The 113,897-nt window shown below is 43.9% G+C and overlaps 1 protein-coding gene across 9 annotated transcripts; it reads left to right on the plus strand.

Annotated features, from left to right (window-relative positions):
- The first annotated feature begins 31,640 nt into the window (after window positions 1–31,640).
- FGFR2 (fibroblast growth factor receptor 2) lies at window positions 31,641–112,916 on the plus strand. 9 transcript variants are annotated; one of them, XM_077182805.1, is made up of 18 exons: window positions 31,641–32,051; window positions 36,262–36,518; window positions 51,353–51,619; window positions 52,342–52,416; window positions 59,260–59,429; window positions 65,465–65,588; window positions 82,932–83,122; window positions 85,667–85,811; window positions 88,006–88,208; window positions 96,086–96,237; window positions 98,856–98,977; window positions 99,596–99,706; window positions 100,454–100,644; window positions 103,497–103,619; window positions 104,899–104,969; window positions 106,706–106,843; window positions 107,624–107,729; window positions 111,287–112,916. In XM_077182805.1, exons 2-18 carry the CDS (start codon window positions 36,344–36,346, stop codon window positions 111,449–111,451), a joined length of 2,529 nt encoding a protein of 842 aa, XP_077038920.1. In that variant the 5' UTR covers window positions 31,641–32,051; window positions 36,262–36,343; the 3' UTR covers window positions 111,452–112,916. The 9 variants fall into 9 exon arrangements, with proteins under 9 accessions (XP_077038920.1, XP_077038921.1, XP_077038919.1 ...); XM_077182806.1 differs by having other exon boundaries at window positions 36,265–36,518; XM_077182804.1 differs by lacking the exon at window positions 31,641–32,051 and adding an exon at window positions 33,480–34,069.
- Window positions 112,917–113,897: the final 981 nt, after the last annotated feature.

Raw genomic sequence — 113,897 nt, forward strand, 5'->3', positions numbered from 1 at the left:
CTTGATGATTTCACAAATAATTTTGGCACTATATATTGTTCCCTAAGCTATTTAAGGAGATACTGCATATCCATGTTAAAAAACCTCATAGCTCAGCCCCTCCTTGTCCTTCACTGCAGGAGCACACCTGAGCTGTATCCATCTCCTCTCACAAGCATTGTCCAATACTGCCCTTCCCTGGGTGTTAACCTGATTTATTTGCTGCTCCTTGAAAGACTGGTTTCTTCATTCAGCCTATGTCTTTTAACACCAGCCTTCTCCTTGGCTCTGTTGATAACACAGTTACAGCAAAACAGAGGATTTGATAATACTCTAATTTATTGAGTTTTTAAATGTTAAATACCTCAGCTTCCATTTCCTGCAGACAGAGCAGGTTTTGATTCTGGCTGCACTGAGGGGTTTTAGGTTTGGTGAAGATTCGGGATGGACACGAACTGAACCCTTTTATCTTCTTTTCCTTTGTAAGTAACCTTCAGAGCCAGTCTGGCTGGAGGATGTAAGTCTGGCTGCTTCCTTTCTCTGCAGAGACACTGGATCAACACCTGTGACACACAGCTAGGGATGGATTCCACATATTGCAGCACTCACTCCCCTGCCGACGCAGGGACAGAGCAGATTGTCAGCTTCTGCTGCAGCCATCCAATAACCCTCCATCTGTTTTCCATTTTTAGTTTAGACACAAGCAATAGACCTGAATCAAAACCATGGTTCCAGACCCCATGAGGACTGATAGAAATTCTTCTGGGCTTAATAATTAAATAAATAACAACAACAACAACAAAAAATGTTTAATCTCCCAGCAGAAATGCATGGTGCTGTGCACGTGCCTGCAGACTCATTACCTCATTCACTCCAGCCCCCACGCTGTCAGGGCTTGTTCCCTGTCACATCTCAAGTTCTACCAAAATTTCTGCAGGGCAGGGACTGTGTATGTTTGCCTGGTCATGTATCTATGGGAATAACGTGAAGTACTAATGGTATTAACAGCAAGTGTGAAAGGCAATTTGGAAACCGGCGTTAATTTTGAAATTTGGCTCTTCAGTTCACTGTGAGTAACCAGGGAGAAAGCAGGGAGAAACAAGAAGCCTGTCATTAAACGTAATTAAAATTAGGGATTTGAAATCAGAATTTTCATCCAAATCATAATGGCTATCGAGGAAATGGCCAGTGAAATCATCAGCCAGGGGCCAGCCCAGTGCCACCCCAGTGTGGCCACCAGGATACCTCCTTCCCTTGGGGCTGCAAGCAAAGGTGATGGGAGCAGTGGGCATGGCCAGGGATGTGGCACTGGGCTTGGGCACAGGAGGAGGAGAGGCTGCAGTGTTGTCTTTGGAGCCTGATTTGGGATAAATCCATCCTGCCAGGGGATGACTCAGAGGGACCACTCCTCCTCCTGATTCCTGATTCCTGTCCTGATGTGGTTCTCTCCCCACAGCCTCAGTCATCACCTTCTCCTCTCCTCCATCTGATGATGCATTCCCAGCCTGCTGGCAGCCCAGGAGGGGTGTCTACCTGGAAAACTGAAGGAGCATTGATATAAGAGAATAATGTAATCAAAATGCAGGATTTGAGGGTGAGGCTTTCCAGGGACTATCTCAAGCTCCTGAGGATTGAAGAGTCATCAGGGTTAAATTCTAAAGAGAAGCTAGTTCCCAAAAGACCTTTGTCTGAAGTGGTGATGTCAACAGGAGAAAGAGAAAGGGGAAAAGTCTCTTTTGCTGATGTTTGTCACTTGGAAACAAAAGTGACTGCCCAGGGCAGGGGTCTGGAACTGTGTGGGAACTTTAATTTCCCTCCCAGTACAAACCACTCTGGTTCTCTGAATACCTGAGGGCTTCATTGGTGATGTCAGAGGGTTGGAAAGTATTTATGGGGTGAGCAGATGAATCTCTCCACAGGGAGGGCAGTGACTGGGCCAGTCCTTTGCTCCCCAAACATTAGGCATTTCCTGACTGTGCTGGGTCTATGGCACCCAGATTTCATTGCTCTGTTTCATGTCTGTGGAGCCAAATGCTACCTTGGGATATTCAGCAGCATCTCAGACAGTCCTCAGCAATGGAGCAGACCTTGCAGAGGACTGTGTCCCCTGCATGGCTGCAGGGACTCTGCCAGGTGCTCCCAATCTCCTTGGGAGAGCACCCAGGGAGCAGCCCTATTCCCATGGAGTGGAGCCAGGTTACAGGGCTGAGGCACAGCTGGATTTGCTGCACTGGAGGCTGCTGGTGGAGCTGCATGGCTGGCTGCTGGCAAAGGGATGAGAGATGTTTCCTCTCCTTTTGGCAGAATGAATAGTTTTATCTAGTTTGGTTTCCCCTGACATGGTGAACAAGCTGACAGCACTGGTGAGTGCCAGCTGAGGAGGGGAGAGGAGCAGCAGAGCTGCTGAGAATCACAAGAATATTATGTGGGGCTGGGGCAGGCTTCCCTCTAGGTCTTATTTGTGTTTTAAAACCTGGATATGGCCTTGGAGTTGGTTGAGAGAGCTTCTACCTTCCTCCACCTCCAGCCCTGCCCATGAGACAATATCTGAGCTGCTGAGCCAGGAACCACTGCCATTCCAGAGCCTCTGGTGTTATCCCCTCCCAAGAAAACAAGCATGTGGCTCTCTGCAGGGTGAGAGAGGATTTGGGCACTGCATTCAGGCCTGGATCTCTGAATGGAAAGACTGAGCTCTGCACAGCACTGAGCAAAGCTCCTCACAGCTTTCTGCCCAGAAGCTGAGTCTCCTCTGCCAACCTTCAGCTGTGCCCAGCCTTCCCAGAATGTTGTCCAAAGCCATCCTGATTTCTGCTCCCCACTGCAAGGAGCTCAGAATTAGGATTAGGATAGGTGGGTGTTGTCCTGGCCCAGTTTTGGAAAGGCTGGTTAACAGGAGTTCAGCACTGAAAATACCTGCTATGGACATGACCCTGCAGAGCTCATCCAGTGTGAAGGAAACAGTTTTTGTCTGAGTTCCCAAGCCAGGAAGAAAAAGTGACTTCATAATTTTAAAAAAAAAAAAATTCAGCTTCTGCCTGACTGTTGCAACCTTCCTGTTATTTGCTGCATCATTGTTCATCCTCGCTGGGGAGGGACAGGGAGGGCAGCCCTGCTGTTTAATCACTTGCCTCCACTGCTCACTTGTGGTTAATCCTTGCTCCTCAGCACAGCAAGTGGAATGCAGTAGTGCTGCTTTGCATTACCGCCCTGGAGCTGAGAACCAGGCCAATATCATCAAAATTCAAGGCATTCCTTTCCCAAACCCACTTTACATGGAAAAGTACCCTTAACTCTCTCTAGCCCCGAATACCAGGCTTGAGGGCCTCTTTACCTGCCAATGATGCTGGGCAAGCTTTCAGCCCAGATAAATCACAAGCAGCTGGGGAATGGGTGGAGGCTCTCGTTTCACCACTTGAAAGGCAACTTTTAAAAGTTGGTTGGAATTCAGCCTTTAATTTTGCACCCACAGATTTGAGCCTGTAATCAGATGTGAGCTGGGATCTGCAGATCCCATCTGCTGCAGCACCAGCACCACCTCTGCCTAATCCAAGAGAACAGTTAGGTAATTAAAGGTCTGGATGTGCTCAGCTTTTCCCACCACTGAATACGGGCAGAGCATTAAAAGGCTTTGGGTCCTCTGCACTCATCCTGGGTGAGCAGATTCCTGTGCTCCTTATCTCCTGGTCATTCCTTTGGGATCTCTAAGTGCTCCTTGGAGCTTTCCCATTTATCACAAGCTGCTTTCTTTAATCTTAAATTAAGTGCTCTGATACGCTGCTCCAAATGAAATTATTACTATTATTGTTGTTATTATCATTATACAAAACCCCCAAACCCACACACTTCCAAAAATGAGACTTCATTTAGTGAGGATTCTTGAAAATATATTAATTTTATTTTCCAAACCAAAACTTCAGGAAAATTTTGTATGCAGCATCCATGGCTCAGGGCTGTGCCTGTGGGCAGCCAGAGCCTCAACACTGCTTCCAGGGGAATATTGCTCCACACAGCCCAGCAGAAAATTGTTGTTTTTACTGGCATTTGTGCTGCAGCAGAATTTGGAAGAAGACATGGAGGAGCTTTATGGCATGGTCTGCTTGCTCTTGTTGTCACTGGTAAAAAAAAAAAGTTAAATTTTAAAACTGCAGCTCCTGTTCTCTGCATAATGATGGGGAAAATGGTGCTCTGGTCTGCTGCCTTACCTGAAATGTCACTGCACATCTCAAAGAAAAAGTCAGAGAAGTAAAATGAAAAAATATTTTTTTTTTCATTTCTTTCCTAAGTGTATGTAATAAGTATGGAAGGAGAAGGTATTTTTTTGCTGGGATACTCCTTGAAGAAATCACTGATATTTGTGTTTACTGCTGGATCCTATCATATCAGATTTACTTCAGTCACAGAATGATGGATTTAACTCACAGGACGACGTGCAATGGAGCAAAATGATTGGACTTACTTTAAAGTACATGACTCTCACAGGTGCTGTCTTATTTTATTAAGAAAAAATTAAGTCTCTGCACAGAAGCAACTGATGCTTCATCAGGCTAGGGATGTGCTCTCCCCTGTCCTGTGGGACTGTGATCCTGGTGATCTGACTGATTCCCAGCTGGAAGTGAATGTTGTCTGGGGTGATCCCAATGCCCAAACACACCAACCATGGCTGGGGGCAGGAGACTTCCCCAGGGAAGCCAACTCATGCCAGGAAAGCATCACTTACAGTCAGGCACGAGAGGGGAAATGCATTTTGCTCTGGGGCTGTGCTCTCAGCAGCAGTTCTCAGTCTAGATCATGATTAATGCTGTGTCCAGCCTAAAAATTTAGAAATTTCTTTTATATATACAACTGGGCATTGAGCTTGCTTTTTTTTTATTATTTATTTTTATTTCTTGACTCATTTGAATGTATCAGACAAAGTCTTTTTCCTCTCCTGGAAAAACTGTAAATCTCTTATCATGATTCCATCTTGGTACGCTTCTGGTTCTCCTCTCCATCTTCAGTCTGGAACCTGCATCATGACATAATCACATTTGTATTTCTATGTCTTGAGATTCATTTTCTTCTTTCCATCCTTTTGCTTTCATTACCTTGCCTTGTTGCAATTCAGATTGTAAAACCTGTGGGGCAGAAATTTTCCTTGTACAAAAGCACACCCAGGGTGATCAGCAAGCCACGGTGCAGAAGGCACATTGTGTGTTCTCATGGGCTGCTGGGATGTTCACAGGGAAAAGCTCTTCATTGCAGATGAAAGCAGAGCTTGGAAATGGAGTGGAATTTGTATTTCACAGAATCATTTAGGTTGAAAAATGCCTTGTTAAACACCATGTACTATTTATTCCACATTTGCTGGCCTGAAGCACTGAGCAACGTTGCTGAGGGCTGTTACCTCTCCCAGCAGTGGCTGTGGTGGGGGTTTGTGAGACTGTGCAGGCTCCTTCCAGATGCAAGCCCCTGTCTTAGGAATATCCTGTTTTATTATTTATTTAAAGGATGTTTTCATGACACTGCAATTTCTAACCCAGCATGGTGAGACCATAAAATAATAGCGGGTCTGTTTGGGAGGACGTGTTTTATTTGGCACATTTTGGGGAAGAGCAGTACAAAGGAAGAAAATAAAGTTGCAATGAGCTGGGCTCTCTGTCCATTGGTAACCACTCACCACAAATAACTGCTTGCTGCTGCCCACACGTGATATTTTAAGGCCTGAGCTCTTAAAAAGAAGCTCTTAAACATCAGCAATATTTAGTGCTGTGCAGTCTCCTGGCCACACATAATGACTGCAGTGTTTTTTATGAAAATGAAACTCATCACAGTCTGGGCTTTGCTTTAAGACCTCACATCAATCACTCAACCCCAAGCCGTGCCTCACACCTTTTCAATTCCCAGAGTCTTGCTCTTTCCGTTACGTTGCTCTTAATGTCTCTTTTTTCTGCCTTCTTCCTTGCTGCCTACTCCTTGAGGAAATATCCTCTTTCCAAAGCTGTTTGCTGAACAGTCCTCCGACTGATCTGGAGGAGAGAGGAAAACCTGATCAGGCCCATAAGGCAAATGCAATTAGAGCACAGTTATTGACTGTTACAATAAAAACAAACATAAGTAGTACAAAGATCAAGCAGCACATGAGGCAAGTAAAGGAAAAAATATTTTTGCCTACCACAAAATTAATGGTGGGACTCACTTCCACAGGATATTGTGAAGGGCAGAAATAGAAATTATTTTTTAAAATTAACTAAGAAAATGAATGAAGGCTGGATTCATCATCACTTACTGTGAAATGCAATGACTCAGGTGAAAAAGCTTCTCAGAAAGCTCCCAGGCAGTTGGTAGGAGCTGGGAGAACCAGGAATCCACTGCTGGTCCTGTGGGATGTGGGATGGATCTGACTCAGCCACTCTTACATGCTTTTCAAATCATGCCACCTGTCAGGAATAAAACAATTACAAAACATAATTACAAACTGCTACAGACTGCATAAATGCAGTTAATTCAAGGTATGGATTTGCCTTACTGATGAGATGACCCAGTTCTTCAACCTTTTCATCTCTCAGTTTCTTCCTTTCTGCCTAATATTATCTTTCTCCTGCTCTGGTAATGGGGAGTTTTGTTTTGCTGCTTCTCAGGGCTGTGCCTGTGGCTTTCTGTCTGTAAAGTTGTCCCACACATCTAAAAGTAAAGCAGTTTATTCATTTGCTTTTGCTTTTGCTTTCTCCCATTCCTGACAACCCCAAATACTCTGGCTCTCCTTGCCCCTTAGTCTCCTCCTCTCTACATAGCTGAGAATAAACACTGCAGAAAACCTTTCCACCAAGTAGGAAAGGTTGGTAGGGCATTTTCAAAGTGCTTGATCCCTTATCATGGACCCTCGTGGTGAAACTGGGGCTCAACCAGCACCAAGGCCACTGCTGAGTGTGTGAAAACTCTCAGCAGTGAGAGTTTTCACTTGAGCCCCCCACCCTCTGGTTGTTTTGAATTAGGGTTTTGGCCTGGGATCACTGCATTACACGGTGTGATGTGAGAATATATAGAACATATATTGCAAACAGAGCCCAGCACTGCTGGCTGGCTGAGCATCCCTTTATCTCTCGTGGCTGGCGGAGTGCAGGATGCAGGCAGCTGAATTTCTTACACTGACACAGCTCCTTCCTCTCTAAGGTTATGATATCATGAAGGAAATGCAAGATAAACCATGGCTTCAGCAATCTCCTTTCTCTTGTCCCTCCCCATCCGAGCTGCTGGTGCACACAGACACTGCTGAGCTTTGTTTGGGGCCCTGCTGGGCAGCAGGACAATGCCCAGTGCCACAAGCCACCAGCTGTCCCACAGCAAAGGCACCCACAGTAAACAACCAGGGACAATGGGGGCTCTGGAGAGGGGGAGTGGGGTTGTACCAGGGCTGGTGACTGTACCTGAGGTGACAAAGGGACAATTCAGCCCTTTGGGATGGCAGCATGGCGCAGAGAGAATCAGTGAGGAGAGATTAGCAAGGCTTGGCTTGTGCAGGCTGGCACATGATAACATTATTGGTTCTGTCATTTGATGCTGGCTGAAGAATGCAGGAAAAAAATTGCTTTTAGCCAGCCAAGTTAGCATATGATGGTGGTAAGGTTATTTTATGGCATTTTCTGCTCCCTTTTTTCTGTCCCCTGCAGTCTGGTGGAAGGTCACTCTGCTCCTTTCATCTGCTGATATTCCTGGTTGTCTGACAGCACCAGGATGGTGGAATTCCTGCCACACCAGCCCCAGAACAATACACCCAGAAAGTTTCTGGGTGTATTGATCCTTGGGCAGTTAACTGGCAACTGCCCAGGGATCAATCAATCCACCCAGAAACTTTCAGAGTGACTCATCTTGGGCAGGCTTTGAAAGTATCAAAAACTGAATGCCTGGCTTAAAGCATCCAGAATGGAGGAAAGGTAACTCACACCTGTATAAAAAATGGTCTGATGAGGATTTATACTCTGAGGAACTGGATGGCTCTGCACAGCACACAATGAGAAACCCAGCAGTAGGCACCTGGGCTTGAAGGTGTTGGTTTGTGCTCTCCATGACACACTTTGTAAAACCAAAATCTGAGTGTAACTAGCAGATAAAGATTTTTTTTTTTAAATGGCCCATTGCCATGAAGAAATGGAGCTGGGCAAGCAAACAAGCAAAGGCAGCTGAGAGAATGAAGGTCCCATAACTCACAGTGCATTTGTTTACTTTCTTTGGTGCAGGTGTGAGCTGGGTTTTTGTTTCTTGCTGCAGGTTGGAAGGAAGGCTGCCTGCTCCTTGCCATGCAGGTAGCATAACTCCAGTATCAAAGAATATTCTTTAGCCATCTTTTTAATGAAGGTACAAACGTCTTTTGGAAAAAAAAGAAGTCCAAGGGCCAGCTAAAGTTTAATAAATAAAACCTGCAAACTGTTTCATGCAAGGCTCTAAGGATGGTTTTCATTTATTCACCTCACCTCCCCCTGAAATAACCTAAACTGAATGTTCATGGATTACCCTCCCCAGTTTTGCTTCCTGGCCTAGATCTTTGCACATTTTCACCTCTCAGGTGTTGCAAATCCCCACAGACTCCCCCTGAGTGCAGACTCTGTTCATGCTCTCTTCTTGGTTCTGTTAGTCTTTTGTATTTTAAACTTTGTAAGGATTTTTTTATAAGGATTTTTAATTTTTTTTTTTTGACCATTTTAGTGCAAGTTTAATGGAATCACAGAGAATTTGGGGGAGGGCAAAGTGTAAGGGCAGTAGTGAGGATGGCTGAGTGAGCCCAGGTCGGAGCTGCTGATTATAGAGCAACAGTTTTAGGGGAATAGTGGCCACATCCAGCCTTAGGAAAGGGAGCTCAGTTTTCAGAACTAAATAAGCTGTGAGGAAGCCCCTCCTGGAGCTCCAGGTGGAGGAGGTGTACGTGCAGGAGCAGGAGGCAGACACCCAGGCCAGCTGTGTAACCTGAACACCTTTCCTGTGGGATGGATAACAGGGAGAAAAGCAGCACCTGGATAAAGCAACCTGGGTGGACTGACAGCATTATCCTGTGTGTGAGGATGCAGAGGCTGGTGAGCAGGGAGAGGAAGAGAGGGAGAAAGAGGAAGAGCAGGCAGCTGCTCTGTGGATGCTCCGTGTATTTGGCTAATGATGGTAATAAAACAGGATTAGCTGCTAGCCCTGGATTGATGGCCGTGGCAATTGCCAGACGCTCTTCTTCCCTTCTGTGAGCAAAGGAAGGTGGCTGCATGTGGGAATTACTTTTAAAAGCTCATTAGCTGGGTGTTAAGTCTCATCAAACAGTTAACATTTCAAACAAGTGCAACCTGGGTATAATTGCAGCCTCTCTAAATTTGTTTGCCCCATTAATACCTGCCGCTATCAATTATGTAATTCCTCCTCAGCTGTTTGAATGCTCGTTTCAAACGGAGCCTTACACGGATTTATTTGTTTGTTTCTGACCAAAAGATAGCAGTTTTTTAAACCAGAAGATGTGTTTTCTGCTCCATGAGCCCTGTAATCTGAAGGTAAGAGATTAAGTGGGAGACAATGAGGATGGTGAACTTTGGTTTCATGCTGCAAAATCCATAAGAAATTTCAAGGCCAGGTTTGGGAAGATTGGCATTTGGAGGACCTGGTTTGAGTCTCCCAGATGTGCCAAGGAGTTCCCACCAAAGCAAATGGAGCCTGAGTCATGCAGGAGACTTTAGCTCATGTTTATTCCAGCAACAGGAGAACCATAGCAGCAGGAAAACAAACTTTGGGACAGAGGACAGACAAATGAGACATTCCTGGGCAGCGGGAATGAGTTCCACAGGGATGCCAGAGGGGAGAGAGGGTCCCCTGCCCTGGAGCACTGGGGGAGTGTAAGAGGGGTGAATTGTTCCTGCCAGGTTGATAAGGAAAACAAGAACCAGGAAAAATCTTTATCAGTGCTGACCCAAACATTTTTGCCATTTCTTACTTCAGAATATTTGCTTTTATTGCTGTTGATTCTCTTTTTGTCTGGCTGCTGTGTCTCTGCTGAAAGTTTTGTGGCACAGATGGTTCCCTGGTAATTTCTGTGTACGTCCTCCAGGACAGCTATTTAAATTTTTCCATTTTTTTAAAATGACACCTGTTGTACGTGGGTATTAACTGGAGAGGGCAACAAAGTGGGCTGGCAGGTGAAAGCCCTCTTGATCTCCCTGTGCTTATCTTCAATGCTTTTAAGAGCAGAGAATCAAAATAATTAATTGGGGCGGCATTTCTGTGGTCAGAGGGAGAGCTTTGCTTTGGCTCTCAGCTCCCCACAGCTGCTCAGCTGCCACGTGAGCAGGCATTTCTGTGCAGTGCATATATGGCACTCTGTGCTCCTGGTGACTGAGAAAAGGGGTTTATTTTGGAAACTGCTAATGGCTTTGTTTGCACATTTATTCCCTTTGCTGAGAGAGGCTGCAGGCTTGTTACTGTGACCTTTTGTGTTGCTGTGATAAGAAGCTGTGGTGGAGGAAAGCAGGTCTGGATGCTTTGGGCATCCAGGGGCCTTTGGAAAGGCCTCCAAACCATCCAGGCAGAGGGAGGCAGGATGCTGATTGCAGCTGGAATCATAGGCTGGGCAATGTTTGCTAGGGTAAATATTTGGAATGTAGGCGTAGGAATTCAGAAGGGAAGAGGTCAATGTATGTACTTCTTCAAGGCACTGGGTTGCTGGTTTTGAGAGACCAGTTCTGGAGGCATCTCCAGCCATGCCAGGGCTGCTTCCAGTTTATTTCCTGTAGAGCAGAGGGATGCACATGGAGGGCAATGTGCCTTCTTCCCATTTCAGTCAGGAACCCTGCAAAGCTGTAAGACACCAGCTGAAAAGGGGCTTTTGCTTCCTGGAAAGGGAAATTGCAAACCACCCCTGAAGACTGAGCCAGCAGCATTCTCAGTGTTCTCCCATCTCCAGACCATCTCTTAAATATAGCTGTAAAATAATTCAAGTTTAAATGTTAATTTTTATATAAGAAGCAAACTATAAATTGTTCTTGCTCTTTATTTTGACACTAGAGCTGCAAACAACTAAGGCATGTCATATTGCCTTTATAAATTAACCCCCAAAAGTGGCTCTAATTCACTTTCAAGATTTGGTAATATTGGTTTCCATACATGTTCCCAGTGTCTAGTAGTAAAAAAAGTCTACTTACATGAATCATAATTTATGAGAGGGAAAACTGAATTATGAAGATATCCATGCTGAAAGTACAACATGATTTTTTAAAAATTATTATTCTTGGTTAGATAAGTAACTTGGAACTGATGATTTAAAGAAGAAAAACGATGCTGCTTGCTTTTTCAGTGGCCTCTTCAGCTTGTGCATGTAATAATATATAAAATGAGGCATATTTCCATAGCTGCCATTCTGGAGTGAACAAAGCTTGTTATTAGCTTGTCTAGCCTGGTTTGTTTGATTTGAACTTCAGTCAGGGGATGAGTGCATGCTTGACATTTCTTCTGCACTAAAATGTCTAAAGCAATGCCAGCCTGGGCTCCATTATGGGAAACGAGTAAAATCCATTCAGTATGTTCATGAGCAACTATTCTGACTTTTAATATACTTACAAAGTATATAACCACTCTTGGCTGCTTATGCAGCCAAATGTTTTTGATATTTAAAAGAAAAAAAAAACCAAAACAAAAACTAGTGTAGGTTTTCTTCGATATGGAAAAAGTACCAGCAAAATCCATATTTGTTTTATGTGGCTGAACCTGTTTATATTGCCCATGCTGAGGATTATGTGCCCTTAAACAGGAGAGGAATTTTGTCTACAGCTGTTGTGGGGAGCCTTTATTATAAAAGATGACACAGAAAAAGTGAAGGATTTTCTTAATGAGTGTGTTAGTCATGAGAATAGAAGAGAGATCTGTGATTTTAGCTCAGTTCCTCAAACTCTGGAGATATTTCAAGTACATCCCTGACCTGATCCCCGTTGAACAAATAAAGTGAGTATATCTTTGAGGTTATTAGTTTCAATGGGGTTTACACATGTGCTCAATAACTGTGCACAACAAAAAGCTCTGCTGAGTTCAGGTTCCAGGTTTGCTTTTCAGGTCAAGAACAATGGCATTTGTCCTGAGAGCTACAGATAAAACCACTGTGGGTGTTCAAAGTGCTGCTCTCCAGGCTTAAAATTGTTACAGAAATAGACAAAGTGTGCTGCTTCTTCTCAGATTCCCTGGAGATGTCTGATTTGGCTGATGGCTTGCCATCAATATAATCATCAGAGAATCCCAGAATGAAAACGTCATTAAGATTAGAAAAAGCCTCCAGTGAGCCTGATATTAACTGAGCATGGCCAAGGCCACCACTAACCCATGTCCCCAAGTGCCACATCCAGATGTTTAAACCTTCCAGGGATGATGACTCCACCACTGCCCTGGGCAGCCTGTGCCAATGCTTGACCACCCTTTAGAGAAGAAACTTTGCCTGATATCTAAACTCGTCTGGCACAACTTGAGGCCATTTCTTCTTGTCCTGTAGTTTGTTACTTGGGAGAAGAGACTGATCCCCAGTGATGTTCATCACTTTAGATATTGCTGTGCAAGCTCCAGGCATCTCTTTTAATTAATGGCATTCTTTATGTCTCTCCAAGTATGCCCAAACTTTTTTTTTTTCCTCCTTTTGCCACAGCAATTAATTAGCCTAAAGGCTGATCTAAATGGCAGTGAGTATGACCAGAAATCAGTGTGCAGAAGCAGCCTCTCCCACACACCTTCATGCTGGCTCTGCTGGAACCCTGCTAGGGCTCCTTCCCACAAGATGTGTCTGAGCAGGAGGCATCCAGGCTCTGCCCTTTTCCAAGCAGCAGCAGCAGGAAGCGGTTTCAGAGTTCCTCCTTTGGGTTCATGACACCCAAACATGGATATTTTTCTGGTAAATACAGCGTGCATGCAGCCTGCTTGACCTCAGTAAATACTGAGTGAGCCTGTGTGTAAACTTGAGGCCAGTGCACAGTTGGGGACTTGGAGAGGCTGCTCTGGCAGCAGGGACCTGCCATCAATCACAACCTGCTTTTAGGGTCAGCCCTTGCAAGCAGAGCAGGCTCTGTCAGTCAGTAAAAACTCCAGATGAGGAGGAGCTGACTGGTGACAAAGCAGCACTGCTGTGTGAGGAAATTCATCTGTGGCACTGCAATGTGTGCACAGTAACAACAAATCCATATCTTTCCCCAAATTAGTCACTCTCAGTTTTTTTCCTGGTTGCTAGCAGATATCACTTGAATCTTCCTAACTAGACTGAGTCCCAAATAGTTCCAAAGTGCCCCCTGGTCAGCTTGTTATGGAGAAGAGAGTGAATTCACCATTCACAAACTCTGTAAATTTGTGTTTCCTTCATGCAATCCCTACTTTGTGATATCCATGATCCATTAAACTTTCTATCTCCAAATCTTCATATAAAGGTCAAGGCTGGCACCTGGTAGCTGTTGTTTCCCTTAACACTTCACATCAGACAATGTAGTTAACATCCTACTATCTATTGTTTTGCTCTCTGTGGGAAACTTGATTTTTTTTCTTTTTTTTTCTGAAGATTAACTCAGTCACCCAAACCAGACATTTTTATGTTGGTTCCTGTCAGAACATTTTCAGTAGTGGCCCAGTAGTGTTAAAGATGGAGATGAAGCAAGACAATATGGCTTCAACAAAGCTAATAGGAAAAACTCCCATGAACTTCAGCAGAATCAGGATTTAATCCCTGCTATTGTAGAGTTAAGAAAAGCTCCATGAGAGAGAAGTCTTTAAAAGAAATTATTAGAGAACAGTTATGATTTCGCATGTCAAATGTATTTAATTAGAAGAATTTTTCCAGTACCTCTAGAGATTTAGGGACATGCAGTGGGACCTTTTCTGTTTGGAAAATACTTTGCCCATTGTGGGCACTAGGAGAGGAAAAAAATTGAAATAATCTGTATCCAATTGCAGTTAGAAATGTAATACAATGGGATAGGGCTGAGACCCACAGAGAAGCAGTGGCAGCACTCCCACTGACCTTAATGGGAGCTGGACCACATCCCACATGGCCTCAGAGACATTTGTGGGGGAAAAAAATGTCTACTGCAAAGCTGAAAGATGAGAACGAAGAAACGCATGGATTTCAAAACTCTGTGGCTCGAGTGGGGCCAGAGCCAGAACCTGCTGAAGCAAGCACAGAGTCAACGGTCAGGCAGGCTTGGTTTGACTCGTTCTGTTGGCTCTTTTGTTTTGCAGAAAGTTTTGTGGGTTTGTTTGCTCCCACTCTTAGAAAATACCTGTTCATCAGCAGATAATGCGCATTAGCAGCTCCTCTGTGTAACTGATACGCTGGGTTTTATCCAAAATCACGAGTTTTATCCAAAATCACGAGTTTTACCCAAAACCACAGTGTGTTTTCACTAATGAAGTCCAGCAAGAGCTGGTGACCTTCACTCTCAGCAGTGGGGGATGTCTCCCATGGGATCACCTGTGAGCAAAGGCTGGGAAAAGGCTGGCACAAAGGGGTCTCACAGTGGTGGGGTTTCTGTTGTTGCAAGTTGAGGCAGATCATGGTGGTAAAAATGCTGCTGTCTCACTGGCTTTGAAGACAGCAGAAAAATGATGAGGGGGTAAAATTTGCTAGAGGTAAAATATTTTCTGGGTTTAAAATGCAGCTGAGGAAAGGCTTAATGGTGAAAAGGCATTTCCTTCATGTAGAAGAAAAGGAAAACCCAAAGAAAGAGAATGAAAATACCTTCAACCTCAACAGGGCCAGCAAAGGCCAGAGAGCTCCCAAGCTGCTGTTGCTTCCTTGCCAGTTTGTGAACAGAAGGAAAGAGGCCTCCACCATGGTTCAATTCACAGAGATTGGGTTTCTGATGTACAAATGTGGGGAGCTAGAGACAGGACAAACACAAAACCTCTTCTGGATACCAGGACGAGCTTTGCTCTGTGTCTCTCCAAGTGCCTCAGTTCTCCAAACTACATGGAACAGTTTCCAGAACTTTCAGCAAAGCAGGGCTCACCAACACCAGCTTTGTGGGGAATTAGGAGGGTCCTCACCCCCAAAGAGCTCTCAGAGAGACAACACACAGAAGGAGCCCAGCTCCTGAGCAAAGAGCTGCCTGTGCTTCCAGAAGAACTTGCTAGAAGCCACAATGCATCTTGGAAGGAGCAGGGATCATATTTCAGCCCTGGATTTTAGGCACACGTTGTGACAGCCGGCGGCAGACATGCCAGGAACTTCATTCCATAAATCACATTTCTTGCAAAGGAGGCCTCTGTGCTCAGTAGTAGTAGCGTTTGTTTCTTCTTTTTCTTGGCTGCTTTGCTTGGAAGTAGTGTAAAGACTTAACCCTGGTGAGAAGGACCTGCAGAGAAATAATGGAGTATGTGAGAGCTCCGGCTTTTGCCTTGTTAAATGAAACTTTGTCTATATAAACACCCTTGAAAAAACCCACTGGTAATGCTGCAAACATGGGATTCAGCAGTGGGCTGTTTTCATTTAGCCTCTTGGCAGCATTTTTAACAAGAATATGTTTTTTTGTGACTTTCAAACCAGACACATCATCTTGGATGAACTATAATGGTAATAAAAGCATTGCAAATATCTCTATTTCTAACCCAGGTTTTGCTGGAAACATCTTACTGCTCAGAGGAGAAATAGAGCCTTCATGTACTGAGTGCAAATTGCTTAGAATTGAGCATATTTCTGTCTTTACCTACACCCCAGCTCCACTCTTAGTGCTCTTTGGTTGGCTCAGTATCACCCCCCTTGTTAATGGTGGCTTTTACTTTCATCCAGCTGTGCTGCAGAAACTTCAGAAGCTGCTGACCTGATGTACTTTGCCTTTTCCCTCTGAAGTGTGTGATGTGTTTAATGCAGCAGTGTTTTGTATACACAAAGGCTATCATCACCCCAAATTACCTGTTTGTAGACAAATGTTTCCTCAGTCAGTTGCTGAGGGTGAGGAAGATCTCTGCTGTCAGGTAAGAAAAGGCCTCAGTCTGGAGCCAGGTCTGCTTTGAACATTTCTGAATGAATATTTTGTAAAGAAATGTATATATGGAGACATGGTGTTCAGCTTGATTATAGTGGTGACCCTAAAAATGTAAATGGAAGTGGAGATAGTAATCACAAAAAGGGTTTCATTAGCAAAGGCACCCACTGATTTATAGAGCAGACAGGAACAGCTTCAATTTGAAATTCCTGCTCCTACCTGGGATGCTGAACCCCATCATCAGCTCATCATAACCTTATGTAGTCCTCTGTGTATCGCTGTCAGCTTAAGGTTAGGCAGGAATTTGCCCTTACTACTATCTAGAAAGTTACTCTAGAATCTCTCTCAATATCTCAAAACTTTCTAACTTCCATGTGTTCTACATTTTCTTGTCATTGCCAGCTGGTAAAGTTTGGCATAACTGTCACTATTAATCCTGAGCATCACAACTCTATCCATTGTACCAATGAATTCAGTCTTTCTTTTTATTCTTGTCTGATCTGATCCCATTCTCCCTGAATAGACATTCCCATCTTCCTGTGTTTGACAGTCCTTTCCAGTCTTAAGCTATCAACAAAATTCAACGTGCTCCTATTTCCTGCACCAAGAATATTAATGAAAATATCTAATATTGATCTAATATCTAATATTACTATTAAGCCAAGTATCTAATAACCCAACACTCAGTGTCTGGGAATTCTGCTGTTCAACTCTCTCTGTGTTGATGTTCCTCCTGTCAGTTTGAGATGACGCTTCCAGCTTCCCTAAGAATTCCTTTCTGGCTCTCTGCTGAAAGAGTTGCTGGAAGTGCTAGGCTCTGCCCATTCCTCTGCTCAAAAGTTGGGTGAAGACCAAAAAGCACATTTCTTTACAATTTACTGGTCATAGAATCACAGAATGGCTTAGGTTGGACAGGATCTTGAAGCTCATCCCATTCCACCCCTGCCCTGAGCAGGGACACCTTCCACTGTCCCAGGATGCTTCAAGCCCTGTCCAGCCTGGCCTGGGACTCAGAGGGATGGGGCAGCCACAGCCTCTCTGGGCACCCTGTGCCAGGGTTTCACCAACCTCACAGTAAATAATTTCTTCCTAATATCTCATCTAAACCTGCCCTCTGTCAATTTGAAGCCATTCCCTCTTGTCTTGTCACTACACGCCTTTGTAAAATGAAAAAAAACCCCAAAACCAGCAGAACTCTTGAAGCTGGGGCTGTCTCTGAGCCAAAACACATCTTAATAAGAAGTTGAGTGAAAAAATGAATTGTGCCTTCTTCAAAATCACTGGGTTTAGAAGAATCATAGGTAATGGGATATTTATCACCAAGAGCACCCAGTGCCTCATTGACTGAATTCATGCTGTCCATGAAGGTATAGATTGGGGGTGTTGTCACACAGCTGCTGTTTGCCAGTGCAGTTTAATTCCTTGAAGATGTGGCCTCAGCACCGAGGAGGCCCTGCTTTGGAGCAGAGCTTCCTCTGGGAACGCCGATGGCAGCTACAACGTCACCACCACTGACCCAGCCGAAACCATCGCCTCCAAACATGTTCATGTGGAGCAAACACCATGTGGAAACCCAGAGCTCTTGCTGTTCCCAGGGACTTTTCTCTTTCACCTGTGTCCTCCTTCACCCAGCAAAGTGGCCATCAGCACACCACAGCCCGCTGAGGGCCCTCACCAGGGGAAGGAGCGAGGCAGCAGCACCATTGTGGTGCAGATCATCCTTCCACCACCACTGACCACAGCCGAAACCATCGCCTCCAAACACGTTCATGTGGAGCAAACACCATGTGGAACACCAGAGCCCATGCTGTTCCCAGGGACTTTTCTCTTTCACCTGTGTCCTCCTTCACCCAGCAAAGTGGCCATCAGTGCACCACAGCCCATTGAGGCCTGTTTGGGCCTCACCAGGGGAAGGAGCAAGGCAGCAGCACCATTGTGGTGCAGGTCATCCTTCCACTGACCGCAGCCGAAACCATCGCCTCCAAACACGTTCATGTGGAACAAACACCATGTGGAAACCCAGAGCCCATGCTGTTCCCAGGGACTTTTCTCTTTCACCTGTGTCCTCCTTCACCCAGTGAAGCAACCATCAGTGCACCACAGCCTGCTGAGGGCCCTCACCAGAGAAAGGAGCGAGGCAGCAGCACCATTGTGGTGCAGGTCATCCTTCCAGCTTATGTGGTGCTCCAGGAGGCAGGCAGGGAGTTAACTTTGTGCTCTGCCATGGCTTGGAGCTGCCAGCCAGCCTGTGAGGAGGAGCAGGGCCCACGCGCCAGAGCCGTCAAGCTGCAACACGCCACAGCCATGGCGGCGCTCCCGGCGCGGCTTGGCCTCACCCCGCTGCTCCTTCTGCAGCCTCCCAAAGGCCAGTGGAAAATAACAATCAGGTGCTGCATTGTTTGCCTTCAAATCTCCCGTGCCAAACACAACAGAAATTCCCTGAGCTGTGAGGTGCAGACAGGCACAGGAGCGGCCCACTGGTGGTGCGTGCTCCTGCTGGATTGTGACTCTGCAGCTCAGGGCTTTTTGTACTTTGGGGTAGTGGGGACAGTGCAGCCATGCCGTGCCATAGTGCTTCAGGTTTGTGTTGGTATTGTCGTTTCATGGAGTCACAGAGTGTGCTGAGTTGGGAGGGATCCATCAGGACCCTCCAATCCAGCTCCTGGCCCTGTGCAGGACATCCCAGCTATCCCATCCTGTGGCCAGGAGTGTTGTCCAAACACTTCCTGAGCTCTGTCAGGCTTGGTGCTCTGACCACTGCTCCTGTTCCAGTGCTCAACCATCCTCTGGGTGAAAAACCTTTTATTAATACCCAACCCAAACCTTTCCATAAATACCTAATTTTAATGACATTTGACGGAGTGCTGTCCCTGCTGTTGGTGCATGCTGAAAGCACAACTGACCATGTTTTATTTTTTTTCAGATGTTTAATTTGCGTAAACAAGAGACTGGATAACTGGCATTGATTTAGATTACTCAGGAAATTCCTGTAAATGTAGCAAATTTGCACAGTTTACTGGCTATTGCGTGCAGTCTCTCCCTGACAGTATGTGCATCACCCCATGTGCTTCTCTGTGTGACAAACCATTAGTGCCAAAGGGTTCTGGTGTGGGGAAAGGACCCTTTAATGAAACAAAATTATAATGAGGTTTTGTGGCTGAAAGCTGAAGCTGAAGAATTCAGACCAGTAATAAGGTGTGCATTCTTGGCCACTGGAGAATTTAATATCTGAAACAATTTGCCTAGGGATACGACGAATTCTCTCTTTGAAAACTTAAATTAAGATGGGGTTATTTTTTTTTTTCTAAATAATCTGGTTCAACCAGAAGTTATGGTCTTAATGCTGGAGGTTCTGGTAGCAAGTGCCTGACCCAGGCAATGCAGGAGTTCAGACAAGACGCTGCAAGTCTCCAGTTGGGTGAAATAAAATGTTTTAAATGCTGTACTAAAGCATTGCTTACCTTCATGCTTTAAGTCTTAACTCAATCTTTTCTGCACGAAGAAGTGGAGGAAAAGTGAGAACAAATGGCATTTTCTGAATTTTTCTGTGATGTGCTTTTACTTCTCTATCTATTCCTCCAATAACTTCTCCCTGACATTAAATATAACTTGGCTTAAAGGGAATAGTCTCACCTTTAGAGAGCCTCCTGATCCCTTTTAGTGTCCTGGGGAATGGGTTACTGCTTGCCTGATGGAACACCAGTGCTAAGGGATAATTCACCAGGAAATACCCCAGGCCAAGCAATGAACTGCACAGCAGCCCTCTTTCTACTCATTTTCCTGCAAAAACAATCCTTGTGTGCTTAGATATTTAAGGAATGCAAAATACAGTGGTGGTAGTGACTTTTGGAGTTGCTAAGTATATTTTTCTTCTCTTCTCTTAGCATAGAGGGGAATTTTACAAAAGCCCCTATGGTGGGCAGGGCACAGACCTCCCTGGCTGGAGCAGGATTTCTCCTCCTCCTGGCCTCTTGTGGAGGGGCTGTGGCTGAACTGCAGTGACATCCAAACCACTGCTACCTGCCCAAGTGGCTCCTGAGCCCCTGCAGATGAGCTGGGGAGGGTATGGGCATGGAAAAGTTTCTAATCCCTGGGAATACCTGGGCTGGCAGGAATTGCCAAGGCTGTCACCACAGCAGTGCTGAACAGTCAGCAACAGGCTTGTGATGAGAAGGGGAAAAAAAGGCAAGTAAGAAGAGGACCTTTGATAGAATCCCATAGAAACCACCCCTACAACCCAAGAGCATCCTCCAAATTCATCCAGCATGGTATAAATCAACTAAATTAATCCACTGTTCATGATCTAGATGAACCCTTGTACTGGTTTCAGCTGTTTCTGTACAAGGACCTTGAAGGAAAATGAAGATAAAGTCCTGTATGTGAGGTCTACTTGACTTTTCTCTGTCTCTATGATAGTGGTGAATGAATGTCTACAGGGAATGCCAAACTTAATTATGTTGTCTGTGAATAATGAGTCTTCTCTTAATACTCTGGAATTAGTAGGTAAACAAGAAAGTGTTTTTTGGGGACATAGATGTAGTGACTCCAGTATTTGCCATGATTTTACACTTAGATTTATTCGGTCAGTGGGTTTGATGAACCCTCAGACCATGTCCCCAAAATTACATCAGTCAGACTCCCTCTCTTGTGCTTTAGGAGCTCATTCTAATAAATGTTTTTTTTTTTTAACCTGTGAGCAAAGCAGGGCTAGAGGAGAACTGAAATACCAATTTACCTCATGTGAAAAGAAGGCAATGTCCAAGGGATAAAATACTGGAAAATTATTCTTTCATTTATCAGCATGCTAAAGGCAGGATCCATCCTTTTGCCAGGGCTAAATTATTCTTCATTGTGTACAACACAGCTTCACAAATTATTGCTTTTTCAACCTTACTGCCCAGTAGTTACTGAAATGAACAGAAAAATTCACACTTTCATTTGGAAAGTTGCTCACTTTGGAGAAACAAATTTATTTACCAGCAAGAATTTTACTTTTTGAAGCAAAACCAGTACTTTGCTGGAGAGTGTTTTGGGGAAAACTGCATATGTTTATCTCCCTGTGTTTACTGAAAATAGACAGAAAAATCTTCTTAACAGAGGTTCTTTTTACTGGTGGTGAGGCACAGACCTGAAAAGCTCTGGTGGGTTGTGAGCTGGCAGCTGTGAAAGTTCTTATTTTCTTCAGCCTTTGTGGCTTTCATCAGCAGAGATGCACAGAGTGGCATTTGAAGAGTGTAGCTCACCGGGAGAGTGGGAATAAAACCCTCTGGATAGGCAAGGAGATGAGATTTATACAAGGAATTTCAAAGCCTGCAATTGAGGACTGCATGCAGGTAAATTTTGCTGGGCAGATGTTTCTTTCTTGGCCTGAGACACACACACTTTACACTGCTTTGTCTTTGGCCAGTAAATTATTTAATGGAACAAACAGTTAATCTTCAGTCCCAGCCTTGACTCTGGCTCTGCTCTTCAAGCTCATACTCACTCCAGAGCAAATGTTCCTGCTGACAAATTCACAGTGATTTTTCATGCTGTTGGCATGGTCTGGCACATTTCTTCAAGGAAAATAAATCTTGATATCAAATAGGGAATATTCACCTAAGGAGGAGCTGAGTAAAGGTTGGCTATTGGTTATTTGGGTGTACCTTCCTTCAGGGGAAGAAACTCATCCTACTGTTTAACTCTTGAAAGATATTATTGACTTTAGAAAGAAAAAACTTTGAGAGCAGACTACAATCTCCTGACAAATATGTAAAATCCTGTCTATGTGTATTCACAGAGCAGAGGTGGAAGCAAACAATGAATAAAGACCATCAGTAAACCTCAAGTAGATGAGGCAATGAGCAATGGCCCAGAATGGTTGGGGATGAGCTTTTTAGCGGGGCTGGTTGTGATCAGACAAGGGAGGGGATGGTTTCAAACTAAAAGAAGGTTGGTATAAGGAATTTTTTTTTTTTTTTTGTACAATGAGTGTTTGAAACACTGGCACAGGTAGCCCAGAGAAGCTGCCCCAACCCTGGAAGTGTTCAAGGCCAGGTTGGTTGGGGTTGGAGCGACCTGGTCTAGTGGAAGCTGTCCCTGCCCATGGCTGGGGATTGGGATGAAATTATCTTTAATGTCCCTTCCAACCCAAATATTTTAGGACTCTGTAATTCTATAAAGAATAAAAGAAAAGGTCCTGGGGGGCTCTATAGCAATAATAAATTCAATTATAAATTTCTAGAACTGGACAGGTGTATAACTGAGCCTTACTCCAGCACAATGACACCCTGGATGGAAAACTGCTCTAAGGGAGATTTGTCATATGGAAGTGGTACCCAGTCCTCACAAGGAAATAATTTCTGCTGCTTATCTACAAGCTTTGCTGCAATGTTGGGTGAAGTCAAATATTACACTCTAAAAGACAATTACGTGTCTTTCACTTCCTCAAGTCCCTCGAAAGCCAAATAGTGCTATCTAATCTAAACCACCCCAGCTCTTCTCCATCCCCTCAGACACATGCTGTGCATTACATTTCTGCAGAAATCCACTACAGTCTGCTTCAGCAATCCCTTTGAAGTCTTTGGAAGCTTATCTGTACTCCAGCAAGCAAGGGTGTGTCTCCAGGCCAGCTTGCAGGCGACCATAAAGCAGAAATTTATCCCAGAGGCCACAGGTGGCTGTCTGGGGATTTTTTTTTTTCTCTGAGTATAAAGAAATCTCCAGAAGTTACCCCAGAATAAAGGGTTTCTGAGGCTGTCAGTGCTGCTGAGTGTAAGTGGGAATGTAGTGTGGGCATGGCCCACCAGGACTTAAACAAAAACCTTCAAGGAAGCAGTGAAAATGGTCACAGCTGCCTTGTGACAAAACTCAGCAGGTAAAAACAAAGAGGGTTGGCAGGAGGCATCTGCCTGTCTCCCCTCCAAACCCTAGCAAATCCCTCAGGTGCACCCACCAGCACCAGAGCTCACCTGCCCAGCTCCATTCCCACTCTCCAGAGGAGGTACAGACCCCAGTGCCCCTGCCTCATCACCATTCTCATCCCCCTTTCCCAGTAACTACAAATACTTTGCCAAAAAATAAAAGCTGGAAAATGGTTTTAATGCCACAAGAGAAAAGAAAAAAAAATCTGACATTAATCCTGAGATGAAAATGGTTGAGCAAGTATTTATGTTGATTTAGGGCTGTTCTTGTTACATTCTTGAAACTACCGAGGTTATCTTGTAATCCATCTGAATTGCAGCTTGAGGCATTTTCAATTGTGCTGCATTTAACTATTCTTTACCTCCTTCTGCCTCCCAGTATTTGTGGAAAAACATTCATCAGGCTTAGGAAACCTAAGCCTATAGCCTCTGAGGTGTCTCTGCATCAGAAAATGGAGACAGCATTTCTTAAAAAGACAAATGTCAGAGTCTGATGAGATTTTGGATTCTGTTGAGAGATGACACTTTTGCAGGGCTGGCTTTTGGCTGGAGGAGGGTTTCCTGAGCAGCTCCCTTTCTGTTTATTTTCTGAATGTTTGGAGTGAATGCACGTCTCTATAGATGTTTAGAAAGCAGCAGCACTGGAGATGAGGTTTATTTATTCCCAAGATATGTATCATGCAAACAGCTGTGCACTTCTTCTCCTCACTGCTCTGGTGATGAGATTCAGCTCCCAGCCCACAGATCCCACAGGGAGAGGCAGCACAGCCCCCCAGGAGTGGGGTCTGCAGTGCCTGGAGGCTCCTGCCTCTCCTCCAGCATCAGGCTTATCCCTTCTGCAGCTGGAGCTCTGTGCTGCAGGCTGGAAAGGGGGAGGAAAACTGGACATGACCCAGCACTCACAGAAGCTGTGGCTGCCCCATCCCTGAAGTGTTCAAAGTCAGGCTGGACAGGGTTTGGAGCAACCTGGGACAGTTGAAGGTGCCCATGGCAGGGGAAGATGGGCTTGCTGACCTTTAAAGGTTCTTTCAACTCAAACCATTCCATGATTCTAACATGGATATGAGGATTTGGGAAGAGTTTTTCCCTCTGGTGAAGTTAATTCCCTCCTCCCACCATTCTCTCTATTAACAGAAGAGCTCCATATGGGTAACAAATTTGCCAGAGTTTTGGATGCAAGGGCATCAGAAGGTTTTTTCTGCTTGGTCAGTTTGGTGATCTTCTCAGCATCCAAGAAAAGGAAGTCTCAATACTGAACCCTGGATTTAACATGTCCAATGACCAGACAGATTTTCCTGGAGTACAAAGCAGCTGTGTGTCTCTAAGCACATGGGATCATAGCATGGGATCTTTTGCAAGTTGCTCCCTGAGCAAAGTGGAGGTTAACCCCATTTTTCACATGCCTCTGGAAAACACTCCTGGTCTGCTCCTTACCCCTTAAACAATCAGAAACCTGGGTATTCAAGGCAGACATGAAGAAAGAAAAGAAACCTTGTGTTACCCAAAGAAACTTTGTGTTTCCCCATCATGTCACGGCTCCATGACAGTTTTAGGGAGAGCACCACATGAGCACCTTCCTTTCCTCCTTCAGCTTCTTTTCCTTTTTGTCCCTTCTCTTGACCCCTGGCCACTCGTGTGGCATGGAAAGAAACCCATTGCTGATAGCTGCTCCTGCCTTTTTGTTTGTTTGCAGAGATAGGGTTAAACCTGCATTATTTGTTATCTGTAAATGATGTTTTTCCTGTTGAACACAATTACAAATGCAGCTCCTTTGCTTTTAACTCAATTTTTCACTGCTTGTTCCTCCCCCCCCCCCACCCTCCTTGGTTGTACTCTGGCGATCACAGCAGTTTCTGTTTAAAATGTTTCAGTTTCTCTGTTTTCTAGAATTAACCAGGAGCTTGTTGCTACATGTGGAGCAGGGCGGGACTGATGATGCCTATTTTTTTCTTTTCTTTTTTTTTTTTTCCCTCAGAAAGTAGATTGCTGAATGTAAGGCTTCAGGGAATAAAATTTACAGGAGAGAAATTGCCTTGTATGTTTTTAAGGCAGAGCTGCATCGCTGGCCAACACAGGATTTCACCCTTTGCATGCCATGAAAAACTCTTTTTAGAGCTAAAAATGCTTTCTATAAATCTGGGATGAGTATTTCTACAGTTCCTCACTCTTGCTACTCTTTTCTCTGTGGCCAAAATTGAATTTGTTGCTTTCAGATGTGTTGCTGCTCTAATTTGCAGATAAGGAGGCTGAATATTCCAGTAAAAATTTGGAGCCCTGTTTAAAATCTCCCCTTTTTAAGAGATTTTTGAGATTTACCATTTGTCACCAATCAACATCGTGGCCCTTTTCAAAGGACCTGCAAAATTTTGGGACCCATCCAGCTGGGGAAGGTAAGGAGAGGCTATTTGTCATGAAACCCCCATGGGGGACACCTGTGGGACAGGGCTGGGTCTAAAAAGGTCTCCTTGGGAAATTAAAGGAGCACCAGGATTAAAAACCAGCAAAAGCATTGCTGCACATCCTCAGGGACCTGCTGTATTCCTCCCACTAGAGGACAGCAGCTGGGCTCGGCAGCCACCAGGAGCATTTCACAGCAGAAGCAAGAATAAAACAGCCCTACCCTTCCTGTAGCAACTTGTTCCTTTCTAGTGGTTTTCACATAATGAATCCCAGTGAATATTTAACTAAGTCTCCCCTGTAATCAAGTTTCTGGCCTCTTTACTTGTACCCACAGTGCAAAACATTTCCTGACCCACTGAGTTCAGCAGCCCTGGGAGTCTCCAGCAGGATCTCTGCTCAGTTGGCATCAGGAGAGCAGCGTGAGGGGTTTGGGGTTTTTCTCATCCAGCAATCACCAACACGACCTTTGCTGTCCTTTAAGAAATGGAATCTGACCTCAGCTTGGCTATCTAAATCAAAAGCAGGCCTTCTCTTCAAGCCCTGAAATATGGCTGTGTGTTTATACATATATGAATATTCATTCATATGCATATGAATATTCAGTAATGCAAGTCTGGATTTCATGCAAAGCAAGCTTCCCTGCAACTCTTTATTTAAAAAAGAAAAGAATGAAGGAGAAAAGGGTGTTTCTGGGTCTGTGGGAGCAGGGAAAAAGGACACTTTGGGTCTGAGTGTGGGAAACCTTTCTGTGACTTCGCTTTAAGAAACTCCTCAAGCCAAAATTGTCTTTGGGCTTTATCTGCCTGACCATCACCTTGCCATCCCATTTTTGGGGACTGCAGCTTGTGAACATGGTTACAGAGTTAACAAATGAGGGCTGTTAAACCTCGATGCATCTCTGGTCATGTGGAGACTTTCTTGGGCAGACCACTGGCTGCTCTCCAAGGCAATCCAGTGAAATTGTGGGCACCACAATCACCTGGCAAAGTGGAGGAGGAGGCCATCCAGTGGGGACTGGAGCTGATAAAAGGCATGGCTTTCACAGAGAGAGACACATAAAGGAAGAAGCAAATTCCTGTGAAAACTATGCTAGGAGATAGGGAACAGAAATTATGTGCAAAGGATGGGGAGAGGAGAAAGAATATTAACTGCCTGGAGAATGCTGACTTGAAAGATGTTTGAGGGTTAAGAAGAATGAGGCAGGGAAATAGTTGTAGGCATTTAGTGCTTTATTACCCAAGGTGGGAAGTAGGAGAATTACTTTTATTTTATATTTTTAACTGCTACAGAGTGACTGTGCCTGCCTGTGTCTGCACCTGGGCCTATGGGAGAGAGAACTGGAAACACAGAGCTTGGCACTGCAGCAGAGGATTTGGGAAGCAGGAGGGATCTGCTGGGATTTGGTGCTGTGGGACAGCTGGGTCACAGCACCCTGCCCAGAAAGAATAGAGTGCCCACACTGTGGGCTCCTGCCTTCCAGTCTCCTGCTCCTTCCAGGGTTTAAACTGTAACACGAGCCCTGGTGTGAGGCTGACTTCACACCTCCAGCTCCCAGGCTGTGCCTGGAAGTCGAGCACCTCTGCTGAACCCTGCGGTGTCACCAGAGAGGAATCTGATCTGATGTAACACTGCAGGGGAAGCTGCCACAACCACCAGCTGGTCCAGCGAGACACAGGGCTCCAGTAAAACAAACCAGTGGGTATTGATCAGCTGGGAACAGAAATGAGAAGTGCTTGGGCCAACAAGCAAAACATAACCAAGTTCTGTAACAGAGGGAGAAATTTTCTTTGCAGCCTTTGTCTTCTCGTTTTTACAAGTCTGGCTCTGTTTTGCTGTCCCCTGCTCAGCACTCAGAAGTTTATTCACAGGGTTTCTCTGCAGTCTGCTTTAAAGGAGCTCACTGCTAAAAGATCTTCTCCAATGGATGCTGCTTTCCTCTGTTTAGAAATTATACTATTCCCCAAGAACCAGGGGTGCTCTACCAGGACAGTGTGTGACAAATTCTTTATGAGGGAATACATAATAAATTGAGGATTTTCTTTTATTTTGATTAGTTAGTATTCAATATTTGCATTATGGAAGTGCCTGGAGGTTCCAGCTGAGATCAGTGCCCTATTGTTCTAAGCCATGCATAAAAACATGGTCAGAGATGAGGAGCTTACCATCTAAATAGATGAACTGGATAAAGGGTGGGAGACAGGAAGCATCTATTATTCTCATTTCATAGCTGGAGATCTTGGACACAGACAAATTAAGTGCCTTTCCCAGGAAAGCCAATGGGGAAGGGCAGAAATCATTGAATGTCCAGGATCCCATTGTAATACCCTGCTCAAAACACATCATATTTCCTGTTTAAATATATCTTGCAACACTGTAATGAAAACAACAAATATTTGTTTGGAATATTTTCCTTAAGACACACAAAATGAGAGGAGCAGCAGAAAGGTTACATGGCTACAAGGCATAACAATCCAAGGGGAGTGTTGATACTCAAATGCCATTACAAGACATTGACAAAGCAGCAGTCAAAATAAGATTTTTTTCTCAACTACTTAGCCTTACTGCCTGAAGAAGTATTTCCTAGAATATTCAACTGTTCATAATGTAGAGGAAGATCAAAAATTGATAGACAAAAGCACTTAATTTGCCCCCTTCTCTAGGTTAACTAAAATGAGGTTTCCTTGTTTGATAAACACCCAGTAAAACTATCCTTTGATGGGCCAGGAACTGCAGCTCCCCCTTCCCATACACGTTTTCCTGCAAAAGAACTTGGTAGCCCATCTGCTTCACACTTTCATGGATAACTATTGGATTTATTTTCATTAAAATAATTAATTGTTATCTCAATTTTTCAGTTCAGCAACTTCTTGAAGTAATACCTGGAGAGAACTACTATGGAAGCCTCTCTTTTAGCAGTAGCTTTTATTTTAGAATGGGGTTGCTTTTGTATGAAATGACTTTTCCCTAAGACAGTGAAAAATCTATAGACCAACTTTGCCTGTCTTTGAAAAAAAATATTTTCAGAAGTGGGTTCCTATGATTTGCTCCTTGGTACCCTAAAAAAAAGTTTGAAGATGCCTGGAAAGAGAACCATAAACACTTTGGAAACCAGGTAAATATTTTAGCTGCCAAAGTTTGGGTTTAGACACTTAGCTTTGGAAGAACTTCAAAGAAAAGAAAATTTAAAAAATAAAAAGAAATCTTAGACAAGCATTTAATCATATCTAGCATGGGCAGGAGAAATTTTTGGATGGGACAGTTGGAATAACAGGGAAGAATTGTTGATTCCCATTGTCTTTCATGGAGAAAACCCTCGGTGATGTGTGTGGCTGAGTTTGGATCTAGAGAGTTTTTCCCCTTAGACCTCTAAGACTTGAATGTGTGGGCTTTCATTCTCTTTCATTTTTTTTGCTGATTTAACTTCTTGTATTTTATTCCTGTTTTCATCAGATGCAACTGTGGCACGTTAGCAGGTCCTGCACCTGGAGAACAGATCAGTGCTGCAGAACTTCCCTCCCCTGGGTACCCATGGCCTCCCCTGCCATCTGTCTGCACCGTGCCGGAGCCGGGGCTGCCTCCTCGCTGGAATTCCACGGAGGAGCCGGGTCCCGCGGAGCTCTGGCTGCCCTGATATCTCCAGCACTTGAAAGAAATGTCAGAGAGTCTGCGAGGAGTAGAACTGAGAGCGCTCAGCAGCTCCGTGCTGTGCTTTTTTCCGAGGTGACTTTTCCCACATTACTCGGAGGGGCTGGTTGCCCATCTCACCCCATCTCTCGAGCTGTTTGTCACCTGCTGAACCTTCTGCCTTCATCCCTTCCAGCTGGGCTTTTATGGATGAGCTGGGCTCTGCTGAGTCCAGCCCAGGAGCGGCCCTAAGTCAGGCACATCTTCACCTGCCAGGTAAAAGAGATGCTGGGCAGCAGTGAATCCATCTCCTCCCCTCTGCGTGCCCCTGGCTGGGGATCTGGCCGAGCCCAGCTGTGCCCTCGCTGCAGCTGGAGCAGGGCTGGGACCCTGTTGAACATTAACTGTATCCCTGCCTGCGTGCGGAGGGAGGACCGGAGCTGCGCTGACAGCAGCGACAAAGAGCTGGCAGGGCTGAAAGATTCAATTTAACTTTCTTTCTCCTCCCCCGCTTCCATATGCGAGGGCACACAGCGCTGTTCCTGCTTTTGAAACTTGCGGGGCAAAGGAGCATTGGTGTCCTCATTTTCCTTCCTCCCTATTGATGTATCATTGCCAGGATGAAAAAGGACGTCTCAAGAGCTTTTGAAAAAATGGGTGACTACTCAAGACATTTTATAAAGGAGGAAGAATGGGGGAGAAAATAGGACTCGGTAGGGGGTAGAAGGAGCCTGAATGTGTGCCTTGTCTGTCTATTCTTTCGCTTGAAACCTGGAGCTGTTGTTCCTATTTCAGTTCAAACTGTCACCTTTAGTTCATGATGGCTTTACTGCCCTTGCTCCTGAACCTCAACAGATTGGGGCTTATTTACCTATTCACACTCTGCTGTGGAACCTCATTAATAGGCTTATTAGCCACACCATTCACGTGCAGGAGGGCTCACAGAAAGGATCCCAGCCACTTTGAGAGGAGGAGGAAAAAACTGTAAAGAGATTATGCTCTCATTCAGCAGCCTAACTGCTATGAAAGGCTCCCTGGGCCCACTGAGATCTCTTGAAGCCTAAATATGATGACAGAATTGATCTCCCCCCCCACCCCTTTAATTCCAAACATGCTTCTGCTTTTCTCAGATTGAGGAGCTGGGCTGTTGTGGGCCACTTTAGGAGAATGTGGCTCATTTAAGAGAAAAGGCTGCTATTGATAGACTGCTATCTTTTCATCCTCCAAAAGAATAAATTCTGACAAGTGCTTCCAGACCTTGGAAATAGGTGTTCTGATTTGTCATTTTTAGTGGAATGCTTCCTTTTCTTTCAGAGTATGCAAAGATATCGATGAATGGGGAAAGGTATTGCAGCTTCCTGTGCCAGACAATAATTTATGTGAGAATGTGTTAACAATGTTTTCAATGGGCGATGGACATGCCCGGTGCTGGGAAAATTGGATCTTGACTGTGACATCTCAGCTTCTCAATTAGAACATTCAGATGTCTGTTGCTTTAGGAACAACAACAACAACAAAAAAAAAAAAAAAAAAAAAAAACACCCCAAAAACAAAAAACTAAACCTGTGTTTCCAATCAATTACAAATTTGTCTGCCATCCCTCATAAAGAGTGCAGTAGTGGTGGGAAAATACATGCTGGGAGGTAAGCACATACTCTACAGAAAACTTCTTTTCAAGTTTTTGGTGTCTAGGTGTGTGTAGTCTTACACTGCGATGTGTGCCCTCAGTCCTTGAAAATCCCCTTGATCAATACTGCACACAACATATAAAATGTACAGTAGAGCTTAAATAAAGTAACATTAAATTGATCAACACTGATTAAATTTGAGGCAACCACCACTTATTGATTTTGTTGTCAAGCTGACTCTACACAAGCAAGCATTACACAGACTCCATATTCAAAACCTTTTAGTTGATGGTATCTAAAGCAAATGTTTTATTAAGCAAGGATCAGGCTAAGCTATATTGAATTCTGAATACCCATATTATGCAGTTTTAAATCTGTGTGTCCATACAAATGATGTTTGCATAACTTTTCGACAACTTTTCCCATTTGGGCACCACACAGGTATTAAATGTGCACTCTCAGACCAATTCACGGGGCAGCTGGAATCAAGCTTTGGACTGAGAAGCTCATGAGAGTGACTTTTGGAGCGGTCTTATCCGACCACCCTCTCTAGATGGAACTGGCCACAGGCCAGCCATGGCTTCTGAGCCAGAAACACTTCAGGAGAGATTTCGAGGACCGCTTTTGAGCTGGTACCATTTTCGTGTGAGGATGCAGATGCTGGCCAGTGCCGGGGTGCCGGAGCCGCAGCCCGGGCTCACCCTCAGCGGTGGCGCTTTCCGCGCTCCCCACCTTTCCTTTCCTTTCCTTTGCAACCCGCTGGAAAACTTTCAGCGGAGCGCCCGTCCGGGAGCTGCGCGGGGTTCCTCCCCTGCAGCCCTGCGGTGGCCCCGGGATGAGCCGTCCCGCTCCCCCGGGCAGGCAGCACCCGGAGCGGGGCGTCCCCGCTCCCCTCCCGCCCCTCTCCGGTGCTGCCGAGCGTTCCGGGGCCGCGCCGCGGGGGCATCCGCGACCCTCGGGCGGGGTGCGGGCTCCCGGCTCCGCAGCCCCGAGGGCCGGGCGGGGGAAGGGGCTCGGCGGCGATTGGCAGAGCCCGGCAGCGCCGTCCAGGAAACGGCTCGGGTTGCAGCGGGGGGAGTGACCGGGGGAGGAGGAAGGAGCCGGAGGAGTGCGCCGAGAGGGGGAAAGGGGGGAGAGAAAACCCACCTCCCACCCGAGGGGGCTGTCGGCGTGACAAAGCTGCGGCGGCTCGGGGCGGGCGGCTGGATGGAGCGGAGCGGGACCCGCGGCGCGCTGCTCGGCGATGCCCGCGCGGGGGAGGAGGCAGCTGGCGCCGGGCACGGCGGGCTCGCCCCTCTGAGGCGGTAGCCGCTGCGGCCGAGCCAGGGCACGGCACGGGACGGGGCGCCGGGCCGGCTCCTGCCTCGCCTCGCCGCCCTCCTGCCTGCCCCGGGCGCGTCCCGCGGGGGATGCGCGGCGCTGCGCCGCTGCGGGCTCGCCAGCCGGGGCCGCCCGCGCAGTGACCGCGGCCGCAGTGACGGCACTTTCGCCCCGTCCCGGGAGCCGCCGCTCGGCACCGCGCCCCAGCCCGGGAGCCGCCGCGGAGCGGAGCCCGCCCGGCGCTCTCGCCGCAGGTAAAGGCAGCGGGAGGGCCGGGGAAGGGGCGGCCCCGGGCAGGGCTGGCTGGGCTGGGGGTCCCGCCGTGCTCTCGGCACCGTGTGCGCGCTGCAGCGGGGCTCGGGATCCCCCGGTGCGGGCTCGGGGCGGGATGTGCCGGTGCGGGGCTCCGGGATCCCCCGGTGCGGGATGTGCCGGTGCGGGCTCGGGGCGGGATCCCCCGGTGCGGGGCTCCGTTCTGCTGCAGCTGCGGCTCGGGCTGTGGTCACTCGGTGGCCGCTGCGGTGCGGGGGAAGCCCGAGCAGCAGCGCTGTTCCCCTGCCTTCCCCGCATCCCCGCGGGTGTCTCTCTCTGGGGACGGTTCCAGCGGTGACAGCAGGACGGGCAGCACGGGCTGAGTGAGGAAGGGGGGCTCAGCCCCGCCTCGGTACCGGCCCCGGCTCGGAGCCCGGTGCTGCCCCGCCGTGCTGCGGGAGCACAACCGCCCCGTCTGAGATAAGGAGGGAGAGAAATCAATGAAATATATATTTAAATGCAAAACGGCCCCTTCAAACTGGGACCCATTATGCGTTTGGTGTGAAACGCTATCAACATTTAAAACTTTATTGTCTCCTTTGTACCAAATCCCTGTAAATCTTCCACTAGCCTTTTCTCATTTTCATCTGAAAAGCCTGTTTGGGCTGAATAGACAGCAATCAGCAGCCTCTGGACTTCTCCCGCTCTCTGGAATGTCAATTAAAATGCAGATTTTTTTCCCCCCCTCCCCGATCTCTTGGTGGCAAAAGACTTGAGAAAAACAGGATAGTCCTGGAAAGCAAATGAAAGAAGTTCAAACAATGAAAAAGTACTGAAGCTGCCAGCCGGTTCCCATTAGTCCTTCAGAATTAATGTTTAATAGCTGTGATGCTCAGATTTGCTTGGAGATTGAACTCTGCTGATGAGTCTTGTTAGATATATATATGTGTATATATGTTTTTATAGACGGATGTATATTTCTGAATTTTCTGTCCATACACAATTCCTCTGTCAGTGGAATTGTGTACATAAAGCTGTTAGCTTCAAAGCTTCATCTACCTGGATTTTTCTGACGAAGCTACTGAGCTTTTAGAGCGCTCGAGGTTTCTTTGTGGAGGGAAGATCCATATTTCACTCAGATTTTGCTATTCCCCGCCTAATTGAGAAAGATGCTGAAAAGTTATACAGTGAGCAATGTATTGATTTGGTTAACATACTCTACAAATCGTGCTGTCCCTGGGGAGTGATAAACATCTTATAAACAACAATGCAAGTAGATTAAAAAGAACACTGAGCATTGAATTTAATTAATGCCACTGCTGAACAAGTACTACTTGTTTGTGTGTGCGAGTGTGTTTAAACTGAAGTACAGCTTGGAGGAATTTGGTTGGGCTCCCAAACCAGTCTGCTTTCCCATGCTTGTCAGTTTGGCAAAGAAAATTTGGGCAGGTATGTGACGAGGTGAAAATTGACTTGATGAGCGAGTGGCAAGGAGAGCCATCAATCAGTGGGGGCTGACAACTCCTCCCCAAAGTGTAGGCTGAGAAGAGAGACAGAGTTCCCTTTCAAGGGGAAAAATAAACACTACGTGTGGCTTTCACTGAGTCTGAGACTCCAGGAGGGATTATGGTATTGTAGTCAGGAAGCCAGAATTGTGGAGGCCAAAAAGCATGCTGGGGCTGTGTTCCAAACATTGAGATAGAGGTACATAATTATCCAGCACAGGAGGTCTTTCCAGGGACTCGTCCCCCAGCAACTCTGGCAATTAAACTACGAAAAGAATTTGGTTTCGTTTCATCTTCGCTGGACTCCTCTTCTTTTGGGAGAGGGCAACCCTTGAAGCCCGTTTGCTGTCCTCGTGGTAGAGTGGTTTGGCCCCATGGATGGGTGCAGAGCTTTGATTTTTGCGTTGCTGCACCTTCACAAGCCAGGATTTTGGGTTTGCTGCTGCCCTGTGGATGAAGAATCTCTTCTTTCTACCGGCAGATGTTGAGGTGCAGGAGGCAACAAAAATCTTCAGGTGAGGAGACGCGTGGCCGAGTAGCCTTGTGCCGCACTTCAGGCTTTAGGGTGAGGATAGGAACCACAAATGTGCTTTCAGTGGGGTTTAGTGTAGTCTGAAAATCTGAAACTGCAGGAATGTCAGTGGAATTAATGCTCTTGGAGTCTGAAATACATGCTGGCCTTCTGGTATGTTTTCTTTCTGCAAAACCATGATGGGATTTTGCATTTATCAACGTAGACTTTAATCGGAGTTTACAGGATGATTTATGGAAATTAAATCAGCATTACACCCAGGCTGTTAATTAGGGGTTTCTACCCACTTTACAGCTGGATAAACTGAGCTGCAGGGCTGTGGCTGCCAGACAGCGAGGAGGGCAGTGGACTTGGGTGGTGGCATCCAGGGGGGTTTGCTCCAGTCCTGCTCCACACACAGACTGGGCCCAAAGACAGAGCTCTCTTCAGCTCTACACCTGCTCTGTGCTTATTTAGAGAAGGGCTGGGCAAGCTCTTGGCAAATGTTTGTGCAGTGGTCTGGTGGTGTTTTCACTGGAAATTTAATGGTAGTTGCTAGCTTGTGGTCTGGGGTGCTGGAGCCAGGCTGAAATCTTTACAGGAGGGACGGGGCTTTGAGGTGATACCAACCGAGTTGGGAAAAGCTTGCCCTGAAGTAGCAGGGATTCACCTTGTGTTGTTTTCCTCAAGTGACTTCTTTATGCCATCCAAAACCTGTTTCTACTGACTCCAGAAGTTCTGTGTATGGTACCCAACGTAAAAGATGCCTCAACAGCATTTGTGAACTTTGTGGCAGCTAGCACAAGGCTAATAAAAATCAGAATCAACTTTTTAAATGGTTGGCTTTATAAAAGGAGAATCGGTGTCCCTGTTTCAGCATGCTGAGGTACCACACCAAATCCCAATGACAAGGAGTTTGGAGGTTTACTTTATCTCTACACTCCCTTACTTTTTTTTTTTTTTTTAAATTTTCAAGTGTTGAGGGCAGGAGGGAAAAAGAGGTTTTGTGTTATTTTTTTCCCCTTCCAGACAAGCGCTCTCCAAATTTCAGTTGAGTTTCATCACATCTAAGATGAATCATTGACCAGATTAGAACAATTGCTGCAGTTACTTTTTTTTATCCATTTACTGAGGTTTTACTTTTATTTCTGAAGCGGAAAATCAGGTCTAATTTTCTGCTTGAGCTGTTAAATCACCCTCTGAGGAGGATGCTCTTCTGACCCTCACCTGGCACATCTCATCTCAGTGTGGAGGCAACAGGGTCCCCTGAAGGGAGTGCCAGTTCCTTTGGTGCCACTTCTCTGTCAGACCATGGCTGGGTTACCACTTAACTCCATCCATTTAAATTTGTTTTATTGTGAATAAGATAGACATTTTTTCCTCCCACCTCTGAAAAATATATCTCAATAAGCACCATTGAGAGACTGAGCAAAGAAAGTTTTGTGCACATAGCTTGGCATGCATGGATGGAAAGTGGTGCTGGGCAGGTCTCCTGTGAAACAGGAATCCATACCATATTTTATACAGATTTTAATTAATGCAGTGTAGCAAACCAATATCACTGCAAAGACTTGAGCCTTTCACCTGCCCAGGACTCAGGGGCTTCCAAAGGGCACTAAACTGAGTCAGAAGAAGGTACATCCATGGGGGGAGCTGGAAGTCCTGAGTTGAAATAGTCTTACAGATTTTTCCAAGTCTAAGCAGTATGTTTTTTCAACTGTTTTTCTTGTGGAAAATTACTGAATTCCTGCAAATTCATCTGTCTGCAGAACTGCCTAGGTGAAGGAATGAAAAACAAGGCAAACTTACATAAACCTTCAAACAATAACAAGAATATAATTTGTATAATTGTGGTAATTTGGTAGCATTACAGGTTATGTGCCTGCACATGTGGGTGCCTCTCATTTTTGAAAACCTGTATGTTTTTCTGTCAGTAAAATAACTCTCAATATGTGCTGAGAAGTGATTTTGTGAAAACAAGGAGGACTTGGTTACGCCTCAGGTGATGATGGAAACTGCTAACAGAAGATGAAAAGTCACTCACTTTTCACATATTCTTGAAGCTGGAAAACTATTTTTCCCATCCTCCTGCTCCCCTCCCTCTCACCTCAGCTCTGTTTGAGGCTTTATGAAGGTTTTTGGTTTGTGTTTGGAGATGTTTTTGCTGACAGTGTTAAATCTCTCTCCTCCCCGCAGCAGCAGCCGTCGTTCCAAGGGAGGAGGCATTACCCTGGCCGAAGGCACAGCTTTCTCTCCATGCTTCTCTAGAGGTGCTCAGATGGGATTAAAGTCCACATGGAGATATGGAAATGGACCAGGGATTTACTCTAAAAAGATGGTCAGCTGGGATTCGGGTTGCCTTATCTGCCTGGTGGTGGTCACCATGGCTGGACTTTCCCTGGCTCGACCTTCATTTAATTTAGTTGTTGAAGACACCACGGTGGAACCTGAAGGTAAATCACTCTCAAATACTTAATTCCTTAAAAGAAGTTAATTTTGAATGCTTGGACATCTGAAATAGAAGTCAAGATCTTTCCGTGTGCTCTGGTAAATCTAAGGCAAGTAACAGAGCAGCCCTGGAGAGTTACGGTTTCTGACTTTCCCTGCTCTCGCCCGGGCTGTGTTTGTACAAGCGTGAGTTTGTTTATTCTTGTGCAAGCCAGTGGTGTCAGTGATTTCACTTGGGACTGTCATCACGTTGTATAATCAAAGTGTACAGATGAAAGTTTTCAGGAATGGGTCTTTAAGGAAACCAGTCTGTGGCACTTTGGTGCTGTTGTGTGTTGCTGTCTCAAGGAATGAAGTGGATGAGTGGCTGCTGCTCTTTGGGATTGTCTTAACCTGAGGAGTCCAGAGAAAAATGAATCTTATTCGTTTTCATTTGTGAATGTTTAGTTTTGCCAGGCACTCTGCAGAAATGCTGTTGCAGCTTTGTTGGTGTTTGTACTCAGGACAAACTTTCACTGTCTGGATCACAAGTTCTGAAGGTGTGAAAGCTGAGATCTCAATAGAATGGCTGGAGTTTATTGCTGTGAGAGCAAAGGCCAGTCTAGACCTTCACGTTGAAAGAGGTGTTTTGATAAAATCTCCTATTTTAAGCCTGCACTCGTTGGTATGTTCTTCTAGGTTTGTCTGTTCCTCAAGCTTTGCAAAGTGGTTTTCTTCTCTGGAGAGCTCAGGAGGGGCTGCTTTTTTATTGTTGTGGGCTGATTGTGTTGAAGAATGATTTTACTGTGTTGTGCTGGATCATTCCTGCTCTCTGAGCATCTGGGGGAGGAAGTGAGGCTTCTTTCATAAGGTTGTATCTGTCTTTTGGAGGAGTGATCACAGTTCCAATAACTCAGCTGTCAAGCTGATCTAATAGCCCACAGAGCATTTCTGACCTGGCAAGCTTGCTGCAGAGAGTTTGGCCTTTACACATTCTACTACTCATGTCCATGGATGCAGTTTTGTTTTTATTTAATAATTCTTCATGCAAAACTTATTTGCTTCTATCCACTGCCTCTAAAAATAGACGTCACCAGCTAACGCATTTTTAGAATCCGCTCCAAGTACATTTTTATTGATGGCAGGGGATGAACTATTTAGAGATGATGAGCCCTCTTCCCTAGCAAACGTTCCTGAAAAAAAAATTCTCAGAGAATAACAATATTGTCATCTGTCAGCCACAGAGATTGTTGATAGTAAAAATGCTTGTGGGTTTTTTTTTTTCTTTCAAAGGTAACCTGAGATTTAAAAAAAAAAAACAACCCAACTCTTGTTGCCACTTACTGTATGATTTGTTAATTGAACATCTGGTGCCTTTTTGGCTTTTCAGGAGATTGACAAAATCATGAATAATTCTGGTTTCAGACTAGCTTTGTAGTGAGGTCCCCTAGTTTTTAGGGTTAAGTCAGAAATAATGTATTTGAAGACTGGTGAAGTGTCTTACAGGAAGAAGAGTAATATTTTTTGAATGGTGGCTGATAATTTTGCAGCTTTTCAGGGAAAGAATAGCTTTTATTATTTTGGAAAGCACAGTTTGAGAATGTGTCTCTTACACACTGAATATATTGGGGGGTGGAATCTGGGTTTTATCAAAGAGTAAATTGTTAAAAAAGACTTAAAACTTCTTTCCTGGGCAGGAATGTTACTGATGTGAAACAATTTTAGATGTGAGAACCCAAATCATTACCAGAAAGAAGGAAAAAAATCAGAAAACGCTTCTAAGTTAATGGCATAATAAGAGCTTTTATACTGCAGAATACAGGGAATTGTGTGGGATTTATATCTGAGAGTTGGGAAATAAAACGTCCTTTATGTATTTTATTAAACCCTTTGATAAGAAAAAACAAAACACAACCAAATTTTTACACAATCACCTTCTCTGGGTTCTATCACTGCCACCCACAAACTCTCCAAGCCCAAACCAAAAAAAACCCTTCAAAAAAACTCTTCAAAGACAGAGCAGACTTCTTTTTTAATTTAGTAAATGCCAAAACGTTTTGGACCCAGCTAATCTGGGGGGTCAGGTGCTCCAATAATGTAAATTTTCAGTGGGGGTGCTGGCTGCAGTCATTAGGGCTATGACATTTCATGCCAGCTGAGGAGGTCGGCAGGGCCGTGACCTTTGGTGACATTTGCTGATCTGCTCCTGAGTCTTCCTTCACGGACATGCCCTGAATTGTCTGCATTTATTTATTTATTTTTCATACAAGGTGCTTGGATTGTTATTGTTTATTGTCTTAGTGACTCAGACTATTGGAAAAGCTGTACACAACATCAACAGGAATTGAGATTTGTTCCTTTGGGTGTAACAGAGAAAATACCTTCTCTCAGCCATGTGTAACTTTAGGGGCATTTGAAATAATTTTCTTCAGAGTGTCTGGCTATGTGTAAAAAATACTGAAGTATGTGCTTTAGTTGAAGCAGTATTTATCTAACAGGGTAATCAGCTGATGGATATGTGCAAGATGTCATGCATTAAGGGAGTGCTGTGCTTTTTGGCTCTTCTCAGTCAGTCTTGAGTAAATAAATCTCCCTCTGTGACCATTGGGCATTACTCTGCTCGGTATGAAAGTGTTTACATTGAAAATGGCATCTTGATCCCTTGTGAGTGGTAACGTTGGTGCTGATGTTGTGGGATGCTGAGCGTGGTGGATCTCAGCTGTGGTGCTTTATTCCCAAGCAGCGATGGCAAAACCCGGGGCTCCTGAGCTGTGTGAGCAGAAACAGGACCTGTAGGACTTCTGTGAGGACTGTCAGCTCTCAGATTATATCTCACATCAAGTGTTTACATACATGGTTTTTGTCCTAGGGGAGCAGAGAGACTTTTTCTGCTTTTAAACATTTGGAAACGAGCCTCCCCCAGCGTGTACAAAGGCACCATTCTCTGAGCCTGTGTGTGCCCAGGCCTTTGATGGCAGCCAGCGTTTCACAAGGGCTCTGACCGCACACATGGGCTCAAGGCTTACTTTGTGAACTGAATAATTAGTTTGGACATATATTTGATAAATAGTGAGCTCTCCCTTGACCTCCCCTTGCCCAGGCTGTGTGTTATCACCCTGCTGGGGAGCTAATTTGGTCTCTTACCCTCATGCAATGCCTTGACACCGTCCTTGGAGCACCCACTCGGAGCCCCCGCCCGGTGTGGTGACAACGCGTTTCAATTCTTTTAATTTAGGTCAAATTTCAAAGGATTAATTTAAGCTTTCCACAAGGGACAGCCTATTTCTGTGTCCTGTGGAAAACACAGTAGTTCAGAGTGGTCCTAAATTTGGGAGGTTCCCAGGAGCAGCAGGGAAGGGGAGAGATCCCCTTTAAGGGGTAACGTGTGCTTATGGTGGAAGTGAATAAGGAGTTTTTCTATGGGATTTACTCAGCCATAGCCACTTGCTGATGCTAAACAACATCCAAAAATAAGTATGTTCAGCACAGCACCTTCCTTTCTGCAAAAATGTTGAGTAATATGAGCAATGTACCTTCATTTTTGTGTAAATGTTGGCAGTGCTTAAGGATTATTGTCACCTGTGGTCACAGTGGTCAGCACTGTCCACTTGGAGCTCCTTCTTTAGCTGCTGTGACCTGCCTGGCTCAGGATGTGGGATTTTGTAAGGTGCTCCAGTGAGTGGAGGAGGGATGCTGTGGTGGTGGGATGTCCCCTGTCCCGCTCCCCATCCTGGGCTGTCCCCATGGGTTGTCTCCAGCCAGTGCCACCCTGCTGAGAGGTCACAGGGCCGGGGGGACCCTGCACATCCATCATTTTCCTGCGACAGAGGTGGTGTAGAACCACCAGAATGCTGCTTCTAGTTTGGTAGGAACAAAATAAAGCAAATGGATCACCCAGGGCTCCCTTTTGGCTGTTATATTTTGGCCTTTTCTTTTTCAAACGAGAACAGCGGCTTTGATATCTGTGAGTTAAATTAAGAATTCAAACCTATTAGTTAAATCAGAGCCGGCTTTATCTTTTTAATTTCTTTTCCTTTTAATTTTATTTCATGGAAGGGCAATTATTAAAGCCCATTATGGAGGAATGTGACATCCCCACAGCTTCGGGTGAGGGCTGGCTGCCCTTTCAGGGATCTGGTTCAGTAAGTTATTTGGCCCAGTACAGGATTTGCTAGCTGAGATTCTGGGGAATTGTACAAGCAGCCAGATTAAATCAGTCTTAATGTGTCCATTCTGTATTTAAAATCTGCACCCCTTTAGCAGGGGCATGGTCTTGAGCTTCAAACTAATTGGACATGGGTAGGGTTGTTATTTACAGTCAGTGTTGATGAGACACTGGGAGTTGGTAGTCTCTCAGTGTGGCTACTATTTTGCAAAGTAGCAGAAATAATTGCATGTTTTAGGCTTATCTGCCATACAGCTGAAGCTTTCTGAAGGAGTATAATGGTTATTACCTTTTGGGAATTTGATTCCTTTAGTGAGGGTTTGTTTTTTTTTGGGTTTTTTTTTTGAGCCAGAAGATTTTCAAAGATGCTGAGTTGTGAGGTTTTTTTATCTTTTTATTCTTTTTTTTAAACCACTTGTATAGATAAAACCCCAAACCAGTGGCCGACTCCAATGAATGCATAGTTTCCTAATATTAAAAGAGTTCTTCCTTGGCAGGGAAATAGCAACAAATTTCAGGCCATAACAACTTTTTTACAGGCAAATTTGAAACCTCTGAAAGCAGAATTTACAATGAAAATGCTGACATCTCCAGTTATGCAAGGTTGTGTATGCATGAGAAGATGGACTATTGTGGTGTTTTAATAATAACCATAGCGTAGCTCTTAATGAGCTTATTTCTATTTCCAGCTTCCCAGCTTCACTAGAAATGATCTTTAAATGGCTTTAAACAAAAACATTCAGAGATTAGTGTTTTCTTAAAGTGAGTATTTAGTTTTGGATTGGATGGAAATACTAGAAAAATACTGAACTGTGTCTTTTTCTGTCATTTATAGAGAAAAATTCCTTATTGGAAGTGTCAGATTTTCAAGTGTTTGACATTTTGAGACTCTTCAAAATTGAAGCTTTAGAGTGAAAGAGACTTTCTTCGAAGCAGCGCTCCTGAGCAGTTTAAATCTTGTGTTTTTAAAAGAACCATCACCCACTTCGGCAAGTTATGTCTTGTCTGTGTGTAATAGCACACCTGGTTAGACTAGGGGAGAAAATTTATTTCAGTGTAATTAAAGAAGTGCAAAATTCAGGCTGAAAAGGGACCATGAATCCCAGCTGGACAAGTGGGAACATCTTCTGCAGAGGACTCTGATTTGTGTTGGTGGTGGGAAACAGGGCAGTATTTGGTTTGGCACAGAGCCTCCCAGTGTAAAATCATCCTCTGAGCAATTTGGGGACTGATTTGGAACTGAGGCCTTTGAGTTGAGGTCCAGCACATTGCAGGGTGCGTTTGCAGTGGGTTTTTTTGGGGGAGATTTGGCACAGCGTGCTCCCCGAATCACAGCCGCCGTCTTGCAGTACCAGGGACTAAACTGACTTTTAAGCTGATTGAAAGAGAAGTTGGAGCAACTGAGCAACTTTGGAGCGACTTTGTAAGAGTCAGATCTTAAATAAGGACCAGATTTGCAGGAGTTCAGCAGCCAACAGCTCCTGTTATAATTACGAAACGTGCACTGGGAGTGCCAGAGCTGTTCTGGAAGTTTGGCCCTTCGGGTTTCAGTCGGGGCTGGGAGCGTCAGCAGAACTGCCTTGGCATTTGCTCCTTGGGGACTGTGCTTCCCAACCAGGACAGTTGCAAAATAAGATTTTGTAAGAGGAGTGGGTTTTTTTTTAATGTGGACCTTTCTTTTAAAACTTTCAAAACCACCGTATAATTCATAAACCGATTATGTATGTCTCCAGATTGTCCTTTCCCATCTCTTAATTATCACTGGTGGTTTCTTTGGTGTTTTTTTTTTCCCAAAGAACCCTTTTTTAATGGTTTTGTTTTTCCTGGACTTCTGAATATCAGAGCACCTGATACTGGGATGCATCTTGTGGGCTTCGTTTTCTGCTGGTTCAGGTTTTTGTGCCTCTTGTCACCCCACAAATGCAATTATCCATATCAAAGAAAGGGACAGAAAGCTGAATTCTACAGTGCTGCTTTGTTCACTTGCTGTGCTATTATTATTTTAATTGTATTTTTAAAGTGACTGTAAGTGAAAGCATTTGGTGAACCCCAGTGAAGCTGAGGAGTTGAGGCCTGACCTACTTTCATTCCCCTCCTCACTCGTTGCAGGTTGTGTGTAATTATTGCTTTTCCTCCCCCACAAAAGAACTGGCTCATCAGTTTGGGACATTGACCCTGTCAAGCAAAGCCACAAGAACTGGGAAGAGGGGAAAATTCCTTTGTACCAAAGAAATGGCTTGCATTTGTGAGGGTTTACTGGAAAGGGAAATGTGTTGGAGGACGGGAAGGGAGAAAAATGAGCATGAGAGCTTGGTTGAGAACAAGAAAATCATAGTTTGGTTGTGCTTGAATTTTTTTTTTTTTTTCCCTCTTAGCTGTTCTATTTTGAATAGAGTTTTGTTACATGGTAGGAAAAGGTAGGAAAAGAGTTTTGTGACACCTTAGGCTTTCTCCCAGGGGATTTGTGGCTGGTTCTGAGTGGGGTTGGAGTGGGATGCTGTGGCTGGGGATGCCTTGGTGGGCTGCACCCACCAGGGGACAAGGCTGTAAGAACTTCCATTGTGGTTGGACAGACAGAAATTGATCAGAACACCATGCAACAACTTAGTTTTTATACTGTAATAAAAAGTTGTGGGGTAGAAAAAGTTCATGCTAGGCTTGCTTTAGGATGGGCTGTGTGGAGAGGTGAGCTGCTGGCAGGACCTGCTGCTGGGCAGGAGCAGAACCTGCTCTGGGAGACTGGCTTTGCAAGTTTGGAAAGTGCCCTGCTCAGTGGCTCAGTGTTGCAATATTTAATTTGTTTCAAGGAAAGTAACATGACATCTAATCCTGAATGCCACCTGACAGTTCTTGAAAACAATTTTTCACACCCAGTTCAAATTTTGAGTAATTCTTGAGCATGTTCTGTTAAACATTGTTTATTTATGGAAATTAGTGCTGCTGAGATACTACAGTATTGAAGTACCCAGATTTCCCTGATACTGTTTACTCAGCAGGGTAGCACAGGTATTTCAGCCGTGCAGGATTAACATGGGGACACTCCAATACATCTGCAGTGAACCACAGCTCAGTAATAGCTCTTCTGGCAATTCAGAAGGTTTGAGCACTCTTCCATTAGTATGGAGCCACTGGTACCATCAGGAGTGATGGAGGTGTCTGGAATTTCAGGTGAAGCATTGTGTGCCACCTGGAAGGGCAGGTAGCCAGCCTGGCTTCTCACTTCAGGGCTTGTGCTGCTCTTTCTTTGTCCCCACTGGAGACTGTCCTCTGTGTGGAGCTGGAATTAAACAAGCTATGATGCCTCTTGCCTAAGTATTGCTCTGGGTTGAAAGGGAGCCCGGTATGCCTTGAGGCTTTGAAGTGTTTGGAGACTATCCCGTGTTTTATACCCCAGCGTGTTGTGGATGGGACTCTCAAAAATGCTGAGAGGATGTTTTGGGGATATTGTTTCCAGTGCCTATTTTCAAATCCTGCTTTAGGAAGTGGGGGGAGATGAATTTCGGGGGAACAGGCAAGATGAGACTTCCAGACGAGCTGCTAAAATTAAGAGGATTTGTATAGTCAAGTAAAAATGGGACCGTGTACAAAAGAAACAACTGCTGACTTGCTTGTAGGGAATCTGAATAGATGTTCTCTGCATCCAGAACTAACACTGCAAAATTGAATTGTGCAATTTTTAACCTCCCAGTTGTAATTTATTTCTTTTGCACATTGAGCAGTAATAGTCCAGAGCATGGACTTTGGCAAAACTGGAAGAAAAAGATTCTGTTTTTATGTTTGGATCTATGCTACGTTCTGTTCAGGTTTTATGTTGCTCTTGAAATGCAAATAAAGAACCTGAAAAAGTGCTACAGATTGGAATAGATGGAAGAAAATACTAAGCCAAAGAAAAACCTTTTGCAACCAAATATACGTGCTGGTATGCTTTCCCAAGGCTGTATATCTTATTATGGAGCCTTTCCCAAGCACACTTCAAGGCTGGGTTGAACAACAGGAGCTGGTTTAATTGCTCTGCCACTTGGTTACGTGCAGAGTTCAGTCAGGGAGATTTGAAGTTCTGCTCTTGCTGAAAGAAGAAACAATAAGAAAATGTTCCTAGTTTCAAATTCTGCTTTTTTAGAAAGAGAAGATTAATTTTTTTTTTCAGCTTTTCATTTGAGGTTCTGGCAAAACGTGATTCATTTCCCCTTTGTATTGTATAATAGGTTACATGAGAAGACTCTTCTGTAATGAGTTTGAAGAGCAGTTAATTATTTTTGAGATTGTGTTACATGTGTCTTAGGTTTGTTGTACTCCTCAGTTCACTTAGCAGAGACTCCCACTCTGTTACTTTAGACAGATGGTGGAGTTTATGACTTGAACAGAAATGGTCAAGATTTGGTGAATGCTGGAACCAAGCATTCACATTCTGAAGATGGCCCTTAGTTTCTCATCAATCTGATGAAATTTCAGCACAGTAATTTTAGGGGGTTTGGTGTGGCTTCTCAAGTTTGGCAGTCCTCTTTCCCTCCATGGGTGCCAAGTCTTTGTGCAGAAGCCATCCTGGTGCTTTCCTGTTTCTGAGACCAGTGCTGTGGTGCTGCTGTGTACAGAGCCCTTCACCCTGCAAGGAGCTGGCCGTGCGGAATGGGGACAAGCAGGAGGAAGTGCCAGGGCAGTTCCCAGCAGCAGGAGGTGGCCTCGCTGGTCTCTCTGCTGTTTGCTTTGAACTTGGCATGCTCTGAGTCTTCCCTGGCCTGGCTTCCAGCAGCTCAGAGCCCAGGGCCAAGCCCAGGAGCATGTGATACTCGGCGTTTTTGACGCAGGTTGCGCGCCTGTGCAGCCGTAACTCAACAACCACGGCTATAAAGACAGGTAGGAGCAAGCAGGCTACGGGTTATAGGAATTTTTCATCTCTGCACGAAGCCTAGACAAGTATAATTTCTTTCTCTTTGGGAATGAATCTTTCCTTAACCACGGGGTGAGCGAGACACATCCACCCAACTGCTTGGCTTGGTCAAAGCCCTGATGAAAGTTTTCATGTCCCTCACCCTGTGTCAGCCAACATCCTCGTGAGGTTTGGTCCCACTGCCCTCCTCTGCTGGGTGTGATGAGGTCTGGGTGGCTGTAGCCAGGGCCAAATGCTGTCTGGGGACTGTTGCCTGCTGACCCAAGACAGATGGGATATAATCACATGGGGGTAATTTTTGGTTTTAGCAAAGGTTTTTTTCTTGTCCAAGGAGTCCGGCAAGTGGCAAAATGCTTTGTTGCTCACCAGAATTTTTTATTTTTCTAAGCCTTCAAAGCTTAGGAAAACAAGATATAGTGCAGTGTAATATTTTCCCTTACCCATGATGACATTGGCAAGTTATTGCAATTGGAGGAGATTCACTTTTTTTAGATGGTTTTAGTATATGTAGCACTCAGTAGGAGTTGACATGGTCCAGGTCACTGTGGCTGGAAGCTCAACACTTGCTGGAGCACCAGCCACGTATGATGTGGCAACTTTATTTTGCAAATGTTCATTTCCAGGGCAAGAGGATTATTCCTGTTCCTTGCATAATTTTTTTTTTTGGTCTGGTTTCATCTCTTTACCCGTCAGATGATTATGTCCTTATTCTATAAGGATAACAATACTAATGAACATGCCAGGAAAAAGTTATTTTAGAGAATCTTGCCCTTTGTTTTGTGAAACTCTGTCAAATAGAGCAGCCCAGGAGTTTCTGTTAAAGGAACAAGTAAAGATGTAGAATCTGTTATGTATTTATGTTTATAACTATCATGGATAGCTCTTTCAAGTTTTGTGTTTGAAGCTTTTCTACAAGGCCCAGATCTTTTTCTTCAGATTTGAGCAGCTAATGTTTTAATACCTCAGATGGGGGGAAACGGTTCGTGCTCTGTAGAGTCTTGTTCAGGGACAAGGGATTTAAAAAATAATAAACTGTTAGTGTTTTAAAATTATGGGAGGAACTGTAGCAATTTGGAAAGGAAAGTGTTTTATCAGAACAGAGACTTCCTGATGGTGCCTGGCAGAGGCAGAGCTGGGCAGAGCTGGCAGCTGGCTGATAGTAGCAGTACAAATGGGACAGCAGGAATCCATGGCTTTGGAGCAGCTGATGGATGAATTGCAAACACTGTTTTGTGCCCCTTTGTCTAAGGAGCCTTTGTTTTGCTGTTGGCTAATGGGAGGTGGTGGTCACCATGGCCAGGAATGACTCTCTGCATTCTTAAACTGGTGGCTGTGTCTTTTGCAGGCTGATTTTATCATCCATTGTCAGAAGAGGGCATGGAGATCCTCTTGATATTGGTCTGCCAGCTTAAATTAAGGGAGAGTCCCATCATCCTGTCCCTGGCAGGTGGGAGGGAAGGCTGCACACCTGACTGTGATACCTGGCTGCCTTCTGCAGAGAGCCTGAAGCCTCGGGCTTGGCTTGCGCAGTCATGAGACCTATTTGACATCCCCATTCCATGTTGTTCATCCAGTTTGGTCTTGCTGGACTTACCTCAATGACAGGAGAGCCTTGAGGAGGGGCAGGAGAAGCAGCAGTGGTGGTGGTGGTTGGCAGCCTGGTGTTCCCTGTGGGGACATTCAATTTTGCAATGAACCTCTTGGATTCTTGACAGGTCAGGTCTGTTGACCCTTCTGGGCACACTGTGGTGAGTGTTTAGTTATTTACTAAAGCCTTTTGAAGTGAAAGTGGCTTGATGGGGTCTGAGGCTTTTGTGTTCTGGAGAGTTTTGTGGGAATCTTTGCTGGGGTTAGCTATTAGCTGATCGTTTCATTATTTGCCTCTGTAACTAAGTAACTAAATGACTTGAGACTTAAGATAAGCAGCTCTTTGTTAACATTTTATTAAATGGAGACTAATAATAATGATAATAATAAATTTAAAACCTAAGGAAGTATAAACCTCTCAGTGACCGAATTTGGAACAGAAACGTGATTTGGAATACAATTGCATATCTTAATAATCTGAAATAGAGCAGTCAGAGTGTCCCCAGTCCTCTATTGTGGTCATGGCTTTTATACAAACAGTCTTTACTCCACTTGATGGCTGGATGGCATAAACCATGCTGTGAGGCTGTATGAGCAGGCAGAGGAAAAGTTCACAGCTGTTTATTTAACAGCAGCTTGGTTTTACATGGCAGTATTGTTCAACAGCTTCACCTACAAAGTTTAAATACATTGTGTGCACCACTGTTACAAATAAGGATGTAGCTGAGAGCAGATAATAGGAGAAGCAGTGTGCCCTGTCCTGCAGTGATTAAGAACACCCAGAGTCATTCTGCATTTGCCTTTGTTGCTTGTTTGGTGTTCTGAGGGGTGACAGACAGGTGTAATTCAGTCAGGCAGTGCACCTCTGCAGGAGGATCCAATGCCACAGTTACAGGATTTGCTTATAAAGGAATCCTGTGCCTCCTTAGATGGTTTGGACCTCCCTGCAGTGAGCTGGGACATCTTCAGCCAGAGCAGTCTGCTCAGAGCCCTGTGCAGCCTGGCCCTAAATGTTTCCAGGGATGGAGCATCCACAGCCTCTCTGGGCAACTTGTGCCAGTGCCACCCTCACTGTAGAAACTTCTTCATGTCTAACCTGACCAATCCAGCAAAGGGCTGGTTCACAGGCCTCTGGTGATGGCTGAGGGTCCAGAGCTTCCAGGAGGGGTGGAGGAGCTGGATGTGATACAGGTCATCACACCTTGCCCGTGGAGCAGGGACAGAACCCTGCTGTCAGCCACAGGGGAGCCACTGATGGTACAGCATGGACGTGAGTTCAAAATCTGTCCCTAAATCTCAGAGCAGTGCAGAAATCCTTGTGCAGTGTCCTAGGGAGAGTTAACTTTGCAGCATAGGTTGTTTATGTGCTGCTGGGAATTTCTGAACAGTTTGAACTGGTTGAGTTTCGCAGTGAAGCTGTTGGGTGGATTCATGCCTCAGAATCCCACCTGTTCTCTGTTTGCTTTTGGGCACCATTTCAAACCCACACTGGAAAAAAGTTTATAGGCAAACATTATAAAAAGTGACAGTCTTAAGTGCTGCTACATTCTAGTTTGGCAACACAAAGGGCTTACCTGAAATAATTCACAATTTCCAAACATGACTTCATTATATCATGACAACACTTTGCTGCATCTTCCCTGATACTCTAAAGTGAAAGAAATGGAGGAGGATAATTTATACCAAATGCTAATACCCGTTTGAAACTTGTTTTTCCTTTAGTGCACCAGTAATTTTCTTTGTAAAAGGAATTTTTTAAATTGTAATTTTGAAATAAATTACTGTTCTCAAGTTTGGATTTGGATTTGTGTTGAAAGACTCAGTGCAAATTTGGAGTTAGTGGTTTAAAAAGAGATGAAATCAGGGATGCGATATTCAAAAATTATTTTCATTTTAATTTCCTTTTAATTGTGTGTGGGCTCATCCTGTTAGTTTCCTGGCACTGTTCAGCAGAAGGCTTTAATGCATTTAAAGGAGGTTTGAGGTATCATCACCCAAGGTGGCTTTTAAAGAAGTTTTAACAGACATTTTTTGACTCCAGTACATTGCTGGCACAGTGTAAACTCTGTAAAAGAAATTTTTTTGCAGGTAGAGCATTACAAAGAATTCTTACTAGCTTCAAAGTAAATTAGGTAACTGGCATCAGGTACATTTTTATTTGACAGTAAAATCTAATTAAAAAAAAATTCTCAAGCAGACTTTAACACACTCATTACTGTGATGAAATATATGTAGAAAGGAGCCCATGCTCCTTCTGGAAATTCGATTTCTAAGAGCATAATGTTGCACTCAGTGAAACACCTGCATTGCAGACCTGTGGGTTCATGACTGTATCAGCAAGACTGAATTAGTTTATAGGAGGTATAAATCTGTTTTGGAGTCTGTCCTAGACTCTTGAGATGGAACTCTGCATGCTAGGAAGTTTAGAGACCTTGTTATAAAATCTAAATCCAAGAAGCTTTACAGTCTCTGTACCTGGTTGTGTTGGGATGGGTTTCACGTGCCACCTTGGTGTGATGTGTGTGTCAAATCTGTTCTTTGGGAAAACATGTTTGCCCTAATGAAAAAGGCAGGAGAAGCTTTGATATGGCACATTCCTGTAATGACAGGATTGCAGGATGAGTGGGAGAGAAATTGGGTCTCCAAGTCCATCAGTAGAACCTGACAGCTAAATGCATGAGTGCCCCACCACGCTGGACATTCTGGTGCTCATGGAATCATATTTTGAGTTGGAAGGGAGCCATGGGGACCATCAAGTCCAACTCTCTGTTCCTTTCAGGGCTGCACAAAACTCAATTACTGACAGAACTTCAGCATTTCCAGACTCCTATCTCCAGTCCTGCTAGGATGTGGTGCTTGTTTCAGGCTTCCCTGTTGAAAGTGTGATACAAAAAATAACAACCCCAGGAGGAGGAACACTGGTTTCAGGGGTTTGGCATTCTTAGAAGGAAGTGTGGACATCAAAGAGCCACCTTTCAGTGCTCCCTCAGAGTCCCAAGCAGCCAGAGAGATGTTTTATTTATTCCTAGGCACAGAGGTTGTGCCTGTGCAGGGCAGGACGTGTCCGGGGTGCACGGGGAGCAGCTGTCTGTGTGCTCTGACCCTCCCCATGAGCAAACAGAAGATGCCTCTGTGCTTCTCTCCTTTATTTACCATTCCTGCCTCCCTTGGCGAGGCCCTTGGGACAGGGATGGTGTGGTGGTAGGGACAAACCAGCTCCAGAAGCTGTGCCTGTCTGTGGGACAGCCTGAGCTCATGGTAGGTGTGCTGAGCCTTCCCTCTGCACTGTGGAGACAGCCTGGATTGCCTGGATCTTTCCCCCTGCTGAGAGCTGGCCCTGCAAGGCAGGGATGAAGCTCTAGTAACTATAGGCAGATGTAGTTTCCCAAGGATGTTTTTTTGGAAAAAGACTGTGGTTTGACATTCTTCTTGTTACCAAAGGGAGCTGACGGATGAGCCATCGCGCTCGGAACTTCTGCGCGTACTGCAACTCTGAAAGCTTTGCTTGTGCTCCTGGGTTTCTGCTGTATTCACTGGGGAGAGGTTGTGAAATAAGTAATGAAGCAAAAAAGAATTTAAAGGGAAAAGTTAATGCCATGGAGAGAAGTGCTGGTAGTGCAGAAGGGAAATGTAGAGACTGTGATGAGCACAGGGAGAAAAATAAAAGGCATCATATATTCTGTGTATAGGAACTCATGGTTATTAGCTTAGTAAGTGAAGGGGGTTTTGGGCATCCTTTTCTTTCAAAACAGAACTTTCCAGGTTTTAAAAATTAAAAAGCAACCTAAAATAAAATCAGGTGGGGAAAGATAATTATTCATTTGAATTGTGGACCCAAATGCTAAGACAGAAAATGGAATTTGCCTTTTGAACCCCTCCTTCTCCTACAAGTCCTTTGAAGCCTCCAGGTTCTGCAACCCCCATTGTCCCCTGCTCTCTGTGACTGATGAGAAGAGTAATGTGTTGGTGGGGCACTGGGGACAAGGGACATGCCAAGACACTGATCAAAAGTGCCTGAGCTTTACTCGTGGTGAACTTCTTGGAAATAACTTCAGTTTAACAACACAGAACACTGGGCTAATCTGGACGAAACATTTTTTTTAAATTTAACGTAACTTGATTTCCATGGATGAAAAGGGCCTTGACTGACCTGTGTTGGAAATTCTCTCCTTTCCCTTCTCTTTCTTCTATTTTTTCCTCCTTTCCTTCCACCTTCGCAGAGCCGCCAACCAAATACCAAATCTCTCAGCCAGATGTTTACTCAGCACTTCCAGGAGAGACGCTTGAGTTGCGCTGTCAATTGAGAGACGCCGTCATGATCAGTTGGACTAAGGACGGGCTCCCTTTGGGGCCTGACAATAGGACAGTGATTATTGGGGAGTACTTACAAATTAAGGATGCCACAGCCAGAGATTCGGGCCTCTATGCTTGCACTGCTGTTAGGACCCTAGACAGTGATACTCTGTACTTCATTGTAAATGTTACAGGTGAGTGAGTCAAACGCAGGTTTTTGCATGCAGAAGCTGTAAGATGTGATGTTAAGACACTTTATGACCTTACATGAAACAATCCACTAGGGCACAGTGAGTTGAGTTCTGTAGGTGTAAATTTTATCCCCAAATTTTAAATTGTATCCCCAAATTTTTGGGGATTTTTCTCCTTGTCCTGACCCTGAAATGGGCTTAGTTTGTGTCTACTCCTTTTTGCTCCAAGGGCTCTACAGAGATTAACAGCTGCTGTAGAGCTCTCTGTTTTATACCACTCTGACCGAATTAAATTAGACAGAGTTGCTGTGATGATGATAAAGCCACTAGAATGAATACAGGTTTTTGCCCATGCATCAGAAGAGGAAAATGTGTGTTCTACATCCTTCAAGTTTAGAGATAAATTTTTCTGGAGATGCTCAGTTCTGTTCAACTGCATCTCTGTAACAGAAGTTAAAATATTAAGCAGAATGAGATTTTTGTAATTAGCAAACTCCTTTGGGAAAGTCTGTAGCACTTCAGGACTATTAGCTAGTTTTGTTACAATTTTACATGGAAATAGCATTTTGTGGCTGGATTTTCTTTTTCTCTAGCTTCTGCACAACTAACATAAACACTTGTTCTTCATAATATACTGTCCAAGATATAGCTTATCAATTTGTTTTTCTGTAAAAAAAACCCAAAAATTAGGCTGGTTTAAAGACTTGGTTGTTTTTAATGTGCAGATGCTCTTTCCTCTGGGGATGATGAAGACGACAATGATGGGTCCGAGGACTTTGTGAATGACAGCAACCAGATGAGTAAGTAACAGAAGTCACTCCCAGAAGTCACTAGCAAGATCCACGTGGAAAACTATGTCCCATCTCTTGCACTCCTGTCTTCAGAGTTTCTTGGTTGTTAACTGCATGTACTGTCAAATATCTTTGTATCTTGTTCTCCTCTGTTTTCTGTTTCTCGTAGCTCGTAACTTGGAAAAGAAAAATAAAAATAAACTAATATTCTTTTGAACGTGCTTTTCTGGTCTGTACTTTCTTTTTTCCCTTCTTGCTGGCATTTCTGCAGTTTCCTTTCTTTCTGAATCAAAGTTTGGTCTTTGTCTGGTTTAGGCTCTGACAGATTAACTCAACTTTTCCTGAATCTGAGCAGAAACTTAACAGAAGAAAAAAAGATCCCAGCTCATTTTGTTAAAAGGTGGTATGAAAACTTAAAAAAAATTAAGTTGTAATGAGGTAAATCCTTCAATCCCTAATCTCAACAGAAATCTCATCAAGGAGAATGAATTTGGAGACAATGAGGCTCTTTTGTCTGCAAAGAACCTTAAGGTTTGTTGCAAAGAAGGTGATTCAGTGCTAAACCCCCATTTTATGTTACTTAGGTGTGATGAAAATGGGCTAAAAGAGTCTTAGACCTATCTGAATGTGTTAAACTTCGTCCCCTTTAGAGAATTCATAAAGCTATTAATAAGCTCTAAATAGAGCACTCTCTAAGAGGAAAAAAAAAAGTACATAAAATTAATCTTGGCTCCTGATGCCACTGTGCAATGCTGCCAAACCCCCTCGGTGACTGGTGGTTTGCTGTTGCTGGTGCCTGCTAAATTCAATAACAGAGAGAAATCCTTTGGGGGAGATGTCAGTGAGCAGCACCCACAGTGGGCAGGGGGTGTATTTGCTGCTCAGCCTGGTCAGGAGCTGCAGCTGCCCTGCAGCTTGGAGCACTTGTCCAGGTGAAAAAGCACGAGCCTGATTTGGGCTGCCCCGTTTGTGCCTTTTGTGTGCGGCTGCCCCCGGCCTGAAGCTGTGAAACATTAGATGCTATTTAAAGTGATATAAGTTCCTAGCTGCCTGTTTGGCCCCTGCCATCTGTTAGTGTGATTAACCCCGGGCTGATGCACAGGTGCCTCTGGAAGGGGCTGAGATCAGGCAGCTGGAGGCTGCCCTGACAGAGGAATGCAGTGGCAAAGAGAATTGGAGGGCTTGGAGAAGGGACACTGCTTTTAAAAGAGGTTGTCTAGGCAAAACCCGCCAATCCAGGCAGTGTTAGCTCAGCCCTGAAATGGAGCCATGGTTAGAAATTCCCGTTAGGAAACATTTCTGATGTTTGCTGTTCCTTAAAGCTTTACTGGTGTTGGTCAGAAAAAGGCTTGTGACATTTTCGGTGACAATTATGCTTCTGATCTGCAGTGGTGGCTTTGGTGATCCATTGTGAGCATAAATGGCTTTTGGAAGAAGTGAAGGACCTGCTCTCAAGGCAGCTGTGCTCTGTAATGGTCTCAGAAGGATTCCTGCCCTTCCAGCCACAGGGAGCAGTGCCCAGCGGTTGCGCTAATGACGTTCTTGTAAAACGAGCTATCATTTTAAGCTACTGTTAATCAATCTTGATTGGGGAGCTGGTGAAAGGCCCTTGACAGTGTCCATCTGCTGGCACAGGGCTGTGTGCTGCAGCAGGGGCCAGCACACTTTCCCTGCTCTCAGTGAAAGATGCCTCTCAGGCGTGAGCGTTCAAACATCGCGGATGGCGGGGAAAGCGCAGCTGTGGAGATGGAAGGGAGGAAACTGCAAAAGACAGAATTGGGCCTGAGCAGAGCATTCCACAAGCAATTCCCTGATGAATTGCTTTTTAAAAGGTGCCCGCTGTCTGCTGGGGGAGCAGCAAAGCTCCCAGGGTCTGAGCTGAAAGCAGGACGATGACTGAAGGGTCGTGGCACCGTGTCCCTCCAAGCATTCTGTGTTCAGTGAAGAGTTGCATCACAGTAACTCCCTTGGATTAATACAGGGCTGCTGAAAGAGGGTTGTGATTTGGCAATTTATGTGTGAAAGTCAGGGTGGGACTTGGTGTGGTGTGCCTTGTAAGCCTTCTTTTCCTCTTCCAAGTCCTCTATCACATCCAAGAGGCCACGTGTAATTGAAGGTACTGTGTTACAAGGCAGATGGAGGAGTGAACTAGGAGCTGTGTCTTCCCTGGGTGTGCTGTGGAGCAGTACACAATGGCCAAATGCCCTTTACCTTCCCTGCCTGTGGGATGTTGAGCCTGGCAAAGTCCACGACCTCACAATGGGCCCTGGCTGCTGCTCTTCTACAGAAGTCTTTTAAATGTTTCCTCAATCATGAGCCTTGCAGATCTCAAATGATTTAACTGATAATTTGCATACAAATTATAGCTGTGATCATTAAGGATAAGCAATGGAAATTGGCCTGGTTATGCCTTTACTGATGGAAACAAAAGGCCATAGTCTTCAAAGGTTGTTGCTTTTTGATGAAACAATTCTGATAAAGTCCAGCTGTCTTGGCATGTTAATTATGATGAGATGAGGCAGGAAATGGCTGTAGTGCCTTCAACAGGAAGCTGAACCTTGGCATTCTCATTCCTGCATACTTAAAACTAAAACAAACCTTTTAGAGCTGTTTTATTTACACTGCTAAGTATTCTTTTGAGCTGTTTTATTTTCCTTGCCTCTGTTGCAAATACATATTTCGGAGGCCAAGGTTTCTGAATGCAGGTGGAGAGGCCGTTGAGGAAATCTAGTGTAATTTTCGAGGCTGCCCAGAAAACACAATTGTTCTTGGAGTCAGTGGAGGCTGTAGGTGACTCTCTAGATGTGAGGAGCAGCTCTTCCTTGGGAGAGGAGGGCACTGGTGTGTACCCATGTGCATTTGACCACTGGCCCTGTGTGTATTTTTCAGTGAGAGGCACACAGAGCAGATTTCACTCTGCGTTTGCTGTCCCTTCAGCTTGACAGATACTTTAACTGTCTGAAAAAACACTGGGGTAGATTTGTTCCAGACTGCATCCTGAATAGCTTTTTATTACTTCCAGCTTTTGTTGAAGGGATTAGTGCTCGTGGGGAAGGTGCAGGATTGGTTCCACTGCAAAACAGTCCCCTTTCTCCACAAAATGGCTTTGTTGGCAACTCAAGTTTTCCCCTTTGTTACCCTAAAGATGGGCCTTAGCTTGGTTCTTGGAGGGTCATCTCCAAGGACTTGGTTTTACAAGCTTAATGATCATCATTCTGGCAGCAGTGGAAAAGACATTGCTGGCACTTACTGCCTTGTCCTTGTTGAGATTTTGAGAGGTAGCCCTAATTTGAGGCATTTCTATACTCCCGACCTGATACTGGCAAGGCAGCAGCTGTCGTGGTGGTTGCAATCAAGTCCACCAACTAATTTATTCTGTAGACCTCTGGGTAGCCCTGAAGATGCTGCTGCTCTGCCTTGAATTCTGGTCAGGCAACTGGAGGCTTTATGACTTTTTTTTTTTTCCTTATCGCCCTTTAAACAATTTCTTCTGGGCCAAGCAATGGTAAATTGGCACCAAGAACAAAAAGTATCTAAATGTAATCCACATGCTGTTCCTTTCATGCCTTGAAGAGTTTCAGAAAGGATGAAACAAGGTTCAAATTCATCAAATCCTGTAGAGTGGAAACCCACTCAGGGGAGCAGCAAAAATTGGATGTTGCCTAGAAGTGTTTTTTAATTAAAGGTCAAATACAATAGTACTGAAAACCTTGGAGGGGTTTGATGTGGTCACTTATGGCGCTCTATTGCCTGCTTGAGGAGCTTGTCAAGCAGGCTTGGAGTTGACTACTTTTGTGTTTCTTTGTATTAGAGAAGTCCAAATAAAAACTGAAGAGTCCTGAAGTGAAGTGGTCCCCTGGGCTTCCTAATTTCAATTTCACATGCAGGAGATTTGGCTGATTAGATGTAATGTCTGTGCAGTGTGGGTCAGCAGGATATTTTCCTCACTAATGAGAACTCTGAGCAATCAGGAATTCCCACCCGTTCCCCTGCTGCTCCTTGCTGCTTCATGCTGGAGTCTGCCCTGTGGTTGCTGTGAACTTTTAGCAGTGGTGCCACCTACTTCACCTGTTCTGGTGGCAGTGATGGGATGTGATGGACGTGGCCCGTGAGAGCAGTCAGCACCTGGTACTCATTTACTGTGTTCATTATCAGTTTTAGTGAAGCTCGGTGTTTTTCCTCTCAAGACAAATAGAAGCACTAAAAGGTGTTTCAGGTTATGATGATTTAATCTATAAAGAAGAATGCTGTGTGTTGATCAGATCAATCACTGGATGAAAGCACGATTTGAGGGCAAGTGTGATGGTTTGTGGATGTTGCTGCCTTTTCCTCTTTTCCTTGAACACGCTGAGGAGCTGCCAAATGTAGGATGTCTTGAAGCATTTTCAGATGGTGCTTTCCATATGTGATGCCTGCATGTTTTTCTCCAAGCTGACCTGTAATTTAGGAGCATTGCAGGTTATGCTGAGGGTTGTGTGAAGAGAAGGTTTCCAAACAGGCCTTTCTCCCATTCTGGGGTGTTCCACAAAATGGAGCTGCTTCTCTTCATTCCTGCCTGCATCTGCCTGGCCTCTTTTTTGCACCCATCTCTGTCAGAGATTTCCCTCTGTTCATTTGTTGTATTGGAGCATATTCCAGGAGCAGGTTGTTGATGGAAAGGATAGTTATTTTCAAGAAAACCAGAGGATGGGCTGGACCATAACAGTACAAACCTGGCTGTGTGAAGCAGCTTTATTTGGGGAGCTGCTGGTGGCTGCACCCTGACTGACTCCAGAGCCCTGGTCCCAGTCTGCAGCCTGGTGGGAGCTTCCCAGAGCTTGGCCCTTCCATCCCGTGGGCTGCAGGGCAGCTTTGCCCTGGGTGAGCCGGTGGCTCAGAGGCTGTGCTGGCCAGTGGCTGCATGTGAGCTCTTGGTGCCCTGCGCTGTGAGAGGGGCTTGTGTGATGGATGTGGTGAGAAGTGACCCTGCTGGCTGCAGAGTTGCTGGGTTGGCAGTACCCACCTGGGGCTAAAGCAAGCCCTCTGCTCTGGATGGGGTGCTGATACAGCTGGTTTGGGTGGTTGATGGTCTTTGATGTGCCCCAGTTTGCTTTGGCTTTGTGGGAGCTGCAAGTAGGGCCCAGCAGTGGCTCCCTTGTGGTAGACTTTGAGCAGTCCAGGGAAAACAGCTTTTTAATCCCTCAGTACCAGCATGTAATTCTGCCTTTGCCTGGTGTACTTGTAATGCAATTTGGCCCTTGCGTGTAGGAGTTGATTCCTCTGGTTGGCTTTTGTTTAAAGTCTTCTGTTGTTTTAATGTGATCCTGCTTTTAGCAAATAATGTTAACAGTGATTTTCCTTACATCTCTAATTCACTTTTGTCTGCGTAACAATTTCTTAGTGTTGTAGTTAAATGTTCAATAGTTACTTGATTTTCTATTTTGATTACGTGCATAAATTTGCTTTGCTTTTCTACTTCATTAATTTTAACACTAATTGCCACTTCAGGCAAAATAAAAACCCAAACACTTATCGTTCATAGCATCATTATAGGACTTGCTTTTAGAATGTTTTCTTTATACTGAGAGAGACTTTGTTAAAGGATTTATTCCTGTATTTTCTGTCCAGCTGTATTTTTATTTAGAGAGGGGGGGTAGCAGGATTTCTGAGTTTGCACTGATTGTAAGAACTGCTATAAATATTTGAGGAACGGAAGAATTTATTTATAGTGGAGTGTTGGCCTGCTAATGAAGGAAATGAAACAGGGCTGAGAGAAATGGAGTTATTTTTCTGGACCCCTCTAGTCCTAAAAATTCCACGCTAATCTGATTTGCTTCAGGAAAACTCCATTGTAAAAGAAATTAATGTTTCCTACTATTAAATAGATCTTGAATCTTTAACTAAAAAAAAAAAAACAACTGTTATGGTGAGATGACTGAAGCAGTGCCATGAAGTCGTTAAGAAATGTAGATGAAGCTGTGCAAGGATCCAGAGGATGGGATAACTTTGTCTTTGGGTCTATGTATCCAAGTTTACTTCTGTGAGGGTAAACACATATGGGCAATTGTAAATTTTATTCTGCTGTGTTTCCTTTGCTGGTACATGACAAATGTGCTTCTCATGATGTTCATGTGGGCACAGGCTGGGCCAGGACATGGCAAGGAGTGAGCGAGAGCCAGGAGGGCCATGCCAGGGTCTGGGAAAATAATCACCTCAGAAAATGTGTGTTGAGAGAGAGGCACTCTCACTTTATGCCATGGTTTTGGATGTCACTGACCCTTTGGACTTCAGGAGGCTCATTATTGTGGGAAACCCCTCCAAAATGATAAATGTTTTTTGGTGATCCACATTTACTGTTTGGTTTCCTCTGCTTGGGTTAAGATTTCAGAAATATGTTCCATTTGTAAATACATTTCTGTGGTTTCTATGCACAGTTCACCTTGGCCCACACTGCAGGCTTTAGCTGCTGTCAGAATGGGGGACTTCTCACAGAAGGGGAAAGTGCTGATGCTTCCAGGCATCTTCTGTCTTGGTCTGTCTGGCTTCACAGCTGAGGGCCAAAAATTCTGAGTTTGAACCATCGCAGTAACTCAGCTCAAGGTCCAAAGTCCCTGTGTCTTACTTGACATACACAAAACAAAAGTTGTCTGTGGTTAATTATTGGAATTTTGTCACAAATTAAACACCCAGAGCAGCAGACTGAGCCATTTGCAAAACCCTGGCTGACACTTGCAGCAGCCGATCTCCACTCGTGTGCCCTTTCCAAACCCTACTTGAAGCGGGTCCCTGCGGCTCCGTGCGCCGGTGGAAGGGGCTGGAGGGGGAGCTCCGTTCCCAAGTGCTGATGTTTCTGGATGTGTCCCTTTGGAACAGGGGCACCTTACTGGACACACACGGACAAGATGGAGAAGAGGCTCCACGCCGTGCCGGCCGCCAACACCGTCAAGTTCCGCTGCCCAGCCATGGGCAACCCAACGCCGACCATGCGCTGGCTGAAGAACGGGAAGGAGTTCAAGCAGGAGCATCGCATTGGTGGCTACAAGGTAAGGGCTCACCATGGCATTTTGGGATTTCTCTTCTTGACCAAAGCTGTTTAAAAAAAAAACCCCAACCAAACAACTCAAAACCAGCCCTCCTCCCTCTCTAAAAAACTCAAAAACCTACCAAAAACTTGCTGAAGTCCACAGAAAATGTTTTAATGGCCTTGGATCAAACGTGGAAGCAAAAAGAGGTGGTTGTTTTCTTCTGGGGAAGAGTGGGTGGTTTATTTGGCGGTTACTGAGTACTAATTATTTATTTTTTTTTCTGAAATTCAAGCTTCTAGCCTAGCCGTGCAGCTAAGGATTATTTATAGAGAGGTATTTGGAAAACTAAAGACTGACCTAGCAAAGCAGATTAAGACTGTTTTGCTCTATTCATTTTTGGCTGCATTGTTAAAAACATGGCCATCCGCTTTGGTGAGTGTAAGGCAGTTTAATAAAGGAAGCCTTGGAAGTCAAAAGTTATTATTTTCTATAGAGTTTATGGCCTGTGAAACTGAAATGGGAAGAAGAATTTGAGGGGAAAGTAGCAGCAATTACTTGGAAGGGTTTGTTTGAATTTTAAATGGCTTCAGATTAGATGTCTTATTCTGAGTTGGTGGTTACTGATTAAGAGAGAGTTTTAGGGAGGCCAGCTTGCTCTGTGTGTTAGTGCACAGACCTTTAACCTCGTGGTATCTGCCTGGGTCAGGTCAGAAGTCAGGATTTGGTCATCTGATCCCTCTCCTCCAAGGAACTGGGAATGCGTGACTTTGGTGGCAAATTGCTGTTCAGGCATGGCCATTTCTGACTCCCCTTCACCTCCTGTCTGGGTCTACTCTCGGCAGTTTCCTCATGTCCCCGACACCTCAGCAGCTCCTCCTCCAAGAGGAGAATTTTCTGAGGCAGTCCCCTTGTGTCAGGGTTGGAATCCCCATCCTGGAGCTTGTGCTGAGCTGCTCCGAGCAGTTTGGAATGGCTGTTAGACACAAATTAGCTGTCTTTACTAGGCAGAGCTCAGTTCTGAGTCCTGAGGCTGCCCCCCAGTCCTGCACCACTGCCTTGCCCCCATGGTTTGCAGTGTTTCTGGGGGGCTGCCTTGGTTGAGCCATTGCTTTGTGAGCTGTTGATTCAGGTCCTGCCCGGTGCACAAAATCTGTTTTCCAGTGCAGAGGAGGACAAGCCTCAGTCTCCTTTCCTCTCTAGCTGGATTTACTGTAGAAAGTGTCAATTTTTCCAACATTTGTGTTAGCAGAGAGCAGAGCCCAGAAAGTCTCCCTGCATGAGCACTAATTATCTAAGTAGACTTTTCCATCTATGTTTGCTTACACCATAAATTTCTGTTGCTTATGAGTGTACACCTGGCAACACCTTCTGCCTTTCATAACACTGTGGAGTGTTAACGAATTGGCTCCCATTCAGTGATTTTTGCCCTTCTCAGTGCTTTTTTAAAAACAAAAAAAAGCACCAATTAAGGGAAAAAAATCCCCAACCAAACTAATCCTGTCTTGGAAAATAATAGTAACTGTTCTGGTGGTAACCAGGCTGTTATTTTGAACACTTTGCATCTGATGGAGGGGAAATGAAGATATCACTCTTGAAGACCATGAAGGAAAATGTGTGTCTAGAGAGGCAGGATGGAGGTACCTGGTGTCTGCTCTGGGAGGGGGATCTTTGGTGGGGTAAATCAGCTCATGTGAGGCTCTGTGCTGGCACTGCTAGTGTTAGGGAGCTGGGTGAGATCATTTAGAGTTGTGCCCATTAAGTGGCACAAATTAAGCTTTTGGTCATGTGTGTTAAATGTGTGCAGTTTCCCAGGTGTGTATGTACTGTGAGAAGGAGCCACAGATGCCTGCTCCTAAAGCCAGCTGGATTCCTGTGAAGTCTGTGCCTCTAATTCTAAATCATAACTTCCTCTATCTCTTTAGTCCAAAGGAAAAAAGAGGGCACACAGCTGAGGATTTCAGACTTTTCTTTTTGCTCACAAAGACATTACATTTTAAATTATCTTGTAGGATTTACTTACCATTGTCAAATCAACCAAATCCATGTTTATTCTACATTCTGTCATTTTGAATAATCATCTTTGAAGATGAAAGCTTGTTCCCAGTGAATGGGTGTTAAAGAGTGAGGACTCCAGAACTTTTCTTTTTGGAGCTGTGTCCTCATCTGTTCTAGGGGCAGGGTGAAGTCACTGTGGGCTCATGCAAAATTATACTAGAAAAGAGAGAATTGTATTTTTTTGACATCACCATGCCAATGAACTTTTAATGAAGGAGTCCTCAGGAAGGACTGAGTCTATCAGTGTTGGTCTGTGTTTAACCAGGTGTCACAGCAGCTCGTGCTAAATCTTGCACATTAGCTTGTCTTGAATCTGAGTGTTGCTCTCTGCAAGGCATTTTTGATGGAGATATTTACAATTTTTGAGATAGAATAGCTGGATCCAGACCTGGCCATATCTGACAGAAGAGACAATCATCCCTTGAAGCCTTAAGGGACAAAGGGAAGGGAAGGAAAACGTAAAGCTTCCCAGTAATCCTTCAGCCACCTCTTTCCTGCTAAGAGCTGAGAAATCCCTTGGTGTATTGTTTTTATCAAAATCAGATAGGGGCCTGTAGCACTTTGTCCCTTTGACTGGGGAATGTCTTGAGTCAATTTGCACTCAGGCAGGCTAGCAGGAGGGTGTATGTTCTGGCCAAGATAGCTTCCAGGGCGGAATTCCTGCACTGTGACTAATTCTGGGTGGTGAATTTCAAAATTGATCCTTTAATGATCTTTCAAGATATACCCAACCTCCTCAAAATAACGAGAACAGGATCAGTTATTGAATATATAAATTCATTTTTACTCTGATTTTTTTGAAGTGATGATAACTCTTGTTTGTGCCTTTAGAGGCATTTTATATTTTCTTTGAGTTGATAATCTAAATCCTCTCTGAGACCACAGGAGCCTTTTCTTTCCTGTACACCACCCAGAAAGCAAATGCACTTCTATCAGCTGGTACTGTTTAAGCATTAACACTTGTGTGTTTGCCCCTATGCATTTGGATAAGCTTCATCACTGCAGCTGTCTTAAACACATTTAAATCCAGCCAGGTAAATACAGAGTAAGAAAATTTATCATTACAGGAACACTGCACAGGCCCATGGCCTTTGCCAGGGGTGTTCTGTACTTGTTCTCTTTGTCTCAGCAGTACCTCTCACAGTCTGCACTGTGCTGCTTTTGTGGAGAGTTGTATTTTCATTTCCAATCCTTCTTTCCTTTGAAATTAGTATAAAATTGATCCATTTTTAGCTAAGTGACGTTTTCATGACATTATCTCTCCAGTGAAGACACACATTTTAAGACTGAACAGAACTGTCCACTGTTCTTTACGGGATACTCCAAAAGCAAAAAGTTTATATGAAAAAATCCTTGCCCTTTCCCAGTTCTCTGATCAATATTCCTTGGCATTTTGATTCCAAGGGTTTGTTTCCCACCTCCAAGCTATGAGTGCAGTTTATATGGATTTCATACGGCTAATTCAGTTTAAAAATCAAATCTTTTGGGGAGATTGTTTAAAGAAATGGTTAAAACCTTGATGGAGAAGATTTCCCCCCCAGTAGAGTGCTAGGAGTGTCCATAACTAGTCAGTAAAACACCTGGACTGAGGGATGTGGCATTTCACATAAAAAAGTCACATCACCAAAGCCTGTGTTTCAAGCTGTGTGGGTGCAGGGATGTGGCTGGACTGTTGCATGTCTGAGAATGAAATTTTGAATTTGGAAATCTTCAGTGAGAGAAGAGGCTGCTCATCCCCAGCAAAGGGGGATTTTCCTGGACTTAGCAATGCTGCACTTGTAGCCACAAAGCACTAAGCCAACAGTCTTGTTGGATCCAGATCCCTGCCATAAATCCAGTTGTCTGGCAATGTGTCATAGCTGCTTTGGACCTCTGCAGCAGTTGTTTAGCTTAACCCAAAGTGGCTTAAGCTGTTGTTTTGTTATAAAGATATCTCTGTCCGTGGAGTTACAAGAAGGAAATTGCACAAATGCTTTTTAATATTCCCATCCAGTATATCCACTTGTGGCTGTAAGTTAAGTTTTCTTATTGAACATAAACAATTTCTTGTGTTTTCCTGTCAAATTAATTACCTGCAGCGTGTTTACAATTTTTATTTGTTTTAACTTTTGTGGAACTGTGATCTGGTCTTCCTGTTTTACAATCAGATTGGTTAAAAACTCTGATTCCAGGAAGTGTGTTTTAACTTGTAGTGGCAGAAAGTTCAGGCCACTTTGACCAAGTGTCCTTCAAAATAAATCACAAAGAAGTAAAATACTCAAAATATGTAGCTGTTGTATTTATTTACCAACAGTTTATCATGCAGCTCTTCCTGACCCAAACTTTGACTTTCAGGGTTGCTTAGCAGAACAACAAGATGTTAAAATAACACTGATAAACTCTTTCTAGTTCTATGAACTTATCCCTTAGCTCTTCACAATGTGAAGAAAAATCAAGATATCATTTTGATGGAACCACTATAATTGTTTGACCATCAACATGAGGGGCTGAGGAGAGAAGCCTTAAGTTTGGGCTGGAGATTTTGAGGCTGTGTCACACATTTCTCTGATGCTAGCTTAGCACCTTCTCCTGCTGGACTCTTGCCCACACTTTCTTAACTTTTCAGAGCCCACATGGCCAATCATTAGCTAATATTATTAGTCCACAACTGAGCAATAAGAGACATATCCAGCTATTGAGATAATTACTAGCTGGGGGAACTAGGAAAGCCAGGAGCTGCCTATAGAGAGAACTTCTCTTCCAAGCTTTGAACTGAAGGCATTTTTACCTCCAGCAAGTGCTCTTGGCACTGGGATGTGGCCCTGTGCAGCTTTTTCTGCTGGATGAGGACCTGCAAAATAGTCAGGCACAATGCAGGATTTCATAGCTATAGTTGTAATGATGTTTTAAGAATGTATGGTTACTGGAAGCATCACTGAATGCTTCCAGTAACCATACTGGATGTGATGCTGGAAGCATCACTGAATGATCCATAATTTTTTCTGGTGTACAGCACTGAATTACTGCTTTCCATTTGGCTGATTAAAATGACTGTAGCAGATTGTGTTATTCCATTTGCTGAAATATGTACTTTGCAGTTGAAGAATTGTGCACTGCAGCTACAGAGAATGTTAAGCTTTCTGAGCACTTTGTCAAAAATGTAATGCTGAAACAAGGAATTAGTCCATAGCCAGCAAAAGGTCATTTTGGGAGCCAACTTCTGATGCAGGAAATATATGTGTGTACAGGATGGCTCTGTATCCTTCCAGCACTGGGCTAAATCCTATTTTCTGTGAGACCAAAGCCAGTGCTCCTTTGGAGTTCAAATGGGAACAGAATCAGTACCTTTAATAAATTCTGTCTGAGGGGGATTCTGTGAGATAAATGTATATCCTTATGCTCTGTTTCCATGAAGATTTTTTCAGGCATTTTCCATGAGGCAGCATGACTCTAGGATTCATTTTTTCTTGGGGTACCCCAGAGCAGCAGGAGGTATTTGGGAGGAATCCCAAACATCACCCCTCAGTTTCTCTAAAATGTGAGCTGTGTCATTGAGCATTTAGAGGGGGTGAAGACTTAAATGTTTAGGGGATCATGTCCATCCTGTCTTGCTGATGGGTAGTTATTACCAGGTGGCTGTTTGGAGACAGATGGGGAATGCCCTGAGGGTGTGCATTCACTTTAGAGTGGATTGAAAGGTAAAGCCCAGTAAGACAACTGCTGCTAATTGGTGCCATCCTGCTCAGCCTGGGAGGACTGAGTGTGCACTGACATCTGCAGTGCTTGGAGCAGGGGCCAGGTAGATTTACAGCAGAGGGTGTGAAAGCTTTCACTCTGCAGCCATGCTGTCCTGGATCAAGCATAAATAATTTCAATGTCCAGAACTGTCAGACAAGCACAGGAGAGGCTTCCAGCTGTGAATTACACAAGGATAATCATTCAAGGAACAGTTCTTTTTGAAGGGGAGAGGGTAAAACTGTGCTTGAGGAGATCCCAACCTGTCTGGTTGCATCCCCCAGGTCCGCAACCAGCACTGGAGCCTCATCATGGAGAGCGTGGTGCCGTCGGACAAGGGGAACTACACGTGCATCGTGGAGAACCAGTACGGCTCCATCAACCACACCTACCACCTGGACGTGGTTGGTAAGTGCAGCTCTCATGGGCAGGATACTGCTTTGCACTAATGACTTTCTCCATGAAACCATTTGGAGCTGAGCTGATACGTTCCGCGTTTATTTTGGAGATGATTTCACAGTACTCCAAAGATGAGATTTCACTGCACAGCCAATTGCTTCATAACTTTATATATTCATCTGTCTCACTCGTGCCTGTAGGATTAATCTAGCCCTGCCTTGGCAAAAAGTGTAATATCCATGTGCAACATCCACCCACAAGTTTGCCATGATGACCAAATAATACTTGCTGATGCAACTTCAATCATTAGTATTACAATTTAATTATTACTTGTACAATTGTACTAACACAGACTTTAATAACTGCAGTGATGAAAACTGTCAACCAATCCTTTAGAGTCCTGTTATTATAGTTTTATAGCTGAAATGATTTTTTTTTTAATGAAAAGCTAGATACTGACTTTGCAGTTAGAGCAGATCTGGAGCTTCAGGAAGGGCAGTTTGCATTCACAGCAGTGCAACAGAAATCTGACTGGAGCCTGTTGGGTGGGCTCTGAGCAGTCCCCAAAACACAGATGATAAAAATTCAGAAGTGTTTCACCTGAGGACAAATTCTAAACAGCTGTGTGAATTTTTAAGTAGTAGCAAAGCTGTGATTACGCATGACTATTAAACACAGGCTTAATAATATTACCTTATTAATACCTAAATCCTGTTGACTTTAATAAGGCTTACAGATTTTTATTTAAGTGGTTAGCTAAATTAGAGCTTGAAATCTCAGGAATAATTTCTGTTCACCTCTAGTCTTTTTGATTAGCCTTGAAGGGTGTGAGCAATTTTATTGACTCTGAAGGCATTGCTGTCCAAAATAACCAGTGTGGCTTTTCTTGTAGGACCTTTAGGGATACAAGCCATGGTTTCTGAAGTATGTCTTGAATGGGCTTTGCTCTCTCTGCCTTTGTGAGGTGATCTGAGCATTATGAACTCTGTGAATAGAACTTTTGATCAATCACTATTGAAAGCAAAAATTAATTTGATTATTGTATGCTATTTTTGGCTGGTGACAGTCAGCCCAACTCCATAGATTCTTCTAGAATATCTTACTGTAAGTGTTATATCTTACTGTAAGGGCTATAGGGCTTAAGTGCTGACAAAATGTTGATTTCCCTAGTTCTTGCTTGGTTTTGCATGAGTAAAAATATATCCCTTGCATTGTTTTGGATGGTCTTTAAAAGTAGTGTCTCGTTTCATCTGAGACCACCTAAATCTGCATAAACACCCAAATCCAAGAGAAGACAAAGTGCCAGCTTCTTGGGTGGCACAAAAGGAAAACATTCCCTGTGAACATGCCAAGGAGAGCTAGTCTTTGTTGAGCAGAGGAGGAGAAAGATCTCTTTGGGATGAGGATGCCATCAGACCAGAGCCCCACCACCAGCCCTCGTCCTTCAGAGCCCATGAACCACCCAACTCACCTGTACTTGAGTTTGGGCAGTCAGCACTGCAAGCAGTGAGGATTTTCATGGCCATGGCAATATTTTGTCACAGAGTGAGCTCTGGGTATGGTTGAGGTGAGCTGGCAAAGCCATTTTTTGTTTGAACACTTGTTTAAACAGAATTTATGGAGGGTGCAGCAGCAACGGCTGCCGGGGATGGGTGTCAGTTGTTGTAGTGAGCTGTGTCCTGCATGGTGTGGTCCTCTGCTGGCCACCTCACCCAGGGCTCAGGCTGCCTGCAGGGGCTTGCCAGGCTCTAAAAACCTTTCCTTGCTGAAATGAAACTGGTTAAAAATTCCCCTTCTCTACCCCCTCTTCGTTTTCCTGTCCCAGCCTGGCGTGTTTTGTGTTGACCATAAATTTCTTCACCCATTTTTTTTTTTCCTAGCAAATGTGTTCATGGATGATGCAGTCACTTGAGCAAATATTTGTTAGAATCCCTCTCACCTCCTCTCCTGCTTTGAGCCTTTTGAATGTCTTGCATTGAGGAATATTTTGCAGAAGTTTATTTTTCCTGGCAGTAAATTATAGTGACCTGCATGAATGAATGGAATGGTAGTAAGGATTATGTCATTTATTTAAATGTCTAGTCCTTTCCTATAGAGAGGCAGGAAAGTAAATATTGAGGTTTTTGAAAATGATGAGAGGTTTGGGGTGCTGGGTACCCAGCTGATGGCACCATGAGAACACTGCTTGTGTCCTGTAAGAAATGAAACCAGAAGTCCAAAAATTATTTTTGCAGGTCACAACCTGAGTTTTGGAGTCCTGCATACTTAGTAATTTCACCACTCTTTTTAAAAAATTTCATTCAAGGGTATAATTGTGAGTCTGTTTGGAAACCTGTGCATGGGAATGTGCACCTTGGGTTGAGTTTAGTGTGAATCTCTCAAGAGATTGGGATTTTAACCTAAAGGGGGTTGATGTTGGAGTGCTCGGCCATTCCTCTGTTGCTGGAGGTTTGCAGTAATTGTGGAGCATAAAATTGCTGAAGCAGTAAATTAAGGCTGGCCAGAAGGGGAAACTCTGACAGTTTTTCTAGCTGAGACAGTTCTACAGAGTTAACTTTATGCCCTTTTTTCTGTTTTCATATGAATTTTCAGTTCCCTGTTTCTGTTTTCCTATGGATTTTCAGTTCCCACAGGGTTGTGGAGAGTTATGAATGTTTGTTTAGAGGCAATTGCCTACGTAGACCGCATCTTACGAACTCTAGGTCGTAATTTTAGGTCAAGTTCTGTGTAGAAAACTGTCAGTTGAAAGCCTCTGAAATTACTTTTCCTATATGGTTTAACTGGTTCCAGAGCTGATTAAGTGTAAGTAATAGCAAATGGTATTAAACATGGTAACATATTACACTAACATGAGCATCTGACTATATGGTGTAATGTAGAGAACCCTCTGATTATGTCACAGAGTTGGGAGGTATCCCAGCAAAAATCGTGCCAAATAGTGACACAATGCTAGTTAGGAATATGCCAATAACTTTCCAAACCTTGAACTCTTTTGACAATTAAAAGCCTGGAGCCAGCAGGGCTGAGAAGTTTTCAGTCAGAATGTAGGTGTGAAGTATTCTCATTTTTACCTTGTAATTACTTGCAAGAGCTCTTTAGAGTCAGCTCAGATGGTCTTGTTCAAATTTACAGACCTGGCAAAACCCTTGCACTGATTTTTTTTTTTTTACAGTGGGAGTAGAAAATACAGAAGAAAAAAAAAAGCAGCAAGTCATTGGCAGCCTCCCTACTGCACAGGATACTTGTGCACAGTGACTGTGTTAGCAGGGAATGGCCCATTCCAGTTGGCCAGGATGTTCTGTGCTGGACCAAGTTACTCTTTGAATGTTTGGGATACCCCAATCAATGGCCTTTTCCTTCCTTCTCCATTTCCAAGTGGGGATTGAAGCAGGGCTTTGCTCAAGGCCTCAGATGTGTTTGCAGTAGTGGCAAATGATGGTGATACAAAACTCCACCAGGATGCTGTGAAAGGGAGATGAGTCAATTTTAGCTTCTTATTAGAGTAGTACACAGAGCCTTCAATTAATATTGGATACTTATTGTCCAGGGCAACATGCCAGCACACAGGAATTGCTTACAACAGAAATACAGCAAGGCCAGGAGAGGGAAATGTCACTGTCCATTTTAGAGATGAAAACCCGAGCTGTGGAGTGATGAAATTTCTTGCCCTGGGTCACACAGGAAGCTGGTGACAGAGCCAAGAAGCAAAGCTGGTCTTTGAATTCTAATCCAGTACCTTAATTAAAAGAAGTTTCTTTCCCTTGTACAGCTTAGCCCATTAGCTGTTTTTTTACATGCAGCTGAAGTGCCTTTTCTCCTCCTTTGTATTTAACAGTAGGTAGAAACTTGAGTTTTTATGGCAAGCTTACTAATAGACTAACTCCATTCTCAGTGCACGTTTATAAAGTTGTGCAACCTTGAGGGAGAAGGACTGAAAACGATGTGGTTTTCACTTATGAGTTGCATTGTAGTGAATCCGGGCTGTAGGAAGCAACGTGGGAATGCAGCCACTGAGACTTGTATATAATTAGATCACTCTTGGATGGCAATTATTGCTGGAGTGCAATTTCAGCAGCAGCAGTTCTGTTTGAGCATGGAGGAGCTAATTGAATTTGGGTTTCAACAGCAGAAGAAAAAGAATGTTTAATGTTGTCATCCTGGGAGACAAAAGATGGTTTGGTTTCAGGTGAAGTTTGTCACATTACCTCATTTAGTGGGATTTATAAGCAGCTGCTATAGCACAACACCTCTACAAAGAATATATGATGACCCTGCTATTTGCTATAAAAATGAATATGTTGCAAATACTTTTTTTTCCAAAAGAAGCCCTTTTCCAGCCAGGTTAGCAGTAGTTTAAACAGTTCCAAATTTGACTAATAGCCATGCCTTTGGCTCTCTTTGCTGAGGAGTGAGCTCCAGGGGTGGCAGAGCACAACACAGCTGTCCCTTAACAGTAATTCATATTTTCATATAAAACCAGTGTGAGAGTAACTTCTCACCCAGAAAGCATTTTAAATGACTCTCAGTTTAAAGCTTGTGCCTCAGAAATCTCATGTATGAGTGATTTTACTGGTGGCTGTACAGAAAAACACTTTTATTCTGAACTCTTGGTGGGTTTAGAGGATATATTTTAGGATATTATAAGATATCCTATTTGCTATAGGATAAATTTTGTTCTTGTTTTTTTTTTACGGCATGCTGTTAAAAGTCTTGCTAAAATGGAATCGACATTTTGCTATTGGTTCTTCACTGTTTATGTTTCCCTTCATTTAGACAGAAGGAAAAACTTCTGCTTTTGCTTCTAGTCAAGTTTTATTTTTGGACTTTCATGTGCTCTCCCAGTCTCTAGCTGCGAACATGGCATGAGCACATTTTTTTTTTTTTAAAAGACATGTTTCCATTTTGTCATTCCCAAATTCATAGAAACATATGGACTGTTGTTTGCCTTTTGCTGAGGCTTGTTGAAATAAAGTTCAGAATTAGTTTGACTCAAGTACAGTTCTCCCCTTAATTTCCAAAGAATTGTTTTTAGGATTTGGGTTACATACGAAAAAAGGAACTGACACCAACTCAATAACATGCCTTGGGTGTTGCATCATTAATGTCTGGCAGGAGTTAAGGGCAGGTATTACAACCAAGCCTAAACTTGCATTTCTGGCAGATGTTCTCTTGTAGTTGTTGACTGGCTCTTTACAAGGACAAGCTTTGGCTTGATGTCTTCACCCGGCGCTTGTGGCGCGGGGCAAGACGAGGCAGGGACAGAAAGCGCGAAGGAATCCAGGCTGATGCCTGCCCTCGGGTATCTGGTTAGGCTGAGAGGGAAGATGCTTTTATTTAATGTGCTGATAAGCCCAGAGTGTGGACTTTACACCTGGCACCAGGCTTTTGGCAAGGTGTGTGCATCTCAGGAGGAATTACGCAAATTGTTTAGCGCTGGGGGCTGTGCGGTTTGCTCCTGAAAACAAAGCCCACACTGTGATGGTTCAGCTCAGGCAAAATGAAAGCTTATGGGTTCCCCCCTCCACTTCCTTAATAAGGTAAAAATATTCCAACCCTGTAGTTTTATAGCATTAAAGCTTCTGATTTCATTGGAGTAGTCTGGCTAAATTACATTTTATGGACAAATACTGGTGTCATTACTTCATCTGCTGGGTGAACAGTGAATTTGTCATGTTTGGAATGCTTCCTGCAGAGTCTGCTGGGGAGGACTGGTCTCCCTGTCCCACTTTCTGTCTTATTACAGCCCCAAGGCAGTTATTTCTCTTTCTTTTGATGAGTGATGAACAGGATATTGTTTCAGCTCTGTTATTATAATTTTTAATCATGCCTTCTAATTTGTGCTGTATCCTACTTGTGGAAGTGCAAGTAGGAATTTGCAGGAGTTGTCTGAAGATGCAAACACAGGACCGTTGCCTTGTTCATGTGCAGTTGGCACGTGCCAAAAGCCATATCTGTGCCTAATAGGATGGGCTTTCTGACCTGATCCAGGCTTTTTTCACAGCTTTATTAATGAAAAAATGGAAGTGTAATTGGCAGTAAATTGGTAAAGCTATGTCTTAAAAAAACAGAAAAAAAACCCCAAGCTAAAAATAATGAATATAAATATAGAAAAGTTGTAAATGAACTGTGATACAGGTTGGATGATGACATATTAAAGACAAACACAAAGTTTACAATCCAAGAGAAAAACAAAATTAAGGGCTGTTACCAAGGTGAGAAAGGTGAGAGGAGTCTGGCGGTAGAGAAGCGCAAATAAATCAGTAAAATGTAAAATTCTGTGTGTAATGAAGAAAAAGGTTGCACTTAGAAGGTTAGTACTGGTCTCCTTTCTCTGCTCTGCAGACCACTCTGTGTGACCTGGCATCCAGAGGTGGCTGTGATTTACAGCTTTTGAGGGTTTTAAGCCATTATGTCATCTTTGGATTGCTACCGTTCCTGTGGTGCAGCTTCCACAGCTGTTGTTCCATTTAAACATAAAAAAGCACATTAAAAAATCAGAGCTTGGTAAACACGTTTGAATATTGAACTGCTCTGTAAATTTAAGATACTGAGTTAATTTTTTTTCAGATTGCTCTTTGAAAGGGTGGCATGAATATGTTGAAATTGTTGAATTTTCATGAAAGTAAAACACTGATGCTGTCAGAACTTTAGCAAAGGGAAGAACCCAACATGACAGTGTATTAGTTGGAATAAAGTAATCTATAATTTTTACAAAATGCTTATAAAAGTCTAAAATTACATATACTTGTAGGAGGTTTTTAATCACCATCACAAATAAGGTGATCAAAACATCAGTTGTTTTGTGTGTTTTGCATTTATAAGTGAATCTCCATGCATTCCTTAGTGTCCATACCTGCAGCACTGTTTCTGCTATTCAATTGGATTATGTGCATTACCAAGCCAACATCATTTCATTGCAGCAGTTGCTTTCCTTTGATATTTGTGCACCTAGGATATTTATGAGCATACCTATGTCTATATTTGAGTTAATATCCCAGCAAATGGGTTTTACCACCCCAAAGGCAGGAAAATGGGGCTGCTGGAATGGTGTGGATTATCCCCAACAGGCAACCAAGCCCCACACAACTCTTGCTATGGGATGGGGGAGAGAATCAGAAGGGCAGAACTGAGGACTCGTGGGTTGAGATAAGAACAGTTTAATAATATAAATATAATGGTAATAATGAAAAAGAAAATAAGGAAAAGAGAGAGAGATAAAACTCAAGAAAGTCAAGTGATGAAGTGAAAAACTCGCCACTGACTGACCGGTGCTCAGCCAATTCGGTTCCTGAGTGGCTCCTGGCCAGCTTTCCCCACAATTTATGCACTGAGTATTTGGCCTAGAATATCTCTTTGGTTAGCTGGGGTCAGCTCTCCTGGCTGTATCCCCTCTCCAGCTCCGTGTGCCCGCCTGGCAGGGCAGCAGGAGGAGGTGACAGGGCCTTGACTGAGTGTGAGACCTGCTCAGCAACCACCAAACCATCAGTTTCATGTGTTCTCAACAGGATGCTCATCTTTAATCCAGACAGGGCACTGTACAGTGCCAGGAAGAAAATTACCTACCCCAGCCAGAACCAGGACAAGAGCTGTGGAAAGTTAATAAATCAACTTTGTAGTTCTGGAGCACCAAGTTTGTGTCCAAGCATGGCCAGCCATTGAACGCTGCTGCATCTTGCGAAATTTACTTGGATTTACCCAAAGTACTGGAAATAAAATGACAAATATATATAGTCAGGGTCTTCCCATGAGCAGTCTTCAGCACCTGAAGTGGATTGTGTGTTGCCAAAGGGAATGTGGTGCAGATGGAGGGATGTCTCCAAACTTCACCACCAGGGAAGGGAAGCCCAAAGGGCTCAGTGAGGGCTGACACAGACGTGTCATGAGGCTGGGCCAGGACTGTCCAGCACTGAAATTCTGCCTGCTGGAGCTTTTTTCCTGCCCTGACACATGCACAGTCAGTATGGTCAGTCAGCTGCTGGTTGGCTGTGTCTGGCAGGGAGCTGGGGAGGGGTGAATTCCACAGTGCTTCCAATAATTTCACACCTGCATTGCTCAATAGAGCAAGTGTGCTGTGTAAGAAAAGGGGGAGAGAAGTGTAGAAATGTAAGGAGTGCTTTTAAAGCTTTACATAATCTTTTCCATTTTACTTTAAAGACAGAGCTGTTTTCAGGCAAGGGAATTTGGCAGATGAGAAATCTGTAGTTGGGTCACAATACCAGCAGAAATAATAACTCTCCCTATGTGCTTTATGGCATCACTGGGTGCACTGGTGAACTAAAGCCACTGCAGCTGGGAGAGGACATATCCCTGTGGGAGGGATGCTCTTTGCCAGGCATGCAGTAAACCTTTGGCAGAGCCTTTTGGAGAGCCCATTCCAGTGATGCTGGACCCAGCATTGTCTCTGGTTATTATACAGCAGCTGAGTGCTGGGAGCTGTGCACAGCACAAAGGATGATATCTCTGGGTGTAAAATTAATGCAGTCTCTGGGAACAGCCAGAACAATAAAATTTTACCACTTGTCTGTGAGAAGTCACAAGCTGTTTTTCATATTCTCTTGTAGCCTTTTTCTTTTAGGGTACCCTGAAAAGAATATCAATGAAAATTGTAGCCTCTCATTGTTCTGTTTGCCATAATTTTTTCACACTAAAATAAGGCCTCTCCACTCTTTGTTCAGGCATGTATGAAGCATTTGCTTATGCATGCACAGTGTGAGGGACACTGCAAGGGAGCTCCAAGATTAGTGTTGTACAACTCTTGCTGCTACGACTTTTTCTGCTCCTTGGGGCTGATGAAGCCCACGCTGTCAGCCTGACAATAGGGCTTTGCTTTTAAGGACAAACTGGTCTTAAAACCCTGTTGATAATTTAATGTTTTAAAACAAGAGCATTCATGTTTCTTGCCATAGCCTCAGGCTTGCTGGTTGTCCCTGTCTCCTTTAACCCTCAGATATATGTGTGATTTGAAAGGACAGCTTTTAACTAGTTCTGATTCCGAGTTTTAATTTTTTTTTGGTACTGTTTTCATTGACATCAGTGGGCTTTGTATCAAGCCAAATAGGTCAGTCTTGCTTGCTGTCTCTTCTGCTGTGAAGAAGAGGTGTAAAGGTGTGCAGAGATGGATTTTTTAGCTAAAATGCCAATAGGACACAGAGCTGAAGCTCTGCTGTAGAGCTATCCAAGGAGACAGATGGGTAACATCAGTGGGAGCCTTGCCTGCTTGGGAAGCAGTGCCATTACTTAAAATCAGAGGTGAAGGTGGTGAAGCCAAGGACAAAGAGTGTGAACACACCTGCTTAACTTCTGTAAAGATTTTTAAAAGGCACTGCCTTTAACTTGGCTGGTGAGTAGGAGGGCTTGAGTGTCTCAAGGAGGTTGGGTGGAGTGGCACAGGCTTTGCTATGGGCTCTGCTTTGAAATATGTGACAGAAGTTTAATCTTTAGCATTAGAATTCTTTAATAATGTTCAAATGTTTAACTTCTTGTGAAAGTATTCAGTGACAGCAGGGATATGTGGAGTCTGGTTCCCTGCTGTCTCACTCCCTGCTGATTGCTGGTACTGCCCAAAAACCAGAGCAGAGCTGGGTGGTGGGGCCAGAGTGAGAGACACAAGGCAGCAAGAAGTGCCTCAAAGTTGTGTAAAGGGCTTCTAAATTAAAGGACAAAGGGAGCTTAGATAAGGGTGATGAAGGTTGGCCCCAGGTCCCTGTGCCAGGTTCACTGGAGCTCCAGCTGCAATGATGCCCCTTTGAGCTTTGGCCACCAAAATGATTTCTTCAGGTGGTGTTGGGCCAGGAGGAAATGCTGCACATGGAGACTCCTGCTGTACTGGAACATGGAGTAGCATGAGCCATTTGTTGGCTAATGCCTGCTGGTTAAAAGATGCCAAAATTTGTAAGGTGTGATATCATCAGTACTGGTAGTGCTGTCTGATCCATGAGCTGTTCTGCAAGTCTGCCTGAGAGGCTCCTGTTCTTTATCAAGTGTTCTTGCCAGGGATGGTCTTTATCTCTTACTGTTCCATGACAGTGATGTTAATCCTTCCAGCCTTCAAGCACCTTGTGATTGTGCAGAGTTTAGGAGAGCATCATCCCTAACTTGCTGTGGGCCCTACCTTGGCATGTGTAAATCACCCAGGAGGTGCTGATTGGAGGGGTTTGTGTGTGTGTCTGTTGAAATGGAACATGACAGCTGAGCAGCACTTCTGAGCTGGCTGTAAACAACACACAGTGCCTCACTTTGTGCAGAGAGGAGCCCCAAGTGATGTGCAGCTGGTGGAGCCTGCTCAGCTCCTTCCTCATGGCTGCCTGGTGTGTGACATTAATGAGCAGAGGTGTTCTGCCACGCCTGCTTGGTTCTTTCTGATCTTCTGAAAGAGCAGCCAGCACTCAGCCTTCCTCCTCCATGTCACAGAGCAAACAGTGGAGTTAGGAGTGTTCTGCTTCCAGGATTTCAGAGAGCACAGGATCCCCTAAGCAATGTGTGCTGGGGAGAGGAAGCAGAGGTTTGGCTTGGCCCCTGTGCAGAGAGCTGCCTTGAAGGATGAGATTCCTGTGGGGGCTGGCATCCCATCATCACCACCTCAGGGAGTGCAAGTGTGGTTCCAAACAGGGTCCAGTGTATGAACTCGGATAATGCTGGATTTGTGGAGAAAACCACGTTGCAGTTCCTCATTCTGGGGTTGCTGCTGGAGCTCACCTCAGAAAGGCTCTCTGATCCAGAGAACAATGATTAATCCAGCCTCTGAGTGCTTGTGAATGGATTTGCAGTTGGTGTAGGTGGGATCTCTCATGAAGGATGGCAATGCTCGTGTTTCTCCTTGCAGACTGGTTCTCTTGCAGTCAGCTAGCACAGGACAGAAACCTGAAACTCATTGCTCACTGAACAGCAAGGATCTCATAATCTTATCATCTTTCTTCTCCTGGTTGATATCTACCCCAATAGATGCTGATCAGGCACTGATATCCTGTGGCTGGCCCCTTGGCTTTAGTACATGCTCCAATCCTGTAGCATATACCCACATCACCAAAACCAACATCAGAGCCAGCAGTAACAGTACCCACATGTACAGCCTCCATAGGGATGTCAGAAAAGGAGCACAAGGAGTGGCTTGCACACATGGAGGGAGTTGTTCCCTCAGACTGTGACTGAAATGGTCACTAGTGCCACTTCTGAGGGCAAATCATGTTTCAGCTTTGAGGCGTTGCAGGGTGCACTGTGGGAAGCTACACCTGAGAGGTTTCACCTTCCTGCCTTCAGTGGTTAAATCACCTGAAAAGTTACCATAGAACTGCCCTTCCTGATGGAGCAGTTTTGGAAATCCCATGGGTATGGTTGGATGAGGGCACGAGGAGAGGGCTCTGGGTGTCCCAGAGATGGGTGACACTGCTGGAGAGAGCTCTGGGTGTCCCTGAGATGGTGACACTGCTGGAGAGGGCTCTGTGTGACCCAGAGATGGGTGACACTGCTGGAGAGGGCTCTGTGTGACCCAGAGATGGGTGACACTGCTGGAGAGGGCTCGGGGTGACCCAGAGATGGGTGACACTGCTGGAGAGGCTTCTGGGTGTCCCTGAGATGGGTGACACTGCTGGAGAGGGCTCTGGGTGTCCCAGAGATGGGTGACACTGCTGGAGAGGCTTCTGGGTGTCCCTGAGATGGGTGACACTGCTGGAGAGGGCTCTGGGTGTCCCAGAGATGGGTGACACTGCTGGAGAGGCTTCTGGGTGTCCCTGAGATGGGTGACACTGCTGGAGAGGGCTCAGGGTGTCCCTGAGATGGGTGACACTGCTGGAGAGGGCTCAGGGTGTCCCTAGATGGGTGACACTGCTGGAGAGGGCTCGGGGTGTCCCTGAGATGGGTGACACTGCTGGAGAGGGCTCTGGGTGTCCCTGAGATGGTGACACTGCTGGAGGAGAGGGCTCTGGGTGTCCCTGAGATGGGTGACACTGCTGGAGAGGGCTCAGGGTGACCCAGAGATGGGTGACACTGCTGGAGAGGGCTCTGGGTGATCCAGAGATGGGTGACACTGCTGGAGAGGGCTCTGGGTGATCCAGAGATGGGTGACACTGCTGGAGAGAGCTCTGGGTGACCCAGAGATGTCCCAGAGATGGGTGGCACCTCATTGGAAATGGTGGGAAAGTGCTGCTCGTTGGTGAAGATGAAACACAGGGGAGGAATGTTTCAGTCCAAGCCTGCAAAGAAAAGGCTGTGGTTAATTGTTTTGTTTTTTTTTAAGGCTTGCAACTCAATCTTGCAAGTTTACAACGTGAAGCCAAAGCCAATGCAAGAGGCTGTGATTAGGGTCTGGCCTAAAATGCTGGAGGATGCTTCTGAGACCCATAATTTCCAGCATAATTAGCATGTTCCAAAGCAGCAGATGTTGCAGCTTCTGAGGGAAGGTGCCTGGGAGTGGACAGTGTTTTCACAGGGTCCAGGCTGCTGCTGAATGTTTCCCAGGCTTGGAGTTGGGCAGAATAAGCAACTAGAGCTGAGGGTGCTGTGCTGACCAGGGCAAGAAGAGGGCATGGCAGGTCCGTGTTTTCAGTGACAGCTGGAACTATCTCATTTCTCATTTAGTGATGACTGAATGCACAGAACCTCTACCAGGGGCTATTGATCCAGAACTGGTGCTCAGAGGCATCATTTGAGGGATGCCTCTGTAGTTGCTCAGTGGCAGCCATCAAGATGAGTCCTTAGAAGTCAGTAACATTTCAAAACCGTGATTGAAGGCTCTGATAAATGTGTCTAGCTAAAAATTAGGTAATTTTTTCCTCCCTCACTTTCCCCCCTTAATTGAGGATCTCTCCATTGTCCCCAGAACTCATGCTTGGTCTTGCATTTGCTATTAAGCTTTTATTTTTCCAGCCCACACTTGAATCACACATTTGCAAGGAGAGGAAACAAGCACATTCAAAAGCAGAAAATAAGAGTAGTTTTCATTTTCTTGTTTCCAGTGAATCGGATGCCTTATGCAAAGCCCATTGAGTTCCCTGTGAGTTTTCCCCCTGACTTCAATGGGCTTTGGCTCTGGCTTTTAGCTCCCGTGAAAGGTCCTGAACTGTCTGTGCTGGGGTGACAAGGAGCCTTGGAGAGACAATTCCCAGAGCTCTTCTCAGCCCCTGGCACAGCCAGGTTGCTAAGGAGACTTGGCCTGGCCAAGTCCTGGAGCTCCCCCCTTCCGGAGTTATTGTCTGCTCTCCCTGCCAAGGCTCTCTGGTGGCAGCAGTGCCACTCTCTCAGCCACAATCCCTCTCCAGTGGCCTCTGACAGCAGCAATTCCTGCCCTGCATCTCCCCTCTTGGCGAGCAGCCTCCCTTGCCACGGCTGCTCCATCCTGCTCCAGGGCATGGGAGGGATGGGCTGGTGTCTGCTGGCCTCCCTTGGCTCTGAGAGTGTGGGTTTGGCCCCTGTCACCACCTCCACACCCCAGCATCTTCACCTCTTATGGTCCCTTCCCTTCCCTTCCCTTCCCTTCCCTTCCCTTCCCTTCCCTTCCCTTCCCTTCCCTTCCCTTCCCTTCCCTTCCCTTCCCTTCCCTTCCCTTCCCTTCCCTTCCCTTCCCTTCCCTTCCCTTCCCTTCCCTTCCCTTCCCTTCATCCCATCCCATGCAAATAAAGCCAAGATGGGGAAGAGTCTTTCCCTTTTGTAGGAATCCCCTCTTCGGGGCTTAAATTCCTTATGGAGCCAGTTCTCAGGATTTCTTGTGAAGTGTGTAAGCTCCAGCAATCATTTCCAGTACCAGGACAGGCTCCCACCATCTCTAGGGCTCCTGCAGTGCTTGGAACTTCCTGGGGAGCTCCTTCCATTGTGCCAGCTTTTTTTTTTTTTTTTTTTTTTTTGGAACTTGGAATTTTCCAGCTTTCCTGGATTCTTTGTGGTTTTATCTCTTGGAGGGAGGTATTTTGAAGTTTTAACATTAACAGGCTAAATGACAGCTTCCTCTGAGCCTTTTGGGCAAGGTCTCTTTGTCAGTCATCCCTTCAGATAGTGACTCTGTTTGCCTACAGATAAGTGAGCAGAAATGCTCAAGCCCTGGGCACTTTTATGGTGGTGTAAAATTTAGGTGCTTGTGGCCTTGAATCTGATATATCTCATGTGAGCCTTGAATCTGATATAGCTCATATATATCGTTTTGACTCTGTTTTGTAGATAACTAATTCCTCAGATGGGGATGATGTCGGTTTTGTATCTAAACTACAAGCTGGTGTCTATCTTTTATAGTGGGAACCAGCATGAAACATCTTGGGGGTGATTTTCTGAATTACAGCATATGTTTTTGACTTGATTTTATAACAAATTGTGTCATCAGTGAGATTGTAACACTGAAATGTCAGCGTTCAGGCAGCATATATTTATTTCTTAAGGTGTTTCTTCAATATTAATCAACAAGAGGAATAGTGAAATCAGGCTCCAGAGCTATGAGATTCGTTGCCAGCTTGTTTTGTATGAAAATATTGTTTAAATAACTAGAGATGTATATGGTCACGATGTTTTAGTGATGATCCTGATTATAATTATTCAGTAATGATAATATCACTTTCAGCAGCCTCGAAGATTTGTTTAAACGCAACTTTGAGTCCTTTGCTGGTGCTCAGTAAAAAGGAACACACTGCTTCCATCTAATATTAGTGCAGCTAGTTGTTTGAGTGATGATATCTGCTTACAAATGTGCAGCTTGTGTTTTAAATGCTGAATAGTGATGTGAGATTTATGAATATGGCTTTGACAGTACCTGTGCTTAACAGAGTCCTTAGATGTGTGTGGGTTTGCAGAGAAGTAGGATAACTTCAGCATGTTCTGGGTAACATCCTGAAATGAGGGTTTCCAGGAGAAGGTGCTGAACACAATTAAGCTTGGTCATTGGTAATTAGTGGAAGTTTCTCGTAGTTGTTTTCCCCAGTCCTGAATGTATTTTGTGGGCTCCTTGGACCCCAGGTTTGCCATGAAGCCCTGCTGGATTTGCATGGTGATGGTTCTGTTCTCCTGTGCTGTTTGCCTGTGTGGGCACAGGACTGCTCCCCTCTGCTGGAGTGGAGGAGTTGGTGAACACTGATCCATGTGGGGGAAGGCAACAAAAGTTTATTTTTAACACATTTGCCTTTAGAGAAGAAATCTCACAAATGGCCATACATATATACTCACCCGTATGCACACACTTTAATTTTTTTCAATGCAACTGAGGGCCAAGAGTGTGAGAAGTCTGCTTTTAGTCCTTTGCTTTGCCTCCTCTTTTTTGGTAGAGGAAATGCTTGACAGTCATCAATAAAATATTAAATCATTGATGGCTATCAGGATAAACTAAACACATCTCGTGTGTGGATGCTGGCATAGTAGGAACTTTTCCAAGATGTTTCAGGCCTCATTCTCTGGTTTGTTAAAGGGCAGAGAATAAGGTCACAAAGGAAATCAAACCCTGATGTGGAGAAATGAAACATGAGGCCTACTGACTTCTAAAAAACATTTTAAATAACATTCTCTAAGGTTTCATTTTATACCGAAGGCAGCTGTAATAAGTTTTGGAAGATGGTGTAAGGTTTCTATTAAAGAGAGATTTTTGCTTGCTGGTTTTGTACCCAAATGAAGGAATGAGGGAGATGGAATTAGAGCTTATTTAGTATAAGGTGAGAAACTAAAAGTTCTCTCCAGAACCGTAAAATAATAATTTATATGTTCTACTGCAATTTACAAATTAAAAAATATGAAACTGTTCCTAGATCTCCAAAAATGACACACATAGCCGTGGAATAATTTAGTAACTGCATTGCAAATGCACTTTTGCCACAAGTAAAATAAGACTGCTGCTTTGTAGTGTGCTGCCAGCATAGCCTCAGTGAATAAATTCCCAGTAGATGTTTGCTGCATGCCAAATATATTGGACTGTATAAAAGATCCCATTGTTCAATGGCATCATTATTTGCTATTATACTCACAATGTTTGCTTGTGAAACAATTTATTGGAGACAAGTATGTTTAAGAAGGAACGCTTGGTTTGAAATTCAGCTGATTTGGCTTGTAATGTCAGAGCTTTTACAGTATATAGCCTCTAAAAATAAATATTTAGGTCTGCTGTTTTTTACTTATCTTTGAAAGAATTCCTGGAGCAGGGGAGAACGGGGAGCTGAGGCTGGGGATGGCCAGTGAGCATTTCACTTCTGATTCACAGAATTTGTTTAGGTTGGAAAAGCCCTCTGAAATCATTGAGTCCAACCATCGACCCAGCACTGCCAAGGCCACCACTAAACCACATCCCCAGGTGTCACATCTACACACATGACTTTTAGATGCCCTCCCTGGGCAGTTCCAAAGCTGGGCAACCCTTTTGGTGAGGGAATTTTCCCTGATATCCAATCCAAACCTCCCCTGGCACCACCTGAGGCCATTTCCTCTCTCGTCCTGTCACTTGTCACCTGTCACCTGTGAGAAGAGCCTGATTCCCACCTGGCTAAAAACCCCTTGTCAGGGAGTTGTAGGCAGCGAGAAGGTCCCTCCTGAACCTCCTTTTCTCCGGGCTAAAGAACCCCAATTCCCTCAGCTGCTCCCCATGAGAGGTTGACTGAAAATGTGTGAGAAATGCTTATGCATGGGCATAGATTAGAAGCTGAATTGGCTCACATTAAATACACTTCAGTTTTCCAGAGAACTCTGTATTTGCCTGTGTTTTGGTGAGAGTAAGAATGAAGCAGTGTTTCTGCTGCTGTGTCTGGGTGAAGCAGAGAGCAGTGGTGGTGGTGGCACTGATTGGAGCATTTTAGGAAGCTGAGCTGCCTCATTTGTGCATCCTGCACGCTGAGGCTTCTGCTGCTACTTTTGAGAAATTCCTTTTGGTTTATTTTAACGTGTTTTAAATCAATAATTATCCAAAATTAATCAATAGTATTTCTTCTTAATGTGTGTTAATACTATTTCTTCTTAATCAAAAAGAATAAATTAATTTATCAAAATTAATCAACAATGTTTCTTCTTAATGTGTGGAGGTTTAGCCGAGTCGAGACGTTTGAGAACTCAGAGGTAACTTAATTACGGTAGCTTAAAAAAACCCAAGAGGAGATATTTTACCTCATTAGGGCTGAGTTAAACCATGGAAAACGAGCAAAGTGTTTAAGCAGGGTTATTTTCCCCCCCTCCCCACAAATGGCTATTCTTTAAATTACAAGTGTAGCGCTCAAGCCATCTCCTTTGAACTGCAGGTTTTGTTACACGCTCTGGCTGCGGTGTTATTTCGGAGGAGTCAGCCAACAGGCTTACAGGGCTTTTTGGCTGGGGTTCACTTACAGTTTTCTTGGCAGCCCTGCTTATTTATGCATCTTTATTTCTCTCTCTCTCCCTCTCTCTCTGCACCGTTCCCTGCCGGAGCAGAGCGCTCCCCGCACCGGCCCATCCTGCAGGCGGGGCTCCCCGCCAACGCCTCCGCCGTGGTCGGGGGAGATGTGGAGTTTGTCTGCAAGGTCTACAGCGATGCCCAGCCCCACATCCAGTGGATAAAGCACGTGGAGAAGAATGGCAGTAAATACGGGCCAGATGGGCTCCCTTATCTCCAGGTTTTAAAGGTGAGGCTTCGCAGATGCCGGCAGCGGTGATGCCTTCTTTAGAGCGTGGTGTAAATCCAAGGGTTTCGAGTTCTGAGCTTCTTTTGAAAGTGGAGATGTTTATGTTAGAAGTGAAATGATGAGTTAGATAAACGTTTGCTTGTCTGAATGCTAACTGTGCAGCTTATAGACACTGTTTTGCTCCTTTTTATTTCCATGAAAGGTCCTTTATATCTGAATGTTTCAGGCATGACTTGGTCAGAAAAAAAATGAAAGTCCTTCTAAAGAGCATCATTGACATTTTTGTATGGGTAGAAAGCATCCAAAACATACCTGGGACAATCTACTCCGTTTCCTTCATGTTTCTTCAGCCTCTTGATTTCAAAGAAACATGGCAGCTGCTGCCAAAAGCTTGCTGGAGGACTGGGCTGTCTGGATGCTGAGCATGCAGAGATGTCTGGTTTGGAGCAGTGTATTGGTACTGTCATTCCTGCCAGCTTGGAGCAAGCCTGACCAGGGAAACTGAAGCTTTCCAAGCTGGCTGGCATTGCCAAGACTCTGACAGGCTCTGTACCTGCTTGTCCCATGCAGTACCTGCCCAGGTGGATTCCTTTCCCCCCACGCTGCTGTTCTCTAACTCCTCGTGTGATGCTGCGGATGTACGAAAACCAAACAACAACAACCAAAGGGAAAAAAAACCAAAAACAACAATAACAAAACCCCCAAACCCTTCAATGTTTAGAGGCTGATGTGGAATATTCTGGTGACATGTTGGTGGTGGGACCATAGACAGATTGGTGTCCATTCTGGGCAGCAGTGACCTTGTTCTCCTGTGTTATTGGTCTGTTCTAGCACTCGGGGATAAATAGTTCCAATGCTGAAGTGCTGACACTGTACAATGTGACAGAGGCGGACGCTGGAGAATATATTTGTAAGGTCTCCAATTATATAGGGGAGGCCAACCAGTCTGCCTGGCTCTCTGTTCTGCCAAGTGTACAAGGTAACAACGTTTTTTAAAGCAAGCTGGAAAAAATGGTGCTTTGGGAGACTGCAGGCAGCTTGTAGGATACTCTCTGGCCTTGGTGGTATATGTGTAATCCTCCTTTGGTGATGCAGCTGGTGTTACACCAGCAGCCATGGAAAAATTCCCACAATATCCTCTGTACCAGAAGCACTGCTTTGGTTTCTGTTTGCTGATCTTTATTCTCTCCTTGGTGTCTTTGTGTGTGTGTTGGGCAGTTTTGTTGCTAATTCTGCATACTCTGCAGTTCACACAGAGGGTACTCCTTGAATAATGTAATTACAGCCTAGCAGTGTGTATTTATATATACACATAGGTGTGTGTATGTATGACCTGTTCACATAAAAACCCCCTGGAGCACAAGTCAGGTCAGTTTAGTCACTGTGACTGTGCAGGTGGGAGGATTTTTCCAGGTCTTACTCACCCATTACTAACTGGGTTTTACTCAGCAGTAACAATAAAGACAGGCAACCCTGTGACTGCAGCCCACAACTAAATTTACCTCCAAATTGTCCAATAAAAAGGTATTTATTCCCTGATTGTGTATTTCAAAGTAACATTTTTGAATGGAACAGAGATCAAAAGTAGCAAACATTAATTTCTCTAATCCTCCATCACTGAGATCTTGATGCTGATGGCCTGATGTGCCCATCTTGGGGCAGCTGGGAAGTTCCAGACCTAAGATTTACTCCATTTGTATCAGTTTGGATAATCACGGATACTTGGATTGGTGCACAATGTCAAGCAACAAGTCTGGAAGATGACCAGTAAAAACCACGAAACGTGCAGAGTTATTTTTCCCCTCAATCTTTAAGATGTAGAAAAATATGTTTTATTTTCATCTCCTGGTTCTCAAAACTTTGAAGTATTTTCTGTCTTACCTGTGAGAGCCACAACTGAACAAGATCTCTGATTTTTGAGCAAGAGTTGGGATACTTTCCACTGTGCTTCTAGGCAAAGCATCAAATATTTCCAGGTTTGAGATTTAAACAAGATTTGGCAACTCTTCACAATGTGCAGTAGTAGTTACTACTCAAAACTGCAATGCAGTGGGTGATGCAAGGATCATACAATCTAAGACAGCTGCTAAGTTGTCTTTTGGAGCAGAATTCACCCCTTTTTAATCATTTTAGAGTATGCTTTTATGGTAAATTCTTTCCTCTGAAACAGGTCTCTGCACGTGAAGGATCCCACATTCTGTCCTACTTTGTTTTCTCTTTGTTTTTCTCTCAACTTTCTCTTGTCATAAAAGAAGAAGGAAAAACAAAAAAAGATTTGTGGGTGAATTTTTCCATGTCTTTTGATTGCATGCATGTTTAGGTGGTGAGTTTAGGTCTGGTGAAGGGTGTTGATTACTTTCTGAGGTGAGCTGGGACCTGTTGGTAAACGCCTTTTGGATGAGGGATTGTGGATGGGGAAGGAGCTTTGCATCTCTCCACCTCTGCCTTTACCAAGTGCAAAGCCCTGTGGCTCCACCTCCCTATCCACAAAAATTCTCTCAGTGTCTAGCTTTTTCTCTTGCTTCCCTCTTGTTTTTTTTTTAGGCTGCCGGTGTTAACACCACGGACAAAGAGATTGAGGTTCTCTATATACGGAATGTAACTTTTGAGGATGCTGGGGAGTATACATGCTTGGCGGGTAATTCTATTGGGATATCCTTTCACACTGCATGGTTGACAGTTCTGCCAGGTATACACTGCTCTCTTTCTGTGGTTTTTCCTCTTTTTTTCCCCCCCCTCCCCTTGTTGATTGCTGCAGAATTAGCACGGCTTCTGTGTCCAAAAAAAAAGGACTTTTACAATGATTTTGGTTTTTTTAAGTGCAGTTGTCTCAAGCCAGTGAGTTGTTCTGTCACGTGTTTGCAACTCCAAAAATCAAACAGCAACAACAACAAAAAATGGTGTGGGGTGTGTGGCTATTGCACTTAATTGAAATGTTTTTACATCATCAGAAATGCTAAGGAGCTGCATTTCCTTAGCACTTCAATGAGACAACTGAAAATCAGCCCATAAATCATTGTAAAGTTTGTCAAGAGGATGAAATTGAGTTCGTTACAAAGTTTGGAACGAATTTGGCCATAGTTATGTACTGGCTCATTAAAATGCCCGAGCTGTTCGGTGTACTTCAATTCACTTTTACCTATCATGCAAATCTCTCATGGAAATTCCAATTTGAATGCCAGAGGATCATGTACAGAAGCAGTGCCTTCCATATCTTGGGAATCGGCTCCGTGCATCTTTAAACATTGCATGCTCTAAGGAAACAAGTAGTCATTTGCTTTTACTGCAAAGCATGTCTTGCTGTTCTGGGGTTGATGATGTTTCTGTCCTTAGAAGAAACAAACATCAATGTGCTTTATTGCCTGAAAATTATTATCAGCTGTTAGAAGATGTAACTGTAGTTGGTTTTGACATTAGTCAAATTTTCTCATTTATAACTGTTGGCAGCTGCCTCAGGAGTTCCTTTGGAAAAAAAACATGAACCACCTGAGGTTTGCTGGGTCATCTTGTGCTTAACATTTATTAATTGTTAATCCTAAGTAAGAGGTACAAAACCTGCATGTGTGTGTTGCTGAGCCTCACAGTGTGGGAGTTGAACATTCCCACTGTCTGCAGATAATTTCTTACCTTTTATTGAAATATATTGAAGAAGGCAGCTTTATTCCATCTGACTCTGAACTGAACCCCGAGCCTGTGAGGTGTCACCAAGCAGGCAGAGCACTGCTTGTGTAGAGCTTGCTTCTGCTGGCAGTGTTTGCATTTTGCAAGTGCTTGAACAGCATTTTTTTTTAACCAATTTTCTTAAACAAAGTGTTTTTCTAAGCCTGGAAAGGCACAAGAAAATTTCAGCATGAAACGTGCATTGCTTGCGGAGTGACCGCTGATGGCTGTGGAATGCTGTTTATCCGGGGGTTGAATCCCAGATAAGGGATTAGGGACACTGTTTGCACATATAACTGTCTTGAAGATAGCTTCAAAATGGTTTCAATCAGAGTAACAGCTCTGGAGAACCACTCCCTCCCAAATCTAATCTCATAGGCCAGTAACCACTGATGAGGTTACTTGAAAGACCACAGTCCTCGCAGAAGAGGGCTCGTTAATTAACGTGTTGCTGCCAATTCGTTTTTCACCTCAATTATGATTTTTAATCCAGCACTGGGCTCCTCAGGGGAGTTGGGCACCCAGCATGAAGCACAGCTGGTTGAGCAGCTGGACAGCCAGCTCCTTGAAACCCTTTTGAAACCCCTAAGCTGAGTTTATAGACATGATGGGGGACTGATTCATCCTCCCTTCCCTCTGTATTATGAGATCCTACTGCAAATTTTGAATAAACAGGCAGACTCAAGCAGGCTCAAGCCCAAACATTTATTTTCAAATTTAGACACTTTTCATTCAGGTTAGCTAATTCACAGTTTTATCTTTGGATGTGCTTTTGTGTGGTTCACACGAATTGCAGTGCTTTTGCATTTTGACTCGAGTAACAAAATGAACCTGAGCCTAGTTTGAACAGTTTTTGCTTCCCTCTAAAATTATCCTTAATGATGCAATATTTCAACGTATATGTGTGCCTACCTAGGCAAACACATGTGTATGTTTGTGTATGCATACATAGATGCACAAGCTCACACTCAGTGCAAACTGAAAAATCAAAGCAGTAATCTGGAAAAAAGAGTTACTCTCAGATAAAAATCAAAGCAGTAATCTGGAAAAAAGAATTACTCTCAGATTACAAGATGGCCTAAACATCCAGTGCTCTGACTATCACACAAGAATTGGTTATATTTTATATTTTACCATTACTTTGCTCCAAGTGCTGTGCCGAACGCTGCCCTGTTTGCTAACCCTGTGGCCTGATTGTTCCCTCCCAAAACCTTCCCATCCAGCTCCTGAGAAGGAAAAGGAATACCCAACCTCTCCAGACTACCTGGAAATAGCAATTTACTGCATAGGGGTGTTCCTGATAGCCTGCATGGTGCTGACAGTGATCATGTGCCGCATGAAGAGCACCACCAAGAAGCCGGATTTCAGCAGCCAGCCCGCCGTCCACAAGCTGACCAAGCGAATCCCCCTGCGCAGACAGGTAACAGAAAGTAGATAAAGAGTTTCAAAAAGCTTTTTTCTTACCCCAACAACTGAGCCAGCACATCCCTCCTGCTGAGGAAAGGGAAGAGAAGAAGGGGGTTAATAAATTGTAGCGGGTTGCGGGTGGGATGGAGAGGAGGTCTTAGCACGGCGATGGGTGTCTCAAGGAAATCAGGGGAGGGCTGTTATTAGGGAAGGGAGAAATGTAAAAACTGAAATATGTTCTGTGTTAGCAGTCTGGAGATGGGGAAAAAAAAATGTATTTCAAGTATTTTGGTGCCTGATCCCGCAGCTTGTCAATGGAAAAAATGTTACTGCCTTAATGGGCTTTGGAACAGAATCCTATTTAATTGTATATTTATGATGTTTCTAAGGTGATTATTATTGTGGTAACTAGGTACCAGATACAGAGAGGTATTTCTCAGGAAGACTTTTGAAGACTAAAGGGAGGGGCTTTCATAGCCAGGCATCTAGAAAACACCCCAAAATAGAAAAAAGACTGTAATAAAGTAAAAATAGGGGAGATGCTATATCAGATCTTGGACAGCTTGATTAAGATAATGATGCTTTTGAGCAAGAAACAAAAGCAAGTGCCAGATTTAAAATGCACACAACAGCATCACATGAAATACATTTTACAATTGTTTGTGGCTGGCAATGAGCAGTTCTGGAGGGGTTGATGCCACGAGCAACAAACCAGTTGAACAAGTAACAGGACTTTGGCTTTATCACAGGCCACCACTTGCCAAAACAGCCTCCATTCCCACACACTGTCCTCTCCTGAAGGATTTGTGGTGTTTTTAGGAGCTGGAGTTTAATAGGTTTTGATTTTCTTGCAATAGGTCTTGAGGCCAGACTCTGCACCCCCAGGTTTCAGCCCTGCAGGATGGGAGGAGGTTGGAATCTGAGGCTGGGGTTCACCTCAGCAGCCAAAAAATCTCTGTCTGGGAGGGCTGGATCCAGGCTCTGCTCAGGGAATTGGGATGTGGGGCTTCACTTTGTGTCCATCTGCACCGTGAGTAAGTGGTGCAGGATTTCTGCAGATTTGGTTTTGCAGCCTGTCCAGAATATTGTCACTGTCAGAGTAATACATGTACCTTAAAAAGGGTTCTTCAGCATGGGCAGGTGTTTGAAATGAGGTGCATGGGAGATTCCGAACAGCATAACATTGTTCTGGACCCTTGTTTCATGGTGTCTGAATTTCCTTGGTTAAAAACACCAGGGAGTGGAATGCTTTAGCTACCTTCCTCTGAAATTCAGTATTTTACAGAATCTTGAGGTGGGGCACCTGAATGCTTTTCAATCTGAAAGATATTTGGCTTGTCATATGAGCAAAAAATGTTAATTCTTATTTTTTTCTGACTGACTTTGCCACTTTGGGTTGGTTTTTTTTTTTCCTTTATTTCTTCTTTTTTTTAAATTTTATGATTTTACTCATTTGCTTGAATATCACTGGGACAAAGAGGGACTTTTCACTCTGAGTGTGTCAGAAAGAGTGATGAGGAGCCCTCAGGTCAATATTCACACATCTCTCTGGCTAGAAATCTGTGTAGATTTCTGGACAAAGGAGGCCTTTCAGATGTTGTGTGCTTAGCCAGAGAGAGAGAGAGAGATACATATCAACTGCTTAGATAGGAGACATTTATTAGATTTCTGCCTGAATATAAAAGCCTAATGACTCAGAGACAAGTTGATGGTCTAAAAAATACCTAGGGTTTGGTGTGAGCTCAGTTGTGTCAGCTGGAAATGGTTCCTCGGGGAGCAGAGTGTTATTTCATTTCATGTGACAGCAGTGCCAACCACTGCCCTCAGTTTAGCTATTTATCCTTAAATGATGCAATATGGACCTTCTCCAAAGCTATTGTTTTCACAGGGGGAAGAAACTGTCTTACAGCATGTTTGTCACGTTGGGGTTTATCAATTCATTTCAGTTTTTTTTACTTTTTTTTTTAGCTGAAATGGCATTTGGCTTTTAAAACTGGGAATACTTTTTTTTAAAAAAAAGATTTCTATTTGAAAGTGCAACTGCTATTTCAACACCTAAGCAAAAATCCCAGTGCTCCCAATTGTTCCTGGTACTGTTTTGTTAGCAGCAGTTGCTCATTGAAGGTCTCTCTGCTTTTGTGCTTGCATGGAAGAAAATGTAACTACTGTAGGTATTGTCTGCAGTCTGTATTTCTGGTTTATGATTTCACTGGTCAGTTTGCAAAGGCAGGATGAGACAAGCAGTCCCTGAAGATTTGCTTGTGAATATTCCTTCATTTCTCCTTGGTGCTGAGGCTGCAGCAGCTCTTCAGTCTCTGCATCTTTTAAATCTGGTTTTGGATTTCAGGGCTGTTGTCACAAGCGAAGAATTGAAAAATAATCCAGATGTTTTATTTAAAGGGTGTGTGTTTCTGGATCATTCAACCCTGTTTTATTGTGCCACCAAGCTCACTTTGTTCCAGTTTATTTGTATTTGAGAGGACTGTATTTAAACTTGGTGGGGTTTTGTCACTAAACCTTTATTTATCTGTGGATCACGGGAGGTTTCCCTTTGTGCTGTGTGGGAGGGATAGGATGGGAGGGAAGGAGATGCTCATGGCAGGTAGGCTGTGAGAATGGGGCTGGATCCAGGGCTGGGTGATGGGATTTGTTGGAATTCCAGAGAAATGAGGCCACAGATTGGGAAATTCTTGATATTGTTTTCAAAGCTCTTCTGCTGCTGGGTCAGGGTCCCTGAGGATCTGGGCTGGAAAATAATCCTGGTTCACAGAGAGACGTGTGCACGGCTCTGATGCCATCTTGTCTGAGCAGGAGAAGAGTCTTGCTGAGTAACATATGGTTTGGTTTGGATCCTCCTGCACTGCTTAGCCTGAGCTACCACAGGATTTTATCATTCCCCACACGCAGGCGTTTTTTCCCTGCCAAAATTCAGTTCCATTCGCATTCGTAGGAAGGGTCAGGATGAAGTCAGGAATTATCAGCTCCCATCCCCTACAATCCTCATCCTCACCAGGATCTGGTACTCAATTTTCAGGTTTTCCAGGGAAATCCAGCAGGCAGCTCCTCTTTTCCTCAAGTGTTACCCATGGTCTGTGTGGAGGTACCAGCTTGAGAGGGAGGGGATGAAGAAATTTGTGGGATTGAGCCTCACAAGCTGATTTGCAGGACAGGCTTTAAGTGACAGGGCCACTGAACCAGAAGAGTACAGAGTAGCCTTCAATAGGATGTACATCTATTTGGTAGGACCTTTGTTTTAACAGATAAATTGTAATTGAAGCAGACAAAAAGACAATCCCATCTCTTGTGACTTGCTCAAAGTCAAGTACAAATGTTTGTCATCACTAAAGGTTTTTGTTAGGGCTGTCACAGTCAATCTGTCAAATTTGGACCCCCTCAACATGCACGTGTCTTGAACAGGAAGCAGTGATCCTTTTTTTATGCTTTTGATTTAAAATACACTCCATTAATTTATGCCTATTGTTGTTGTGGAGTCTAATCCTTCATGGAGATATAAAGGGTGTATTTGTGATGAACAAAGACTGATCAGTTTAAAGCAAGGCTTAAGCTCACCCAGAAGAATAGTTCAAAATGGTACTTCAATAATTCAAAATGATGATGGCGGCAGAAATGTAAAAAATAAGAAAAGTGATCAGGAAAAAGGAAAGTAATGTAGTATTTCATGTAATATTGAGCAGTAAAATTATAATTTTTTTAGAGGAATAGACTATGAAGTACAAAGATTAATACACAACTGTCAGTAAGATATTGTTGAATGCTATTTACCTTAAATATTTATTTTATTTTTTCTTTATGCTTGGATTTTTTTATGGAAACCACTGTCTTGTCTAGTGGTACTTATTGGATATTATTTTGTGTATAAGTGTTTCCAAATGAGTGCTTTTCATGGAGGGGTGGTGCATGTGTTTTAAATGTCAGTACTTAACATTAGGATTACTCAATTTTGTGTAGTGCATTTAATCTTGTATTTTCCTGCATCTGGTCACTCAGATGGGGCTGCTCCTACCAACAGCTAACAGCATTATTTACTAATTATAATATACAAATATGCATATGATTTCAAATTAACTTTTACTGCAGAGCCTTCAAAAAGGCTGACAGTTATAGGAAATCACTGCATGCCTGCTAAAATGTCCCAGCATGAGTGCCAGAACTGACAGATCTAGGCTCCAGGACATGGTATGAATTATCAGTGGAGGAAAACACCCTTCATAATCAATTACAGACAATTACACACTGCTCTGCAGCTGATTTTGCCACATGGCATTTAAAGATTCCAGCAAAGATTTGTTTGTTTTAAATGCTCTGCTGCTTAGAAATGCTTGTAGAGCATTAACTGGGAGCTGATTAAGCACAGGGTGTTGGTCAGGGGAAGAAGGTGTAGTTAAAATGGGGGTATAATCATGCATTGATGGGTGAGGTTTGGGTGCAGTGGGCTTTTCTCCTTCTCCAGTGCAGATTTGGAGCTAAATTCTGTCTGGGGCTGGTTCTGTTCTCACTTCTGGCCTGCTAAAAGCACAGAGGGAGCACACAAGGAATATTTTCTGGTGGGGCTCTGCCTTCCTGTTGAGGTTAACATCTACCATAGTGGTTCTTTCAGTGCTCAGCTCAACTCAAGCTGACTTTCACCTTTCTTCCTTGAATTAAGAAATGAAATCCCTCCCTAGAGCAGTGTCATCACCTAAAACAGGGTGTCAGCCCTGAGTGGGCCCCACAATGTTTAATTCACCTGTGTCAGGTGAACCTGCATTGTGAGGGGTTGGGGAGCAGAGCTGCACGTGGCAAGCTGGAAAAAAAGAATAAAAAGCATATAGAAAGCTGCCACTTAAATGTAGATTAAAGCTGACCATGTCTACTGACCTTGGAATAGGTAGGATTTTCCTCAGTCTTTTATAGTCTGCTCTAAGGCAGTGGAAAAAAAAAATGCTCAAGGGAAGAGATCAAAGGTTAATTCTTCCTTATTGCAGGAAAGGTGAGAGGCCATTTCAAACCAGAAAATCTCCCCCAGCCACAGGCCAGGCTGGGTTGGCTTCATCTTTTCTGGAGCAGATTTTTATAGCCCTTGAGCTGCTGTAACTCCTTGTACTGCTCCAGTTAATCAATCAGGGGAATATTCCCTGGGAGTGCAGTCCATTTGTCTTCTCCCACACATGGAGCAGTTCCTCTGGATTTCTCATCCATTAATGCAGTTTGGTTACCTCCAGTATCTCTGGCCCATCACACAGTTCTGCTGTGAAGTAAACACGTGGAGTAGTGTTAAAAGGGAAACTGGCAGAGCCTTCAATCTGCTTTTTTCTGTGCATTATTGCTATTTAAGCTCTGTGTTTAAAATGCATCACTGGAGTATTTCAGTTTATTGCAAGTTTATATTTATAGGCTTTAACCAGGCTAAGGCTGCTGAATGGTGAGTGTGAAAACCAGTGAAGAGATGAAACTCTGGAAGAGATCCAGACAGTGTCTAGTACAATGATAGTATTCATGAAAAAAAAACAAACTGTAAAACCAAAAAACAAAATCCCAAAACCCAGAATTCTGGACCATTTCTGATACCTAAAGTATCTAAATTTTGTAGTTTCACTTCTGTCCCTTGAAAACAATGGCTGTAATGGCAAAGACAGGTGCAGAAGAAAAGGGAGTGTTGATTAATGAAGAATATAAGAATCAAAATTTGAATAAAGATCTCGGTAGAATGACTGGAGAACAGTAAGTAGATTTTGGAAATATGGAGGAAGTGGTCATAGAGTATTGATAGGTTTGTGGTGAGAGATGAAAAAATGGAGGCCAGAAATAGCAGAAAAGTGGAATTCAGGAAAGGAGGGTTAAGGGCAGAGGAGCTGCCACACTGGAGATTTGCACATTTCTTGGTGCTGAGCTGGTTCATTTCATGAAACATCATTTTCAAGCTGTTGTGAAATAATGAAAATGAGAAGGAAAAAAAAAAAAAAAAAAGCAGATCAGATTGCAGCCCTGGTTCTCCTGCTGACTGGTGCAGCTGTAGCAGGTGAATTCCCCTCTGCAGGCTGGACATGGCAGCATCTCTCTCTTTCTCTCTCTCTTTCTCTCTCTCTTTCTCTCTCTCTTTCTCTCTCTCTCTCTCTCTCTCTCTCTCAGGACTCTATTCAATATTCACTCACTGATTTATTTACAGCTCCATAGTCTGCTTTTATACTACTTTTCTGTTTGTGTCCCAAGTGGTCACTGGATTTATTTTCCTAGAGGGATGTGCCAGGTACTTACATTTGCTGAAAGTCAATATTATTAACATTCATGATGGTGGGATGAATGGGGCAATGGGGCAGAAGCAGTCCACCTTTCTTTTTTGAATGGTGGCCTTGTGTTTGTGCAATTTCACTCTCTCTTTCCATGGCCACATCTTGTGTGCAGGAGCTGTTTCTGATATCAGGAAAGGTCTGTCAGCTGCAAATCTGGTTACCAAGATTAATTTTTTGATAGCAACCCTTAACATTTTCTCCCTTATGAAACCTCTCTCCACTCTTAACCTCCAGTTTTAGAAAGAAGCCTTTTAAAATCTGATTTTGTGGAACAAAGCTGCAACATGGTGACATTTTACATAAGCAAACCTGGTGGCAAAGTTGATCCTCATCCAGGTGATGAGGGTGGGAGCACTCTGGTGCTCCAGGCTTCCAGCTGGGCCCAAGACAAGAACCCCCTGCTGCCTGGAGTGAGGATGGGTGCCAGTGGTGGCTTTGTGACTCCTTCATCCCAGCCTGGCTGCCAGATTTGGGCTGGGCCAAGACGCGATCGTGAGGAGAGAAGGAGGATTCACTCTCAGGAGGGGAAGACTGGCAATACAAGCATTTCTATTTTGTGTTAGTATTCACTTGAAGCTCTGAGGGCAGCAGATGTCAGACTGCTGCTTGCAGGCTTGAGGAAAGAGCCTTGCAGACGATTCACATCAAAACAAATCACGTGGATGGAGCAGCAGCCTCTTTCTTCAGGATATTTATCAATAAGTACCTTTGGTACTCCAAGGAAGATACTGGAGCTGATGAGAAATCACACTCCAGAGGTTCAAAACTGAGTTATTTTTAGGACCTCTTCCCCACATTTCCTGTAGAGTCTTTAGCTAAGAATGTAGTTAATTGAAAACTGAAGTGTTGTGATAGCTTTTTGATGCTTTCAGTATTGAGCACTTGGAAAATAGAAAGTAGTAGAATCATATAGGCTGGAAAAGACCTTTAAGATTGTTGAGTCCAAGTGTAAGCCCTGCCAAGACCACCATTAAACTGTGTCCCATGTGCCACATCTACACATATTTCAAATCCCTCTGAGGTTGGTGACTCCACCACTGCCCTGGGCAGCCTGACAGTCCATCCATTGAAGGAGCTGTTCTTGACTCCAATCCAAACCTCCCCTGGAGGCCATTTATTCTCGTGCTGTTGCTTTTCCTTGGGAGAAGAGATGGACCCCACCTGGGTGTGCTGATTTGGGAAAAGACGTGGTGACATGGACACCTAGGAGTGGAAAAGGAGAACTTAATGGTCACCCATGCTCATGGTATAAGCTGCTCACTTGGATATCTGAGGGGAGTGATGTAAATACTGCCAGTCTCTTTAAAAAAATTTAATATGATAAGCAAAAATACCTTCTGAGGGAATAAGTTTAAAACTTATGTGTTTTTTGATTGATGGGACAGACTGACAGCATTGACAGCCATTAGAGCCAGTATTGTGCTTACAGGGGAGGCTAAATGTGAGAACAGAGCACTAGAACCAAGACTGTAGATTCAGCCACTTCCTAACACCAGGGTTCTGAGCTGGCTTAGTATCAGCTGCTGGTGGTTTTCAGCTTTTGGGCCAAGATTACATCTCCATTTTTTTTTTTTTCTCCTTGTTGCATCTTGCATTGCAACCACAGGTGTCGGCCGACTCGAGCTCCTCCATGAACTCCAACACGCCCCTGGTGAGGATCACCACCCGCCTCTCCTCCACTGCGGATGCCCCCATGCTGGCAGGAGTCTCGGAGTATGAACTGCCAGAAGACCCAAAGTGGGAGTTCCCAAGGGATAAGTACGTGGCTTGCTTCCCCTGACACCGCCCCTGTGTGTCTGAGCAGCCCTAAGCACATGGCAGGGGCAAGCATCTCTCCTCATGTCGCCCAGGGTTCCTCTGGTTTAAAGAAAAGTCTCAGTTGCCTGAAGCTGCTCTGAAGATTCAATTCAATTGTCTGAGATCAGTTTGGTTAAATAGAAATGAAATTTCTTCTGCCTGCAGTCCTGATTATGTTTTCAGATTGCTCGCAGGTTTTGAGATGCTCTGCTGAAATGTAGCTCCTCTGTTAGGAAATAAGTTAGGAAAATTTGGTGTGATCCAGACTGGGAAAAATATCCACATGCAAGCGCTGTTGAAGGGCAATGTTGATTTTGCCATGTTTCTTAGCTGAGTACTTAATTGGCTAATATTGTAAAAAACAAGTAGTACAATATGTATGAGATAGAGAAAGTCTAAATTACACTATTGTACAATCCTTTCTGTCATATCTCTGGGTAGGATTTGGTGTTGAGTTTGTATTGACATGTATTAATAGAGATGATTATTTTTAATTTAGGGGAATATTTTGCATGTTGTATGCATGCATGTGCAATTTCTATGGCTTAAAAGTGTTGGGTTTCAAGCAGAGCATGCTGAATTTTGATATATTCAAATTCACATGGCTACATAATATTTTCTTCAAAGTCTGTTGACTAACAGGCAAAATGACCTTTGGCTAATCTAATTAAAACTGTAATCGTATTCCTTAATATAGAAAAAGACATGCAAAAGAGAGATAATGTTAACAAAGGTAGAACCTTTATGAACTTGATTATTTATCAGAATTAGTGCTAGCTTTAAGAAGTCTTTAGGGTACTTGGAGAAAATAACACCTTTTATCATGGGCAGTTCTCTCTGGAAGATCAGGTGTGTAACTTTTGAATAGACAAACTGTCATTTTGAGCTTTCTGATAACTCTTCTGGAAATTATTTGATTGGTTTAGCTGAAAACAAGAGTACAAGGCTGTAATTGCCACCTGCAGCATTCTGGTCAACAGTGGGGGTCTGTATATGTGCTCCTGTCAGCCCCTGCCCTGGGGGGATCCGCTAAATGCGGAAAATTTTAGAGTTGCTAAACATTTAAACCCAGTGCTCAGCACAAATGTAGGGGGAGCAGATTTGCAATGAAAGGAGGCTATTTAGAGGCAGTTTATTAGGCTGGGGGGCAGCAGGCACACAATGAGGGGTTTGTAACTTTGGTCCTAGCAGGGCAATAGCACATAAATTAACCAGTTTCCAATGCAAATGTTTGTTCTCTGCCAAGACCCTAAATTCAGTTTTTAGCTCTGGAGAAAAGGCAGGGTGACCTCAGCATAGCATATGCTGCCCTTCAGTCTTTGCACCTTTTTAAAACTTGCATTTGCTTTAGAAACCAGCCCAAAACAGCTCGAGGAATTCTCACCAAGCCAGAGCCCACATGTCACAGAGTGAGCTGGCTGCCCTCAGGAGGAGCCACCTCACTTCTGTCCCCTGCCCAAGCAGATAAGCAGGGTTTCAAATCACTTATCCCTCATCTAACTTTGCTGCTGATGGCATGACAGCCTCTCCCTGTACTTCATGGTGGAAAACAGGTGTCCATGTGTTTGAGAATGAGTCCAAACATTTGTGATATCTGTGAAATCTTCCTGTTGACCATGGAAAGTCAAGTCCTTAAAAATTTGTTTACAAAAATGCTTGAGTCTGGCCCCTATGTTGGATAACATTATCAGCATCACACTCACTGAGCATCCTCCCTGATTCCTGCTGCTGGATGTCACAAGGTATTCTCTGCAAGTAAAGGAGCCTGCCTCTAGCCCTTAAGCACTTAGGCTGGAATCAAAAAGATTTTGCCCAGAGGCTTTCAAGTTTCTTTTTTTATTTCATCTCTTTCTCCTCATGAAGCTGAGATCCACATCTCTAGGTCTGTCTGTTAGATCTTAGCAGGTTTTGCAACCAAGGACATGCTCCACAAAATGCATTCTGCTGAGCCCACTTAGTGACTGCTCCTTTTAGGAGGGTTTGATGTCGGTGCTGTGATTACAACCAAGTTTATTTTTCCCAGTCTCTGCCTCCCCTCTCTGAGCAGACCCTGGGCTCTGCAGGCAGGAGGCTCCTTCTGGTCCCCTCAGCCAAGACTCTTGTGGCTGTAAAGAGCCTGCAGCCAAGAAGGAGCCACTGTGCTGGACCCTCTGTGGCTGAAACTTGACCGTCACCTCCTTGCAGTCAGTGTGGACACCAAGATGACCAGCCCTGTCACAGTGACAGGAGACGCTGGCTGCTCCCCAATTCCAGCCATGCTCTGATGCTCTTTCAAAGCTCTGCCCCTCCACACTGCACCTCCCCACAAGGCTTGAGGAGAGCTCAAAAGCTGGGTTTGGTGACTGCTGTGCCTTTCTGAGATGCTCACTCCACCACCCCTCAGAAAATGCACCCTGGCGCGCGCGGAAACCGACGCGCACCCAGGCCCTTATTGCTTCCATATGATGAACCCCTCCCTCACGCTGCAGCAAGTTGTTGAAAGGTTTTTAGTTGAAAGGTTTTTATATTTAGCCCTGGAATTTCACTGGCTGCACCCCTGCAGCAGATGCTGTGTGTTAATCTGCTGTTTGCACCTCCAGGCTGACGCTGGGCAAACCCCTGGGAGAAGGTTGCTTTGGCCAAGTGGTCATGGCTGAAGCAGTGGGGATTGACAAAGACAGGCCAAAAGAAGCAGTGACCGTGGCAGTGAAGATGTTGAAAGGTAAGAAAATTGGGTGATTAGGGATCAGAACGGGCAGTGTGGCGGCTCTCAGCCAGAGAATTTTCTTTTGTGGCATCTGAACTCTGTCATCGTTGCGGGGCGGGTCAAAGAGCACATAGCTGACCTCAGCCTTCAGCAGTCTGGGGTGTAAATCTGCACCCTTGACAGCCTGTTTATCCTGAGCACTGAGTATTTGGGAGCCAGGAGATGTATTAGCATCGTGTGGGTCTCTCTGCTTTCAGTTTATTTCATGTCAGAGGCTATCCTTGTGTAGATCTGAGCCCGTTCAGTCCAGGTGGTTGGTACCAATTTATTTTGAATTTAATTGTAAGGTTAGTTTGCAGGAAAGGCAGTGTTATTGGAGGTTTGATAGCTAAGGACAGCTTTTTTATGTCTGGTCTTGCTGTGCTGCCACTTTACATAATAACACTGAAGAGTCCACCAAAGAGGCTGAGACTATTTTTTGGCAGCCCATAATATATGATGTGCAGTGTAAACTGGAAAACAAATCCCGTATTTTGCATTTTGAGCCACACATATTTTACACCAGCTGATGAGCCTTACTGAAGCTCAGGCTGGCACACTAAAATTTATGAACTGAACCTGTGTCTTCTACAGATGATGCCACAGAAAAAGACCTGTCTGACCTGGTGTCAGAGATGGAGATGATGAAGATGATTGGGAAGCATAAAAATATCATCAATCTTCTTGGAGCCTGTACCCAGGATGGTGAGTAGAGAAAAGAAAGTAAACCAGGACTTTCCAACAGGTCTGTGAAAGTCTCATTAATCATAATTTTTCAAGAGGTTTTAAGGAAGCAGTCATGCCGTGATAGGATTTTTAGGTATTTCTTTAGCTTAACAGCAATATTTTAACTTCTGTTTCTCATTATAGTTGCAGCCTTAATATGAGAAAGGGTCCTGTATCATATGAAAACTCTCTAATCCCTTGCTGTAAGGAACAAATGACCTTTTGCAGGGCCTTTACCCAAGTCTGCTGTTCTGCATTGTCAGCCCTGCTTTAGGAGAACTTGCACCCCACAAATTTGAAATGAGTACTTTCACTCCTGGAAAAGCTAATTATGCTACATAAAGTGATGCAGAATGGCATAATGCTCTGGAAATTTAAAAAAAAAAAAAAACCAACTAAGAAGTGCTTTTCCTTTGGAGATCTCAGGCTATTTTTTGATTGAAAATATTTGTTTTTCAGTACATGGCATCGTCTGAAAGGAACAGGCACTGGGGCAGGGTTTAGGTATTTTAAGGCACTAATTGTGGCTCTGCCACTCCTGCTGTGGAGCTTTGGGTAATCACTTCCCCATATCCAAACCTTTTATTTTTTAAAGCGGTGCTTGCCATTTTCCCATTTCATTGATTCGCTTAATTAATCATAGCACACTAAAAGCTTTTTTTTACATAAAAACCACTTCACCCTGGTACCTGACCCTGCTTTTGCCACGGTTCTTTTCATGCCCAGGTCCTTTGTATGTGATAGTGGAATATGCTTCCAAGGGGAACCTGCGGGAGTACCTGCGAGCGCGCCGCCCGCCCGGCATGGAGTACTCCTTCGACATCAACAGGGTGCCCGAGGAGCAGATGACATTCAAGGACCTGGTGTCCTGCACCTACCAGCTGGCACGAGGCATGGAGTACCTGGCTTCCCAAAAAGTAGGTGGAAATCAGCAAATGCAGAGCTTTTTTTTTTTTCTCAGTTTGATTTTGCGCTCGTCTCGTCCGCGTTCGGGAGTTTGCTGGGGAGAGGGAGCTGCCTCAAGGAGGTTGTGTAATCCACAGCCCTGCAGATCAGTGGGAAAATTCATGCACTTCAAAGGTTTTTCATCTTTGTTTAGCAGTATTGCTGAAATAAAGCCCAGAGTGGGTCATTTGAAGTAAATACTGTGCATGTATCTGCAGTTTGAATCCAGGAGCACAGGTGGTCACTTGGTTACACAACTCACATCACTCCACCCATGAGCAGCAGCCTCTGCTTGCCTCCTGTTTCCAGTCAAACCAACCAAATCTTTGCACATCGTGGTGTAAAACAAATGATTTCAGTGGCTGAAAGGGCTTACAGAATAGCAACAGGCAGGGTTGAGAAGGCCCAAGTCAGCAGGGCAAAAGAGTGGGCAGAAGAGGCAGAAATAAGTGGAGGGTATTAGTCACTTAAATGATACACTTTACTGTAAACTGGTGTTTCAGGAAAGTGAGCTGGTTGAAAGAATTTATTTATCCTGTCGTGTCCCCAGACATTTATTTCTAAAGCCTGTCTTCAAACATTTCTTTTTAACCAGCATTTTGATTCAATCATAGTTATGAAACCTTAAGTAGCCCTGTATAACTAACTCTGTAAACATACTGTGGCTTAGTGGACGAGCCATCCTGGATACCCTGGGTGATGTTTGGACCCAAAGGCTAAACCAGAGCAGCAGATAGCAATGATAAGTACTTCCTGCAGGGTGTGGAGTGGTTAGTGGGATTTATACAGATTTCCAGTCATGTCCACTCCCAAGTATGGAGCTGTTTTTACCAAAGACCAGGGCTGAGTGTAACCTTCCATTCCTGTTGTGTGGAGTCATGATTTTGTTATTGTTTTTTCTGCACTTGTAGAGGTGGGGAAGAGAGGGAATCCAGGTTTAATTTTGCTTTTATTCTTTTTGTTTTGAAACAGTAAATCTTAGCTCAGCAGGGTGACGTGCATGACAGCAAGGCACAACTCTTCTAATGGAGTAAAGCAGGGGTATTGATTAGGTGACACACCTCAGGATATCTCTTTCTGAAATTATTGCAACTCCTGCCTGGCAGCGAGCCAGGTCCCAAGAAAACAGAGCTGATGTGGAAGGAAAACATAAATCTTTTCATCAGCCATCTTGAGAGCAAGTGTCCTCCTGAGGAGCTCTGAAGTGCTGCTGTAGGACACTCCCAGGAGCCACTGCAGCCTTTTGTGTTTGCAAAAGCACTTGGCTGGTGCTGTGCTGAGCTGGGCAGATTGAGAGGCATTGCCCAAGGCAGAGGGAGAGCAGGGGCAGCACAGAGTAGAGCTGTGCATTCCTGTGCTCCAGATACCCCACCACTTCTGTTTGTATTTCACCCGTTCCTCTCCCCTTAGGGATCCATTTTCTGAGCTGGAATAATAAGAGAGCTGCTCTTCTCGTGGTATTGCCATCATGCATGAGCTGTGAGAAGGGCAGTGTTCTTGTTATTTCAGTCCAATAAAGGGGCTCACTGAGACTGCAATAAAGAAAATGGTGAAGGTGATGTTTGTTCACTTACCCTTTGCCTCACAAGAAGTTTTTGCCTTACAGGCAGTTGTACTTAGAACCAGTATCCCATTTCCGAGGTTGGATGGATGATTTTAAAAGTAGGGCGCTTGGCCCATGTTGTTTCTGCCACCATAGCACTGCTGATGCTGAGTTAGAGGACTGATGGGATGCAGAAATCCTGCACTGTTGGCTGCTCCTGAAGGCATTGCTGGAACAGGTTTTTCCTGGCAGTTCCCCATTGCTAACCCAGCGAGGAGCAGAAACTTCATTTTACCCATTAAATGGGATAAGAGATCTCAGCATTTTGCTGGGGCAAGGAAAGAGCAAGAAAAAATACTGGTTGTTACATAGCTTTTTGTAGTGTGTCTATGCACATATTGAAATAAAACATACAATGTCAAGAATTATCCAAAACTGAGGAGGGAAAAAATATATATTTAAGTTGAAAATAAATAAAATACCCTGCTGGGATTCAAAGTGCAGTGTTTCTTACCACGCCCTCACTGCCACCTTATATCAACCCTAATAAAGCTACTTGAACACAGGACTAACACCCAGAGCAGTCACAGAGTCCCCTCAGTGTCAGGATAATGCTGGCATGAAGGAAACATCTCCCAGCAGGTGATAGGTTTAGTTTCAGTATCAAAACTATCTTAAAAACAGTCAAACCCTGATTGTTTTGGGTTTTTTTTTTCTTTTCCTTTTCATAATTGCATTTTTATCATCTTGTGGTTGAAATAATTATACACACCCTAGACATGCTGCTCACAATTATAATAATGTCTTTTCTATTAAAAACAGTTGCACTGATTCAGACTGGATGTCAGCTTTTATCTCTGCTTAGACAATATAATTTAAGAGAAGCCACCCAATAAAAATGTTCATTAACAGTATTTCTGATGAAACTGCTATACCTGTACCTGGGCACATGTAAAGGAGAGTACATCACAAAATGCTTGGCACAACCTGGGTCACCACCCAGCTTTCAGCCTTAGCAAAAATATAAGATTTAAGCAGACCAGGGCTTTCTAAGACACTTCTTAGGGCCATTGTTCAACTTGGAAACACCAGCTGAGGGGATGGATTGCAATAATTAAGAAAAATCATATTTCACAGGCTTGTAGTGAATGTGTGGTTTTCCCACCTGGAAATTTAGGTTAAAATCTATAAAGGAGATTTAATTGTGGTGTTGAAGCACTTCCACTTTTGCTGCAGTTTATTTCAGTGGGCTGTTTTTTTTCTTCTTTTTTTTGTTTCCAGTGCATCCATCGAGACTTGGCCGCAAGAAATGTTTTGGTAACGGAAAACAATGTCATGAAAATAGCAGACTTTGGTTTAGCCAGAGACATCAACAATATAGATTATTATAAAAAGACTACTAATGTAAGTGGATGGTTTTCTAATCTCTGGAAACAAGTGTTTCTTTCAGTGATTCATTTCAGAACTGTGGTTGTAAAGTTAATGGGCTCCTTGTACAGCAGACTCACTTTTCATCCCAGACAAAAAAACAGGGATCAAGGACATGAGCATTTCTGTCTCCTCTTACAGGGATAGTTGGTTAAAAAGATAAGCAAAGAGGCTGCATATTGGAGGATTAGAAATGCTAAAATACAATAGCCTTTTTTTTTTTTTTATTGTGTTTCTGACTCCAGTCAGTCATAATAAGTGGAAATATTCCTGCTGATCCCAGCTGGTTTAGCACCCAGCCTAGGATCTTGAAATACAAACAATGCCAGCAACAAGCACAATAAAAATCCTGTTTACTTGTGGTGATGTCACATTCAGCCTTCTGCCTGTATTTAGCTTGTTACAGGTTGTGATGGTGATCTCAAAGTGGAGATGGAGGAAATTTATTTTTCTCCCCACACTGTCACAGTTTTGCTGCTTAGCCTGTACCAAATCAGGAAGATAAAACATTTGGGATGGAGCATTGATACCTGGTTTGAGCTCCTGACACCTCCTCAGGGGATCTCTCAAGGTCCTGCTGAGCTGCACTTGGGTTTTGATGGGAACTGTGCAGAACTCATTGAGTTCTACAGATTTTATTTGTATAAATCTGACTTCTTATTAACAATCATGTTAAGTGGCTTATTTGTGAAAATCACTAAGTGATTAGTGGCATTTTAATGGTAACATCTGCCTACTTCCAGAAGCCAGAACCACAATATACAGCAGCATTGGGGGGGATTGAACATTCTTCATTTCAGACCCAGTGCAATTCCCAGCTCTGTGTGTGCAAAGCAACAGGCAGCTCTGACTGTGAGCTTTGGGATAGGAAAACAAAATTTTTGGATTTAGTAATCAATTCATTTTTGCAGGCAGGCTTGTTTTTCAGAAGTTTATTAATTGTGGGGTTTTTTATCTTTAAAGAGCCATAGCAGAATGATACTTTTGGTTTTAATCTGCTTATTAAATTATTATTCCTATCATTCTCCTTGCAAGCAATCTGGGTAATTTTTGGGAACTCTTAATTGCTTTTAATTTTATCTTCAGTGCTTGTATCCATTTTTATAACAGTCTCTGTGCTTTAGCCCATCTTACTGTTCTCTCACTGAAAATGTTCAAGGTAAATTATCTACTGGTTGCTTTAGCAGACAGCTCTTAGAGAAATCATCCTGCAAATCGCTGCCATTTTAATTCTTCTTCCTCTCCAAACTCACAGGGACGGCTTCCAGTAAAGTGGATGGCTCCAGAAGCTCTGTTTGACAGAGTTTACACACATCAAAGTGATGTGTAAGTGGCCTGATTTCAGTGGGGTTTTGGGCATGGGAAGGGGGGGTTGTTTTGCTTTGTGTTTGTTAAAATTCGGGTTATTTCATATATGTTTTGCTGTTGTCCTTTACCTTTAAGAGTTTTCATTCTGTTTCACGTATTAATAGATGGAACAGGACTTGCCCTTAGAAAGTGAGGATTTTATGGTAGACTGCTAACCAGTGCTCTGTTACTAATCTGCCCAGCTTCAAAGCACATGAAAGGTGGAAAATGCTAACCTCCTTCTGTCACTGCGGAAGTTTCCCCCCTTGAACTTATTTACGGATGTGCAGCTACAAAGAGTCTATCTAATTTGCTTGCCTTTTGACATGCTCTGGACTTCCTTCAGGTTTAAAAAAATAAAAGGAGAGAGAGAGAGAAAAGAATGAGAAAAAAAAGAAAGTTCCTGAAAACTTCTTATAAAAATCTGTGCTGAGATTGGGTGCAATAAAACGTAGGCTGGGTACGCTGGAAAAGTTTTCTCTGATTTTCAGAAGTGGAGTTGCTTCCCAGCAGTACTTCACATGTAATAGGAAATCACTGGACTCTGACACTTCAAAACTCTTTTAATGTGTGCACAGAGCCACTGGCTGATGCAACTGCTCAGGGTTTATTCTGCTTCCTATTACAGTTCTATGTGCTTGAAGTAGACATTTATTTCTTATGCAATACAGATGAAGATTCTGTTTTTTATTTCTCCAAGAAAAGCTATTAACTGTAAAGGGCTGGATGCTTCCCAACAGAGGAGCCAAAGGTTAGGCAAGTCAGTGCAGGGTTAAAAAGGAAAAAGGCAGGATGGAGAAAATAAGAATTATCTCCTCTTTCTTTAACCTGGGTGCAGTTTCCAAGCCGCTCTCTCCTTAAGAAAATCATTTGCTGATTTCCTGCAATCTCTACATCATTTACAAAGGAAACTATATACACAGGTTAAGGGTGGATCAAACTTGTGTTTTAAAATAACATCTTGGCAAAATATTTAAGTGACTGTGAAGTAAACCACTTCACTGGCTCGGGACTGAGAGTCAGCCTGAGCTCCTCAGCAGCCAGGGAACACGAGGATTTCAGCTGGGGCTTGGAGACTCTTGGCCCCATGGTGGCTTTGAAGATGGCTAAAGATAATATTATTGTAAGTTTGTGCAAACAGTTTACTAAAGCACGGTGCTGCAGAGCTGGGGGAGCTGCAGAGGAGCTGGGGAGCCAGTTGAGGCTCTGTGCTGGTGCTCACCTGGCAGAGCTGCCTGCCACAGAGCCCCAGCTTGCCAGCCAGGCAGGATGAGGCAGAAAACTGGCTTAAAAATTATCCCTCTTCATTTCCTAGCAGAAGAAGTTAGCAACAAAAGAGAGGGGGAAAAAAAAGTAAAAGAAAGGCAGGGTGACGCAAAATATTTTTGTTTTGAACAGTCTGCTTTTTTCCAAAATATCCTGCCACATAATTGCACCCCAGCTGAGCTGGGAGGGCTCTGTAAGTCATTAAGCTGTGAAGATGCAGTGCTGGGCAGTAGCCCCCAGGTGCTCAGAGCACAGCAGACAGAGGCAAAGAGGGTATTTGGGAACATGCTGGGGTCAGTCCCCATCCTAAATGCTGTCCTTCCATCTGATGCACGTCCCAGATCCCTGTCCTGCTCTGGGCAGGCAGACCTGGCTGAAACACCTCTAGGAGGGATGGGATCTCTGCTTCCAGGCAGGTCTACTAATGCAGTTTTCTCTTTGGTTTGCAGTTGGTCATTTGGTGTGTTAATGTGGGAGATCTTCACCTTAGGAGGGTCACCCTACCCAGGAATCCCAGTGGAGGAACTTTTTAAGCTGCTTAAAGAAGGGCACCGGATGGATAAACCTGCCAACTGCACCAACGAGCTGTAAGGACCCTGCCCTGCTGTGCCAGGGCTGCAGGGCACAGCTGTACTGAGTTCATGTGTTTAGTGATGCCCCCAGAAGAATCAAACACTTTCAGAGCTGCTTGACTCTAAAATTCAGGGTATTTGTGAGGGTGTAGGTGGGTAAGGAAAAGGTATGGGAAGGATTTCAGGAAATGTTTGGCAGAGGATGCTTCTTTGCACACCCTGCTGTGATCCTATTGCAGAAAGAAGAAATCATCTGCAAGCCAGTCTCTGTCAGTGTTTTTACGCCCATATTTGTTTGATTTTAATGTTATTAACATGGAAATTCATAAATGTTGCACATACCACTAATCAAAGGTGAGGTACATCAGGCTGCTTTTATACAGAGCAAAATACACCTGGAATTCCTGTGTTAACACAGCATTATCTCCTGGTGGTGTGGGGAGTGTGATTTCAGAGATTCCAATACAGACCTTAACTATATTTAAAATTTTTTGCATTTTAATCTCTTCACAAAGACTGCAATCCCTGACATATTAAAAGTATTGTAATTTAATGCCTTTGAAGTTGCTGGGCCACAGAATTGGGCCCACAAAAAGGTAATTTAGACACTGAGCAAGGGAGAGACAGGAGTAGGAAGCCCCTGTGAGGCAGTGCTAGGATTTCAGTGGGATTTTCAGTGGCCCATGTGTGTGCTTGCTGCTTTCCTTGTGAAGGGCAGCACTGACTGTGCACAGAAAGGTTTGTGAGGAGGATGTGTGATTTTAATTAAGCCAAGCAAATGTGTGTTTCTTCCAGCTATATGATGATGAGAGATTGCTGGCATGCTGTGCCTTCTCACAGACCCACTTTCAAACAGTTGGTGGAGGACTTGGATCGGATTCTCACTCTCACAACTAATGAGGTAGGTAAATTGTCTCCCCCCCACAAGCTGCTGATCAGGAAAAATGGTTCAGGGGACAGATGGAATTTATTCAATTATGAAATCCCGCTCAAGTTCACTCCTTATTCTGTTTGTCATTGTCCTCTGAGGTTACACGCAGCTAAGCTATGTATCCTATGAAATCCTGGCTCTCCTGCCATTGTGCCTGGAATTATGTAACTAAAAAGAAGCACATCTTTGAGGAGTTTTTGTTTATTTCTCGCTGCATCTCTGGATGCTTTTAGTGTCGAGGGACAGGCACGTGGCAGGTTGAGGGGCAGTGTTTGTGTTTCAGCAGGAATTGCACGTGAGGGAGGGGTGTGGAGTTCTGGTGGTTCTCATTTGCTGGCTCAGTTTGACTCCCAGCCATGCTATGTAGGTCAGGAGAGGAGAAACTGTCAGTGGCAGATTTCAGATGATGTGTCTGAGAGTGAATTAGGTTCACTGCAACAGCTCTCTGTGGAGGGAATGAGGACCCACGGGGGATGTGCAAACAGCCATCCAATTATCCAAAGGTCCTGCCTAGCACTGCTTCAGGTTGGGCTGTGTGAATGCAGGAAGGTTTTATTTGAAGAGCTTTCTTTCAGAGGTCTGAGATATTATTAGTTTTAGCAAGGAACACACTGATTAGGGTATTCACACAGGAATCAGTCCTCTTATCACTGAACCATGTGCACCTTTGAAAAAATCACAAGTGATGGAAATGTTGATTCTTTTGGTGGAAATTTCTTTTGAGAGACAATACTTGGTGTCCCAGAAATATTCTACAAACTCCTATTATTTATGAGAAATGAAATGCTTAATGGGAGCAAAAAAAGAACAAAGCAGTTACACAGGGAAGTTGCAACAACTGGATTTGACCATTTCAAAACAAGATTTTGGTATTTGTTATTGCTTCTTTGTAGAAAAAAAGATTTGAATCACTCTATGTGGCTCCTCAACATTATTATGTTCTAATTTTTTTGAATTGTTAGAGAAATAAAAAATGGATTGTGAAGCAGCTTTGGGAAAGCCTTTTCACAATGGAGATGACAGGAGAACCTGAATAAAGAGGTGGCATTTTTTATGATCATTTGCCCAGATCTGGTTGAAAAAGATTCTTTGGCTTCAGTAGCAGCTGTAAATTTATCTGGGTTCTGTTTTTAAGGCTTTCTCTAAAAAGAGTGGCACCTTCAGGACGAGATATGAAGGAATATGGTCTCTCTCTGGAGCCATGGATGTAGCCCTGTGTCCTGTTACCATTTTCACCTCCTCCAGTACTCCCTGCATCTTCTCCTGCCTAATTCATACATGATTTCACAAGACCAGTTGGAGGTGGGCTGGCTGCCACTGCAGAGTGCTGGGTGGCTTGGACTGGATACGTGTTTGCAAATTCAAGAGGGAGGTTCTGGGCTGCAATTCCAAGCCTGGGAAAGGATATTGCTTTCTTTCTTGCGTGTGTTTAACCGTCGAGCCTTCCCAACCCCGTACTGCTCATAGACCTGGAATGATCTCAAAGTTAACCTGAAAAGGCCTTTAGGGTTATGTAAATTGCTTTAGACTAGAATCATAGGAAAAAACGTCTGGAAAAAGCTTAGGAACGCATCCAGTCCATCTGATGGGCCTGTGGCAGGGCCCACTATACGTTTGTCATTCCTGACAGATGTTTATGTAACTTGTCCTCACACATCTCCACTGCTGTATTTCGGCATCGCCTCTGGACAGCCTGTTGCTTTGTTTTCCTAATCTCTAATCTTTCAACATCAGCTATTGCTTTTGTCCTATTTACCCTGGACATAGAAAGCAAATCATTTCACTTGTCTTCGCAGCGCGTTTCATGTTCCCGAGCGCTTGTCGTCATCTCGGTGCCTCCTGAGAGCTCCAACGTGTCCCATTTTCCTCCTTTGGAGATCTCTGATTCTGTGCAATCTGCATGGTCTTCCTGAAGTGCAGATCCTCCAGGCTCACTTCTGCTTGTCCTCTCCCCACTCTCCCTTTCCCCCCAGAATAACCCTGGCTCAGTCTGGTTTACCCAACAATTCATTTTGCTGGGGTAGCCAATAATTTCTTCTGCTTTTGTGCAAGTAATGATTTCTGCTTAAATAGTAACACCTCGCTCCTTACCATGTCGAATCATTGCTTGTTGGGTTGTTAATGTGTTTTCTTGCTGTGTTTTTTTCCCCAAAAGACGCCCATTCCCATGTTTCTGTGACCCACATGAGCAGAAGTCACCAGGAGTCAGCCTCGTGGCTGTGGTGCTTCGTCAGCACCAGAAACCAACCTGGTGCTGGTTCTTGTGGCCCTTGGTGTGACTCTGGCTCTTGACACTGGATAAGGGCCCTATCTTCAGGGCTGAATTAATATCTGAGTTACATCAAGTCTTCTCATATGATGAGCCATATCTGATAGCCCCTGGGAAAGTCCTGGTTCTTCAGAGACTGGGATCTTTTCTTCTTCTATCTATTTAGAAAATGTCTGGTTATTTCTGCTCACATAGGGCTGATTTTCTAATCCACAAATATGTAACAGGATTGCCCTCGTGGATTTTTCAAGAGCCTGGGCAGCCACATAGTCAGTAATCAATAGATCCAAACTCCCTCCTTTTGGTCCCTATTAAATTTTCCAGCATTTTAAAACATACCACACCCTCCTTTTAAAATGGTGACCATTTGTAAACTCTAAGATGGTAATGACTGAATCTCTGACTTAAAAAAAAGGAATGTTAGCCAAAGGACTAAATTACCCCAAACCTAAGCACAGCAGCATAAAATACTGACTGAGGTGGAAGACTCGACTCGTCAGTGCGATCATGACTTGTGGTTTAGCAAATGAAGAGATTGCATTTAAATGAATGCAGCTGCCTTTAGAAGTTAAAAGAGAAGGAACATTTCAAGGGGAAAAATAACTTTATTCTCTTGCCAAAACTGTTGTTTCTAGCAAAAGAGCCTTAACCCAAAACTTGGATTCAGCAGATGATATTTCCTTTTTTAATGACTGCTTTGGTCATGGCTACTCTGGGATGCACAAGACACAAATATGTGGTGTCAAAAACCCAAATCGTGTGAATTTGATTTTGTTTTTCCTTCAGATCTTTTTTGCACGTATGCCACTGCATGTTGAAACGCAAATTTAATATCACAGAATATAAAACAGAGATTCAAAGTGACCAAAGGCATACAAAGTTGGAAGCGTCTTTCCCTCTCCAAATCACTACCATGTGCTAAAGAAAAATGGTTCTATTTAGGATGAAATTTCATTTTTATCATTGCGAGTGAAAAGCCCTCTTTTGATGTGGTTGCCATGTTTATTCCCACTGACACAGCTAATGCTGGTGATGTTGGAGTTCAGAAAATACCGTGTTATTGGCTTGTTTTTTCTTCCCCTAGTCGAGCTCCTTGTTTTATGAGGTATTCAGGCAACAAGGCAGTTTTGAACGCAGCTGATTCACTGCGAGCGAGCGTCATTCTCAAACCGCCCTCTTCCAAAATCTGCGCAGCGGTGACATTTCACTGTCAGCTCTCCTCCCTGACTAAAAACTAGTTTTATTCCTCTTGCCACAGGAGTATCTGGACCTCAGTGGGCCTCTGGAACAGTATTCACCCAGCTACCCCGACACGAGGAGCTCGTGTTCCTCGGGGGACGACTCCGTGTTCTCCCCAGACCCGATGCCTTACGAACCTTGTCTCCCCAAGTACCAGCACATGAACGGGAGTGTGAAAACATGAAAAGAGGAGCAAAAGAGGCAAGAGCACCAAGCTACCTACCGTATGCAAAGCTAAAGCTTTCCTCCAGGACCTTCATGTTTCTGCTTGTACATAGGAGATGCGGAGAAAAAAAATAGAGAGAGAGGAAAAAAGGAAAAAAAAAAACAATTTGGAGGAAATCTACATAAAGATTCTCATCACTTGCAGCTTTCAGATGTTCCCAAGAAAGAAGAATGTTTATGAGCTGTGTCTAGATACCCATTGCTATCAATTTTCTGGCTTCCTGTGAGCTGCAACAGACTTTGTTTGTACAATGGACCAGTTGGACTTGAGGCAAACTCTGGGTCTGCCTTTCTTGTTTATTTTGTAATATTTGGAGAAAATATATGTTGGCACACACTTACAGAGCACAAATGCAGTATATAGGTGCTGGATGTATGTAAATATATTCAAAAATATGTATAAATATATATTATATATATTTACAATGAATTATTTTTTGTATTGATTTAAAAAATGGATGTCCCAATCCACCTAGCAAATTAGTCTCTTTTTTAACAGCTATTTGCTAAATGCTGTTCTTACACAGAATTTCTTAATTTTCACCATCCAAAGGTGGAAAATACTTTGCTTTCAGGGAAAATGGTATATCATTAATTTATTAACTAATTGGTAATGTACAAAACAGTTAATCGTTTATAGGGTTGTTGTGTTTTTGTAATTTAAATGGCATTTCTATGCAGGCAGCACAGAGGACTAGTAGATATATTGCTCAGACTTTACTAGTTTTCAGATCTTTAAGAAAAGAAATATTTACAGTATATAACTAATTTGGGGAAATTAAACTTTTGATTTATTTGTGTTTAAAAACTGCAGTGTCAGCTGATTATTCTTATCACAACCAAATCCTTTAACAAGAAAGTCTTTTTCCTTTAAGGTCCAAAAAGCAGAGTCGTTCCACTCCAAAAAAAAAAAACAGAAAAAGGAAAATAAAGGACATTTTGAAGAAGGTTCTTAAAGTAAGGAGAGACATGGATTGATCTATAGGCACAGCAGAACAGACTGCTCTAAAAGGAGCTGAGCTTCTACCCTGAGTTGCACATGCATCAAATTATCTACAATTCTCTTGCCTCAGTTGGATAATAGGTTCCAGACCTTTTGGCCTGGATCTTTTGCCTTTATCCCTCTATTGTAACTTAAGTTAAAAAGAGAGAAGTTGTTTATAATGACAGCTTGCCATAGGAATATCAGCATCTTTTTAGGGGATTAATTCATGCTGACTCCAGTATTTCCTTCTGAACCATTCCATAACAGTAGGTGTAGCACTGGCCGCTGCTAGAATATCACTGTTGTTTGCATCTTTTTTACAGAATCTTGTATTTTTACTTTCAGAACATTCACATTGATATGGCCATGGAATATGAATGCAAATTTCACTGTTTAATGTGGTGGTGTGTTTGTTTTGTTTTTTGGGTTTTTTTTTTTTTTTAATAATTTTTTAATTGGGTAAAATAAGTATTAAAATCTGTTAACTTTTGTACTGACAATAAAATGTTTCTACAGATATTAATGTTAAAATTACAAAATAAATGTCATGCAGCTTATTTTTCCTAATCCTTTGTGTCATACAAAATGGTTTCCTGAACATCAAGCGATGGAACACATCCAGAAAAGCTTCCTTTGGGCCTTATCATAGATCCTATATCACAAAGCAATCCTTTCAGGAATAATGCTTTTGCCTCTGTCTTTTAAAAGTCTACTCATGAATAGCATGGGTTATTTGAGTAAACATATATACAGTCTTTGGTGGAAAATGGCTTGAAGTGTTCATAGTGCAGACCCAAAGTATGTTCTCTTTTTATTTAGGCTGTATCCTTTAATTAGTGAGGTTTCTGATTCATTCAAGGGGAGCTGGACGACCATTTGCATGGGAGATTTTTTTATAAAATCATAACAGATGCAAAGAGGGAAAAAGTTTGGTGTCATGGCAAGAGTTCAAAAGTCTTCTGTTGTATTTTTCCTTTTTTTTTTTTAACTTGAAAGCAGAAGGAAGACACCCCAGAACAGCCTGTGCTTGAGGCAGAACTTTATGGTCACATTGCTGCAGGTTAGCCTGGAGAGGGATGTTGGATGTGCTCTGGAAGTGCTTCAGACACCAAACTGTTCTTTGGTTCCTTTCTGCCTCTTTCTACTCTGACTGAAAACCCCATGCCAACGCTAAGAAACTTCTTTTAAAAATTCCTGTTAAAAACTGGTGGTTTTCAATTAAGAATTATCTGATTGGAAGATTCCCATTGACTTTCACTGGAAACCATAATTTCCTTTCCCCACAACCTCTATTCCAATCAGCAGCAGTGGTGGCTACTGTGACAGAAACCACAATGGCTGTAATGACACATGTCTGGTTTTAAGATTTTTTTTTAAAGGCTCTCAGAGGATCTTGAATCTTGCTCTGCTTGTATTGAAA

The sequence above is a fragment of the Agelaius phoeniceus genome, chromosome 9 (genome assembly GCF_051311805.1).
Source record: "Agelaius phoeniceus isolate bAgePho1 chromosome 9, bAgePho1.hap1, whole genome shotgun sequence".
Lineage (NCBI taxonomy): Eukaryota > Metazoa > Chordata > Aves > Passeriformes > Icteridae > Agelaius > Agelaius phoeniceus.

What these genes read in the sequence shown, in the direction of transcription:
- FGFR2 (XM_077182804.1), top strand. Translation starts at nt 34,008, where the DNA reads ATGAAGAATCTCTTCTTTCTACCGGCAGATGTTGAGGTGCAGGAGGCA. An exon ending in CTACCACCTGGACGTGGTTG is followed by an intron (nt 65,589 to 82,931) that starts GTAAGTGCAGCT and finishes CTGCCGGAGCAG; the next exon opens with AGCGCTCCCCGCACCGGCCC. An exon ending in TCACTCTCACAACTAATGAG is followed by an intron (nt 107,730 to 111,286) that starts GTAGGTAAATTG and finishes CTCTTGCCACAG; the next exon opens with GAGTATCTGGACCTCAGTGG.